This window comes from Cydia amplana, chromosome 2 (genome assembly GCF_948474715.1).
Source record: "Cydia amplana chromosome 2, ilCydAmpl1.1, whole genome shotgun sequence".
Lineage (NCBI taxonomy): Eukaryota > Metazoa > Arthropoda > Insecta > Lepidoptera > Tortricidae > Cydia > Cydia amplana.
In genome coordinates this window covers 20272641-20394043 of record NC_086070.1, presented here as the reverse complement: position 1 = coordinate 20394043, position 121403 = coordinate 20272641, and the positions used below count along the sequence as shown (strand labels likewise).

Genomic DNA, 121403 nt, shown 5'->3' with positions numbered 1-121403 from the left:
TTGATTGCAGTTTACGATGTATCATATTATCAATATCAATACTTGAAATATTATTTCAATTGATGAGTTTTAATTAATGGGTCCCTCGATATAAGCGGAGGTGGCATCAAAGAGCCAGTATGTATATTGTATGTACAGTCAGCAATACTACTCGCTTAGCACCTTTGCATACAAACTTCTATGCAGGGTGAGTACCTTTTCTCTGCAGCTGAGTGTACCAATCGAGAGGACAGATAGAATATTGGCTGTGTGTTTATTTTACTTTTGCTCGCAATCCTTTAAACTTATCCATGTACTTTACAAGTGATATATTCTGACGAATCACAGCAGTGATTTTAGCAACAGTAATATGACTTCATAATCTTTAAGTTAACAATTACGCCGGACCTTTATCATCCGATTTAGAAGCTTATAAAATATTAGTTCAAGTTGGCGAGTGAGGGTCAATTTGCAGTTGAGGGGACTGGTATGGTAACCCCAACGACCTATGTCAGTAAAAACATTAGGTATACTTACATGAAATTATCTTTACAGGACCTACTTCCACCAACAAGAGGAAAAAGTTTTTCTAACTATCGTACCGATATTGATTAACTTGTAGTTTAACCCAATTTGAACAAATTGGTGCAGTAATATTTTTTTTTAATATTTCAAAACGACCCCCTGGGTAGGGTACCTATGAGAAAAAATTCACGACCTCCGAACTAACTGTTTGTTATGTTTTATTTTTCATATATTTTTTGTTTTATTTTTCATCACATCACCATGCCCCATGGGTCTGCCACCCACTGGATTAGTGCACTTACTTAACACAGTCACTGCCACTGCCAGTGACCCGTTAGACGGGTTCTCTGTTTGTAGGTATTTTCGCTACATACGGGTTTTCCCTTGTTATCGGCTACGGTCGTAGTAGCGCGTAGCTCGCGCTGGCACTGAATGTGTTAACGGTAAGTTACCGTTAATTGTCCCTAAACGAGTACAATTGTCCCCAAATAAGTTAATAGGTAATTACATTTTTTTTACATAAGTATAACTACACATAATACAGCCCTATTTAGGGCTGTAAGAAAACATATTTATGTTTTCTTCAGAATTACGCTCTCCGCTTGGCCATATTATTATCGCTGTCTCGCTCACCAGAGCGGCATGCAGAACGTCACATGTGGTTACATAAAACGTTCGCACTGCGTTACATTTGGTTAGCATGGAAACTCCAACAACTAAAGGCTATATAGATATACAGCTTGCACATCCAATTAGGTAGCATTTAATGGGTTTCCGGACAAGTTTCCACACAATTGTCGAGACAGAGCAGGTTTATCCAAATATTCCCAGAACGTGTGAGCTTCAAACGCTTCACATCAGTGTTTAATCAACTTCAACAAGTTAATGCTCTGGATATAATAACAGTATTGCGAACTCGTGTATCCTGACCCGCTTTGCAAGTATGCCGAAGTTCTTATCCTTGAAAAAGTTTCTACATACATTACGAAACTCGGAATTTCGGTCTTTATGCTTCAACTTGAAACAATTTAACTGAAATGCGACTATTTCCACTCGGGGCTTCAATTATTTAATGGCTTTCAGTGATAACGTATTATACAATAATTTCTTCGTAAGTCAGCAAGAAGCTTTAGTCGGGCTTAATGCTGCATTAACGTGGGACCGATTCTGATTTAACAATTGGTTACGGTTTTGATATTGTTTTGATACGATCTTGATGAAAGCTCAAGCTGATTTGTGCGAGCGAAATATACAGAGTCTGTTCGGAAAGAGAGGAGTCATAATACAGTGAAACCTGGATAAGTGAGACTTCAAGGGACGAGCAGATTTGTCTCACTTAAAGAGGTATTTCACTTACCCAGGCTCTCAGTTAGCCAGGTACAAATAAATGTCTGTCTCATTTACAGAGGGTCCCATTAATAGAGGTGAGAATAGAGGATATATTTCAGTTATAGAGGTGGTTAATAAGGTATTTTGTAATTAACTTTAAAAATAAATAAGGTAAAAATAATCCTTACCCTAAATATTTTTTAAGTCTGTTTAAATATTTCTTTGAATTTATTTTGAATGATTCTCCAAAGGATAGATTTTTTCAATTAAATTTGATACGGACTTCATTGCGTCTTAGAAATGTATTAAATGAAAATCTGTTTATTCGTGTTACTTATAAATTTCAGCTTTCGTTTCGATAGTTTTAACTACATAAAGTAACTAAATGAAACTTGAAGTCATTTAGACACAATTAAGCAAATGCGGAATTTGTGCATAAACTAAGAGTTAGTAAGAATACGGAAATTGATCAATAAAGTCCAAGTTAGAGAGGTCATAGATTGACGTTATCTCAGATGCAGAGGTCAATTCCTATACAATTCTAAAAAAAAACAATTAGGAAAATGTAATCTTATAAATATAGTCTCAGTAAAGAGGTAAAATACACTCTCTGTCTCACTTATAGAGGTAAATGTGACTATAAAATCACAACAGCTAATCCCAGTTATAGAGGTTCGTTTTTTCTCACTAACAGAGGTAATTCAGAGCTAAAGTGTCGGGACCGCACCATGAGTCCCAGCTATAGAGGTTTCTCACTTATCCAGGTCCCACTTAACCAGGTTTCACTGTAATAGGTAATGTATTGGTTCCCATACATTCCACGACTCTTCTCTTTCCACACAGTCATATTCTAGAAGTCGTGTCAACCATGAGTCGTGTCGTGTCGTGAAGAGCGAGCGGCTCCCAAGTAGAAGCTCCCTGTTGCCAGTGTAGATGAGGAGGATTTCACACTGTTATCAAGAAAGAAGAGGGCGCTCACGGCGCCTCATAAGACTCAGTGTGGCACCGCCGAACCGACTAATTCTGGCTTACGGATTGCTGCACCGAGTAAGGCGCTGTACGTATCGCGCTTACATTACACCGCCACGCCTGCTGAAGTGGTGGAGTATGTACACCAGAAGACCGGTTACACGCTGAGGGTGTTCCAGATTCGATCTCGCCACTACGTGCACTTCAACTCTTTTGTGGTGCGCGTGCCGCGGCCGCTCCAGGGGACTATCGAGTGCGCTGACTTCTGGCCGAAGGGTGTCGTGTTTCGGAGGTTCCGGGGCAAACTGCCGAATCCGACACAGGAACAGCCGATGCAACGGAGCCACGCCGTTTTATCGACAAAATAATACCTATATATGTATGTTAGTCTGTAAGGTATTTGTAATATGGGCCTTGTTGCCTGAATTAAATATCTTAAAAAAAAAAAAACAGGATCAAAACAATATTAAAATCAAATGACATTCGTAAATCTTAATCGGCCTCCAAGACAGTGACAAACAACAAACATCCATCAGGGACACAATACATTCATCTCATTCTAGGTACCGCATTAAGTGCGTTCGGGTTCGATTCTCATTTGAATCGGTGTCCCAAAGTCGGTGGTTAATTTTTCCTCGTTTTCTTTGTTTAAAAATTGCTATTTTATAAGCAGACGACTATTTTAAGAACAATAATTTAAATTGTTCTTATCTGAAGAAAGGAACAATGTATAAATTTGACAAGATTCGCGACACGAAGTTAAGAATTGCCTACAATTAACGAAAGCCGGGAACATTTTTCTTAAAACTTAAATAAAAGACCGACTTCTACCCGTGCGAAGTGCAGAGGAAAACCCTCTTGTTGGCGGAAAATTCGCCTACCTATATCGATGATGATGATGATGATATCTGTCTCAAATTTAGGAAGAACGAATGATATGGAAATAGACGAAAGTAAGATACCTGATTTTGCTCTAAACCCTCAGATAAAAACTGGTGATAACCGTCAGACATGTTTAGGATTAGGTTTAAAATGAGAGTTGAGACGCTAAGACGAAAAGTTTCCAAAAAAAGCGTCATTTTCCGAAAAAATGTCCTAGATATAAAAATCCGAAGTATGACTCTACTTGGCTTGTTTACACGTCGTTAACATAGGATGGGCATTGGGGATAATTTGCTGCCATCGCTTCCGCCGCTGGCAACCCGCCAGACCTACATTCTGGGTAAAGAATAAAAATGCAGAACTGGATCTTTGATTTGCATCAATTTTCTTTCTTTTTTTCTTTTTTTTCCGCAACGTCTTTAAAAGTGGTAACACTATCGCACCGCACCGCGACCTTGGAGCGTCGCACCCTTATAAGTGAGAGCGAGAAAGAGATATCTAGTTCACGCTATCACTTATGCATGCGACACACCAAGGTCGCGGTGCGGTGCGATAGTGTGTTACCACTTTAAAAGACTTAAGATTAAATTCCTTCAAGTGATGGCAACACACCAGCATTTACCAGTCCTTCCACGGCAAGGGAAAACATCTTGAAGAATATTATGGACTAATCTCAAGGACTAGGCTCCCCTCTACGAGACGGGAAGGTATAAGTCAGGTCACAGATGGCCATGGTGGTTTTTCCTAAATGTCTGCTTTAATTCTTAGGATTCGATTTCTGGGACCTAGATGAACCCAGGATACAATTATGCCCCAACGCCACCACGCCAAATAGCCAATCGGAGCGCACACCTTCCCGCTGGCCCCCTAGAATTCAGGAGGAGGATTCACATTGGAGGTGGATTCGCGCGCCGCTCCGGTGTGCGTAAGGGACATCGCTATACATGCGCATAGCGCTGCTACGCTCTTACACCGACCGGCGCGACACGAAGTGCAAATTCGCATCATAACCGTGATATGCTGATGTGCATGTATAATAGCTAAGCGAATGACGATAGAGTTAGACCAAGATACGTCTGCAACGATTTTGATAACACACGCAGTGTAACTAGTGCAAGTGTTAATAACAATACGTCATAATTTCATAGTATTTTGTTGTTTAAAATAACACTTACACTGCGTGTACTATCAAAATCGTTGCAGATGTATCTTGGACTAACTCTACGAACATCGTTTTTGCTGCGTACACATATTCACCTAGCGACTCATCTCATTATGTAAATGCGACATAAGAATATAATGAGGGGGCTAATCAACACATAGGTTACGCGTCTGCTAGTATTATTCTTACTACCTACTGCGTTCAACTGGCTAGGTAAAATTTTAGTGGAAGCTTTTGTCATTCATTCAGCCCGTATCCTATTGAATTTTGTGGAAGGATAATTTATCAGTGACTTAACTGAATTTACATGCAGTAACTTGAATGAGTACCAAATGTGAATATCTATAGTAGCAAGGTATTTTACGGTAATTGAAGTAACAAGAAATAATCGATTGGGATTATTGGGAACTGCTTAATATGGGCCATTTTATTTAAAGTGTACACTTTTTTTTTAATTTATGAATTTCTATGTTATTTCTACGCAGAATCACGAGCTCTTTCTATCCTAATAGGAGAAAAAAGTGTCCCAAGGTTTTTTTCCATTCCGTTACCATTTTTCATAGACTTTGTATGGCGGTCACGGAATGGAAAGATCGAAAAATGTATGGAAATTTTGGGACACTTTTTTTCTCCTATTAGGATCAAAAGAGGTCATGATTCTGAGTAGAAATAACATAAAAAATCCCAATTTGAAAAAACGGTGTAGGGGACAACTTTAAATAAAATGGCCCTTATATATCACGAGCTGTTTAAATACCTCAGCATTCTCCGTATTTATAGAAAAATGTCTGCATCGGCACCACAAACTACTAAGAAGATACTACCTACGTATCAGCACCTATGAAGTTCGTTGAACCTTGCAGTCATCATGGTTATCCTGTCCTGGCAGAGAAGAAGGCTGCTATATGCAAGAGTGTGAAAGTAATAGGTACAGGTATGGTACAGGTAGAGTTAACTATTTTATAGCCATAACACAATACCGCACCGCACCGCGACCTTGGTGCGGTGCGATAGTGTGTTAGGGCTTTTACTCTAGCATCTACCTGCCTCCTGCTCTTACCCAAAGGACTGCTAGCTGGACTAATTTATGGTTCGAAAATCAATGACATTACTGGCGTAGAATTAAAAGGATTATATAGCTGGTCAACCAAATCTTGTCAGTAAAAAGAGGCGCGAAATTCAAATTTTCTATGGGACGATATCCCTTCGCGCCTACATTTTTCAAATTTGCCGCCTTTTTCTACTGTCAAGATCTGGTTGACCAAGTGTAAGTACCCGGAATTTGTAGCGCGTTGGCTATCCATAGACGTTGACGTGCGCCTCCCCCGCAAAAACCGGCAGCACAGACTTAAATATACCATAGATAAAGCAAATATCACGATTTGTATTGAAACCAAGCGTGCCGACTTTTTACCACCTTCTGTGACGTCACAGCCGCAATTTAGTGATGGGAAACCCTAACCGATTCAAAGACACCGATGCCCCTCTGCCCCGCTACGATACAACTGTCTTGCTCATACTCATAGATTTTATATCTGCGGTCTCGCTCGCTCACTCCCCGCTCCCCCGCGAACCACGCCAAAGATCACAAATCGATTGTCATGAATGACATCGATTTTCTGACAGACGAATGATCTTCTTCCCAACTTTTCCCTTCAATGAAACTGGTATTTTCAAAATCTATGACTGGATCATGTGGAAAACAAAAAAAATGAAAGTTTTTTTGAAACACGGTAGTAATTTATAAACATACTAAACGTATAAACATATATTCGTATATGTTCAAATTACCCTCCTTTTTTAACAATAACGATTAAATTGTTTTTTTTTTAATACTAGCATAGAGAAAAAAATACATAGAGTGCTCACTCCATACATCAGTTTAGTACCAAAAAGACTATTAGCATCTAGCATCGAGTAGCGGAACTAAAGTCCGTCAACCAAATCTTGTCAGTAGTAAAAGGCGGCAAATTTGAAAAATCGCGGGTTAGCAACACTGTGTTCAAATAATTCCAAAACGCGTGTCATCTGTGTTTTATCTGTGGAATGTGGATCATGAATGACAGCCGTCACCTTATTTGTTTTCATTTGGTTTTCATTCTGAATCGTTTCTGTTTCAAGAGATATTTGTGCTGTCACCATTAAATACCAATACATTAAATAAGAATAAGCAAAGCTAAGGGGCCTACAATGTACAATCATGCTCGTTGATGGTAAACATTACTAAAAATTTAGGTTATGACAAGTACTAGAAGAACTCTTTCGAACTTTTAAGATTATGTTCAGTTTTTTTGTTTTAGGGTTAAAAGGCATAAATAAAATTAAAACGTAGGCCTAAATCTATCCAACAAGACCATAAATTGTCTCCTGGAAACCGTCCATAGGCCCACATGTCTAATATTTTCAGCAATCAGTTGTGACTATTTACAAAGGTAAACCTTTTAAACAGTATTAAGAGCCTTGATTATATCGCCGTTCTTTCTCAATATTTACGTAATCCATACATGTTTGTTGCAGGATTAAATCTTGCCCAATATAAGGCGTTCGTAGTAGGTAGTATCTCCTCAGACAATACTTACCTATGGCGGTTTATGTACGTGTACAATGCAACCAAGTCGAAAAGTGACCCTTATCTTATTTACCTTTAAATTAAATAAACACCCAAATATCAGTTGTTTTATTTTTAATATGTATATTGTACAATATATACCAATCAAAAAAATTACACAGGTATGTCATATTCATCCAGAACAGTACACTAATTTACATTTAACAAGTGGCATATTATATTGTAAATAACAAATATATGCACTATCTAATTATCTGCATTTTGATATGATTTTATTTTAGTAAACTTAGAAGAAATAGGGAACAAAGAGAATATAAGCACTACGATAGCGAGTTGTTTTTGATATCTTCAAATTTGTTCATCATTTTGATTAACATTGTTTTAACATCGCTTTTAAATTGTCCGTCCATGTTTCAATTTTTTTCAATAGTGACAATTTGAATTGACGTACGCAGGGCGCGCTCAGCGGGAAAAAAAATCTGTTGGTTCGATGTACATTGCTGCTTTTCTTAGCGCAATGCTGCTCTTTGAGTGTTGCCCTACTTTAGTTTGCTTTACATTGCTACTGACAAGATTTGGTTGACGGACTATATCAGTACTGCTACATCTATTGTCAAGTAGCAGTACTGATAGTTCCGCTACTCGATGCTAAATGTAGACACTGAAATTAATAGTCTGAACTGATGTATGGAGTGAGCACTCTTGTCTTACTTATTTCTCTATGATACTAGATAATATCATTCGTCTGTTCGAAATCGAGTAATCGATTAGAATCGATTATTAATATTGTAGAACGAACAACACTAGTCGCTAAATTTGACGGACGAATGAGAAATGGCCTGTACCACGAAGTCGAAGCGATGCGCGACAGTATCGCTAGTTCCGATATTCATCGACTCTTTAACACACAACGTCATATCAAACGCTCAAAGCAAACGCGCAATGTAATGAAAATATAGTTTTGTAACGTTAATCTATAGAGTTGGACCAAGAAAAGTCTGCAGCGATTCTGATAGTGATAGCCCACGCAGTGCAAGTGTTATTTACACGTCATAAATTCATAGAAGTTTGACGTTTAAAATGACAATTGCACTGCGTGGGCTATCAAAATCGCTGCAGACTTTTCTCGGTCTGACTCTAGTTACTTAGGTATATTATTGGAAACACAACTTGGAATACTTAAAAAATTGTTTTAAAATGAATTTACGCAAAATATATTTTTAAAATTACTTACCTGTGTTACGAAACATGTCCTTGCCCTTGGGTGCTTGCAATTTTTGGGCTGTTGCAGATATACTTGGTCAACCAGATCTTGACAGTAGAAAAAGGCGGCAAATTTGAAAAATGTAGGCGCGAAGGGATATCGTCCCATAGAAAATTTGAATTTCGCGCCTTTTTTTACTGACAAGATTTGGTTGACCAGCTATACTTATCACGCAACGAGGCATTTTTTAATTTTGTACGAACTACCGGCTGCAACAACTGACGCGCGTGGACTGTCAGTAGCGACGGTCAACCTCGACGATTCGTCGGGGTTCGGACACGCGAAGTAGATGCATTTGCGTCATCTAGGTATAATTAAGTCTGTGACCGGCAGACTGTTTTGTCATAGAGAAAAAAATACATAGATTGCTCACTCCATACATCAGTTTTAGTACCAAAAAGACTATTAGCATCTAGCATCGAGTAGCGGAACTATCAGTACTGCTACTTGACAATAGATGTAGCAGTACTAATAGTTCCGCTACTCGATGCTAGATGTAGACACTGAAATTATAGTCTAATTGATGTATGGAGTGAGCACTCTTGTCTTACTATATTTCTCTATGGTTTTGTACAGAAAACTTGGAGAATACAACTAAACGGAGTAGCCATTAACAGGCTTTCCCCTCTGTCGAAAATAGGCGGCCAACGGTCATACACAATGTATGGACTGACGTTTATCTGACATGGCTATTTTTACATTACGCATACATTTGACGTTCCCCTCCCCCGCAAAAATCGGCAGACTGTTTTGTACAGAAAATTACAGACATGGCGTCTCCGTTTGATTATATCCTCCAAGACAGAAAATAACAGACAAGGCGTCTCCATTTGGTTTTATCCTCCAAGACTGCGACTCTTGCAAAGCCGAAAACAGTACCGTGTATATAGGCTTTACAATCACCATCAATTTACGTTTGGCCAATAACCTAGACTCAATCATCATTCAAAAATACTGTAGCGAAAAAAAAAGAATGCGTCAAGTGTCTCAACTGTCAAATTGACCAACCGCCAGAATCGCGGACTCTTATGTTGACAGAGTTGTGAAATAATATATTTGACTGTTTTTTGTATATTTTAAAGTAATACACAAAAATCACTACAGCTTAATTAAAGATATACTGTTAAACACAACGCGTGTCAAATATTTGTGAGTTAAAATTTAAACTCGGTTCGAAATCATGTCATTGTTTGGATCACCAGCCACGACTACCGCAGGAACCTTCGGCACTGCTACACCTTCTACAGGTGAAAACAAATGATCAAAGTTATACTAATGTAATAAAGTAAATAATGTGTTTTGTTAGAAATAATCCATACACAAACATTTGAACATAACCTCTAAATGTGCTTGTCAGCAAAATAAAACATAGTATTTTCTTAGACAGTTAGGCCTGGTATTTAACATACACACAATACACAATAATCCGGTATTTAACCCAGAACAAATTATCTAATGAAAAGGTGCTTTCAGGCTTTTCATTTGGCGGAACGGGTGATAATAAATCAGTATTTGGATCAGCAAACACAGGTATGTTATGCGTTTACAATTTCTTTGGGTTACTTATATTAAACATTTTTTCTTGCTCTTCCATTATAGGCAAATAGGTCATAACATCATAAGATGTTCATAAGTATCAATGACAATGTATTTACTTTTCGTGTCCAGAGCCAAAATTGCCAATCTGTCACAGATATTTTTTGCAAACATAGAATGCTTTCCTCACAGAATGCTTTTTCTTTTCCTTAAGCTGCTCACAAACCAAAACCTGCCAAAACAAATGCAAATTTCAAGGTCAAAAGTCAAATGTTTCACTGACAGGCATACAAATTGAAAATTAAGTATACACATACCAATTAAATTACATTATTACATGCAAATATACTTAACTAAAGAAAAAAATTGATATGTATAAAAAGGTATAGAAAGTATAGATGATATTAGCACAGTAATTTCCAACATACATTGAAATGTTGCAGGCTTTTCTTTTGGTAGTGGTGATGCGGCAAAGCCCACTTTTGGAGCACCAGCAACTACTGGTAACACCACCATGTTGTATGATGCATGTATAAGTTACTTGCTTATATTCAATTTTCTACTAGTCCATTTTATTTTTAGTGTGTATGTGTAGTACCATAGTCAATATTTCACTTAGACACAGATCATATAATACTTGGACTATCCACTGTAATCAATATACAACTTTTAACGGCCTCTCATCCTAGTATGTACATACCACATACCTATGTATTATATTTATATCATTATCAATACAAGCCTTACTGAGCTTACTATGGAAGTTGATTAGTGTAAAATTGTCCTCGTAATATTTATTTCTTCCATGCCATAGAATAGCCATGGAGCAGTCTTTGAATATACAACAAGTTTGTCCTTGTACTAAAATTATAGCATTGAGCCACACCAAAATTTTGTGGTCTACTTCAGTGATTTAAGCTTTCAACAAACTTTCTTTTTTTGGCCAAGAACTGCACATTTCTTACAGATATCTGTATTGTTATATGGTTATCTGTTCTATAGTTGCTTGTAAACAACTTAAGTTAGCCCATTGGTGTTAGTTATCTTAGCCCGTTAGAGTAGCCCATTGGTGTTAGTTATCTTAGCCCGTTAGAGTTGGGTGATTGTGCATGGCATGTATGCCGGCTAGGGGCTTAGCCAGCCTAACTCTGGTCTCCTATATGCCTATTTTATCACCTTTGCATGTTGTTATTCAAGTGAGATCTGAATTGTATTTCAGAGAATAAACCAGCATTCAGCTTCAACAGCCCGCCCAGCAATGCACCAGCGTTTGGCGCCAGCTCTTCATTTTCATTTGGATCAGCAGCTAAAACTACCGCTCCCACTTCATCATTATGTAAGCTCATTTTATTACGTTTCTATCTATTATCTTACATATATTCTTATAGTAGGCATGTTTCTTGTAGACAAGATAAATAACTTTACGGCAATCACTAAATTAGGATCTTTTATTAAGAGTAACCAGTAGAATAGAAATAAATTGGTTCAAATTCTTTTATGCAGTAATCGCGAGAAATGTGAAAATAGCCTTAACAGTGACAAATTTTTGTTTACAGTTGGTTCTCCAAGTACAACAACCGCAGCACCGGCCTTCGGAGCGAGCAAGCCTCTCGGAGGCTTTGGTGGGTTCTCCTCCCCGCCCAACCAAACAGTTGGAAGCCCCGGCTTTGGCCAACCTGCACAGGCACGTATTTAAAATTTTAACCGAATTTAACAAAAAGAAAAGAATTAGTCTAAACAGAGAGTATTTTGCTGAAATAGCCGGGTCTACGGGGCACGTCTACACTGGCCGTTTTGTGCACGAGGAAATTGCCTCGCGCGTATGCTCGCTCGGTGTGGCGCGGCTTAAAGCATCCATGCCTGTCATTGAGATTGTTAACATGGATTTGTAAATCATTTATTTATTTACGAATTTTATGATTGCTTTGTTTCACTTTTTACCAGTGAAATTTCGATTTCACTTATGCTTTAGTCTCGGATGGTATGATAGGATCAATCGGTTTTAAAACATTTTTTCTTATTATTCAGACTGGAGCACAAAGTTCGCCGTTCGGCGGTGCCACGCAGACACCCGCTTTAGGACAAGCTGCGCAACCCCAAGGTAATACTTACCAACTTCCAGATGCAACTTTTTTTTGCGTAGCCAGCCTCTAAAAGAAGTCTGATAGTCGATTATAATCAAAATATGATATTGTATTTTTTATTTATTAAGATTCAGGCTTGTTCAATAAGCTAAATCTGAATAACTTTGAAGGTGATTTTTAAGTATATCAAATTCGTTTCAGTACTTTAACTACATATGACTTCATATCCATATAATATTGGTTTGGATTCTATATAAATCTTTAAAAAAATAGAACCACTTAACTCAACCCTTCGTTTTTATTTGTTTACAATTGAAGGGATGTTTACTAAAACAACATAACTGACTACACTGGTTGACACCTGAAACGATTAACAATGTTCTTAAAAAAGTGTCAACCGCTCTAAGCAGTTACTTTGTTTTTGTAAACATCTATAGAAAATAGAGTCTGTGCGGAAAGAGAAGAGTCGTGGAATGTATGGGGCCCAATACATTCCACGACTCTTCTCTTTCCGCACAGACAATACTATGGGTGATGTGTATGTTTGTGGATTCAGGGTTAACATTCGGCTCGCCGGCGAACGCGAACAAACCTGCCAGTGCGTTCGCGTTCGCTACGCCCACTTCGGGCTTCGCCGCGCCACAGCCCACCGTAAGTATTCATCGCAGTTAAGGGTCTCCCACACTAGCGTCTTTTGAGCGTCGGCGTCTAGTCAGCGCTATGAAAAATGACGTTGGTGCGCAGGTGCGGCGACATTGCGTCGAGCAGCAGCCATAGAGTTGACTAGACGCCGACGCTCGGGAGACGCTAGTGTGTGGTGGCTCTTTAATTCTGGTCTGAAATAAATATATATTGATTGATTGATTGATAAACCAGGGGTCTCCAAACTTATTTACCTGAGGGCCATATTGCGCCTCAGAAACATTCTGGTATCTGATTGCTGCTGTTAGGGCTGAACCCTTGGAGCCTGGCTCCCGCGGGCCGGACGCTTTGGGTGTCGGCGGGCCGCATTTGGCCCGCGGGCCGGGGTTTGGAGAGCCCTGCTTTAAACGGTGCGTTTCATTACATTACTGACTACCGACGTACAATGAATTCACAACTATCGATCAAATACCGAGCTCGCTCAGTTTTAATGAGAAGATGATCTTTGTACGCCGTCTCTCCAATCCGGACGGTTTTTTGTCTTTTGGATAAGTGCATACCTATAGATCCATATTGATCCATATATATGAATAATATACCTATAGATCCATGGCAGGCATCTTTAACACATTCAGTCGAACCCGACTATCGGGTATTTTATTATTTCGTACCCAGGCCGGACGTCCCGATAGTCGGGATCGTGACTACACCTTTACGAGGGGTGATCCAAAAGTAATGATAACTGAATACTTATTGAATCGGATTAAAATAAATAGGTATGCCGTTACTGGCCATAAAGATTCTTTAGTAAATTAAAAAATTAAAAAATATGTATCTGTCAGAGAGTTGCAGCTGTTTTTACACGAGCAGTCGGAACAATAACGTAAAAATGGATAAAACTGAGGTGAGAGCGGTTATTAAATACTTCTGTTTGAAAAAAATGTGTACTAAAGATATATACGCTGAATTAGTGCGAACACTGGGCGAGTCCGCTCTGCCGTATTCCACAGTGGCACGGTGGTCAAAGGAGTTTAACTTGGGAAGAACATCCACTCAAGATGAACATCGCGAAGGCCGTCCATCTGTCGCCATTACTGGAGAAAACGTCAAAAAAATTCATGATCTCGTTTTAACAGATAGAAGGATGACTATCAGGCATCTAGTTGAGCTCACAGGCATCTCGTATGGCAGCATTCAAAGAATCTTAACTGATGAACTACACATGAAAAAAGTCTCCGCTCGTTGGGTGCCTAGAATGTTAACGGCTGAACAAAAGAAAATACGATGTGATATTTCGAAGTTTAATCTTGACAAATATCAAACTGATCCCGAAACATTTTTGCGTCGGTTTGTAACCATGGACGAGTCTTGGATCCACCATTTCGATCCTGAGACCAAACAGCTATCCATGACCTGGAAGCGAGCGTCTTCCCCAACACCGAAGAAATTCAAGGTAGCAAGCTCCGCTGGTAAGGTCATGGCTTCAGTGTTTTGGGATGTTGAGGGAGTCATAATGATCGAATACCTGGAAAAGGGAACCACTATTACGGGCTCCTATTACGCTGATCAAATACGCAGATTGAGAGAGGCAATCAAAGAAAAGCGGCGGGGTAAACTTCGAGCTGGCATCCTGTTTCACCAGGACAACGCACCGCCCCACAAGGCCGGCGTTGCGATGGCTGCCATCCGTGATTCAGGGTTCGAATTGCTGGAACACCCCCCATATTCGCTAGACCTAGCCCCCAGCGACTTTTATCTCTTTCCACGGCTGAAGGAAGATCTTAGAGGCAACAAATTTTTGAATGATGGCGAGGTAATGGCCGCTGTGGAGGCATTTTTGGAGGGTCAAGAAAAAGATTTTTTTTTAAAAGGAATTCGTGGTCTGGAGAAACGATGGTCTAAGTGTGTAGACTTGGAAGGAGATTACGTAGAAAAATAAATTATTTTATTAAACATTTTATGTGTCTTTCTTACTGATTATCATTACTTTTGGATCACCCCTCGTATATGAAGATTTTTTGTGGCCTGGCGCGGATGTCTTGTTTGGCTGGGTGGCAATGAATGTGTTAACATCGGCCCAATAGGTCGGGGATTTTCAGATATATGGTTGCGACCCTCAGTCGTAACTAGAAGCGACGAGTAAGAAGATCCAAGACCGATGGACGATGGACCAGGGCCAGAGGCAGGGTTCGAAATGATCCAGATAATTATAGTCTTTGATAATTATCCGATAAATATCTGATCATTACCCCAGGTATAGATGGTGCTATATTTCATTAATGATTAAGATAAGACAAGATAAGATAAAAGATAGTTTATTCAACAAGTAGGCATAATTACAATGCGCTTATGAACGCCAAATAAAGCTAGGTAGACCGGCTCCAACCCTACACCTCTGCCCCGAGAAGATTTAAAATGCCCCTTACATATTTTAGGTTTTTATCAAATCGATAATTATCAGGCATAAAAATCACGATAATTATCAAGATAACTATCATTGATAATTATCCTTTCGAACCCTGGCCAGAGGGGAGAAGAGACATACATTGTCCGTAATGTTTACACTGTAATCCAATCTAACACTCAGGTATCCATTGCAGTTCAGCGGGGAAACGCTGCGGGAATAATGGGTACCTTTGAGCCAGGTACGATCCAGGACGGGTTATTTTAGATTTAATTTTATTAAAAAAAAAATCTAGCACTTATGTTCTGATTGTTAAAGGCGACAACGGCGCAGGCTCCTAGTTTCGGCGCCGCGACGCCGGCGGGTGGCTTCGGAAGCTTCGCTACCCCTACTGCTGGTAAGACTCATATGTGACGTTATCTATGAAAAGGGACCTTATTGTCGATGGCGGTTACGCCATTATTAACGATGCTCCGATATAAATACAATGCCGCGCGACGCTGTGCGGCGTAAGCGCCATCGACAATAAGGTCCCTTTTCATAGATAATGCCCCATGTTTTCGTATTATACCTAAAGTTAATAAAAGTCTACTAGTAGGTTCTTATTAAAATTCTATCTATTGTTTGCTATAATTCATCATTATTGGGAAACCACACACCTTATACAGCGGCGTAGAGCGTCTTCGATAGGCTAGTTTTCCAACTGGTCAAATTTCATTATGAAATATCAAAACGATTAGTATTATAAACACAACCTGTATCTTTACAATTAATCTAGATACAGTCAGCAGCAGAAGTTGCTAAGCGGGCGAGGTGTTCAAAATTACCTTGACGCGCTCTTATTCTCTTAACAATAAAGACGCGTCAAGATCATTTTGATCACCTCGCCCGCTTAGCAACTATTGCTGGTGACTGTACCCTGTCGACAGAAAAGTTACTTAACTACCTCCCACACGCCATGGAGTTAAGAGGCTTCTGACATTACGAAATGCTGGGAGTTGAGCGCAAAAATATGTTTGTGTATAATTTCCATGACATCATCAATCTGTAAACATGATCTACATATTCATTTCTTAAAAGGAGAAACGTCTGCAAACGATGCTATTAGAAGTGTAACGCTCTTACGGTAGATTTCGCTATTAGGGTCCCCTAGCCTAGACCCATACGGTGGAAAAATTCGCTGGCTATGGATTAGGTCTTGGTGGCTCAGTTGGCAGAGCGCTGGAGTATCGATCCAGAGGCCGTGAGTTCAAGTCTCCACTTTTAATTTATGATCTGCAGCGACAACAGCCTCTGGGTTCGGCTTCGGCCAGACCTCGACTCCGGCGCAGGGTCTCAACCTGACCCAGCCTGCATCGGGGGCGGCCACGGGGCTGAACTTCGGCTCCACCTTCGGGAAATCCGCTGCGACACAACCTGGAACCGGTTTAGGTGAGTCGTGAAAAAATTACTAGCCTACGAAATGATGGCAGGGGGGTGTCACTCCGCAGTTTAGGTACATTTGGCCGGCGCGCCCATCGGACAGGCGTATGGCAGTGGGCTGCCGCTCGGCGTGCACGATAGTCGTGTCACGTGGCGCTCGCGCAAAATTGAAAATACACAATGGCTTCGAAACTTACTTCCGTGAGAATCAGACATACTATCTCCGGATAAAAAATGTATGTTTACATAATCAACGTTTGTATAGGTGAACCAGGATCTATTGAGGGTGCGCCATGTTGCGGAATTTCACTGGAACTATTTTTTTCATACTACACTGAATTGTCACTCTATACATGAGAATAACAGCGCCCTCTTGACAATTATCATATATTACTGGTCAGGCTATAATTCCTACATATTTATCTTAAAAATAATAAATCGGTGGGTATAAAGTCTATTTTTTTATTCGGTAGACTAAAATGACATTTCATAGTATGAACATCATGTGTCATTTCATACTATGAAATGTCATTTTAGTCTACCGAATAAAAAAATAGACTTAAGGTATAAAAACTTGTCAAGTGATAACCCCGTGCCGACACTCACAGCTCGGTCATAAAACTGCGGCGCGCAAAGGAGATTCACGGTTCGTGCGCGGTTATAAGTTTCAATTTTGCTTGCAGGCAGCGATATAGGTGTAATTTTATACCTAAATCTGACTTTTGTGAAGGAGTGAATTTTCTGTACGGTAGTACTATTAGTTATTCTGTGATGATGGACAGTCATCCGTGCGTCTCGCTCGGGCCAATACATGTACGAACAAGTATGAGCGATATGCGCGCGCGACTGACATTTAGATACCATTTTAACCCTTAAATGCATTATAATGTAGATCTACATCGTATATTTTGATGGCCCGTGGCTCATATTATTATTATAATATGCATATATTATTTTTAAGGTTCCGTACCCAAAGTGTAAAAAAGCGGCCAAGTGCGAGTCGGACTCGCCCATGAAGGGTTCCGTATTTAGGCGATTTATGACGTATTAAAAAAAAACTACTTGCTAGATCTCGTTCAAACCAATTTTCGGTGGAAGTTTACATGGTAATGTACATCATATATTTTTTTTAGTTTTATCATTCTCTTATTTTAGAAGTTAGGGGGGGGGGGGGGACACACATTTTACCACTTTGGAAGTGTCTCTCGCGCAAACTATTCAGTTTAGAAAAAAATGATATTAGAAACCTCAATATCATTTTTGAAGACCTATCCATAGATACCCCACACGTATGGGTTTGATGAAAAAAAAATTTTTGAGTTTCAGTTCGAAGTATGGGGAACCCCAAAAATTTATTGTTTTTTTTCTATTTTTGTGTGAAAATCTTAATGCGGTTCACAGAATACATCTACTTACCAAGTTTCAACAGTATAGTCCTTATAGTTTCGGAGAAAAGTGGCTGTGACATACGGACGGACAGACAGACGGACAGACAGACAGACATGACGAATCTATAAGGGTTCCGTTTTTTGCCATTTGGCTACGGAACCCTAAAAACGGGACCCTATTACTAAGACTTCGCTGTCCGTCCGTCTGTCACCAGGCTGTATCTCACGAACCGTGATAGCCAGGCAGTTGAAATTTTCACAGATGATGTATTTCTGTTGCCGCTATAACAACAAATACTAAAAACAGAATAAAATAAAGATTTAAGTGGGGCTCCCATACAACAAACGTGATTTTTGACCGAAGTTAAGCAACGTCGGGCAGGGTCAGTACTTGGATGGGTGACCGTTTTTTTGCTTGTTTTTTGTTGATGGTGCGGAACCCTCCGTGCGCGAGTCCGACTCGCACTTGGCCGGTTTTTTAATTACTATGTAATTTTCTTTATTTTTCTCACAATCTATACAACATTACCCATTTATTTCATATTATTAGGAAATTATACAAAAAATCATGCATTTAAGGGTTAATGTCACAATGTAAGTTTGAATTGGCTTCTCTGTACCATTAGTACACATTTCAGGAACTAAATTGTCAAGTATTTAAAATTCAAATCCGCACTCCTTCACTTTATCTACAGGTTTTTCTGCGCCACAAGCCACCCAAGCTTCGAGCCTCGGTTTCGGTACAACCCCAGCGACAACCCAAGCAACGGGACTTAGTTTCGGAGCGGCACCACCAACTCAAGGAACTGGACTGAGTTTTGGAGCCGCACCAGCATCTACACAAGCAACTGGGCTTAGTTTTGGAACAACACCCGCGTCAACGGCCACTGGGCTTAGTTTTGGAACGACTACTCCTGCTACTCAAGGAACTGGGCTCGGTTTTGGAACACCAGCGTCAACACAAGGAACTGGCCTCAGTTTTGGTGCAACCCCAGCTTCGACACCAGCGACTGGGCTTAGTTTCGGGGCGCCAGCTTCCACCGGTACTGGGCTTAGTTTCGGAACAACGCCGGCCTCGAGTGGAACTGGGCTTAGTTTTGGAGCTGTATCTACAGCTCAAACGACGGCTAGCCTCGGTTTTGGAGCGACTTCGACTGCCGCGACGACGGCCGGGCTCAGTTTTGGGACGACGTCGACCGCGGCCACTTCAGCAGCGACCGGGCTCAGTTTTGGGACTGCGACTAGCGGTGCACTTGGTTTTGGGAAAACTCCCGCTAGTACTGCTGCGACTACTGCTGCTTGTAAGTATTTATTTTGTTACATTAACCTTTTAACCGCCAGCAATTTTTGATCGAGCGTGTTCGTGTCGCCACCGACAGTAATTGTACCACGCAGAGTAAGGTTGGCATAGTTACGGGAGTTATAAATGTGCTGTAAAAACCAAATCAGATCTTTGTCTTATTTATCAGACTGTGGCGAACTGGCGAAATGAGCTGGATATGTAATGTCTTATATATCAGACTCTGGCGGTTAAAGGGTTAAATATATTTTTGAAGAAACGTAATCTCATTATAATACGGTTCGTTTATTTATTCTATTTCGAAAAATTGAAAGCGTACCTACGTATATGTCATCGTAGACAAAATGTAAAACGCATACCTTTTATCCTTACATTACGTTCTACTATAAACTATAAATATTCATCTTCTCTTTGAAATTTGAGCTTTAAATTTTACTTATTCACTTTTATAAATAGTAGGTACCTATTATATTTTTAGGGTTCCGTAGCCAAATGGCAAAAAACGGAACCCTTATAGATTCGTCATGTCTGTGTCTGTCCGTCTGTCCGTGTATGTCACAGTCACTTTTCTCCGAAACTATAAGAACTATACTGTTGAAACTTGGTAAGTAGATGTATTCTGTGAACCGCATTAAAATTTTCACACAAAAATAGAAAAAAAAACAATAAATTTTTGGGGTTCCCTATACTTAGAACTGAAACTCAAAATTTTTTTTTCATCAAACCTATACGTGTGGGGTATCTATGGATAGGTCTTCAAAAATGATATTGAGGTTTCTAATATCTTTTTTTTCTAAACTGAATAGTTTGCGCGAGAGACACTTCCAAAGTGGTAAAATGTGTGCCCCCCCCCCCCTGTAACTTCTAAAATAACAGAATGATAAAACTAAAAAAAATATATGATGTACATTACCGTGTAAACTTCCACCGAAAATTGGTTTGAACGAGATCTAGTAAGTAGTTTTTTTTAATACGTCATAATCGCCTAAATACGGAACCCTTCATGGGCGAGTCCGACTCGCACTTGGCCGCTTTTTTAAGAGCTTAGTGACATTAATAAAAAAAATCGTTTCTTGTTAGTTTTCATCTTTTGACGTCATCGGAAAATCTTGACAAATGCGCCAACAACGGCTACAGCAGACAGTTTCGCCAATGCAATAGGGACTTACGCGGGACTCCGTAAAGTTCAATTTCGCTTAAATAATTGCGATCGCCTGGCGTCTGGGGGTAGCCCAGCGTAGGCCTATCGTGAACCTTGTCACAATGCAAGAAGTTGATATTGTCAGTTGACGTTTTTTGGTGGTCAAAGGGTTAAATAATAAACAAAAACCGGCCAAGTGCAAGTCGGACTCGCGCAATGAGGGTTCCGCACCATACCATACACCATAGAGCAAAACAAGAAGAAAAAAACAAGCAAAAAAACGGTCACCCATCCAAGTACTGACCCCGCCCGACGTTGCTTAACTTCGGTCAAAAATCACGTTTGTTGTATGGGGGCCCCACTTAAATCTTTATTTTATTCTGTTTATAGTATTTGTTGTTAGAGCGGCAACAGAAATACATCATCTGTGAAAATTTCAACTGTCTAGCTATCACGGTTCGTGAGATACAGCCTGGTGACAGATGAACGGACGGACGGACGGACAGCGGAGTCTTAGTAATAGGGTTCCGTTTTTTACCCTTTGGGTACGGAACCCTAATATTAACATAAATGTTTCCAGCAAGCTTCCAGCTCGGCAAACCGGCCACAACCAGCGCTGGCGGATTCAGTCTCGCCTCGACAGCCAGCACACAACCTTCGTCCGCGGGTATGTACTAACAAACTGGCAAGTGTCCTAATAAAATTAAGAAAAAAACGTGTCAGATGACAAATACTTGAAATTTCGTATGAACATTTTTAGATAAATCGTAAAAAAATATTACAAATTTGTAGTTGAATATAGCATCGAATACGTTCTTTCGCACGTCTGACATTCAAAGTTGGGGTCTGCATAAAATTGTTATAATTTTCATTAGAACGTAAATTACACAATGCGTAGCATCATACATAACAATCAGTTTCACAATTCACATCTCTGATTTTTTTCTATAATATTTCTGTTCAATAATTTTACTAACAAGTAAAAACACATTTTGCTACGTCAGGGTAACTTTATACGTATGTACTATAATTTTATTAGCCATATTTACATGTATTTTCTGTTGATTGTTAGCATCCACGACCGCACCGTCCGGCATAACAGCGTTAGGAAAAACCACCGCCGCCACCACCATGCCGTCTCTACTACCTGTAACGTAAGTAGTAGTATGTTACTTATTTGAAAATAAACATACTATTAGAAAAGTTCCGTATAACTTATTATAATAACCTCCTAAGTCCGTTCCTTTTAAAAGGACAAATTCAAATCAAATGTTGAACTATCGAGATCCTTTTAAAAGGACAAATTCCAATCAATGTTTAAACTATAATGGGATAAAAGAAGGTTCCAAATTCAAAACTACCAATTTTACTTTTTAGGTGGGTACCAAATTTCGCTGTATGGGATTTAACCTTTTCGACGCCGTGTCAAACACAAAAGCTGTCACGCTGACGCCACGTCACCGAAGTGTTAAAACTGAAATTGAACTTTACGCATATGCACGTAGGTCTATGTTGCTCTGTAGTCTGTGACCGATAATCGGTCTTTGGCGTTGAACCTACGGTGCGGATATATCGGTCATTGGCGTCCAAAAGGTTAAAGAAATAATATTGATTTTACGTATTCGATTTTATTTAGCGATTTAGTTGTTGGATTTTTTTTTTCAAAATGGCGGAGCCATGGGGGTTCGCGAGGTCTACAGCTCACAGAGCCACTAGTCATATGCCCTTTACGAAAGCGACTGGCAATGAACGAAAATTTGCAGGAACCTTTCAAGAGGGGAAACCTTTACCCAACAGTGGGACTAAACTTCCAAAAAATATATTACACTAGCGACCCGCCCCGGCTTCGCACGGGTTTTTTTTTATTTTTTTCGATGTGGCGCGCGCCCAGGTCTTGTGAGCAAGGACCCCGCTAAGGATACGGGCGAGCCTTGCTCATATGCATATCTGTCGCCAGTTTTCCCTCAGTCGCCTTATACGACACCCACGGGACGAGATGGGGTGGTGCTATTCTTTTCCGATGCCGGCACCACACGGCACGCTTCGCACGGGTTAACAAATTATACATAAACCTTCCTCATGAATCACTCAATCTATTTAAAAAAAAACCGCATCAAAATCTAAGCATACATAGGGACAGACAGAAAGCGACTTTGTTTCTACGACTTGACTTTTTCTAAGTCGGTCCCTCACTGCTGAGGATCGTAACTCCGCATACTAGTTTTCCTGATGGCAGCTCTCCACTTCTCCCTGTCGGTTGCTTAAAATCTAAGCATACATAGGGACAGACAGAAAGCGACTTTGTTTCTACGACTTAACTTTTTCTAAGTCGGTCCCTCACTGCTGAGGATCGTGACTCCGCATACTAGTTTTCCTGATGGCAGCTCTCCACTTCTCCCTGTCGGTTGCTTTGTGGAAAGCGTTGCTTAGTGTGATGTTCATCTGGGCGGATATTTGGTCACACCATCTCGTTGGACTTGGTCCTCTAGGCCAGTGGTCGGCAACCTTTTAGCAGCCAAGGGCCACATAGTAGTTAACAAAGTAGACGCGGGCCGCACTTTGTTAATATTTATGATTTTATCAGACATTGTCGTTTTTCAATATTGCATACAAAATAGCCAGGGAGGCTCGCGGGCCGCAAGTGACAGATTCACGGGCCGCATGCGGCTCACGGGCCGCCGGTTGCCGACAGCTGCTCTAGGCCGTCTGCCGTCCACCTTACCTACCTACTATACTATGTAGTGGTTTAATATTTACTTCCCAGGACCACAGCAGCCGCGCCGCCTCAGCCAATCACCTCGATCACGTTCGCGCAACTCGAAGAGAACATCAACAAGTGGACGCTAGAACTGGAAGAACAGGAGAAGACCTTCATCAACCAGGCCACGCAGATCAATGCGTGGGACCGGCTGCTCATTGCTAACGGAGAAAAGGTACGCTTTAGGTGACCCTTTAGATTTGTCCACGCTTATTGCCACGGCTGATCAACAAGTGGACGCTATAACTTGAGAAGACCTTCATCAACCAGGCCACGCAGATCAATGCGTGGGACCGGCTGCTCATTGCTAACGGAGAAAAGGTACGCTTTAGGTGTCCCTTTAGATTTGTCCAGGCTTATTGCCACGGCTGATCAACAAGTGGACGCTGTAACTTGAGAAGACTATCAACCAGGCCACGCAGATCAATGCGTGGGACCGGCTGCTCATTGCTAACGGAGAAAAGGTACGTTTTAGGTGACCCTTTAGATTTGTCCAGGCTTATTGCCACGGCTGATCAAGTGGACGCTGTAACTTGAGAAGACCTTCATCAACCAGGCCACGCAGATCAACGCGTGGGACCGGCTGCTCATTGCTAATGGAGAAAAGGTACGCTTTAGGTGACCCTTTAGATTTGTCCACGCTTATTGCCACGGCTGATCAAGTGGACGCTGTAACTTGAGAAGACCTTCATCAACCAGGCCACGCAGATCAACGCGTGGGACCGGCTGCTCATTGCTAATGGAGAAAAGGTACGCTTTAGGTGACCCTTTAGATTTGTCCACGCTTATTGCCACGGCTGATCAAGTGGACGCTGTAACTTGAGAAGACCTTCATCAACCAGGCCACGCAGATCAACGCGTGGGACCGGCTGCTCATTGCTAATGGAGAAAAGGTACGTTTTAGGTGACCCTTTAGATTTGTCCAGGCTTATTGCCACGGCTGATCAAGTGGACGCTATAACTTGAGAAGACCTTCATCAACCAGGCTACGCAGATCAATGCGTGGGACCGGCTGCTTTTTGCTAACGGAGAAAAGGTACGCTTTAGGTGACCCTTTAGATTTGTCCACGCTTATTGCCACGGCTGATCAACAAGTGGACGCTATAACTTGAGAAGACCTTCATCAACCAGGCCACGCAGGTCAATGCGTGGGACCGGCTGCTTATTGCTCATGGAGAAAAGAGAAAATATCATAAAACACTATGAGGTCAACCCAGCATTTCTAAATGTCAAAAACCTGTTACTGTGTATAAAATAACTCGGATGTAAGTTTTCGTGTCAATGGGAGTTGAGGGGTTAACTCTTAATTTGTAGTGACTTATATACAACACCAAAAGCGCCCGGATGTCATTTTGGAATAGTGGCATTTATTTTACCAATTTTCTTTACTTTTGGGGCAAAGATAATATAAATTGGAACCTAAATCGGTGTATGATCATATCAATCATATGGTAGATACATACAGTCAGCATCAAATAGATAGTGACGGCCAAAGTGCCCAAATACATCGTAACAAACCTGTTTACCGTAGAAATAAGGACCGATATATTTGCCCACTTTGGTCGCCACTATCTATTTGATGCTGACTGCACTAAGTATATAATAGGGATGATGACACATGTTGAATTTTATAACAAAATCTAGTAAAATAGATAGCAAACGAGCAATTTATCACAATAATGTGGATATTAAAATAAAATATTGAAAAATTACAAAATTACAGGACCTGAAAGTTTCAAAATTTAATTTTTTTTAACTTCCAAAAACGATAAAAGTAAGGGTACCATTCGATTCCTTACATTTCATCCAAAAAAATATTGTATGGCAACTATATACATAAACGCAATATTTCACCGACAAAAACGCAATTTTCTTGTTTTGTCCACACTACAAGATGGGCGATGACGTCACGGCCTCTGGCCGTTTTGTATAGGGCGTTTCGCGAGAGAAGTGCGACTGTCGGACTTTGACTACAATTTCTGACTTTTGTGTTACTTTAATGCAATGGGTCCCATATAGACATTTGATCCTAAAAACAAACCCGATCGATTGATACCATAAAAAAAAATTAGTCGTGTAGCCTATTCTGTAAAAATAACCGATGTTTTAGAGCGGTCACGAATCACGTTGGTCCTTCCTAACTTATGACACGCTCTCTTTCGACTTTCTCGCTTAATAGACTGTGCCTCAATTACTGATCGAAGCCCCAGCTCTCTTTGATAATTAACACATCCATTGCCACCAAGCCAAACAAGACATCCGCGCCAGGCTACAAAAATTTCGTCATATAAAGCTGTAGTACCTCGATCCCGACTATCGGGTCGTCCGGCCTGGGAACGAAATCATAAAATACCCGACTAGGTTTCGGCGTTGAATGTGTTAACTATACCCCATCAAGTACCTACAATTTGATGAGACTGGAGCCCCTTATCAATAGTTTGCGTTACGTTTCAGATAGTAGAAGTGAACGACACCGTGCAGGCCGTGAAGAACGAGCAGCAGAGTCTCGAGTTGGAGCTCGACTTCGTGCTGGCGCAGCAGAAGGAACTCGAGGACCTGCTCGCGCCGCTCGAGAAACAGCTGCTCGAGTCCGGGGACAGGCCGCGAGATCCCGAGAGGGAGCAGATGTGAGTCAAACTTCTAATGCAGGCACAGACAATCCAACCTCTAGACATAGCATAGTCGCGCCACACATACGGTAGCGTTACTCCATCTTCGAGTCAATCCCGTGCCGTGATTGGTCCGTGTCTTTGAACGGACCAATCACGGCACGGGATTCGCTCACCTCGTCCCCCCGCACCCCCGTATTTTTGGCAGCATCGGTTTCATGAAAGAATTGGCCTAAGCTCAGTCTAGAGGTTGGATTGTCAGTGAATGCAGGTTTCGGTTGCTTTCCTTCTACTTCCTTCCTTACGATTCTAAACGTATAAGAAAAAATAATGCGGCCGATTTTATGTTCCACAATACTCTTACACGGAGGCGGTGGGACGAATTAGTGTAAGGCCTGAGTGGACGCTCGAGTTAGGCGTGCAGCGGGGCGGGGCGTGCGGCGTGCATGTTAAACAAATGCAAACGTATTGGAGCGGCCTTAGTGCACGCTGCTCAAATTACTTGTGAGCCCGACGCCACGCTGCACGCCCCGCCGAACGCTCCGCTTCGAGCGTCCACTCAGGCCTTACACTTACGACGCTTTTCTGAGTAACTGGCTGGAAGAAGCACATTTGTACAGGATTGAGACACTGCTTTCGGCAGTTTGACGCAATTGGCAATCTTGGAACGCTTTTCTCAGGAACGTTTTTATAATAGGTACCCAATTAATTATTAATTATAAACAACGTGAACTTATTACCGTCTATTAGGTGGAATTTTATACGAGCTCGACGATTTCAGCATATATAAATAGTATTTAAAATACCTTTTTTTACAGGTATAACTTGGCCGAAAATCTAGACTCACAGCTGAAGACAATGTCACAAGACTTGAAAGAAGTTATTGAACACCTCAACGAGACAAATAGAAGCCAAGATAGTAACGACCCAGTAAGTAATTTAGCTGCAGTTGGGTTATTCCCACCAGCTTCCACCATGTTGTTACAGTAGGTAGACTCGGTAACATATGGAGTCTATAGCTTATAAGATTAGACAGATGCCAAGTCATGACATGCCCCCAGGTAATGTAGATATGAATATTGCAATAAAAAAATGCCAATTTTAATTTGTGATAGTTTCATTGAAAGTGTCACAGAACTTTCCATACATTTTTGAAATTTTCTTTAAATACAATCGACCTTTTTAGTAGAAATAACATAAAATGTACAATAATTCACTAATTATCACATTGTATGCCACAGTATATTTAGTCAGGCACGATAGTTTAGAATATAAATTTTATGTCCGTAATAGTTTAAGAGGGCGTATTGGAGGTTGCATATGTACTGGCACAATATGTTGTAAATCTATTACTGTCAAAACTCGAATGTAATGTCAATATCTCAGAATATAAAATATATTGTTTCTACCCAAAACTAGCCTTGACTATCTGTTCCACAGTGGAACAGTGGACGTTCCACTTATTCTGCTGTAAACCAAGAGTATGGTTCTTTTAATACAGCACAGGAGCCGTCAGATTTTTGGCGCGAGGCATAAATGTGTCGTTTATGCTTCCGATATAGCCCACAAGATGGCAGAACCTAATATGCACAAGGAAACATACCGACGAGAACGGTAGATGGTAGCACTTGCTTTGGCAATGTACATGTGCACATATGTTTCCGATTCAGGCCACAAGGCGGTAGACCCTCCAACGCGCACGGTCCCTATAGGAGGAAATTAACCACCAATTGTTTGATTTCAGATCGGTCAAATAGGGCGCATTCTAAACGCACACATGTCGTCAATGCAGTGGATAGACAACTCCATCGCTCAGATATCGACAAAACTGGACCAGCTGAAAGCCACCCACGACACACTGAGGCGGGACAACGAAAGATCGTTTCATCTTGCTTATAACTAAATTAATTAATGATTTGTTAGGCTTTCTATTAAAATAAATACTTAAGTTTAGTACGTGAATACTGAGAAAAAAAGATAAACAGCAGTTGACTGAACAGAAGGCAAAATGCAAGAAAATTGTCCATCATTGTTATCTCTTAAAGTGGCAGACAGAAATAAAAGAATTTGCAATGTCTTAATGTTTTATTTTAGAACAAATAAGGGTGGTATTCCATATGTCCAATATGTTTGTCCAATCTCATGGCGTCTCACTCTCTCTCAAGCAAAATGTGAGGCAAAATACAAACATTTAGTAAGGTAAGGGTTCCACGGACAGCCGCGGTGTTCAAAACCTTCCCCCGGAATGTCCCTTCGGGAGGTTCCCCGTTACCCTTTTTTCAGTCAGGTCAAAAGTTGAACCTATTAGAATACAATACCAGTAATAAAGCACTGCAACTTCACATTTTCTTCTGTCTGCAGACATAGTATTACTAATTTCTTATGGACTATACTGCACACGGTCCTGTTATGTGAGATTTGATCTGCACTCAGGAACATGGATAATTTCTTAGCATCTACACGGCAATAGCAGATGTGGGACATGTCTTCGTTTGCCTGCGTTTCTGTTTCAGAGTCCGAGTGCTCTATTGGACCTAAAATAGAAAAAAAATAACTTCTTACGATTTATTATTATTATTCTATAAGCAGGCAGGCAGTTGTGACAACTGATATTGCCTGTATCCAGTAATCATTGACAGTTGTCATTGACAAGTAGATGTATAGGTGTGCTTGTCTAGTTGATTTTTAAATTGGTTCACATTTTGTGCTGAGACCACATCTTCAGGAAGTTACATTTATTTCATTTGTTTAACCCTTACAACGCTCAAGATTCCACTTTTCGAATCATTCTCTTGCTCGGGTATCAGTATCAGCATGAGGGGTTAAATTAAAACTTTGCCCCCTTGTAAAACAAATACTAGTAACTATTGCCACTTTTGCTACAAGAATACAAACCCTCAAACGCTTCCACCCTCAAGTCCTTGAATCTAGTGGACACTTTGCTAGTGTCAGTCTTAATCTGCAATGTCAGTCGGCCCTCGGCAGAGGCTCGGATCATCACCTCAGCAGCCATAGTCCTCATGCGGTCTATTGTGGTTCGCAGCTGCTTGAGCGCTGGCAGTTCTAATGATATCTGTAAGAATTATGAAATGAAGATTGGCAGCAGAAATTTTTTATTTTGTATGTACCATCATCCCTGGTACAGTCACTATATATTGGAGCTAATGAGGTGCTCAGAAGTATCTGAACACGCACTCTAACACCTTGACACTAGAGGCGTGTTCAGATATCTGTGACCACCTTGGCCGCTCCGATATAGCGAGTAGCAACTGCCAATGGATTTCGCTCCTGATAGATACAATCAAGTCTCTTTACTAAAAGTAGGTATGTGCCAACTTACATCTGGTTTGGGTATCTTTGGTTCTTGGAAATCTGACCATGATTTCCTTGGGATGACCTTGACAGGTATGTCGTGTGTGACTTGGCGCGTCTGCTGTGATGTTGACGATGGCTAAAATATAAATTCAGAATGGTGTAATACAGAAAGAGGTCTCCAAATTTTTTGACCTTTACAGCCAGGACGGATTTTCAAGGGATGGATTTTATGAAATTAAGATACTATTTAGCAGGCTTGTGGGCCTTATTTTGTAAACCGGCTTGGGAGCTGCATGCAGCTCTTTGGAAGTACAACGGTTCTTCAAATAAGTCAAAAACGTAACAGTTGGCTCTTCTCAAAAGTTGTCCAACCCTGGAATTCCTATACCAATAATAATGTGAAATATGATTACTGGCACAGTGATACCCTATTTTTTTTTCTATACTAATGACAGTGCAGTAAAAGAAAAGATTTGTTTCTGACAAACAACCACAACCTGCAATTCTGCTTTTAACTATTATTTCACTCTTACTTAGCTTCTAACTGTGACTTTGTCTGCGTGGAAAGATGGTGATTGATAGTAACTACACTATTTCCAATCCCGGCAGAGGCGGATTTGCCCTAAGGCACAGTCAGCACTGTTTCCAGGGCCTCAAAATTTCTCCATACAAAATTTTGTCTAAATCTGTTCAACTGTTTAAGTGTGAAAAACTAACGGGCAGACTGTTACTTTTTCACACACTAACTTTTAAGTAGTAATTTATTTTATTTTATTTATTCAATTACAATTATAAGCTTACAGTAGTACCAAAGCGCCTATAATGCTAACAACAGTATTTAATAAGTAATGATATTTTGCCTAAACCTAAATTTATTGGTGCTAATGCTAACCTTATACATACCACTTCAATTTCTAATGTTAGGCACGGGCATTGCTTCTTCGTCAGTTTCATTTTTAAAGTCTTTGCACTTTTTAAGGTTAGCAGAGACCGTGCTAAGTTTGCTGGAAACAAATCATTTGTTACATAACAACAAGCTTTCAAATAAAGACACAATACATTATCTACAGTTCTACTCATAGAATTTGTTTGATTAAATTTTACAAGAACTAAAAAGTCAGAACTACTAAGCTTTTAGCTTCGAATGTACTATTTTAATAAATTTAACACTTCATATTTACCAGAAGTGAATTCTAAGTATATATCCTTGTGATCTTCATCTAAACCCACCATTTGGTATTCAGTAAAAAACATAGCTTGTGGAATTTCACACCATAATATTGGTGGCGCGGGGCCACTATTTTCATCGCTGACAATGAAATAAAGTTGATCATCGGCTATTCTCGCAACACATTCCTTAGAAAGCTTTGATATTGTGCTAACTATGTCTGAAAAATGAGTAAACCTTAGTAGATATCAAAACACTGATTACACTCATAAAACGTCGGTAAGTTCAAACTTTTTCCATGTTTACTTGTAAATTCTCGCATTGGACCAGCATCTACCATCACTGCTCGAAACTTCATTTTTCATACACATCAACTAGAAGTAAAGTTAAATAAATGCGGGCAGCTCTACTGTTGTTTTTATTTACTTTGGCGCCAAGAGAAATGCATGGTAAACAAGAAAGCAATGCATTTTCAATGACATTCTTTGGCAGCTGGTTGCTTGCCATATCAAAAAGAGTAAATGCCTCCAATAATACCATAGACTATAAAATATTTTTCATCATATTATAGCTGGTCAACCAAATCTTGTCAGTAAAAAAAGGCGCGAAATTCAAATTTTCTATGGGACGATATCCCTTCGCGCCTACATTTTTCAAATTTGCCGCCTTTTTCTACTGTCAAGATCTGGTTGACCAAGTATAGCTCGTAAAAGTTATTATAGTGTGTCAAAGGTCTGTTTCATTTCAAACATAGACAGAGAGTTTAAACTGTTGTGAGACATACTAACATTGAATAATTTTAAGGTATAGACTCACTTGTTTTAAGTCACTCGCGCGACATTTGTGATCTGCAACATATACAAGGCGAGCTGCGGCATGTACGACAGGTGTTAGAGAGGAATGGGTATGGTTGGAGCCAGCGGGCAGCAGGATCGTCATCGGTTCGAAAGAAGCATACAGCGGAGAGAGCACCTGCTAACCTACCGTACATTAAGGGAGTGACGGATGAAATTGGACGCCTATTACGCCGGAGGTTTAGCATTAGGACAATCTTCCGTCCTCATATAAAAATTAGAAGTGTGCTGCGCTCTCCAAAGGACAAGGATCCGCTGGGTAACCCGGACATCTACCATATCTCGTACCACCAACCATACCATGCGATCTCGTATAACATGCGATTGCGGTAAGTCCTACATCGGAGAAACCGGACGCAACGTGTCCACTAGACTCGTAGAACACATACGGAGTGTAAAGAAGATGGACTGCAGAAACTCCGCAGTGGCAGAGCACGCCCTGGGTACAGGCACGTCGCACTATCTTCTATTCGACAAGGCGAGATTACTGGTACGGGAAAAATGCTACATACCACGTAAGATACGTGAAGCGATCGAGATTGGGCGGCGCCCTAATTTCAATCGGGATAGCGGCTGGGCTGTGCCGCCAGCATGGAAGCCTGTGATTCCTCAGCAGAATACCAGTGAGTGTTGTGACAGTGTAGTGGACATTGTGAGTTCGTGCTGTGCATCGCTATAAGTGTTAGGTGGCCAAAGCCCAAACACACCACTATTCCCGCCTACAATGACAGCGGAAGACCTCCCCCAACCGGCTTTCTCGGCGCGCGCGCAGCGCGCGACGCGACGTGCCGCGGTACGCAGTACGCGATACACCGCCGTCGTGAACGCTGCTCGCACTGTTAGTGCTTGAGAAAGGAGACCTAGGCTCTCCGAAACATGCCACGCGAGTGACTTAAAACAAGCGAGTCTAAACCGTAAAATTATTCAAAAACAGACAGAGAGAATCATACTGTCTTTGTGTTACACTAGTACTAGCACCCAAAAGAAAAGGATGAGAATAGTTTTTTTGTACCTATTTACTGACAAGATTTGGTTGACCCAGTATCCAGTATATACTCTGACAAGCAATTTCAGTCAATAGAAAAGAGCGGCAAATTTAAAAATTGTAGGCCGAAGGGTTATCGTCCCATAGAAAAACAATATTTCGCGCCTTTTCCTACTGACAAACTTGTTTGACCGGCTATATTACACGTAGGTTAGCGATGCGGTCCGTAAATCCTAAAATTTGATCTACAGCTGTAATATACGAATACGGACGAAATTAGAAGAAAGACAATTGGGCGAAAGTTTTATTTACTTATTTCCCCTTTTATTCCTCACAAGTGTGATGGCAGACATTGTCTGTGCCATGGGCCTGTACTTACCACAGGAATTATGAAATTAAGCCCAGCCCATCGACACCCCATACTATGATAACTTAGGAACGTACTTGTTACCAACGTTGAGGCATAGTAAATAATCTTATCGAATTAAAATGACTGCTGTTGCATTTTGGTAGCACATACCATACTTGCTTTCAAACATAGACGTATTATACCTACTTTTCTTTAGGTTGGTATGATCGGTAAAACGTCTACCGTCATTCTAAATTGTCGTGAAAGCGGTTATGTTACGTGTTTATTTTTGTGTTTAGACTAAATAACTTTAGCTTTTGTTTAAATGGGGGGCAAATCTTTAAGAAAATGTGAAGTTTGTGGGGTCAGGCGTGTAAGGAAACTTACTTCTGATATATTTTTGGCAAGATTTCCCCTTGATTCGAACAGGTCGGTAAACTGATGTTTTTGTGCGATATTTTCATTTTGAGTCGTTACCAGATACTAATTTAATTCGTTTGGAGTAGTTTTTTATCGTTTACAATCCCTGATTAAAACGAAAACATTCTGTGAATAAATTCTTCTTGTAAAAAACTAGGTAACCTAAGACACGAATAGTGTGCGATCAACTTATCGATAATCCCTTTATTTCAGATATCGACTATGGGTAAAGGTAACAGGTAATGAGGATTTGGAATATTTACCTATACAAAGGCTGAATGAAACTCTAACCTCTGAATATCTACAAGTGAATGTAAATAAGCCTGACAGCTTTTTCCCTTTGTGGGAAGTTGGAGTTCACAGCCTTTACAGGCAAGACTCAGTGTTTGCATGAGTGATCTAAAAGTAGATTGTAGCTTTAGTTACGTTCATAAGCGTATTGTAATATGCCTACGTAAATATAAAACTATCTATATCTTATCTTTATTATGTAAAATAAAATTACTTTTATATTTTGCATTTATTTTATTATTCCACCTGATTCTCAATATTTACTTTTACAGTAGTACAGTACAACAGCACGTATCGCACATTTATCGATATCGATAAACAGTAGGTACCGGAAGTGTCGAGCCCTAGCGTTGTTTTTTTTTGTGTTGGCAGTATTGACATGTATTTGGTGTGTTGGCACAATGTACGTTCTTAATTCGGTTTAAGGCTTGTTCGAGAGTGCCGACTCTTAAAACGTAGTGATTTAATACTCTTTGATTAAGCCCTCACCTTCGGCTTCGGGCTTAAATTCACACTCGTTCGTAAATTCTTGTTTATCGCCGTAATATACTATAGTTGAGTGTGCTCAGAGCATAAAAAGGTCAACTACGGCGTTGCGTGAAGTTCAAGTGAACAAAAGATTTCCTTTGGCAGGATTAGTCCTCTCTCGGTGGACTCAACGCTGTATTTTATGTCTTAAACTCTCGACTTCTATTGGGTTTGTTGTTTCTAGATAATATTGTGGCAAACCAATTTGTCAGTAGAAAAGGCATGAAATTCAAAGTTTGTATGAGAGACTGGTGACAATTCTTAAATTCAGCGGCTTTTCTTGAGTTATCTTATTGATTGGTTTGAAAAAGTATAATAAAATACTATTATACGGATAAGTTTAACTCTCGAATTTAAACTGTTGTGAGACATACTAACATTGAATAATTTTACGGTGACTTAAAACAAGTGAGTCTAAACCGTAAAATTATTCAAAGTTTAACTCTTTTCTGGGCCCTATTTTTCTCAAACAATCTTTAAAAAATGTCTGTTGCCGCCGGGTGCATTTGCTACAGAACAATATTTGATCAGGATTTCGCTTCGATTAATCATCAGCAAGTCCAGCAACCTATTCAACTTTTTTTATCATTATATGCTAAACGATATCAGAAAATCCTTCGATTTTGGCTAACATTTTTTACGCTGGCAACATATTTTTCATAGACAAGAAGCGTAACCCACTTCCTATCAAAGATGGCGCTCCAAGTGGAGTTCTATTTACGTTGCATTATTAGCTATCTCTTTCAGACACGCCACAATTCTGTATAGTCTGTAAGAGATAGATGATGTTCTCTTTTGATTGTAACGAATGCTAACGAATCTTGGTTATTTTATACATCAAGTAGATTTATTTATTTTAATAACTTGTAGTGTTAACGGATATTAATAATGTGACCCTATTTCCTGTTTTATGTTTACCCTTTTTTAAATGATTAAATTGGTCTCGGGAAGATTACATGGCGTATAATGAAAATTCCAGGTATGTGTACAATCGATAATGTCGTCATTCCGTAGTTGTTATAACCACAAATTTCACTTGTCTGACTTAAATTATGACTGAAGGACATCAAATTTTGACTTTGAAGTAACTTTTGCGAGGTTTAACGACGATTTTAATGATTCTTTAATGCCAGATCCGCTTAATTATTTCAATTTAAGCCTCAAATATGTATTACCGTTAACTCCAACGTTTTTCCTTCGAATTCGATCTTTAAATATTTAACGGATTCTTGTTTTGAATGTTTTTCGTGGTTTTGCAATTGCACAGGACGTTGAATAAAGACAACAGAAACTGTTGTCTTTCTTATCGTGCTGTTTTTGTCGCGTGATTCCTGTCAGACGTGCATTTATTCGCGTATTTGGTTCAATGTCGTCCATGATTATGCAATGTAAAGCGATGCCATTTTAGTCATAAGGGTTCAGCAAGCAATATCATTTGTAAACGGATCTAACTCAACTAATCCAATAAGATTGCCTGCGGTTGCTGTAAATAATGCAATGTAGCGTTTTCGCTGCGCTGGAAGAGGTTATTTTCGCTCGAGATACGTTGAACGTTGAAATGTAGAGTTGATTGGCGTTCGCGTATTGTTATGTTATCGTTAACTGTATGACGACTGTGACGTCACTTGAGCTGTGCTATGGTCTCTTTATTATTTCTCGTTTCAAAGTGGCCAAGTGACTCGATTAATTTAGGTGTACCTAGGTACCCACTTAGGTAGGTAACTAAGTATTAGGTGATGCGATTTCTTCCGAGGTCGAGCGCATCGAGAGCGTTTACTCAGTTACGCAGACTTAACTAAGGCACTAGACTAGATAGGGACCTTTCCATACCTGTCAATACTGCCTTTATCTGAAAATCGAAATGTAGAGTCCTTGCTCTATAATTGCCTTCTGCCTTGGCGTATTGAGTCTGCTTGGACAAAAATATAAAATGACTACGGCTAACGACTCTAGCGAGTGATAATGATAATGCTAAGTATATAATTAACATTAATAAGTTAGGCGAGGCACATAAAGAAGTAGGTAACCAAGTTGTTAAATATTACCAAACTTTTCTTGAGGGACTAAGTAATTAATAGTACTGCTGGGTACTAGGCAAGTAGGCATCGGTGGTAGACTTTATTAAAAAAGTTGTATAGGTACCAAAGTTCTGTGTTTATATGTGACGTTATCTATGAAAAGGGACCTTATTGATGGCGGTTACGCCATTATTAAAGATGCTCCGATATAAATACAATACAATGCCGCACGACGCTGTGCGGCGTAAGCGTCATCGACAATAAGGCTTTTCATAGATAATGCCGCATATATTCGTAGATAAAATAAGTTGTTTTTAGGGTTCCGTAGCCAAATGGCAAAAAACGGAACCCTTATGGATTCGTCATGTCTGTCTGTCTGTCTGTCTGTCCGTCCGTCCGTATGTCACAGCCACTTTTTTCCGAAACTATAAGAACTATACTGTTGAAACTTGGTAAGTAGATGTATTCTGTGAACCGCATTAAGATTTTCACACAAAAATAGAAAAAAATAAATTTTGGGGGTTCCCCATACTTAGAACTGAAAGTAAAAAAAAAATTCATCAAACCCATACGTGTGGGGTATCTATGGCTATAGGTCTTCAAAAATGATATTGAGGTTTCTAATATAATTTTTTTCTAAACTGAATAGTTTGCGCGAGAGACACTTCCAAAGTGGTAAAATGTCCCCCCCCCCTGTAACTTCCAAAATAAGAGAATGATAAAACAAAAAAATATATATGATGTACATTACCATGCAACGACCATACCATGAACGAGATCTAGTAAGTAGTTTTTTTTTAATACGTCATCAATCCCCTAAATACGGAACCCTTCATGGGGTAGTCCGACTCGCACTTTGCCGCTTTTATTTTAAATTGAAACCAATTAAGAAGATGATTACCGGCTGATTACCGGCCTTTATAAAACGGCCCGAGAAGCTCTACTCTACACTACAGACTATCGATCACGATACACGTGTGTGATGACTTGACGAGATATCAAATTAAAGTTGATTTTAAGAGCTTCGTTGGCACAATTGCGTTAGCATTACCATGTTGTTACAGCTCCAGCATGCAGGATGACCGGTCGAAGGCGTCTCTGCAATTGCAGATAGAGCGCCTTCAAGTTTTGCGGGCGAAGCTTAACACTGTAGCAGAGGAGGATTACGTCATCGTCAAAGAAGAAGTACAGTAAGTAGATGTTCTCATGATTTCGAAGGATCTATTCTACGATGCTCGAGAAAATGTGTACCTACCCATATGCTAATATAATAAGGCATAGAGGTAAATTTAATGTAGAGATATCGGGATATGTACTTAGGTAATTTGCATCACGGGAATCGAACCGGTGACCTCTGGCTTCGTTTTTAAAGAATGTAAACCACGGGGCTGGCCGAACCGGTCGGCCGTGTTATATTTTTATTTTACACAGCATCCGCATAGGTATTGTTTTAAAGACCTATGTAATCTAAGTACCTACAACATCAGCCGGGCTAACACATGATTGGCGCGACAGTACCTATCTCGCGGCGAGATAATCTACCCGTCCCTCTTTTATTAACATAGTTAAAAAAATCTCGCCAATCACGTGCTAGGGGTGCAGGAACGCGAAATGATTTTTAATGAAAAGATGACTAACTACTTATTTAAGACTAGCTGTTGCCCGCGACTTCGTACGCGTGGATTTGTATATTGGTGGTTATATATTCTACACTAGCTGTTGCCCGCGACTTCGTACGCGTGGATTTGTATATTGGTGGTTATATATTCTACATTAGCTTAGAACATTGTGCAGCAAGTGATTGCGGTAGGACGGTTAATCATTTGTTAATTATTAATATTATACAACGCATGAGACTTTGTCTTTCACAACCTACGAAATTTCAAGCCCCTAACTGAATAAAATTGTCCTCGATATAATCCCTCTAAACCCCCTTAGAAGATTTTCATGTCCTCTATTTAATAAAACCTACTACCTAACTACCTATTTACGAAGTTTGAAGTTCCTAGCTTTAAATAAAATTTGAACCCTATACAAACTTTCAACCCCTTTTTAATCATTTTAGGGGATGATTTTTTAAAAGCTGAAATTATTTTTCTTGTATTCTAATAATATGCCTTTATACAACGATTCAAGTCCCGCACTCAAAAAAATGTTTGGCCTCCAAACAAATTTTCAACCCCTTTTTCACCACCTCGGGGGATGAATTATCAAAATCTCTGAAATTAGTTTTCTTCTCTTTTGATAAAATACATTTTTACGAAGTTTCAAGTTTGTAGCTTTAAATAAAATTTGAACCCTATACAAACTTTCAACCCCCTGTTTTAACCCTGTTAGAGGATGAATTTTACAAAACGCTAAAATAACTTTTCCTGTCTTCTAATAATATCCTCAAATAGAAAGATTCAAGTCACGCGTTCGAAAAAATGTTTGATATCCATACAAACTTCCAACCCCCTTCCTTCCAACCACCTTAGGGGATGAATTTTCAAAAACGCTGAAATTGGTTTTCTTGTATCTTAATTTAATACCTTTTTGCAAAATTTCAAGTTCCTAGCTTAAAATAAAATTTGCACCCTAAGACGAACTTTCATCCTCTTTTATCCCCCTTAGGGGTTGAATTTCCAAAAACGTAGCAATTACTTTTTTTTTGTAATCGGCTATTATGCCTTTCTAAGAAGTTTCAAAGCATTTGTAATGGATTAAAACTTTGAACCCCTTTTTAACCCTGTTAGGGGATGAATTTTACAAAACGCTGAAATAACTTTTCCTGTCTTCTAATAATATCCCAAAATACAAAGATTCAAGTCCCGCACTCTCAAAAATATTTGATCTCCGTACAAACTTTCAACCCCGTTTTTACCACCTCGGCGGATGAAGTTTTAAAAACGCTGAAATTAGTTTTCTTGTTTTTTTAATTAATTACCTTTTTACGAAGTTTTAAGGTCCTAGCTTAAAATAAAATTTGCACCCCAGGACAAAGTTTCATCCCCTTTTTTACCCCCTTAGGGGTTGAATTACCTGAAACGTCGCAAGTCCTGTTTTTTGTCATCGGCTATTATGTCTTTCTAAGAAGTTTCAAAGCATTTGTAATGGATTCAAACTATCAACCCCTTTTTAACCCTGTTAGGGGATGAATTTTCAAAAACGCTGAAATTACTTTTCCCGTCTTATAATAATATCCCCATATACAAAGTTTCAAGTCCAACACTCACAAAAATATTTGATCTCCATACAAACTTTCAACCCCTTTTTCACCACCTTGGGGGATGAATTTTCAAAAACGCTGAAATTACTTTTCCCGTCTTATAATAATATCCCCATATACAAAGTTTCAAGTCCAACACTCAAAAATATTTGATCTCCATACAAACTTTCAACCCCTTTTTCACCACCTTGGGGGATGAATTTTCGAAAACGCAGAAATTAGTTTTCTTATTTTTTAATTTAGTACCTTTTTACGAAGTTTCAAGGTCCTAGCTTAAAATAAAATTTGCACCCCAGGACAAAGTTTCACCCCCTTTTTTACCCCCTTAGGGGTTGAATTACCTAAAACGTCGCAATTCCTTTTTTTTGTCATCGGCTATTATGTCTTTCTAAGAAGTTTCAAAGCATTTGTAATGGGTTCAAACTTTCAACCCCTTTTTAACCCTGTTAGGGGATGAATTTTCAAAAACGCTGAAATTACTTTTCCCGTCTTATAATAATATCTCCATATACAAAGTTTCAAGTCCAACACTCCCAAAAATATTTGATATCCATACAAACTTTCAACCCCTTTTTCACCACCTTGGGGGATGAATTTTCGAAAACGTAGAAATTAGTTTTCTTGTTTTTTAATATAGTACATTTTTACAAAGTTTCAAATTCCTAGCTTAAAATAAAACTTGCACCCCATACAACCTTTCATCCCTTTTTTAACCCCCTTAGGGGTTGAATTTTTCAAAATCGCTTCTTATCTCTTGTACACTTTATAAATTCAACCTAGTGTGCAAATTTCAACTTTCTAGCTTTTGTAGTTTCGGCTCTGCGTTGATGAATCAGTCAGTCAGTCAGTCAGTCAGTCAGTCAGTCAGTCAGTCAGGACACTTGCATTTATATATATAGATTAGCTTAGAACATTATGCAGCAAAATATTGCAGTAGGACGGTTAATCATTTGTTAATTATTAATATTATACAACGCATGAGACTTGTCTTTCACAACCTACGAAGTTTCTAGCCCCTAACTGAATAAAATTGTTCTCAACATAATCCCTCTCAAACCCCTTAGAAGATTTTCATGTCCTCTATTTACCTAACTACCTATACTTTTACCACCTTACGGGATGAATTTTCAAAAACGCAGAAATTAGTTTTCTTGTATTTTAATATTATATCTTTTTACGAACTTTCAATTACCTAGCTTATAATAAAATTTGAACCACATACAAACTTTCAACCTCTTTTTAACCCTGTTAGGGGATGAATTTTACAAAACGCTGAAATTACTTTTCCTGTCTTTTAATAATATCCCCAAATACAAAGATTCAAGTCCCGCGCTCGAAAAAATGTTTGATATCCATACAAACTTTCAACCCTTTTTTCACCACCTTAGGGGATGAATTTTCAAAAACGCTGAAATTAGTTTTCTTGTATTTAAATTTAATATCTATTTGCAAAGTTTCAAGTTCCTAGCTTAAAATGAAATTTGCACCCCAAGACGAACTTTCATCCCCTTTTTAAGCCCCTTAGGGGTTTCCAAAAACGTCGCAATTACTTTATTTTGTAATCGGCTATTATGCCTTTCTAAGAAGTTTCAAAGCATTTGTAATGGATTCAATCTTTCAACCCCTTTTTAACCCTGTTAGGGGATGAATTTTCAAAAACGCTGAAATTACTTTTCTTGTCTTATAATAATATCCCCATATACAAAGTTTCAAGTCCCACACTCACAAAAATATTTGATCTCCATACAAACTTTCAACCCCTTTTTCACCACCTTGGGGGATGAATTTTCAAAAACGCTGAAATTAGTTTTCTTGTTTTTTAATATAATACATTTTTACAAAGTTTCAAATTCCTAGCTTAAAATAAATCTTGTACCCCATACAACCTTTCATCCCCTTTTTAACCCCCTTAGGGGTTGAATTTTTCAAAATCGCTTCTTATCTCTTGTACACTTTATAAATGCAACCTAGTGTGCAAATTTCAACTTTCTAGCTTTTGTAGTTTCGGCTCTGCGTTGATGAATCAGTCAGTCAGTCAGTCAGTCAGTCAGGACACTTGCATTTATATATATACTAGCTGTTGCCCGCGACTTCGTACGCGTGGATTTGTATATTGGTGGTTATATATTCTACATTAGCTTAGAACATTATGCAGCAAGAGATTGCGGTAGGACGGTTAATCATTTCTTAATTATTAATATTATACGACGCATGAGACTTGTCTTTCACAACCTACGAAGTTTCAAGCCCCTAACTGAATAAAATTGTCCTCGATGTAATCCCTCTAAACCCCCTTAGAAGATTTTCATGTCCTCTATTTAATAAAACCTACTACCTAACTACCTATTTACGAAGTTTCAAGTTCCTAGCTTTAAATAAAATTTGCACCCTAAGACGAACTTTAATCCCCTTTTTAACCCCCTTAGGGGTTGAATTTCCAAAAACGTTACAATTACTTTTTTTTGTTATCGGCTGTTATGCCTTTCTAAGAAGTTTCAAAGCATTTGTAATGGATTCAAACTTTCAACCCCTGTTTAACCCTGTTAGGGGATGAATTTTACAAAACGCTGAAATTACTTTTCCTGTATTTTAATAATATCCCCAAATACAAAGATTCAATTCCCGCGTTCGAAAAAATGTTTGATATCCATACAAACTTTCAACCCCTTTTTCACCACTTTAGGGGATGAATATTCAAAAACGCTGAAATTAGTTTTCTTGTATTTTAATACCATATATTTTTACGACGTTTCAAGTTCCTAGCTTAAAATAAAATTTGAACGCCATACAAACTTTCAACCCCTGTTTAACCCTGTTAGGGGATGAATTTTACCAAACGCTGAAATAACTTTTCCTGTCTTCTAATAATATCCCCAAATACAAAGATTTAAGTCCCGCACTCTCATAAATATTTGATATCCGTACAAATTTTTAACCCCATGTTTTACCACCTTGGGGGATGAATTTTTAAGAACGCTGAAATTTGTTTTTTTTGTATCTTAATTTAATACCTATTTGCAAAGTTCCAAGTTCATAGCTTAAAATAAAATTTGCACCCTAAGACGAACTTTCATCCCCTTTTTAACCCCCTTAGGGGTTGAATTTACAAAAACGTTGCAATCACTTTTTTTTGTTATCGGCTATTATGCCTTTCTAAGAAGTTTCAAAGCATTTGTAATGGATTCAAACTTTCAACCCCTGTTTAACCCTGTTAGGGGATGAATTTTACAAAACGGTGAAATTACTTTTCCTGTATTTTAATAATATCCCCAAATACAAAGATTCAAGTCCCGCACTCTCAAAAATATTTGATCTCCGTACAAATTTTCAATCCCTTTTTTACCACCTTGGGGGATGAATTTTTAAAAACGCTGAAATTAGTTTTCTTGTTTTTTAATTTAATACCTTTTTACGAAGTTTCAAGGTCCTAGCTTAAAATAAAATTTGCACCCCAGGACAAAGTTTCATCGCCTTTTTTACCCCCTTAGAGGTTGAATTAACTAAAACGTCGCAATTACTTTTTTTTGTCATCGGCTATTATGCCTTTCTAAGAAGTTTCAAAGCATTTGTAATGGATTCAAACTTTCAACCCCTTTTTAACCCTGTTAGGGGATGAATTTTCAAAAACGCTGAAATTGCTTTTCCTGTCTTATAATAATATCCCCATATACAAAGTTTCAAGTCCAACACTCACAAAAATATTTGATCTCCATACAAACTTTCAACCCCTTTTTCACCACCTTGGGGGATGAATTTTCGAAAACGCAGAAATGAATTTTCTTATTTTTTAATTTAATACCTTTTTACGAAGTTTCAAGGTCCTAGCTTAAAATAAAATTTGCACCCCAGGACAAAGTTTCATCCCCTTTTTTACCCCCTTAGAGGTTGAATTACCTAAAACGTCGCAATTACTTTTTTTTGTCATCGGCTATTATGCCTTTCTAAGAAGTTTCAAAGCATTTGTAATGGATTCAAACTTTCAACCCCTTTTTAACCCTGTTAGGGGATGAATTTTCAAAAACGCTGAAATTACTTTTCCCGTTTTATAATACTATCCCCATATACAAAGTTTCAAGTCCAACACTCACAAAAATATTTGATCTCCATATAAACTTTCAACCCCTTTTTCACCACCTTGGGGGATGAATTTTCGAAAACGCAGAAATTAATTTTCTTGTTTTTTAATATAGTACATTTTTACAAAGTTTCAATTTCCTAGCTCAAAATAAAACTTGAACCCCATACAAACTTTCATCCCCTTTTTAACCCCCTTAGGGGTTGAATTTCTCAAAATCGCTCCTTAGCTCTTATACGTTTTATAAATGCAACCTAGTGTCCAAATTTCAACTTTCTAGCATTTGTAGTTTCGGCTCTACGTTGATGAGTCAGTCAGTCAGTCAGTCAGTCAATCAGTCAGGACACGTGCATTTATATATATAGATAGATATGCCTATACTTAAAAACTAGCCAAGACAAATCCTTTATAATTTCAGGATTTTCTATTATTTTATAATTATTTTGAACAAGCTAAGGGACTTGAATACATGTGCCAAATTTCATGTGTGTAGGTTAAGTAGGTTTCAAGTTGTGAAGGGGTCAAAAGTAGCTCGAAATGGTTCGTGTAATATTACACACGGTTGCTGCGTCGCCAGTTCCTTTTTCTTTGAACTTGGCTGGACACGCTACCGCGTGTCTAGATTTGACCCACTTCTCGGGTGTTCAATGAAGCTGAAAATTTACATAAGTACATAATATGTAATATGGGTGACAATACAATATTTTTATGGTTACCATCGATGATGATCAGGCCTCGGAGTTTTTTTAGCACGGTAAGACTAAGGAGAGCTATGGAGTCTTTGTTAACATTAAAATTAAGTTCATACTCATACTCATCCTCATTAATTAAGTACAAGTAAATTATGTACAGCTCTAGACCTAATAAATATCAGCGATCATCACAATAACGAAATACGTAACTATATATTCACTAGCTGTTGCCCGCGACTTCGTACGCGTGGATTTGTATATTGGTGGTTATAAATTCTACATTAGCTTAGAACATTATGCAGCAAAAGATAGCAGTAGGGACGGTTATTCATTTGTTAATTATTAAGTATACAACGCATGAGATTTGTCTTTCACAACCTGGCTACGAAATTTCAAGCCCCTAACTGAATAAAATTGTTCTCGATAATCTCGATATAATCTTTCTCAACCGCCAGAAGATTTTCAAGTCCACTATGTAATAAAATCTACTACCTAACTACCTATTTACGAAGTTTGAAGTTCCTAGCTTTAAATAAAATTTGAACCCTCTACCAACTCTCAACCCCTGTTTAAACTTTTAGGGGATGAATTTTTAAAAACGCTGAAATTACTTTTCTTGTATTGTAATAATATGCCTTTATACAACGATTAAAGTCCCGCACTCCGATAAATATTTGGGTTCCATACAAATTTTCGACCCCCTTCACCACCTTGGGGGATGAATTATCAAAAACTCTAAAATTAGTTTTCTTTTCTCTTAATAAAATACCTTTTTACAAAGCTTCAAGTTCCTAGCTTTAAATAAAATTATAACCTATACAATCTTTCCACCCCTTTTTAACCCTGTTATGGGATGAATTTTTAAAAACGCCGAAATAAGTTTTCTTGTGTTCTAATACTATGGCTTTATACAAAGATTTAAGTCTCGCACTCTCAAAAATATTTGATCTCCATACAAACTTTCAACCCCTTTTTCACCTCCACGGGGGATGAATTTTTAAAAACGCTGAATAGGTTTTTTTGTTTTTTAATAGAATACCTTTCTACGAAGTTTCAAGTTCCTAGCTTTAAATAAAATTTGAACCCTATACAAAATTTCAACCCCTTTTGGACCCTTATAGGGTATGAATTTTTAAAAACGCTGAAATTACTTTTCTCGTATTCTAATAATATGTCAGTATACAAAGATTCAAGTCCCGTACTTACAAAAAATATTGACCTCCATACAAATTTTCAACCCCTTTTTCACCACCTTAAATGTTGAATTTTGGAAAACGCTAACAATGGTTTTCTTCTCTTTTAATGAAATAACTTTTTACGAAGTTACAAATTCGTAGGTTAAAATAAAATATAAACCCTATACAATCTTTCAACCCCGTTTTTAACCCTTTTAAGGGCTGAATTTTTGAAAACGCTGAAATGACTTTTCTTGAGAATTAATAATATGGCTTTATACAAAGATTCAAGTCCCGCAATCCAAAAAATATTTGATCTCCGTACAAACTTTCAACCCCTTTTTCACCAACTCGGGGGATGAATTTTTAAAAACACTGAAGTTTGTTTTGTTGTTTTTTAATTTAATACCTTTTTGCGAAGTTTCAAGGTCTTAGCTTAAAATAAAATTTGCACCCCAAGACAAAGTTTCATCCCCTTTTTTACTCCCTTAGGAGTTGAATTTCCTAAAACGTCGCAATCCCTTTTTTTTGCAATCGGATATTATGCCTTTCTAAAAAGTTTCAAAGCATTTGTAATGGATTTAAACTTTCAACCCCTTTTTAACCCTGTTAGGGGATAAATTTTTAAAAACGCTGAAATTACTTTTCCTGTCTTATAATAATATACCCATATACAAAGTTTAAAGTCACACACTCCCAAAAATATTTGATCTCCATACAAACTTTCAACCCCTTTTTCACCACCTTGGGGGATGAATTTTCGAAAACGCTGAAATTAGTTTTCTTATTTTTTAATATAATACATTTTTACAGAGTTTCAAATTCCTAGCTTAAAATAAATCTTGAACCCCATACAACCTTTCATCCCCTTTTTAACCCTTTTAAGGGATGAATTTTTAAAAACGTTGAAATTACTTTTCTTGAGTTTTAATAAATATGGCTTTATACAAAGACTCAAGTCCCGCACTCTCAATAATATTTGATCTCCGTACAAACTTTCAACCCCTTTTTCACCACCTCGGGGGATGAATTTTTAAAAACGCTGAAATTAGTTTTCTTTTTTTTTTAATTTAATACCTTTTTGCAAAAGTTTCAAGGTCCTAGCTTAAAATAAAATTTGCACCCCAAGACAAAGTTTCATACCCTTTTTAACCCCTAAGGGTTGAATTTTCTAAAACGTCGCAATTACTTTTTTTTGTAATCGGCTATTATGCGTTTCTAAGAAGTTTCAAAGCATTTGTAATGGATTCAAACTTCCAACCCCTTTTTAACCCTGTTAAGGGATGAATTTTCAAAAACGCTGAAATTACTTTTCCTGTCCTATATACCCATATACAAAGTTTAAAGTCACACACTCACAAAAATATTTGATCTCCATACAAACTTTCAACCCCTTTTTCACCACCTTGGGGGATGAATTTTCAAAAACGCTGAAATTAGTTTTCTTATTTTTTAATATAATACATTTTTACAGAGTTTCAAATTCCTAGCTTAAAATAAATCTTGAACCCCATACAACCTTTCATCCCCTTTTTAACCCTTTTAAGGGATGAATTTTTAAAAACGCTGAAATTACTTTTCTTGAGTTTTAATGATATGGCTTTATACAAAGACTCAAGTCCCGCACTCTCAATAATATTTGATCTCCGTACAAACTTTCAACCCCATTTTCACCACCTCGGGGGATGAATTTTTAAAAACGCTGAAATTAGTTTTCTTGTTTTTTAATTTAATACCTTTTTGCAAAGTTTCAAGGTCCTAGCTTAAAATAAAATTTGCACCCCAAGACAAAGTTTCATCCCCTTTTTTACCCCCTTAGGGGTTGAATTTCCTAAAACGTCGCAATTACTTTTTTTTGTAATCGGCTATTATGCCTTTCTAAGAAGTTTCAAAGCATTTGTAATGGATTCAAACTTTCAACCCCTTTTTAACCCTGTTAGGGGATGAATTTTCAAAAACGCTGAAATTACTTTTCCTATCTTATAATAATATACCCATATACAAAGTTTAAAGTCACACACTCACAAAAATATTTGATCTCCATACAAACTTTCAACCCCTTTTTTACCACCTTGGGGGATGAATTTTCAAAAACGCTGAAATTAGTTTTCTTGTTTTTTAATATAATACATTTTCACAAAGTTTCAAATTTCTAGCTTAAACTAAAACTTGAACCCCATACAACCTTTCATCCCCTTTTTAACCCCCTTAGGGGTTGAATTTTTCAAAATCGCTTCTTATCTCTTGTACACTTTACAAATGCAACCTAGTGTGCAAATTTCAACTTTCTAGCTTTTGTAGTTTCGGCTCTGCGTTGATGAATCAGTCAGTCAGTCAGTCAGTCAGTCAGTCAGTCAGGACACTTGCATTTATATATATAGATAAGATGAGTTGAACTCAACATTCATCATAAATAAAAGTGACAGAATAACTGCATTTTTTGGGGAATTCCCGACTTTTATTTCCTTTATTTAATGGCCCATAGACCATCACATATTACATAACTACTTTTCAAACAGCAGTTTCAAGCAGTGTGGGTAGACATCTGCCTACCCACTGTTTGAAACTTAGGTACTTATTAAATATTAAAAAAATGTAAATTAGCACGGTACCTAAAAGCATCTTACCTCTTCAAATTTTTGGTAAATACCTATCTGATCTGAATAACCTACCTGTACCACACCTCAAAAATGATCTCACGTCTCATCCCACAATCAAATGTGAAATGCATTGGCCATTAAGCCCTTGCTACACGGTCGCCGACAAGCCCCTCAGACCGCGTGGCCTTGGTTTGGACGGACCGTGTAGACAGTTGTTTCCAACAAAATTTGACCAAAACTGATCAAGGACAGACCAAGGTCAGACGGTTAGAAGGCTTGTCGGCGACCGTGTAGCAAGGGCTTTATACATATTAAAACAACCCGAGGCGAGACAGGGAGGGCCTCAGCGCCGGTTCCCGCGCTCGTGACGACCACCGCGCACCCCGCTGCGTTCAGTCAGTCCGGCTTCGCGCGCCTTACGGCCGAGATTCATCGCGTCGGGGTCCAATGAAATTAAAAAATCAAAATTAAAAAGTAAACACTCTTTGTCTTTGACCCTTTAGGGCCTTTAGGCGGGAATTTTGCGATATGTCACCATCATTTGCTGACAAGAAGTGAATGTAGTTATTTTATTATGTTTCGTAACAATGATACTAAAGTTAAGTAATGAAAAAGGTGGTTAATTTAGTTGTTCGGTTTTGTATTTTGTGAAAAGCGATGCAATATCAAAGCAACGAGGATGACGATCTGCAATATCGTATTTTTGGCGAATCCTTCAACTTTCCAGCTGAGAGTAACAGTTCGAACACCGGCAGCGGTCGCCGACGAAAGTGAGTTTATTGCTTTACTTTCGTTTATTTACAAAAATGTATATGATTAAAGTGTACCTATCCATTTAATGTCGTTATCATATAAGTGGCCTCAGCGTTTCCAAGGTTATTGTATGATTTTACAGTACCTACTTACACTTACCTACCTATCTGAAACTTGATTGAAATTCTACCATGCTTCTTCACATAACTTAATGCTTCTGGGTCTTAGGAGGTTATGGCACAACCGAGGCTTGAACCCTCGACTTTTTGACCCACCCTCATAAGACAGGTTAAAGCAGTTTTAGGTAGTTTCCTAAGGGTGGATGGTTAAAAAATATTAACACAATTTTTATATTTGATGCCTGAATTTAATCAAACCACATGGTGTTGCTAAACCATGTTTATTCAACTGGATAACATAGTTATAGTAAATTTGATTTAATTGACATCATATCACAACCACATGGATGATTACATCATGAAAGATGTGAATAAATTTATATAGACAGCACTGTGGTGACCATGGGTGGTATAAAAAATAACCATAATACTACTATACCACAGTAATGTCCTGCTAGTTTCCAAATTAAAACTCAATGCCTTGTTCAAGTAGCCATTTAAACAATTTAGAGGCCTTAGATTAGATTAGAATTAGAACAGTATCCACTATTGCTTCTACACCACCATACAAAATGATTTAAATGATTGATACTCAAAGAAAGATTTTAGAATTGTTTGGAAAAGTAATGTTACCTACTTTATTTGTTTTATGAATATCTAAGTACTTATTTAAAATTTCATTGAAACAGACTGTAAATCATAATGTACAGCGAGCTGAAAAATTGCATATTGTAAATGGCATTCATTCATCAGGGGGGCATGCACTTTTACAGCTGGGTCTACACAGAGCCTTATGGGGACAGGTAAGCACCTGCTTTAAAAAAAAATCTAACAATACTCAATGCATGTTTTTACATGGGACCTAACTTCTCCATAAAATAAATTCCTATGATGTTATAAGCATGTAGGTTTTCAAATATTTATTTTCACATGCAAAGTGTATACTGATACTAGGGTCAGATATAGCACACTAGGCTAGGAAGTTATATTGCTATAATTTAATTATTTAAACATCAGCATAATTTATTGCTATCTAAAAACATGTTAATCAAGTCATTAATAATTCTTTTCTATCATCAGGCTGTGTATCTGTATGCTATTTATAGGCATGTTGTTATGGTTGAAATCATATGAGAGGAACAAGTTCTAATAAAACTGTCAATGTGAATACCTACCTTAGTGTTTAGATATAAAGACTCAAATTGTAATGGTTTTTGTAATTCATGATTATTTCAAGTACATAATTTTAACAATAACTTCATTGATTTAATGAATAGATTACACTGTCAATTATCAAACTAAGTAGAAATAGTACGGCTACCATCAGTTTGGCACTGACATAAACGCCGTCGAGAACGTAATTTACTTTCTATACATCTCGCTCGTACTCACAAGGCTCTAACTTCCTTTTCTTTTGATTCTTTAGTTTAGAGATATGACAGTACTTGTCGAATTGATAACCATTTTACATTTGTACTTACCCGTTATTCCATAAAACGTAGCAACCTCTTCCTCTTACAAAACAAAACCTCTGTTTGTCTCTTTGTAACAATTAGGGAAAACCATTTTATTACAAACAAAGTTAGATTTAACAAATGTTTATGAATAACGCCATTAGACACGAAAAAACCTACTTTTTTTTATAAATTATAGCACATAGATGACATATACTACAAGCAGATTTTACCCCCATAATAATTAGTATCACATCCGCTCACACTTCATTCCTATTCTTTGTATTACCATAATCTATTGCCCGATTTGAATACGAACTCCCTCGACCTTCAACTTCTGGATTATCCTGCGTGCTTTAAGAGACCTTGGAACGTGCCCATGTAACTACAAGGTCTCACGCACAGACCTCCGCTAAGATGAGATACGAATCTTATTGCCTTGTAATAAGGCGAAAAATGTATATCCGACCATACAAGAGGTATGTAGATCGTAGGTACCTAAAGACTTCAAATATGTAGGCGGACGAGTACAGTCACGCTTAAATGTCTTAAATCTTTTTCTTTATAATATAGGGGGCAAACGAGCAGACGAATCGCCTGGTGGTAAACAATTACCGACGCCCATGGACTCCCGCAACACCAGAGGGGTTGGAAGTGCGTTGCCGGAATTTAATGCCGGAACCACACTTCGCTATGCGTTATTTGTTATGCGCGTTATTTGGCCGCATACGACGAAGTGTGGAGGGTTCATTCGTCTATATTTGCTATATTTGCCCGCATAACGCATAAGCGCGAATAGCAAATACGCCTATCCGTCCACCTGTCGGTTTTTTGACACACTTCAAAGGACACGAATAAGCCGAATATGCGTCTCGACTGCCCACACTGTTCACTCATTCACTCGCTTACGCTTTTCAAAGTCAAAACGCACCACATATGTTTGGCACACCGGCACCAAGTTTGGCACACCGGCACGAAGTGTGGATGCCGTGTTTGTTGTTCGCTCACATAACAAATATTTGAGCGAATACAGCGTAGTCGCATAACAAATAACGCATAGCGAAGTGTGGTTCCGGCATAAGATGGGAGTACGCTCTTTTCTTGAAGGTCGTATCGGTCCGGAAATACTGCAGGCGGCACGGCAGTTCATTCCACAGTTTAGCTGTTTGAGGCAGGAAGTGTCCGGAGAAATACACAGTTAACATACTAGCAATCTTCTCGATGCCATCTTCAGGATGTTAGTGAGGTCATAAATGTTCTTCTTTCGACTTTTTAGAATGTCTTCTACAACTACGAAGTAGACAAAAGACCTACAGCTCCGTGATCAGACATACGAGTGGTCCTATAAAGGGTTCCCATGTACAAGTACCTGAAGGTATTAAGAACACTCGAGACTCCAAGAGCAATTAAAATGTAGTCATTTTGTACGGAAAATTAATATTAAACGACGTGTGAGTTCCGTTATCATTAATCTTGAGTGTAGGTATGGCTTTCTAACGTCAAATAGGCATTTTGATTTTTCTTTTAGCTAAAGAGTCAAATCGACTTGTATTAACGTGGTATTACATATAATATATTTTAATTCGCCCTCTCAAATTGTCGGCTGTTGCGTCTGATTAGCTAACACACCGGTAATTCGACCGCATGAATGACGGCCACATTAGGAAGTGTGACAAAATCGTACATAAAGTCTAAGTAATCATCTCTGTCCGTGATTGTACTCTACGCTGAATGAAGCGCGTCGGTGTCATTCAAAGACTGGGCTAGTCGCTATTGAGATTTGCGAAATAAGATTACAACTCCCAGTTACTGAAATGGGCGAAAAGTCCGCATTAGGTAGACTGTTTGTAACTCACTATAGCCACAGAATAACTAATAGTACTACCGCTATAGCTTTAAAATTTCGCTATTTATACCAATCTAAACAAGTGTGCAGTATGTTTATAAGTATGTATAGGTATTTCTCAAAGTGCGTGTATACAGTGTGTGCGAGTTGACACCAGCTAGGACAGCTACCGCAGCGCAACCAGAAACCTCGGAGGTTGTTCCCTTTTATATGTACACATATTAAAACAGGAGTGCGCCTTACTCCTAAGTTCTATTTTTATTCTTCACCTGTACTGGTTGCCGCAACCGCGTTACTGGGGGAACTCCCAAGCGGTGTTCGTAGTCTATGGATCTTGCTATATTACGGGTGTCACATGCGCGTTTCTGACTTCTGAAGCAATTTTATTGTTTCTACTATAGAAACTAATGAATATTTTGTAAATTGGCAGCAATGCACTTAGTACTCATGTGTCAATATTTTTTAAGTGGTGATTACACGAAGTATCGTAAAAGTACCAAAAAGATACTGCGTGTATGCACAAATACTTTTTTGGGGAATAGACTAAAGACTTGTCCTTACAACTATAACATAGGGGTTTAAAGGTGTGTGTGTACGACCTTTTAAGTGACAAATAGAGGTACGGGAGTAGAAAAAAGCTTTTTATTTTATTTATTTTAAGTCCAGAATTCCAGTATGCAACATAAGTAGACTGACCTTATTTCCGTTCAAAACCAAACATCTAATTGTATTTGTGTCTAGGGATTGCAAATATTCGAAACTTTCAGGTATTCGAATATTCGACTTTTTATGACGACATATTCGAATATTCGAATAATTATTCGAATATTATAAAAAATAAGAAAAGGAACGAGAAATCGATTTATTATCGTTTTATTCAAAAGCTTTTTTCACATATTGCTAAAACTAATGATATTTTGCAGAAATCCACTTAATTGACTAGATTTTATCATCCTACTATGAAATGCCCACATTTTATAAAAACAAGTAAAACGCTAAAATTAGACGTATTCAATATTTCTAGATAAAACTTTTATTATAAATGCGTCGTTGCGTGAAATAAAATAACTTTAACCATCCAAAAAAAAACCTAGGTATGTAAGATTTTTTTTATTAGGTAATTATTTTCCGATTTAAATTAACTTGTAGTCACTCAGAGGCCTGTAAAAAGGCCTTTAATTCCATTGTATTTTGAATCTTTATTGATTTTATTTGTTTTGGCAAGTTTTTATTCCTAATGGTCGGCTAATTATATAATATTGGAATATTTAAGGGAAAAAGTTGACTACTGGGTGGATTATTCGTCAGCTAAAGGTGCATGGTTAGATTACCTAGTTGGGCAGGTTTGGTATGATCAAATTTGAGAATTGCGATGAGTGGCAAGGTTTAGACTTCAAAAATTCGCTTAACGTACGCTTGTACTGAATAAACAGAATGACCCTTTAACTTAAAACTTACGCACCGTAAAAATAACATACTTTTTGATTTCGTTTTCTTCTAAATTGAGTTAGGTTTCACTGTATTCACGAAGTCTATCGAGAGGAATACAGTAAAAATATTATTTCCTTCGTATTTGGGTACCTACCGTTCCTCATTCACTGTAAATATTATTAAATTATACAACGGGACTTAATCGCGTATCTAAGTTTTAAGATTTACCTCCGACGTTTCGAGGACGGCGTTGTCCCCGTGGTCTCGGAGAAGACTGGCTTAAGTTGACATCAGCATCGTCTAACCGCGCGAGTTTTTCGAACTACCCGCACTTGGTCTTGTTTATCCGCTTGAACGTTTTGCGCACTAGTAGTAGTAGTACTAGTAGTAGTAAAGTACGGGAAGCCATTGAAATCAAAAAACATAGTAATTTCAATCGGGACGAGGGTTTCAAGATCTCATCCACATGGAATCCAGTCATTAGTAAATGTAAGCGTAAACGAATATCGACAGTCGATAAATCGAATATCGTTAGTGTTGTGTGTCGACAGAGTGACATCCCTAGTGCGCAAAACGTTCAAGCGGATAAACAAGACCAAGTGCGGGTAGTTCGAAAAACTCGCGCGGTTAGACGATGCTGATGTCAACTTAAGCCAGTCTTCTCCGAGACCACGGGGACAACGCCGTCCTCGAAACGTCGGAGGTAAATCTTAAAACTTAGATACGCGATTAAGTCCCGTTGTATAATTTAATAATGTGTAAAAATCGTGAAAGTTTAAATCAGTGTCACTGTAAATACTCGGAAAACACACAGAAACTGTAACTACAGCGGATAAAATAGATTTTTTATTAGTAATAAAAAATATTCGAATATTCGAAACCTGAGCGGCCGAATATTCGAATATCAAAACAGGTCGAATATTCGACAAATTCGAATATTCGAATTGCAAGCCCTATTTGTGTCCCATTTTACTAACCCTTATACGTTCTCTAGAGTTCATGTCTAAGTCCTATTAGCTCAACCTTTACCTCACCGTGAGAATTAAAAAAATGAGCAATGACAAGCTCTGACCACTCACCCTCGGAGGTAAACGACCAGGAGGGTGGCACCCCCGAGGCTTAATTGCTTCACGTGCGTACCGGCAGATGGTAGGCAAGGTGCAAGACAGTGCCGGCCTCGTATCGATGAACACATCCTTATCGATGGGTCGATAAAAATAAGGAAGTAACTATGACATAAGTACAATTAACATGGTAAAGGACATCATATATTGAAATAAAATTATTTTATTTATTTGTTAGCCTGTTGTGTCCCACTGCTGGGCTCTCTTTCTTCCACGTGTCTCGTTCTAGGGCAATATTAGGCCAATCTTCCCGAAAGACGTCAAGATCGTGCCGCCATCTCCTTCGAGGTCTGCCGCTACGCCGCACTATGTTCGGTGTCCACTCAGTAGTTTCCTTGGCCCACGCAAATAAAAAATGCAAGGTCTAAGTGGTTGCTGTGTCTTAAAACAATTGGCCTGGTGACAGTAAAAAAGAATCATGGAAATAATGGTTTCAAAGAAACATAATATATGTTAATTATCGTTTTAAAAAATGGCCCAATCTCAGTATAAACATTGGGATGATTAATATGTTCAATAAAATAAAAGTGCAAAATTCTCCAATCAGCCATTTTGACTGAAACGCCAATCAGAAGCGAGTTAAGGAGTGACGTCATCAATCCATTGACAACCTCATTGACCGTAATCCATACATCCTCACCAAAGAGTTGGGAGGTTCAAAAAAAATATTATCTCGCCACTAAACATTTATTACGTCCAAAAAATATTATTACACGATGTAAAGTAAATATTTATATGTAATTAAATAAATAAAATGCTAAATATTTCACCAAAAAACTTTTTAATTATTTGGCTGGATGGAACTATCATTGCCATGTTGGCTGTCGTAACCAGAAACAAGCAACAACGGTTGCACTCCGGGAGTGCCGATAGAAGTGAAAACTCACCTCACTATGTTACCGACGCCCGGTAACACGATACATACGTTTAGCGGAGGTATTCTATTTATTTATTATATATTATTATCATTCTCAAATAAGATCACACTTTTTCATTGACATCTTTATTTACATACTGCCATGACCACGTCAAATTATTTGAACATAGGTAAAGAGTCTTGAAAAGGAGTCCGCAACATAAATGTCAAATAACATTGAGGTTTTCTTTATTGATTTAAATGCCATCAAAATTATGAGTGGCCATCTAAGCCTTACGCCCCTTACGGTCACGTGATCGCCTTACGCTGTCTCGAGTTTATCATTTTTTCCCCACCTCAAAAAGTGCCCAGCGCCGCTAAAGAAGTTTTCACTTCAAAAATGAAAAATTAAAAAGTAAAACCGGCGCTCGGTGATTTTCACTCAGAATTTGCATGTATCTAAATAATTCATCTTAAATTGCAACCGTGTGAGAGTTTTTGTATAAAATGAGTTATTGTGATTATTAATGTTTATCATCCCTAAGCATAATATATGGTGCTGAATTAAACAATATCATTCGGATTCAAGGGAAAATTCGTAACTGTAAGAATGTAAACAATGTCTATCACCCTTCCACCAACTAATTAATGACGTCACAAATGGCTTGCGAGGCGTTTTCGCGCGAGGTTTAAACTAGCTATAAAAAAAATGCAATTATTTATGTTAAATCTTTGGAGTATAGCTAATATTGTGTTTTTCGGAACCAGTACAAGTGTACCGACAATAATAAAAGGGATTTCAAAATTTGTCATTTGCCAATTGATCGTGTTCTTATCTAACGTTTGATAAAACGATGAAAGTAACTATTACGAAATACCTAATTATGTGCATATGACAATTTTGAATTACTTCATAATATTATTTATAAAATAAATATTTAAAAAATTGGGCTAAAATACTACGTGTTAAACGCTATTATGAGTGATAAGTTTGCTTAGCCAATAGTATTAACGAACTTTCATTATTTACAGAATTATGTAATAATTTTTTTTTCACAAAATTATGTTTTTCTGATTCGATGCGATCTGCTTCATCATAACTATAAATGCGAATGATTAACTATAGAGTCAGTTTAAGCTAAATCTACACCGATTTTGCAGGCGACAGACTAGTATGCCACCAATCGATTTACCATGAGTCAAGTTCCTGAAAATATGACGTTTAAAGTGGCGCTGCCATGTCCGTGCAGGGTTGGCTTTATTTTTGAATTTTTGAAAACCTTACTCATCGAAAATAATTTGCGGTCCCATTGCTGTGTCGCTTGTGTAAATATTTGCGCATACTAAATACATAAAAGAAAACATTATCTCTAACTTCTTAATCGATAATATCGATTCTAATGACCAATGCCCGTCACTACTGTATCTAACATGGCTTTGCTATGAATGCCGATGTAATTGGGGTGAGTGCAGGACGTAACTTTCACACGATTGCAACTGCACTTACTGCACTAGGCTCTAATAAAGAATGTTTTATGTCTTTAATAAACTTTTTGCTTCGTGCTAAGTTGACATTTCAGGAAACCTTTTTTTAATGCTTTGTTGCGAACTATGAATTATTTTATTATTTATTAATAGGTATTACTTAACTAAGCTGCATATTTAATTTAGTTCCTTAAAATTACAATTTATGATAGCCCGAGTTTTTCATCCTAATTATATTGTACAGTATGGTTATATGGTATGAAAAAAGTTATTTTTATGTCGTCCATCAAATTTAAAAAGTCGTAACAGAAACGGAACTCCTAGTTTTTTTTAGGACAGTCAAGTGATGATCAAGTTTCAGCTGTCAAGTGCTGCAATAGCTCTTCAATAGAAGCTACCACTACATTTTTTACTAATTTCGGGTTTCACCTTTGCAATAGTGGGCTGCCAAAATCAGGGTATTCTGTATGACCTAGGTATAAACTGGAAAACGATATTAAATGTTTGTCTCGCCTATTGAACATGAACTGGTTTGGACTTTGGACTTTTGGACGAATTTCCGACCACGTGGTCGCAAACAACCCCAGTTAGCTTAAAGATGTTTTCAAAAAAACATTCAATAGACCAGCTGGTTTGACACCCGGTAGAAGAAATATTGTATACATTTACAAGGGGAGCTCAAGATATTGGGGGAGAACATTATTTCTTACCGTCTGTCGAATAAAAAGGCTTTAGGTACGCGCCTAACTTTTGTTAGAGACGCGACAGATTCGCAATGGTTGATGGCCCGCGTCAGATGTTTTTTGCGCTCATGAATTTTGTAAATTGTAACACTATTCGGCCTTGTCCCGGTGTCAAAGTTCATCACGACCTTTTTCAGATGTTTGAGGTAAAATACATTTTACGACCCTTCATATATTTGTTAACTAGTGCATTAGAGATTCTGGTTCAGACTTTTAACGGCATATCTTAAGAAGTACTTATTTACTATTTTAATATTTATGTTATTGTTGAAAAATACAAATTAACTGGAAAACTGGAATACGTATTTATCACCTAAATTCTACGGTACCTACCTACTAAATACATACATATATGTCTATGTCTATATGAATGTTAAAATACACTGATAAAAAGGAAATAGGATTATAAATTATTAAGAAAGTCGAGATCAAAAAGTATCTAATCATTTCTAAAGCTCTACCTGTGCAAACATCATTATTGATTCGGCTTTCACAGCTCGACGTAGTCAAACTCGAAAAAATCGATCGTTACCATGAATGAATCGATTCGTCGTGTGGGAGTTCATATCTCCGCAACAGCTGCGCGGCGCGTGCGCACCGCACAATGCTCCAAGAAATTACTTATGCACCCGTACTCCTATATTCAAATTAGTTTCTTCGTAGGAAATGCAGAGTTTAAATTTCTTTTACTTATTTTAATCATAAGACTTGTCATCGTCTGGCTTATTTATTCTATTTTATGAATACTTAGGTAGGTAGGAGGTAGATTCTAATTGGAATTGAATGAAGGATTTATGTTATCCTATTGGGAACAGGAAAACCGCATATTCACCGCATAGCATAATGGCGCATACACATATGTATATACATATAATATAACGCACAACGGGAACACCCAAATATTCCGAAATATGTTTTTCCGACTTTCATAACCTCGATTTTCATAATCCCGATTTTTTATATGTCCGAAATATCGAAATTACGACTTTGAAAACCACGAAAGAAGAAAATCACGACTATGCTATTACCGAAAACTTAAAATCCGATTGCCATATGCACGAAAGCTTAAAGTTCCGATTTTTAAAAAATCCGAAAATATTTTTTCCGAATTTGTCTATTCCGAAAAAATCATTGACCGATCGGAAAAAAAGTAATTCGGTATTCAGAAATTCGATCTTTACACTCCGATCCGAGTTTACACTCGGAATAATGAAATTCGTGATTTTCAAAATAAGATTTAAACGCACTTAGACTTAAAAGTCTATATGTATAACTAACGAGAATCCGAATTGGAGCACCCCACTATCCACGTGGTCTTGTCTGTCCTACCCCTAGAGTGTATATAAAAAGCCGGAGGCGCGGAGGGGAAGCAGCCCTCGCCCGCCGTAGCAAAGCGCAGAGCACAATGGGAGCCGAAGCGGCTGAGGCTGGTCGCCGAAGGCGACCAGCAAGCCGAAGCTGCGGAGGCGAGCACTTGTGCCTGCGCTTTGATACGCAAGGGCGAAGGGACTGCTTTGCCCGTAGCGCCGGAGCAGATGCGGAACATGACTCGATAAATTCGGAATTTTAAAAATGGGAATAGTTCAAATAGGAATCACGTCAAATCGGAATTCAAAACTTCGGAATAATGACAATTCGGAATTCGTGATTTCAAAAATCGAAAATGTTAAATTCGGTGTTTATTACTATTCGGAATTTAAAAAAATCGGCTTTTTTGCTATTCGGAAATATATACCTTCGTGATTTTCATCCTTCGTAATTACGACAGTCGGAATTTTGATGGATCGAGCATTTAATAATCGGAATAATAAAGTTCGATATTCTAAAATTCGGCATTAAATATTTCGGAATTATGTAGTGTACCCACGCACAACATATGTATATAATATAGGTTGGATACCTCTCTGGATACCTGTGTTTCTTGTAAATATTTCTTGGGTCCAATTTTTCAAAAACTATTACAGGAACTACAGGAAGAAGGTCTTAGTATTTAAGTCCTTTAAAAGATTCACAGTGCATTTCAAAACCACAAGGAAAGTATAAAATTTAAATAGCTAAGCACCTTTACCTGCATCGCATGCGGGTAAAATGTTAAAAACAAGTTCTCAAGGGGGCCGACCCCTATGAAACATAGATTATACTGTTTTAAGGAAAGGTACCTACACTACAACGTAGGCACCATTATCATGCATGAGGGTTTTTAAACAGTTATCAATACACCATGTTTCCACTGACATATGGCGATCGTATTTGAAATCGATTTTATGGCCTTTGTTCCCTATTTTGTTACGTTTTGGATTATTAAAATTGAAAATTTGATTGCGATGGGAGAATCACATGTTACTTTCGATGTACCTTGGTAGTTATGTATTCTTTAGAACCATGAGAATTATATACAAATGTCCAATTTTATTGAACTTAAGACGATTTTGGATAGGAAGTAAGTATTAGGGTTCCGTACCTCAAAAGGAAAAAACGGAACCCTAATATAGGATCACTCGTCTGTCTGTCCGTCCGTCTGTCACTGCCTATTTTTTACAATGATATGTAGCCGAAATTAAATTAATATTGCTTAAGTGCATACATTAAATTAAATCGTAGTAGTTTTGTCTGTAGTAAATCAAGATGTTACTAGAGCATGTAATCTGATGAATGATGTGAATGCAGCTAATTAAACGAATGTTAATTTCCCGTTAACCATCGTTTAAGTATCAGCTACCGTGACGGCCATATTGCACGTGAGTCATTTCACACCCGGATGGATAAGACATCAGGCGAGGGTGAGAACTGTGTCTGTTTACATTCCATGTTGTCAAATTAGGTGTAAAACCAGGTAAAACTGCAAAAGGAAATATAAAATTAGTATTAATATAAAATTAATACTAAATTAATTTAGGAAATATAAAATTAGTATTATATATTGTTTGTAAATAAATGTTTATTTCATTTTAATAAAGTTATTTTGCATAATAAAATGTAAGAAATAAATATGTAATAGCTACGATGCGAGACTGAACAAAACGACTTATTTTTTATAATTTCTTACTAGTTTAATCACAAAGAAATTTGATATATGGTAATGCCTGCATCGAATTACCCAATCACGCGCGAACGAAATCAAAATACTGATTGTAATATATTGCACTTATAATTAATGTAAGGGTATGTACCCTCGGACAGGTAACCATAGAACATTCCCACGTTAAGTTTGAAGGGGCTCGAAAGAGGGGCAAGTCATTGGTGCATGTCCTCCTGATCTTTTATTCCAAATTTGTACAGATGGGATGAGTCCGTGTTTTTTAGAAAATGCAGTTCCCATGCGACTCCTCATAACAACGCATTGTGATCTAGATGTCGCCGAGATAAGATTGACAATAAGCTGATTAGAGTTTAATTCTAACTGTGTGTAGAGACGTGAATCGGTAGATTATTTATGCAGAACTTGGGGCTTAAGAGACACGTGTTTAGTATTTCAAGGTGCCCGAATAATACGTATGGTTAGGTCTAGGACACTAGGACTCTGTTAGGTGTTTATTCTTCATAATAATTATTTAACGGGTACTTGCTAAGTTGTAGTAAATGACGTTCCATTACATAATTACTTATGTTGAAAATTGTTCTATTAAGGTTTTAGAGGGTATCAAAAAGGCTTCCAAAGAGCCAAGATGCGTATCGCGTCACATGTTGAATTCCGTACTTTCATGCCTGTAAACTTTCTTACTAAAATAACGTTCAGACGGATAGGGGTTTTGATTGGTACCAAGCGGGTTCGGAACCCTACATGAATAAAAAAGCCAGACCATTATTACAGAAACATAATGTAGGTACCTACTCTGAATAGTCTGAATACTTAAATGTCAAGGACATTTCTTATCACAGACATTCCATAATTCTTAATCTTAAATAAGTTTTTAAGAGACACTTTATCTCGAAGGTTATCTTCGTTCCATTCAATACTTTTTAATTAATTTTACCAGACTGAAGTCTGTTTCACTATATGAACTATATCTTTGTTAACATTTCCCTATTAAATGCAAAGATATAACGAGTTCGCACACTTTCACATTACAATATAAACTTAAATTAATTGTGCTCAAACCTGATTTTGACTGCAAACCCCTACTTTATGTAAAGGGGTTGTATTGTTAAAGATTCACATAATTTCAGTAGTGCAATGCCCTTAAAATGGGTCATTTACACTTGGTCTTTGTGTAATACCTTTTGTAGTGTTTCTTCTTTTAACTTCTTGTTATGTGTGAATATTAAATTAAGAGCTACCCACCTGTATTTTATCCCTACGTCATTTAATATTTAAGTCATTTAAGACAATTGTAATTAAGGCAAACTAAACCTGTACCATCCCACTTAAACATTTTTTTCCCAATTAAAAACACGCATGGATGCTTGAGAACTAGAAAAGTTTTATATTGATTAAATGAAAATTATTATATTAGGCGTATTATGGACTCAAGAATGTCGAACTATTGAATGAATAAGCACTCTGTTCCCTAACTAACCTAATTAATAATTATAACCTAACTTTATCTCATTTTCAGCCAGTTGAGTATACTTTGATAAATTGGCTAAAAGATTGGCTCATAAATAAAAGGTAAAGCTATTATAGTTAGACCAAGCTAACTTCGCAGCGATTTTAATAGCCAGACTGCGCGAGTGTTATTTAAACGTTTGACGTTTAAAATAAGTAATAACACTTAGACAGTCTGAGCTATCAAAATCGCTGCCAAGTTAGCTTGGTCTAACTAACTAGAGCCGGCTTCTCCTACGAATATTTTGGACTTTACATTCCAAGTATTACAAATCTTGCTAAAAGCCGAAGCTTTTTCTTTAGTCCTTATTTTAAAAACACATCTTTCTTTGCTCATTGAAAGTTTAAAGCACAATTTAATCAACTAGATCTGTTAGTCCATAAGCTTATATAGTTATGGGCGCGCATCCCCCGGTGGCATTGCGCCCGCGCATGCAGCTGCTGGCAATCAACGCGGCTTTGTGCGTGGGGGGCAGATGGCGCTCCCGCCGACTTTGTTGTTGTAGATCGATAGTGTTAGGTCATTTGAGTTTTTGGTAAGTGCAATTTTGCGTTTATCAAAATTATTATCACAAAATATCAAGTAAAAAGCAAATGAGTCCATCAGTTTACAATGTTTACATAATGGTTCCTTCGAAGGTGCCTGATATATCCTGCTAGGGGCGCTGGGGCCGGTGACGTCATCTTTTTCAGACAAGTTTTAACTTAGGTCACAGAATAAATAATAGTACTAAGTACAGAAGACTCACTCTCTAACAAAACGCGTCTGTTACGATCAGCACAGATATGGCCGCTAGGTGGCGACAGCGCCACGCGCGGCTTATGGCTTTCCTGGCTGGCTTGGATGTACTTTTAGCTACCTGTAGCAAAGCGACGAAATCTCGGAGTGAGACACGCCTGCTTAGGTACTGTAAGAACAGACTTCAACTCTTATGTTTACGAGTATAACAACACGGTGTCTTACGAGTTTATCATGGCAAGCTGTCTTATCAAAAATACAACAATCACTCCCAACAATGGGCCCGAGATTTGCCCAACAACATTAAAACTCCTAAATCACTACAGCATGACAGGCTACCGCTACAGGCTATGTTTAACTAAATCGAAAGCCCAATTAAAAACCGATAAAGCCATTAACTAACAAATCGAAATTCCCATAAGAAATGCTTTTGCTTAATCAAATTTGCGATATCGTAGCAGTAAATTCGTCCATTGACACGCGTTTAAGGCCAGATGGCGCATCACCTGCTTGGACTGCAGTACCAGACTTTGCGGAACTCCGTTCGGGACCGCATTCCTTTTCAAAAACTAATTCCCGACACTACGCACGGTCATTGACTTTGATGATGCTCGATTTTCAAGTTGTCACACTGCATTTTAGGTAATGTGCTTGGGTGTAAATCATTATGAAAAATGGACAATTGTTCTAAAAAAGTTGGTGAGCGGATCTTGAATGTTTCCCGGAACAAAATGCTCTAAAATAATAACCGGATAAAAGATGCACGACATTGATAGGACACGTGAGCTCTCCATAAATTCTACAGGTAGAGTCAAGCAAATCATGAAATAATACGTCCGGTTATGGGTAAACCACGGGTAAACCTACAATATCGACGTACTTGACAAAGGAGGGGGTAACAAAATATTATATCCCTTCTTCGTTTCCACATGCATGAGTTTCGTGATCAATTTGGTGCGCGGTCGAGAGCCATGTGGGTTGAGGGCCTACGATGAACATCAAAAATCTAAATTTCGTTATCTGCCTCTGTATTGCTTGAATATATAAGAGCGATAGAGAGGCAGATAACTATTTTTCGATGTTCGCGGGAGGCCCTCTGCCCTTTGCATGGAACCACAAGCCCATACACCTGGTAGCAGTGGTCCGTTGGTGTGCTCTTCCTCTACTAAACCTATGATCCTTCGACCGAATGCTTGCTGGTCCTAGCGAGTAATATTCCCACGGAATCTTCTCGCAACAGATTGAATAGATGGATACAGGAATCTAATATGGTAGCATGTCATCACTGTTCAGAACACTTAAGTTTATTTGCTGATTTATTCCTAAGACAGCTACATAGTTACGAAATTTTGGTTTAAATAGTGCCGAAGTAACAAACTACTAATATTTTATGAACAGGAATTCGACTTCATAACCAAGGCAATTTAGACTAAACGTTTGGAACAATGACCTCATATAATAAACACAGTCTTCCTTTCAAGAGGCCCCTCGGACCCAAATGTATTTTACATAAGCTTCGTTTGTACTATGAATGTGAATTCTTTTGCCAACACAAGCTACCCATTTGCCATATTTTATACGTTTTATCGACATTTTATAACAGAATGAAACATTTAATGAATAGTCTAGAATCCAGATGGTTAAATGTCGAAGATTATACTTTCGTCTTGCTGCTTACATCAGAAAAGTGAAAAAAAAAAACAATAGCCTTAAATAGCTCTCGTGTAGAAATAAAGGTAAACAGTCTTTGTTCATTAGCGCTTTCTCTAAACACCTTTCGGGCGCGTGCTGCCTTATAAATGTAAGACTATAATAAGGGGAGGAAGTAGAAAAAAATTAAACGGGGTTAAGAAATGCCAAACCAGGAGCGGGGGTGCTTTTGTGCTAGGTCAGAAGACATTAATCTTGAAGGGAAGCCAGGTGAATACCCTAAGACCTTTTCAATAAAAAATATCAATATCTAAATTTTAAGAAAGCAATTGCTTTGCGTGTAATAACAAAGTGCAACTTGAAACATGTCCAGACAAGTCTATCGCAATGTTAATCACTTCTGTAGGGAACAGCTGCTTCTCGTGCCTAACGCTATGCACCCCACACATTGCTCCCTCACTAATGCCATCCATGTAAAAACCTACTATTAAAATGCGTCTTTGTTTCAGTAGCGACTAATAACTCTTAATTAAATGCTTCGCGTACCTACCAAATGTCGCTTAAAAGTAAGCTTTTATTTTTTATCAAATTGATGATAACTGAAACGATTTGGCAAAGAGCCGCTAAGTGTACGGTCCGAGTTTACTAACAAGCAAAAAGTTCACACATGTCTTGTAAATGTGTCATCTTTTCGGAACAACGCCATATGGTGTTCCCCTAGTTGAGGCGGGTTAACTACGCGAAGGCAAATAAAATTATATTTAGGCATTTCGATTTTATATAAATAATTTATATAAATAAAGATCTCGTCTAGGACATTCAATTTGGTGTCGCTAAAAACAAATCGGCTGGTCACTTAATTTACTTTTTAATTCATTTAAAGCATTCCATTTACATATATGTATAGTTTTATTTTAACAGGGGGCACTCTGAGGTATCAGTCGCTGACCCACCTATACCTATTATTATGCAATAACTACCCTAATCTTCTATAATAATAACTAATCTGGTGAAAAGTTTTGCACATGACTCAATTTCAGAGCTTCTTTTGTTCGCGTGAGAAATATTCATTCAAATAATAGCTGGGCTTAATTCACTAGATTTGCTTTTCTATCCCCTTCAGTGGATGTCTATTACTCTATTCTTTTTAGCCCTTTTATCTCACGTCGTGGTTGAAACCTGTTTCGTAGATAACCCTCTATTTATTCTAAGCTTAGATAGATGGGCTTTGGAATGTCTAGCTGCTGTATGCTTTTGCCAGTGGTTATTAATTTTTATTATTTATTTTATAATACATATGTCAACGTCAACTTTGTTAGCAGCCACATATTCGCATTGTCCATTAAAATACCTATCTACCTATAATCTGTATCGGCTTTGTAGTATTTCAGCCTGGCGGTGCTTCTAACCAGATAAAGGGACGATAAATTTACATTATAAAGGGATGAATCTCAGTCCTCGCTGGCCCTAAATACTTTATAGTCACCAACCGCATTGAAAGGCAGACAATAATTCGTTTCGTTTAGACCTGTACTTGTAAAAATGCTTCTATTATTTGCAGCTAACAAAAATGTATACTAATTAGTAATCCATTCAAATATTATATAAGAAATCCCTTTTTTCTGACCCAAGGATGAGAGTAATTAATTCCGCTTGATCGATTCGGATACAATTACGCGAAAGACCACCAAGTAAACCACTTGACGTATTTTTTAAAGCTTTTCTCACGACACGGGCTCATTCCATCCGGTGTCATATTACGTAGGATGAAGATATTTTCTACCAATCACGATGTTCTTAAAGAGTTGTTGACTTCAACGTCATCCCAATCTAGAAAGAGTTTATTCATTTATGTTTCGACAACAAGGCATCCCGTTAAATGAAATTAGAGCCCAGCTATTTGTCTCGGTAGCTCCACTCCACTGTTCATTTGACTCCGTCTGAAGTCCTGGCGACTCAATGGCGCTTGGAATTCTGTCGCGTGTAACTTGATAAGTATACTTCTAGGAATTCGCATTGTAGCACGGATATAACAAATAAAGATGTTTTAAAAAATATTACTGCCGTTCTAAGGAAAAATGGTGTCTACCAAAACTATAGTAAACAGTTAAGTCATCTATAAATCGATAGTTTTGATCTAATTTTAAAAACTTTATTCCGTACCTACATGACAGTGGTCCTCATCCAGACGAAATGACATCACTCTAATTATAATACAATGTAGTTGCTAAACAAACACCGACACATGATTCGGTGACCCCGTTTTTTCTCGTTAGCGTCCAGCTTATCAATTGTTACATGCGCGAGTCGATAATGCTGATAAATTCGGCTCGTTGAATAGCATTCGACTATGTTTGTGAACTTTGGAGTTGCTAATAAACAAAATAAAGGGGCACAAGACAGGAAGTACGCCCGATGCGTGAGTTAACACGCCGCTTCCTCAAGGAACCCCTTGTGGACATTTTTTTAATGTCAGTGCTTTGTCTAAGGAAATTGTCATTTGCCCTGCTTTATAACGTTAGCCTATAATTAGGGACAGGCCTGTGATTAGACAATAATTTATAGGGTGGGTTAGTAGTAAATATCAACATTGTATGCCCTGAAATGTGTGACATCTAAATGTGGACGACGTACTATCGAAGTTTATTTTGTTTGTTTTGTTGTATTACGGATCGGCCTTGCACGCAGGTTTGCATATAATACTGTACATATGGTGCTTTATAAGCTGACTTGCACAGTATAAAATAAAGAAAAGATGCCTGTGGCCGGTCCATTATTAAACCTATTTCATTTGTAATCGGGCTTCAATCAAAAGCCCTTCAAAGATGGGAGATTGCTAGAAGACAGGTGGAAATGACGACAGGTAAACGACCGACTTCCTCCTTTTAATTAGATGCCATTTATGTAGGTACCTACTTACATTTAAAATAAAAAGCAGAACATTTTCATGCCTTATGCCTTATATGCCAAGTATGTCTCTTTATTGGGAATTAGCAAGAGGTCACGTTTTCTTTAAGTGATTAAACTGATTAACTTAAGCATGTCAATTTTGCATTATGCTGATGATGATGATGATGATGAAACTATCAAATTAGTTTTAGAATTTATTGTATCAATGGAGTGATTGCAGTTAAATTTACTAAAAATAAAACAAATTCAAATAAAAATTATCTTATCTTATGGCATAAATCTGCTGTTGTGACGCCGATTTTTACGGAATATTTTTTCAGCGGTTAACCCTGACAATAATTCAATAATTTAGACTACTAAACAATAGTTAATAATAAAACAGGAACTTGGATATCGATGTGAAAAAGTTTAGCTTATCAAAAGATCCGTCGGTATCTGACATTGCCCTGAAATTATTTGATTCATAGAATTAATATCTTATCATATGACAGGAAATGAAAAATACGATATTCTTGATGTTATATGCATCTAAGTAATGTAATATGTTTACACAAGCACTTTTTCATACATGTATTAGTAGCTGAGCTAGTAATGGAGTTAGTGCATTTTTTTTATTTAACAAAACTGTAAAAATACCGCTGGACTTTCGATGGATCTATGATTCTATGTAAATGAAATATTTACTGTCTGTTTGTCGCATGTCTTATTTCTCTATTCGAAATACATAAGTATATTTTTGAATCTAAATTCAAAGTCCGCATACTGTCTTGTTCGGTTGAAACGGAACATGGAGTCCATGTTTTGATTCAATATCAGCTGATTCTGTAAACATTTCCAGCTCATTCAGTCCCGTTATATCGACCGTCGATCGAAAGTTGCAAAAAGTCCCCGGTACGAAATTAGATTGGCATCCGTAGCACATGCGGTCCCGAACCCTCGGTTTTTGCTTTTTTTTTGCGGTGGGCTTGCAAATTTCCTACCGGTACCTAGTGGGACAGACTTTTTGGTTGTTTTCAAATCCAAACAATATGAAAATTACAAGTTCATGTAAAACGTCAGTAAATATATATTTTTAAACCGTATTGCATCCAGGTACTTACCTATTTACTAGACGTACATACACATGTTAATTTATGGGTATCATTAATCGCTACATCAATTCTGATAGGTCTTAGACGCTGACCTATCCAATACAACAATGAAATCGATTTTTAGGGTTCCGTAGCCAAATGGCAAAAAACGGAACCCTATAGATTCGTCATGTCTGTCTGTCTGTCCGTCCGTCTGTCTGTCTGTCTGTCCGTCCGTATGTCACAGCCACTTTTTTCCGAAACTATAAGAACTATACTGTTGAAACTTGGTAAGTAGATGTATTTTGTGAACCGCATTAAGATTTTCACACAAAAATAGAAAAAAAATAAAAAATTTTGGGGGTTCCCCATACTGTGAACTGAAACTCAAATTTTTTTTTTCATCTAACCCATACGAAAATTAGTTTGAACGAGATCTAGTAAGTAGTTTTTTTTAATACGTCATAAATCCCCTGAATACGGAACCCTTCATGGGCGAGTCCGACTTGCACTTGGCCGCTTTTTCTTTGTTCATTTTTCTATACCAGCTTACACCTGCCTTAATTTGCCTGTGTTGCGTCACACATTCTCACAGGGTATGATTTGCCTGCCGTCTCTTTCTTGCACGTCTTTAATTCTATCCTTGTCCTTTTCGTGGCATCCCTTCCAGGCACCTTTATTCCTGCATTCCCTTCACCCTTATTACGTCTTGCGTACGCGCCTGGTGTAGGTGTGTTAGTGAATATTACAGAACCATTATGGGAGTGTGGGAACAGGGACTTTAATTTGTTCCTTTTTTAAACGTAGTGAGTCTTCGGTCGCGGGATGATGGTGTTCAGAGTTGTTATGGCGGGAAACATTAGTTGATGGAACATGTATTTCTTGTTTGATAAAAATGTGCGTTGATAGATATATTTGTTGATGGAACACTTTGCAGTTTGATGAAAATGTGTGTTTATTTGAAGCTGAGTGAATAATGGAGACCTATTTTGGATTTGTGCGAAGTCGTCGTGTTTCTTCATGGATCCTTTTAATGTCATGTTATATGAGTAAGTTTTTATTTTTAAGTACATATATTATACTAAGGACATATTTATTGTGAATGTTATTTTGTATGATAGTACAGAACAAGTTTTAGGTTTTAAAAAGTTAAAATTAAAATTATGACTAGGTACTTCAGTGTATATGAATGAGGTGGGTAGACTGAAGTAGGAAAACTTCGTCTCCGTGCTATAATCTTAGCAAACCCGTTTGAGCCCATCAAGTATTCACAACATTGAATGAGAACAAAAACACGTTTCGCTATCAGCTGATGGCCGACTCGTGGTATGCATAAATTTATCGATCCAATATTTTTTTTTGTATTACTCCATCTGGTTTTATTTTAATTTATCAAGAGTTTTTCAGTAACCCAAAGTGGGTAATAAAAAAAAAACCATTTCAAAAGGTACCCATATAAAACTCATTTTAGGTACCCTATTTTACCTCCTAAACATACCTTAATTTGTGACATGAAACCTAACAAACACGACTAACCTAACAAGGGGTACTTCTATTTATTATGGGTTTGAGCCAACACTAAGTCAAACCGTTTGATTTATACTTAACCTCATCAATCAGGGTCACTTAGGAAATCATCACATGCCATAATGACCTGACGTTCCTGGTAACTACTAAAAGCAAAAAAAAACAAGTCTCAAAAGATTTAAAGAGTTTTTTCCAGATTTATTTCACACAAATACCACAAAGTCCTGACATTGAGTTTTAAACTTTCAATCTAAGCAATAGGGTTTACTATCTTTTGCAGTACAGAGATAAAGAGCGGTCTCTTTTTTGCCGGAGGTACCTCCATGTCTGCGAATCGAAGAATGAGCTGGCGCCAGTTTCTTAACAAACCATATTGACGATTATTTTCGACCTTGGTTTCGTTTCTACTTAAAATGATATCACTATTGGTACATGCACATCTAAAATAAGAATGTCTGGATGATAGTAACTATACTTGTTCAATGTGTACCTAATGAGCTCACGAGTACGTCGTTTATTGTCATCCAGCCTAAGTTAGGGGCGAATCGCACGCACGGCTGTTACCGATTTCCTATATATCTAAGCCGTTTGACTATATAGCTAAGCAACCATGTTATAAACTCGCATAGGTATTTTAATTTTATCCAAGGCTATGGCAGAGTATATAGGTAGGTATATGATCAAAAATAAAGGATTACGTCAACGAACGTGATGGCGTTCAGGACACAAACAGGATTCCGGTTGATATCACAGATACACGTGTATCATTCATCTCTGGGTGATATCAATTTAAATGTCGCTGGGAACGAACATGTCATATGATATCGAGTACCTCCGTGGCAGCAAGCAATTGATTAAGATTCTATTTAATGTTTTCTACAAGTTGAATTATTTAGGATGAAATAGTTAGTGTCCGACCGAAGGTTCGGTTTCGGTTTCGGCCGAAAAATCATGTTTCGGCCGTAATTTCGGTTTCGGCCAAAAAACGGCCGAACCTTTCGGCCGGGCCGAAACATACGCAATGGTACTTCGTTCTATGAAGTTTAATGGTGATTTTAAGACCAATCTTTGCAATTATTTTCTATCGAGCCGATGTCGTTCAATCATGTATCGAGTGCGGCCACGGTCTTAAAATATAATAAATATTAACATAGGTATAAATATATTTTTTGCTTTACTAAATCAAATATGTAGTTTTTCTTAAAAGGGGCTACCTGCGGTTTTCATCGATTTTTTACAAGTTTTGAATAGTATCTCCTACTTTTGCACTACAGATAGATTTTTATAAGGCAAACGGCTATCGGTTCTTCAATCTTTATCTTCATTATTGTCTACCGGATTTTGAAAGAAATTGATACTATTTTATGATTTTTTTAAACATTGTCTAAAAGAACCAACACTTTTTTCGTATCTAGAATGCTGTGAAGGATATTACTACGAAATCTACATATTTGGGTTCGTCTTTGACGTGTTGTAAAACGTTTTTTAACGTATTATAACGTTTAAACGAATTAACACAATAGTTATGGCCAGAAAACCAGTTTTTTGGCCTTAAATTGTTCAATTTTGATGCCAAATATCTCAAAGACAATGAACTTTGAAGTAAATACTATATTGCTTAAAGCCGTTGCTGTTAATATGATAAGCTACAAAAAACATAAGAAAACTAAGGGATTCAGATCGAAGGTCATTGGCGTGGCGGAAACCCTAAAGTAACATCAATTTCGAGGACATTGGGTGTTGACAGCCTTTTAATATGAGTTTAAAAGCGGTTTTATGTAATTTTTTCAACGATTTTAACAAGTCTTCAAAAGGTTCGGTTTCGGTTTCGGCCGAAACTAGAGCCAAAGCCGAGTTTCGGCAAAAAAACATGTTTCGGTTGGACACTAGAAATAGTCTTCGGGTTGATAATGTTATAACCTGTTTCCTCTTTCATTTCAAACATTTTATTAACAGGCCAATTCAAAACGTAAGTACACCGATATCAGAATTACATCTAACTGATTTCATTCATTTTTCATCTGACTTTGCTCGAATTCTGGTTCTTCCTGATTAAAAAATATTTTTATTACCAACAAAAATTTAAATCGGTGAATATTTAGAGGTTGCACAACATCAACAAAGTTTTCTCAAATAACCAACGGCTCTACATCGGAGGGTAGAAAATGGTTTAAGCGGCTACCATCAAAGCGGTGAGTAGTGTGATACTGAACCTTCTACATATAAATCAATTTTAAAATTAGTAGTTAACATGGATTTTGGTTACTCGATAAATGTTCTAATTAAGATTTTTCAGTTTTTCCACCTGTTTCCAAAGGAAAAGTGGTTTTATCGTGTTTTAGACGCAAAATTCAGTCTTTTCATTAGATTTTAGTATCAGTTCATTATATTTTGTTATTAAAAAAATAGTTAATTTTCACGCAATGTATGGGGTTCTCCCTCCACATTTTCAATTTGTGCAACCTTTAAACGTTAATCGATTATTATGAAAATTGAAATAGATAGTTTTTAGAGTGGGGAGACCCGATTGGTGAGCAAAGTCAGAAAAAATATCACAACTTTTTTTTCTCCATACAAAAGTGAAACACCCTATAATGTCCGTACATGTATTGGCCCGGAGAGACGCACGATAACTAAATAATATCATATAAATGTAATTCGGATGTTAGTGTACGTTTGAATTGGCCTGAAAGTTTAAGACCATCTCCCCTGACAATCACGATTTTATAAGTTTTATCCGTATCATTTTTTCCCGTTTCTCCTGGTCTTGTGCAGTCTTCGGCCATTTCTTTAAATCCTGCTTATCCTTTAACCTCTAACCTAAGTGTTTTTTAAAGTGTATAAATAAGTAGGTAAGTCAGAAAAAATATCACAACTTTTTTTTCTCCATACAAAAGTGAAACACCCTATAATGTCCGTACATGTATTGGCCCGCCGAGACGCACGATAACTAAATAATATCATATAAATGTAATTCGGATGTTAGTGTACGTTTGAATTGGCCTGTAAGTTTAAGATCATCTCCCCTGACAATCACGACTTTATAAGTTTTATCCGTATCATTTTTTCCCGTTTCTCCTGGTCTTGTGCAGTCTTCGGCCATTTCTTTAAATCCTGCTTATCCTTTAACCTCTAACCTAAGTGTTTTTTAAAGTGTATAAATAAGTAGGTATCTACGACCCTGGCTGTTTTTATGGTGTATTACCTTCTGACCGACCAAATCAAATTGTATGCTAAAAAAGCGGCCAAGTGCGAGTCGGACTCGCCCATGAAGGGTTCCGTATTCAGGGGATTTATGACGTATTAAAAAAAAAACTACTTACTAGATCTCGTTCAAACCAATTTTCGGTGGAAGTTTGCATGGTAATGTACATCATATATTTTTTTTAGTTTTATCATTCTCTTATTTTAGAAGTTACAGGGGGGGACACACATTTTACCACTTTGGAAGTGTCTCTCGCGCGAACTATTCAGTTTAGTAAAAAATGATATTAGAGACCTCAATATCATTTTTAGGGTTCCGTAGCCAAATGGCAAAAAACGGAACCCTTATAGATTCGTCATGTCTGTCTGTCTGTCTGTCTGTCCGTCTGTCCGTCTGTCCGTCTGTCCGTCTGTCTGTCCGTCCGTATGTCACAGCCACTTTTCTCCGAAACTATAAGAACTATACTGTTGAAACTTGGTAAGTAGATGTATTCTGTGAACCGCATTAAGATTTTCACACAAAAATAGAAAAAAAACAATAAATTTTTGGGGTTCCCCATACTTCGAACTGAAACTCAAAATTTTTTTTTTCATCAAACCCATACGTGTGATGTATCTATGGATAGGTCTTCAAAAATGATATTGAGGTTTCTAATATCATTTTTTTCTAAACTGAATAGTTTGCGCGAGAGACACTTCCAAAGTGGTCAAATGTGTGTCCCCCCCCTGTAACTTCTAAAATAAGAGAATGATAAAACTAAAAAAAATATATGATGTACATTACCATGTAAACTTCCACCAAAAATTGGTTTGCACGAGATCTAGTAAGTAGTTTTTTTTAATACGTCATAAATCGCCTAAATACGTAACCCTTCATGGGCGAGTCCGACTCGCACTTGGCCGCTTTTTTGAAGACCTATCGCTATGGATCTATATACCCCACACGTGTGGGTTTGATGAAAAAGAAACATTTTTGAGTTTCAGTTCACAGTATGGGGAACCCCCAAAATTTATTGTTTTTTTTCTATTTTTGTGTGAAAATCTTAATGCGGTTCACAGAATACATTTACTTACCAAATTTCAACAGTATAGTCCTTATAGTTTCGGAAAAAAGTGACTGTGACATACGGACGGACAGACAGACGGACAGACGGACGGACAGACAGACAGACATGACGAATCTATAAGGGTTCCGTTTTTTGCAATTTGGCTACGGAACCCTAAAAACAACTTCAGATGTTATAAATCAGGAAGCCGAATTTTATACTTGGGTATCTATGTCAATGTCTAAATAGTAAATAAGTCATTGGCATAGCCATACTGATTTTGAAGCCGTTCAACGCTCTCTCTTCAGTTACGATTTTATGACCACAACATGCGCTTTCCCCAAATATATTAATTTTTATTCCTTAAATGTGTTTAATAGCCAGGTAAACGCTTGTAGGTACCTATTTGTCTTTAATCAATCTTGACATACCTTCCTATGTTATGAATAATGCAGATTTTCTTATTAGTCTAGTCACCTATATATTGCCAATCTATATTTCCAGTACTATTCGTTTTTTTACATTAGCTGTCCACGAAATATAATACAGCACTCTTACCTCGTGCTACAGCGGAACTTCTTTGGTAGTTATACCATTTTCCACCATTAACAAGGGTTACTAATTTTGTATGAAGGTTGCTCAGAACTTTCCCTCAATAAAATATATTTTCCACTTGAATTAACGTCAATTTTTCATTGCCAACAGACGTAGCGGCTATGAGTCAGAGAGTAGCGAGTATTCAGAGGACTCGGCGGCGGCCTACGAGGATGTCACGACTACAACCAAAAGCTCTGGGCCGAGGAAGAATATCAACAGGGGGAGATGGACGAAGGACGAGGTAAGGACTAGCTTAATATGTATGTAAGATATGTTTGCTTAATAACCATCGTTTACGGCGACCGTGCTGCGATCTAATCGTTATATTATCGATGCTTGATTGATACAGTCCCGCTGAAGTATCTTTTGTTTATTTTTGAACAATTCTCGCGTTCACAATAGATTCAGTAGGTAAGTACAGTCTTTAAATGCGCTGGGCACCCATTTGACCGACTCCCCATATTAAAATTTGTATGAGGTGGGTGGTCACTAAAGTAGACGAATGGTAGTGTAAAATGTCGGCGGTTGAAATTTGTAGTGATTCGTATTTTTATTTTTAATTTAATTTATGTTATTATTAAGTAGGTATATTATTTTACCGCAGTTACAACGCTTATTCCTTATGATATGCCCCTGAAATGCATAGGTAATGTAATAGGTTAGGTACCTATAGAATTGGATTTAACTCAGTTACGTACGGAACCCGTTCCAAATTTCACACCAAACATTGACACTTTCCCAATGTTTACAATTTCACCTCGACAATTTCGTTACTCAAATATTAACGTCATGTTGATAATCTTGATATTGTTATCTCTCAAACATAAACCTTATTTCCAGGACAAAAGGCTCAAGATATACGTGAAGATGTATAACGAGAACTGGGAGCTGATAGCGTCGCAGTTCTCAGACAGGTCCGACGTTCAGTGCCAGCAGCGCTGGACAAAGGTCGTCAACCCCGAGCTAGTCAAGGGACCGTGGACCAAGGAGGTGAGTTCTCTCTTGTTTTCTAAGATCCTTGCCTGACATGGCGGCACGGACGCATCCTCGCATCTACGTCAGTCAGGTACTCATTCCATACCGCCAAGTCAGGAAAAGGCCTAAGTTGCTTCCTCACTTCTGACCATGGACTCTGCTCCGCTCACCAAGTTTTTTAAGTGGCAGTTTTGCCAGTTTTTAGCTTTTCCTGGCGCTTGCTTCATGGAAAACGTATCGTAATGGGATATCTATTGAGGCATAAGTATAATCTGTCTAAGTGTAAGGCCTGAGTGGACGCTCGAGTTGGGCGTGCAGCGAGGCGGGGCGTGCGGCGTGCATGTTAAACAAATGCAAGCGTATAGGAGCGGCCTTAGTGCACGCTGCTCAAATCACTTGTGAGCCCGACGCCACGCTGCACGCCCCGCCGAACGCTCCGCTTCGGCCACTCAGGCCTTACACTTACCCCAGCTCAGTCGCCCAGGTATTTAGGAATTGTAGGCGATGTAAAAGAAGTCCTGCAGCACTTACTGATTAAGATATAACGTGAATTTATTACCTATACACCTACTTGGTATTGCCACATTATTTTGCCACAAATAGCTTCCATCACTAGAATACTGCTGTTTCATAATACGTGTATTCTTGTAACGAGTTATGCATTAGTAAAACACATTCACATTTTATGAATGGACGTCCAGCAGGACATCGATCGCCAATCTGTCTAAAAGTCCAGTAACATTTGTGACACGCATATCTCTCACTTTTGCCATTTAAAAAGCAACCATGTCACCACGCGTTAGTGATTCATTTTCATGTTCATTTTAAACTGTGTGCAGTAATTGCGAAAGTTATCCGATATGCAACAGGACGTATTACGAGTGACTCACGGGTTACCTACATGCAGGGAATATCTGCATAATTAAGCAGTGAACGCCATCAGTTGTTATGAGTTGTTTTCATTCCACTTTGAACCTTACTTAATGAGTCATAAGGTTCTCTTTACTTACATTTGATTTATAGAATTTTACTAGTTTCCCGTGGAGGGTATAAAGTTAATACCATTGATTGTTTTGTAGAATTCACTTCGACTATTTCGCATGCAAATGGGTCCAGCCTTCCTCATTCCTTCGATAAGAGAATTATATTTTGTTTTGATTGAATGATTTTCGTGTACTAGTCTTTTTGTGTACCAAAAAAACGAGCAAGTAGCATTAACGTATAGTACGTAAAGAGACCTAGTTTTAATTCTACTTTACTAAATTATCTTTCTAATCATGAATTGAATCAAAAAGTTTGGCTAAAGTCTCCGAAATCATTAATAAGTAACAACACTATTAGACTACTAAACGCGAGTGATGTAACATACGTTCTTGACCTAAAGAACCATTAATTCGAGGAATGGCTGAATATAAATTATAGTTGAAACTCACGGATTACAATAATACCATTATTACCATTGTGATCCCTAACACCTTATGAATGCAAATTATCCTTATGGACTTTTGTCATCAAGCATAGGAATAGGTAGTGTTTAGAATGACGTCATAAAGTGAGATTTAGATTTATTAGACGAACGTGGATATATATCTACGTGCAAGGTAGGCAAACCTGTCAGAAACATTAATATTTACCTACGAGTACATAGGTCACCTGTGAAAATATCATTGATATAAAATAATTCTAAAGGGGTTTTAAACATGGCAATGTTATCACAAGAGAATAAGTACAGGATACTTAGGGATGTAAACAAAATGAGCAAAAAAAATTCTCAAATATTTCCACACGTCTGATAACGCTAAAACGTTTGATAAGTGTCCCAAAAATATGGATGAAATCGAAATCCATAATTTTTGGGACACTTTTTTTTACTTTAAACGGGTCCAGTACACTAGATTTTTATTCTCGTGTTTGACCAAGGATTATTTCTGTGTAAAACACTCGCAAAGTTTATACTTATTTATGGCCATCCAAAACTCAGACGCAGCTGATATTCTGCCTATAAGTATTTATAAATCTTAAATGACGTCACCACAGGCGCAGCTTATCGAATAGCTAAGCCCAAACCAGTCCATCTTAATGAATTATTAACTCGCGTATTTAGACCATGATTCTGACCTCGACTAGGTCAAACGCTTTTTGCCTGTTTGTCTGTGACCACACGTGTTTGTTTGGTTAAAACTTTAAAGGTTGTTCATTTTTAAGAACTTCATTTTTAAGTGGCGTGTCGGCGTGAGAGACTTGATGTCATCGGAAATGAAATGATTCACTTTTTTGATCTATATTAAGAACACTCAATATGTATTATTAATTTGATTGTGGTTACAGATGTTGCTGTGGGCCAGGCATTTTGGAAATTTATTTTTTACATTACTTAATGAGATTGGCTTGAAAAATATTGGTCGTAACGTAACACCCGCTCGCTTTAGCCAAATGTGTAAGCGCGACACATTGATAATTAAATTCAATGATTATTTAAATACCGAATTAGTTGTTTTGGACTTTGGTTTAAAGGACTAAAGTGTGTCTGGAGATTAAATGACCGAAATGTAAAAAAAACTGAAAACGATTTCCTGTTCTTTTACCACTTCATGCATGAGTAATCATCGCCTCAATTTGTTATACGTTCATTAGTACTTTAGGTATTTCATTCAATTTCGTTGCATTTTCTATCGCATGTATAACGGGGAGTGCTCCGAGGAATTGTTCGGATTAATCCCTGCCGCTTCTTTTCGCCATCGCCCTACGCAACAACATTACCATCTTCACCACTTAGATGGTTGGCAGTCCTCAACTGTGCGTTTCTCCAGAAACTTCCTGCCTCGCACAGCCAAACTGTGGAATGAAGTGTCGCCTGCGGTATTTCCGGACCGATACGACCTTCAAACCTTCAAGAAAAGAGCGTACTCTCATCTTAAATGCCGGCAACGCGCTTGCAACCCTTCTGATGTTGCGGGTGTCCATGGGCGGCGGTAATCGCTTAATCGCAGGTGATCCGTCTGCTCGTTTGCCTCCTATATCATAAAAAAAAGCGGCCAAGGGCGGGTCGGACTCGCCCATGAAGGGTTCCGTATTTAGGCGATTTATGACGTATAAAAAAAAACTACTTACTAGATCTCGTTCAAACCAATTTTCGGTGGAAGTTTGCATGATAATGTACATCATATATTTTTTTTAGTTTTATCATTCTCTTATTTTAGAAGTTACAGGGGGGGGGGGGACACACATTTTACCACTTTGGAAGTGTCTCTCGCGCAAACTATTCAGTTTAGAAAAAAATGATATTAGAAACCTCAATATCATTTTTGAAGACCTATCCATAGATACCCCACACGTATGGGTTTGATGAAAAAAAAAATTTTGAGTTTCAGTTCGAAGTATGGGGAACCCCAAAAATTTATTGTTTTTTTTCTATTTTTGTGTGAAAATCTTAATGCGGTTCACAGAATACATCTACTTACCAAGTTTCAACAGTATAGTTCTTATAGTTTCGGAGAAAAGTGGCTGTGACATACGGACGGACAGACAGACGGACAGACGGACAGACAGACAGACAGACAGACATGACGAATCTATAAGGGTTCCGTTTTTTGCCATTTGGCTACGGAACCCTAAAAAACACGCGTAGCTAAATAAAAATGGAGAGATGGGATTCGAAGGCTATTAAAATAAATATTGTGTTTTTTTTTAAATAATAATTGCCCTAATTAAAGGCCTGTTCAAAACGATTTCATTCAATTAATATCATACTATCAGTTTGTAAAAAAAGCCATGGCAGCGAGATTCTATTATCTCAGCTCGACTTTATTGTTATGAGAGCAAAAGCGTGTTGAGATCATTTTAAACACTTCTCCTGCAGAGCTACTTGTGCTGCCGACTATACTAGTTTTTGTTGGTTCCGTCTATTTTAAGTTAATTGCTATCACGCGATGGTAATTTCCATGAGTGAATTTTAGCGTAAAAGAAAAACTTATTTTTGAAACGAAACTTGAATTAAAATAGGCGAACATGGCAAAATCTCATATAAATAAATGAAATCCTTATTCTTACATATACTTTTTATACTACGGATTCAAAAACTCGTTCAATGTATAGGACAATGTAATTTTCTATTATTTATCTAATTAGTTAATTATACATTGTATATTTGCACTCTGTAGTTTCCAGTTAATGTATACCTAAAACATAATAAGTTTATCGATTTTCCCGTATTAACTATTTTTGTGGTTTTTCCAGATCAGAAAGATTTTAGGTATTTTATGATTACAGATATATTTGTCTAATTTTCAGTCAGGTTTTTGAGAATGTGGGTCTTGGTCCTCTTATTCATGTCATATTTAAACAGATTAAGACAATAATTCGTATGTTGTTATAGCATAGGTGTAGAAAATAATTAACAAGGTATCTACTTATTCGCCCCTAGTTTAATTCTAACTTATCAACCATTAATTTCATGAAGTACTTAGGAATTACCTTTAGCAATCATTAAATCCGGAACTGAACTCTCGAAACTAATCGCGTGCTCTCTAAACATATACAAAATCGTATTTTTTACGCCACCCACGCAACCAGCTCACCTTGTATAGTAACGAATTTTCGCACGCTTCCAATCAGATTGGTCATTCTTTTTTGCCACCCATTGTAATGGATTGAGGATCCTTAAAGGATGAGAGGGCAAAGTGTCTTAGTTTTAATTGATGAGGTTTAATTAAAGGTTGAACACGCCAAAACTGGGGCACACAAAATGTAGTACAAAATTATAATAAAAGTGAAAAAGTATATTATGTTTTACACATTTAATAGCATATTTAACGCTGTTTAAAATAACATTCCATATTTTAGATTTGGTCTACACAGTAAGCCATTTTTCTAACTTTCCTACGTACACGGCTCATAAGACTTTGCACCATGTTAATAGAACACTGTCTTGACGCCCATGTCCACATCTTTTGTAGTTCAGGGACCGATTTTACTCCGCCGCCTTTCTTTTTTAAAATTCCCTTCATAATACTCCAGTACTCTTCAACGGGCCGCAGTTCCGGACTATTTGGGGGGTTGCACACTTTTGGTACCACCACGATCCCATTTGCAGCATACCATTCCATCACTGGTTTTGAGTAGTGGCAACTGGCTAAATCTGGCCAAAACAAAGGTGGTGAGTCATGCTTTCTTATGAAAGGTAGCAAACGTTTCTGCAAACACTCTTTTCTATAAATATCGCCGTTTATTGTCCCGGTAGTAATAAACGGCCGACTTCTTTTCCCACAGCTACATATTGCTTGCCAAAGCAGGTACTTTTTTGGAAATTTCGAACGTTTTTTTAATTTACACTCTTCAGGGGCGTCTACTCTACTTAGGCTGGTATAGAACTCTTGCCCAGGAATTTGTTTAAAGTCACCTTTTATGTATGTTTCGTCGTCCATGACGACGCATGCAAATTTGGTTATGAAATTCTCATAAAGTTTTCGAGACCGTTTCTTCGCGGATGAGTTCTGTTTCGAGTCTCGATCTGGTGCTGCCTGGGCCTTATAACTCCTTAGGCCAGCCCTACGTTTCACTTTTTGAACATAGGACTGAGACATTTTAACTTTTTTAGCAACATCGCGAGACGAAATCTTAGGATTTGAGGCAAACATGTTCACCACCTTCTCGTCCTTTTTTTTATTCTTGACACCCTGCACGCCTCCACTTCCTGGCTTCCGATCTATTGTTAGGTGCGCACGGAACTTTTTTAATACGCGACAAACCGTAGATTGAGGACATTTCAGTCGTTTCGCGATATCTCTGTAGCTCAGTAATGAATTTTCTACGTATTCGTGCAAAATTCGCTCGCGTTGTTGATGTTGTTTGCTCGACATTTTGACAACGAATAAACATAATTTAAAAAAACTTGATAACATTATAGGCCAGTGTCTTGTGACCAAGTAGGTGCCATAAAAGTTTGTATATCTCTATTATTTGCATAGCAATAGTCGATTGTACATGCCCCAGTTTTGGCGTGTTCAACCTTTAGATAGTCATCGATGTTATCTTAAGTGATAATAGCAAAGATTATGATTAAGAGAAGGGTATTTTGAATATTATTGTTGGATCTTGTGTTCAGTGGGTTGATTTAGGTAAACTAAGTTAGTCCTTAAAATGTAAAATAACATAATTATTTATGTATCGGCGCATCTGCGCCGCGTCAAAAGTCCCTACTTAGGTACTTATACCTTAATTTAAAGCTTAACGTTCTTAAAAATAGATTTTTTTCTATTGTTTGTCGTTATTTATTATGTAAGTATTTAAAATGTGCATATTTTTTGTTTTTACAGGAAGATGAAAAGGTCGTAGAGTTAGTTCAAAAATATGGTCCCAAGAAGTGGACAGTCATCGCGCGACACCTCAAGGGCAGAATAGGGAAACAATGCAGGTAAATATAATAAATTTAGTATAATAACTACGAAATACTAGGAGAGCATAATAATTATAATAAATTGGTATATTGATCGATTGACATTACGAGTAACATTGTTTATTTCAATAAACTAACTAAACATTCGCATATTCAAAACACTGCAGCATATTCTGGCGTCAATACATTTCAATTTTTTTTACCATCAACATCATCAATAAGGCCTACAAATTACTTAGTTCACTGGATTCTTGAACCCTGATCACATTTAATGTTATACATCGTCAGGTAACAAGCAAAAGTCCGTTTAATAACCGAATAATGGTGCATGTAATTCCAGAGAGCGGTGGCACAACCACTTGAACCCTTCTATAAAGAAGACCGCATGGACGGAGCACGAAGATCGCGTCATATACCAGGCGCACAAGCAGCTAGGGAACCAATGGGCTAAGATTGCCAAACTACTGCCGGGCAGGTGAGAACACAACATTTCCTGACATCCAGCCCTCATGGAATAGTAGACCGTCCAACGAGAACATAAATCAAACAGTCTTGTCCAGGGCAATTTATCGGTCCCAGCTACTATACCAGCAAAGGGCTCATGTAAGTCGAGAATAAAATAGATTTTATGGTGGCATACTCCCGGGCAGAATCACCTCAGATAAAGGCTTGGCCAAACACAGAGCGCGACGCAGCGCCGCGTCCGCGCCGCGCGACCGCGGCACATGCTAACAGGTTACCGACGTCAAACAGACTGCGTCCCGCCGGTATCACGCCCCGCTTCTGTCGCGCCCCGCGCCGCGCGGCCCGCCGCGTCGCGCTGGGTCACATCAGTCAGATCGGACGTTAGGCAGCGAGCGGTGGCGCGCGGCCGCGCCGCGCGATGAGGGCGTGTTGAGAGCGCGGTCCGCGCGCGCCCTGTTTGAACAGTCATCGCGTCGGCATCACGCGGCGCTGCGTCGCGCTCTGTGTTTGGCCAAGCCTTAAATTAATTTAAATACAAAGGCCAATATCTACAAGTCTACAAATTTATACAGCCATTAGAAAAAAATCACATTACTGGCCCCGTAGACAACATGCCAATCGAAACGCAACTGTCACTGTCACAATAATTATGGAAAAGTGATAGAGAGACACAAAGCGATTCGATGGCGAAGCGATAGCGATTGTCACCCTGGATAGGCCGCCTGGTTTCGTCGTGCAAAGCATCTCCACTGCAGAACCACCATGGTATTTTTTATTACTGCGTTTACTAAGCACATATAAGACGTCAATATTTCGGCTTTTACCGAGATTACATATTTTCCCAGTTTACGTATCTCTCAATGACGCATTACACATATCTTGATGAATAGCAACAAGTCTGTATAGCAACTTAATTGTAATATTTCTACGCCGATAAAGGCAGAATATGATATTTACCAGTCGCTTTTCGGTGAAGGAAAACATCGTGAGGAAACCGGACTAATCCCAATACGGGCCTAGTTTACCCTCTGGGTTGGAAGGTCAGATGGCAGTCGCTTTCGTAACAACTAGTGTCCACGCCAATTACTGGGATTAGTTGCCAAGCGGACACAGGCTCCCATGAGCCGTGCCAAAAATGCCGGGACAACGCGAGGAAGATGACGCACCTATTGTAATTTGACCATCTATCTACCATATTCTAAGAAATAAACATTTGTATTTGTAATAACAACAATGTTAACTTCCAGAACGGACAATGCAATAAAGAACCACTGGAATTCCACGATGAGAAGAAAGTTCGAGCCGGAGATGCTGGACAGCTTCGAGAGCCTGCGCCGGCGGGGGCGGGTAAAGCGCGATCCTAACCCATACACTGACCAAAGTGATACACTGCTGCAAGTCGCATATAACGATGTTAGTCGCTTTTTATGGTTTCCGTTTCTTGGTTATGACATTTTGGTGAAGTTAATATACTTACGATGAGTCCAGATCTGCACCCCTAGCAAATAATCGACGCGACAGTATTTTACGGCGAGATAGACTACCCGTCTTTTTCTAACTATGTTAATAAAAGAGGGACGGGTAGTCTATCTCGCCGCGAGAAACTGTCGCGCCAATCATGTGCTAGCCCGGCTGACCAATATGCAGCGCTCGCGCACCTTTCGTAAATTTTATGGTTTGCGAATGCGCGCCAGTGGTACATTTGCCAGTTCTGGACGCACTTTTTGTTTAATGGTTTAATTAATAAATACAATCTTTCCTCGTTCAGGAAGAACTGTAAAATTAAATGAAACTAAACTGTATTTGCTTAAGTTTTTATCAATAAAACTTATATACAGGGTGTTTCCTGTAACAGGAGCAATAAATTAAACTGTAGGCTGTACTCCTCAAACTGACCAACATTTGTTCAGCAACTTTTGAAAATAACTCATGTTTTGATTTTTATTACACTTTAAAGTTTATTTTAAGACGGAATGTATTGCAAATTTTGTTATGTTTAAAGCGTGACAAGCAACGTCAAACACACTTATGTCAGCATACATTGAAGGCAATATTTATTTTGTATGAAAAAGAGGAAGTCTAAAGGATTCATAATTTTTAAAAATAGCTGAACAAATGTTGGCCAGTTTGAGGAGTACAGCCTTTAGTTTAATTTATTGCTCCTGTTACAGGAAGCACCCTGTATAATGAAAAATAAAAGAAATATTTTTTAAGAACCTAAGCGCTTAAATAGACATGTTAAATTTGAACTAGAACCAAGATTTATGTTTTGTCTATATGTATTCCATTGTTATTGAGTTTCTTCCAAAATGTCATAACATTAATCTCTGTTTTTATATCCCAAAAATACGGAAGTGGCTGTTCAATTGCCCCAGTTTGTCATTTTAGTACAAAATTGGTACAAAATAAGGACAACTAACACTTTAGTATCAGGGATATAAATAGAGCTTATAAGGTTAATATTGTTGGTGTATTTTTCTTCTTCTAACAAAATACACTGTCAATATAAACACATTTCTTTTTATTTGCTTCCATATCTTCATTTTTCATTTCCATATTTTAATCTTCTTTTCAACTTTTGGTGTTCTGTTCTAATTATTAGTGATCTGATCCATAACTTTGCTTTTTCTGCCATGTCAGGATAATGTCAGAATGCCTACGTATTATTTAGGTTGTCACTAACTTTTTCTAACACGGGACTTTTTATGAAATCTTTTGCATAACTGTGTTTGTAGCATTGATATTTATCTAAAAACATTAATAGCTTGACTGATTCAAACTTATATTACTAATATTTTCTTGCAATTCTGCATTAATGCAATAACATACTCTTGTATTCGTGTAATGATCTAAGAAGACTGGGGACAGACTAATTGAATAATAAATAACTTATTCTAGCTGTCTCCTTTTAGTCACGGGGTAGTTTTTTACAACAAAAAAATCACGTTCATTTAGTCATCAGAACTTCATTGGTTTGTGTCATGATGCTTTTTTTTTTAAATGTATGTGTTCGCTTAATTTTTTTTCTTTCCTATCCATAAATAACTTTCGAATTCAAACTTACTACTCATCATTTTTTGATTAATACGCTATTGGGTGAAATATAAGTGTATTACCTTGGTCAAATATTTTTAATTAAGAATATCTAGTTATGTCAACATAAATATGTATTGATTGTATAATGAACGCACTAAACAATGGCATGAGAGTAGGTGGTAAAAAGCAGCCAATTCTCAGTATACAAGAACATATTTGTGAATATTTTGATAGAAATTTGTTTCTTGATCTAGGAAATTGTCCAAACAGTGATCGGCGTTTTGATTGCCACTCGGGGTAAACTCAATAACTGCTTACATTTTATAAATATATTAACTATACTTGAAAAGCATTTTTATCGAAGAGTCTGTCATCAGTATCGCGGGATTACTTGGCGTACCTATCCATGTTACAATTTCAACTTAGTTTCTCGCGGTATGGCAACAGAAACGCCTATCACATCGTAAATGGTACTATGTAATAATAAGCTAAGATTACTTTATAAAAATACCATCTACCAAGGATACTCGGAGTTGTATGGCCCCGCTCCATAACTCAGTAACTAGATTATCAAGTTCTAGAGTCGTAAGAATGCAGTTACTCTCAGTTATTAATGTTATATCATTTAAAAAAAATAGTGCCATTCCCAAGTAAATGTTACCTAGACCACCGTAAATGATGACGCTACGAATATTACAAATCGTCTTTAGTGACATCTGGCATATAACATATCTATATGAGTACCTATAGTTGTCCCGATTCGATATGGCGTCTGCAAATAAAAAGAAAATTAAATCGATGAAAATCTTGGCCAGTAAATTTAGATTCCTGGGAGTTGTGGATTTAATGTAGGCAGTTTTATGTATTAATAAGGACATGTTTGAAGGACTGGGACTCGTTCAACGACTCGAGCCAAAGCGGCTCAAGCCAGCCGGCCTCCAAGCAAGTGATGCGGTTCCGACAACTACTGAAAGATCAGCTCAGCAACATCCAGCAACAGACGATGGTGCGGGTCAAGTCGCCCGACCGCGGGAACCTGGTCGCCGCCGATGTGGAGATCTGTGAATCGCCGTTCAAGTAAGTTTCTCATATTTGTATGTCTGGTCGCTGTTAAAGTACTCGTTAAACCGTCCTCATCACCTCCATTTTGACGTGGCGTGGGTAAAGCGGCTCAAGCCAGCCGGCCTTCAAGCAAGTGATGCGGTTCCGACAGCTGTTGAAGGATCAGCTCAGCAACATCCAGCAACAGACGATGGTGCGGGTCAAGTCGCCCGACCGCGGGAACCTGGTCGCCGCCGATGTGGAGATCTGTGAATCGCCGTTCAAGTAAGTTTCTGATTTGTATGTCTAGTCACTGTTCAAGTACTCGTTAAACCGTCTCCATCGCCGCCATCTTGACTTGGCGTGGGTAAAGCGGCTCAAGCCAGCCGGCCTTCAAGCAAGTGATGCGGTTCCGACAGCTGTTGAAGGATCAGCTCAGCAACATCCAGCAACAGACGATGGTGCGGGTCAAGTCGCCCGACCGCGGGAACCTGGTCGCCGCCGACGTGGAGATCTGTGAATCGCCGTTCAAGTAAGTTTCTCATATTTGTATGTCTGGTCGCTGTTAAAGTACTTGTTAAACCGTCTCCATCACCACCAACTTGACGTGGCGTGGGTAAAGCGGCTCAAGCCAGCCGGCCTTCAAGCAAGTGATGCGGTTCCGACAACTGTTGAAGGATCAGCTCAGCAACATCCAGCAACAGACGATGGTGCGGGTCAAGTCGCCCGACCGCGGGAACCTGGTCGCCGCCGATGTGGAGATCTGTGAATCACCGTTCAAGTAAGTTTCTGATTTGTATGTCTATTCACTGTTCAAGTACTCGTTAAACCGTCGCCATCACCTCCATCTTGACGTGGCGTGGGTAAAGCGGCTCAAACCAGCCGGCCTCCAAGCAAGTGATGCGCTTCCAACAGCTGTTGAAGAATCAGCTCAGCAACATCCAGCAACAGACGATGGTGCGGGTAAGTCTCCCGACCGCGGGAACCTGGTCGCCGCCGATGTGGAGATCTGTGAATCGCCGTTCAAGTAAGTTTCTGATTTGTATGTCTATTCACTGTTCAAGTACTTGTTAAACCGTCTCCATCACCACCAACTTGACGTGGCGTGGTTTAAAGCGGCTCAAGCCAGCCGGCCTCCAAGCAAGTGATGCGGTTCCAACAGCTGTTGAAGGATCAGCTCAGCAACATCCAGCAACAGACGATGGTGCGGGTCAAGTCGCCCGACCGCGGGAACCTGGTCGCCGCCGATGTGGAGATCTGTGAATCGCCGTTCAAGTAAGTTTCTGATTTGTATGTCTATTCACTGTTCAAGTACTTGTTAAACCGTCTCCATCGCCGCCATCTTGACGTGGCGTGGGTAAAGCGGCTCAAGCCAGCCGGCCTCCAAGCAAGTGATGCGGTTCCGACAACTACTGAAAGATCAGCTCAGCAACATCCAGCAACAGACGATGGTGCGGGTCAAGTCGCCCGACCGCGGGAACCTGGTCGCCGCCGATGTGGAGATCTGTGAATCGCCGTTCAAGTAAGTTTCTGATTTGTATGTCTATTCACTGTTCAAGTACTTGTTAAACCGTCTCCATCGCCGCCATCTTGACGTGGCGTGGGTAAAGCGGCTCAAGCCAGCCGGCCTCCAAGCAAGTGATGCGGTTCCGACAACTACTGAAAGATCAGCTCAGCAACATCCAGCAACAGACGATGGTGCGGGTCAAGTCGCCCGACCGCGGGAACCTGGTCGCAGCCGACGTGGAAATCTGTGAATCGCCGTTCAAGTAAGTTTCTGATTTGTATGTCTATTCACTGTTCAAGTACTTGTTAAACCGTCTCCATCGCCGCCATCTTGACGTGGCGTGGGTAAAGCGGCTCAAGTCAGCCGGCCTTCAAGCAAGTGATGCGGTTCCGACAGCTGTTGAAGGATCAGCTCAGCAACATCCAGCAACAGACGATGGTGCGGGTCAAGTCGCCCGACCGCGGGAACCTGGTCGCCGCCGATGTGGAGATCTGTGAATCGCCGTTCAAGTAAGTTTCTCATATTTGTATGTCTGGTCGCTGTTAAAGTACTTGTTAAACCGTCTCCATCACCACCAACTTGACGTGGCGTGGGTAAAGCGGCTCAAGCCAGCCGGCCTTCAAGCAAGTGATGCGGTTCCGACAACTGTTGAAGGATCAGCTCAGCAACATCCAGCAACAGACGATGGTGCGGGTCAAGTCGCCCGACCGCGGGAACCTGGTCGCCGCCGATGTGGAGATCTGTGAATCGCCGTTCAAGTAAGTTTCTGATTTGTATGTCTATTCACTGTTCAAGTACTCGTTAAACCGTCGCCATCACCTCCATCTTGACGTGGCGTGGGTAAAGCGGCTCAAACCAGCCGGCCTCCAAGCAAGTGATGCGCTTCCAACAGCTGTTGAAGAATCAGCTCAGCAACATCCAGCAACAGACGATGGTGCGGGTCAAGTCGCGGCCGACGTGGAGATCTGTGAATCACCGTTCAAGTAAGTGTTTACCCATCACGGAACAATGTTGCGGACATTCGGGAGGCGTGCGCGTGCTTAAGCCAACACGTAGAGGCCCTTTTGACACTTTAATGAGATGTAAGGGATACAGCGAGCGGATGCTGCCCTTGACCGTCTCATCATGGGTGATTTTAATCTAAGTAAGTTTATTGTTATGATTTGTAATGTGTTGTCTGTATAGTAATAATACATAACAATATAGTGTATTTTATACTTGATCCGAAAGTTATGGAATGAGATGTAAGAAAACAGCTCGGTATGGACTGAATTTGAGATCTGAAGTGAATTTTTTATACGATAACATTACACAATCAAATGCGAAATACCAAAAGGCTTAGACTATAAAAAGAATGATATTTTTTACGAACAATAATTATCGAAAAAAAAATCGCTAACAAAGCAATTTACTTTCAGATTCATCAACCTGGAAACGTTGCCCACGGATTCTCCGCTCAAAGGCTACCTTTCCAACGCATCGGGTACTACTAACAAAGATAACGTCGGTGGGTGTATTCGATGTATTAATCTGAAGTATCAAAATCAAAAATAGCTTAAGTAGCTTTGTAAAAGTTGTTAAATAAGAATTTTACTCAATTTTTCATGAGATTGATTTAACACAAACACTGTCCTCTGTTTGTAGGCAGCTAGGTAATGCATTATTCATCTCATCAGATTTCGAAACTGCAAGATCTTGAGCAAATTTTCGAGATCCAATCTCGTCAACAGGACATCTCGATTTTTGTAATTTTGTTCGATATCTCGATTAATATCGCGCGCCGCTGTCTGTTCCTCCTAAGGCTCAGCCATACAAACGAAATATCCAAAATTTGCCACTGAAATTTGAACGTAAATTGTAGGAAATCAGTTGATTTTGCGTTGTTTGATAATTGAACATAACAAAGCAAAAGCGACTCTTTTCCAATTGAACATTGTTTAAATTACATCGAACTGAATAGGTACTATAGGTTGGACCTTGGGCCTTAGGAGGATATAGCGAAAAAATGTGTAAGGCCTGAGTGGACGCTCGAGTTGGGCGTTCAGCGGGGCGGGGCGTGCGGCGTGCATGTTAAACAAATGCAAACGCATAGCAGCGGCCTTAGTGCACGCTGCTCAAATCACTTGTGAGCCCGACGCCACGCTCCACGTCCCGCCCAACGCTCCGCTTCGAGCGTCCACTCAGGCCTTACACTTATGGGCTATAAGCGTAGCTCGTTCTGGCAGTGTATACGCTAGCCTTTATTGAAGAAAAGACTCAAGATAAGTGTATAAATTCCAGTAACATATGCCGTGCAACCTGACTCGACGCGGGAGATCGTGGTGCCGTCGTCGGTCTACATGAGCCCGAAGAAGTCCTCCGTGACCAGCAGCCCGCCGCCCATCCTCCGCCGGCGGAACAAGAAGCACAACACGATCACGCCTAACCGTAACGTGAGTTCATGTATCGTATCGTGTCACATTCATTAACATACGCCGTGCAACCCGACTCGACGCGGGAGATCGTGGTGCCGTCATCGGTCTACATGAGCCCGAAGAAGTCCTCCGTGACCAGCAGCCCGCCGCCCATCCTCCGCCGGCGGAATAAGAAGCACAACACGATCACGCCTAACCGTAACGTGAGTTCATGTATTGTATCGTGGCACATTCGTTTTACGCGTGGCTGATTTGTTAATGATGCTAAATTGTAATAACGTTAAGGTATCCAAGTTAGGAGCAAGAAACATTATACAAGTGTATTTGTTTAATGTTTCTTGATGTAAACTTTAGGGAAAAATCAACCTCAGTTAGTGTTGTGAATAGTGTGCATAACGATAATTTCGAGGCTTAAAAACTCGAACCCTTAAGACTCGAGGCTTAACGCCTCAAAGGCGGCAAAGACGATTTCTTACATCCATACGCGTAAAATAAATAAATACAATTCTCAAATATAGTCGAGTCTTCAAACCTTACGAGTCTTGAGGGCTCGAGTCTTTAAGCCTAAACATAAGCGTTATTCACAGCATTGACCTCAGTAGGTAGTGTGTGATAAGTGTGATAGCATATTTGCAAGATTGGAAACATTCAGTGTCAAAGTAAAGTTGTCATGCTGTCTAGTTTGATAATTGAGCTCAGTACATGTTTGTAGGCGAAGCTGATAGAACGTAATCCTGTGTAAGACTCATTTCTTGTGGTTCTTATCTATATTTTTGTTTTTTTTTTACCTTCCAGGCCTGGTCAGAGACCATAAACAAAGCGATGGAGACGACCGGAGCGACGCCAATCAAGGCGCTGCCGTTCAGTCCGTCTCAGTTCCTCAACTCGCCCGCCGCGCTCTCTTTCCCTCCGTTTGAGGCCACGCCTTCTTCGCTCTCGCAGCAGCTGCATACTAGGGTGAGAAGCAACATATAGTCAAAAAAAAAATTAAGTAGTCGCTTGTCGTATAACTTGATCAAAATCAATACACATGTTTAGATTAACCTTTTCCACGCCGTGTCACACACAAAAGCTGTCACTCAGACGCCACATCATTGAAGTGTCAAAACTGAAGTTGAACTTTAGGTCGATGTTGCTCTGTGGTCTGTGACCGATTAATCGGTCTTTGGCGTTGAACCTGCGGTGCGGATATTTCGGTCATTGGCGTCCAAAAGGTTAATTAAGATGATGACAACTGCGATCCTCACCCAGCGATCGAAGCACCGATGCTTATATATTACAAATAACATAATACTTACTAAACATATCGTTGTCAAGTTTCTTCAGTAACACTTTACCAATACGATGAAGAACAAAGAATCGATTGTGTCGTTTCTATTAGTCTCCCTGACGTTCGACGTACATTTTTGCAAACATTTAGAATTAAAGTACTAACTTTTTCTTTAACATTCATTATTATTCATTAATTTCAGGATTGGGGTCCACTAGCGAGTCCCCTACTGCACACGCCCACGCCCGCGCTGAGCTGCAGCCCCAACCTCACGCCCATCAACAGCCACAGCAAGCACAGGAGTAACACGCCCAAGTAAGTTCAATGATGATGTCGCTTTACTGAACGCGTCGCTGTTACTGTCAATTTCCATAGTAAAATGAACAGTAGTGCAGCTGCGGTTGGAAATGGACTGTCACCTTGTTGTCAGGCTGTTGCGTCGCGACGCTGCGACAACGCAAACGAAACGCAACGCAACGCACCAGTGGGGCAGACCAGAGTCCTTAGTAGACTCAATCTTTTAATGTAATAATAATACATTTTTTTTAACAGTAATTTCGTCAAATGGGTCTCAAAGAGAGAGAGTTGCCACCTTTTTGTCACTGGAGTTGCTAAGATATGATTTTGCACAATGGGATACCGGGAAGTGGGTAAAATTAACTCGCAAAACTTGATTACAGATACAGGATCATGTAACTAAATAAAGCATATAAAAGTAGCTAAAACTATTCGGAAAAGTTCAATGCAACGAGGTTTTGACATGTTATCTATTAGTATCACCAATCATCTGTAAATATTCTTACTCGTATGCTGACAAATGGCTTAACACATTCACTGCCAGACAAAAAACGGCGCACTACCTCATAAACCGGTCGTCTATAGCTCCGTATAAAACAACCCGCCCAGCGGGTTGTCCGGCATCTGATCAAAGTTCACGAGCGCCCACCAGGTGGGTTCCTGGCAGTGATTGTGTTAATATAAAAAGTCCTATTATTTAAATAAATTAGTAGTTAGCAATACTTCTTCTTCTTCCTCGCGTTATCCCGGCATTTTTGCCACGGCTCATGGGAGCCTGGGGTCCGCTTGACAACTAATCCCATGATTTGACGTAGGCACTAGTTTTTACGAAAGCGACTGCCATCTGACCTTCCAACCCAAAGGGGAAACTATGCCTTATTGGGATTAGTCCGGTTTCCTCACGATGTTTTCCTTCACCGAAAAGCGACTGGTAAATATCAAATGATATTTCGTATACAAGTTCCGAAAAACTCATTGGTACGAGCCGGGGTTTGAACCCGCGACCTCCGGATTGCAAGTCGCACGCTCTTACCGCTAGGCCACCAGCGCTTATTTAGTAGTTAGCAATACTATTTTAGTTAGCAATACTATTTTATTAAATTCCAGAACTCCAACTCCCTTCAAAATAGCAATGGCTGAGATTGGCAAGAAATCTGGTATTAACTACGAGCCGTCGAGTCCGGGTCTTCTCGCGAAGGACATCACTGAGATCATAGAACGGGAGGAGTCGGACAGCACGGTGCAGCTCAATGACTCCATGCTGTCGTCCACGGCTGATCAAGACGGGACGGCTGTTCAGGTATATATGATTTTAGGGTTCCGTACCCAAAGGGTAAAAACGGGACCCTATTACTAAGACTCCGCTGTCCGTCCGTCCGTCCGTCCGTCCATCCGTCCGTCCGTCTGTCACCAGGCTGTATCTCACGAACCGTAGACAGTTGAAATTTTCACAGATGATGTATTTCAGTTGCCGCTATAGCAACAAATACTAAAAACAGAATAAAATAAAGATTTAAGTGGGGCTCCCATACAACAAACGTGATTTATGACCGAAGTTAAGCAACGTTGGGCGGGGTCAGTACTTGGATGGGTGACCGTTTTTTTGCTTTTTTGCTTGTTTTCCTCTATTTTTTGTTGATGGTGCGGAACCATCCGTGCGCGAGTCCGACTCGCACTTGGCTGTTTTTTTTTCTATTCTTAATCTAAGGCCAAACTGTAGTTAAACATGCGGCTCTTTGGAGGCACGATTCGGCTCTAAGCCACCCAAAACATCAACATGTAGTGTTTTTAGTCCACTAAAAACAACATTCGCGGTTCTTTGAGATAATTAGAACTGCGGATTGACTCTTTTTTTCAAATGTTTGCCGATTTCTATGGTATCCAAGGAATCGAGTGGTTAATTTTAATAGCTAAACGGCGGGATCTGTGTATGCGAGTGTTAAGGCAAATATAACGCTGGTGCTCAGTCTGTCAACTAATGCCGCTCCATTACGTTTGCATTTCTTTAATATGCACACCGCACGCTCCGCCCCGCTGCACGTCCAAATCGAGCGTCCACTCGGGCTTAATTACACTAAGTGTAAGGCTTCGTTCACACGGCATTGTCCTGCACGTTTTTTTGCAGTCTAGGTCTTAACGGATAAATAGTGGCACATACTTTGTGCATAGAACCATTCACACGGCGTTTGTACTGCAAAAAAACGTACATTCTTTATACGTTTAAACGGATACTCACCGGACTTGTCAAGCAAATCGAATGAACTTTAACGTATTCGGTTTGCAGTGGCGAGTAGTATAGTTCTGTTTCATTCACACGGCACGATGTTATACGTTTTTTTATCGAATAGCAACTGAACAAGCATCTTTAGTACTTGAGCAAAATTTTGCGGGAACGAACGTATTTTGTTTGCAATTTTAAGATTATTTCAAAATTATTGACGAATCTTCGACAGACAATGAATTGTTAATTAATTTAGGCGAACAAAAGCCCGTTTTGTGGGATAAAACTACCGATCTTTATAAAAATACCATCCATCCAATCCATACCACTACCACACGCATAGATATTATCCACTTTTATATTGGTATGCCATCGATACCAATATAAAAGTACGATGAAGCGTTTATCCATCTCAGACGTCTGCTCACTGCGACAACTGCGTGAAAACTGTCGCTGTTCGGCGTGAAAACGGTTTTTAAACGCATGAAAATCTACCGTGTGAACACCCGACTGTTTATACGTTTAAAATCGAATACGTGAAAAAACGTGCAGGACGTTGCCGTGTGAACCTACTCTAAGGCCTGAGTGGACGCTCGAAGCGGAGCATTCGGCGGGGCGTGCAGCGTGGCGTCGGGCTCACAAGTGATTTGAGCAGCGTGCACTAAGGCCGCTACTATACGTTTGCATTTGTTTAACATGCACGCCCCGCCTCGCTGCACGCCCAACTCGAGCGTCCACTTGGACCTTACACTCAATGATTTATAAATTCAAGATAGGTAGGCCTATAGGCGTTCCAAAATTGAAGCGCTTAACTTGTGACAAATTGGACAAGTTTCCTTTAGACGCGGCTGGACAAGCGAGAAATGTGCACGTGCTAACGAGCTCCCGCACACCGAAAGAGAAAGAGACGACCTTATGTTTAACAACGAGTGTGACAAAGATGGATGTAATGAGAAAACTAATTAAAAATAATTTTATTTCTTCGTCGGCACAGAAATAAATATGGAAGTATTTTTTGTGCTCCTCAAAGTATGACTATAACCTATCTATGGTTATATAATATCATTGCTTACACTAAGGCATAGAGAAAAAAATACATAGAGTGCTCACTTCATACATCAGTTCAGACTATTAATTTCAGTGTCTACATCTAGCATCGAGTAGCGGAACTATCAGTACTGCTACTTTGCAATAGATGTAGCACCGACCGGAAAGTCTTATCTCAACAGCATAAGACTTTCCGGTCGGTGGCTACATCTATTGTCAAGTAGCAGTACTAATAGTTCCGCTACTCGATGCTAGATGCTAATAGTCTTTTTGGTACTAAAACTGATGTATGGAGTGAGCACTCTATGTATTTTTTCTCTATGACTAAGGTCTAAACGTCCCGTCCTTTTTCCAGGTGAACGACTCCGGCATCGGCAGCCTGAAGCGGCGCGCGTCCGAGCAGGGCAAGGAGAACCAGCCGGGGACGCTGACGGTGACCGCAGGCCCGGGCTTGGGCTCGGGCTCGGGCTCGGCGCCGCACAAGCGCGCGCGCAAGGCGCTCGCGCACGCGCACGCCTGGGGCGCCGCCACCTCCACGCCCAGCGCCGCCAGGGTGCCCGACGTCGCTTTCATCGTCGAGACCCCGGTCAGTCAAGTGCCCGTCACACTCCCACCGACGTGTCCGACCGATGTTTCGGTTTCGGCATAAAAACATACCTGAATCAAAAATCATTACTGAAACTAGAGCAAAATCGAACCTTCGGTTTCGGTCGGACCTTTCCTTTGGAGAAACCGTAACAATATCGCTATATGTGTAGACATATAGCGAAATTGTCACGGTTTTTAAAATTTTAAAATTTAATGAGGCAGTAGCTAAGAAGTTATTATGGTCAGTTACGGACTTTATAACGCTTGGATTCGGTAATTTATATAATGTTAAGATTTAAATAAATAAGTACCTGACAATGTTGTTCCTACTAAACTAAAATAGGTAATCCCAAAAATCTGACTCACGATTTCTTTACCCATCGCCTAAAATAAATTTTAGAAAGGTCAAGTTCTAAACTAAACCCAAGCTTGACATGATATCCGATCGAAAAATTTACTCGTGTACCCAGAGGGCCTCCGCGAACCATGTTCGACGTGTTGCCTATCTGTCGCCTGTCGCACTCGTAAATTCGTACGTAACTGTCACATCCGGTAACACGTCGAACGTGGTTCGCGGTAGGCCCCTCTGGTTTAGCTCATACAAAATCTGATGCATGACGGGCATTTCTGTTTCCGTTTGTCACTTCATCCCCGACTACATCACTTACATTCGTATAGTTTTAGTAAAACCCTATTTACTGTATTAACACGTATTTATGCTGTATGCGTACACACGCAACACCTTTTGGCCGATTTTATTAGACATGCTGCATCTTACTTTGTCTAACATTAATCTAGGAGCATATAGACTTAATTAGGGCTTAAATAATATCCTTGGGGATTACTATAAAACCTATTTCCCAGCCCTAAAAAACTTCACTTGAACATTGTAATTTTGTTTCAGAGCAAAACACTTGCCGGTGATAGTTCAGTGATGTTCTCGCCGCCGTCCATCGTCAAGAACTCGCTCGCCGAAGAATCCACCAGCCTGCACAGCCTGATGAGCGCCGAAAACACCCCCGAAACACTCAAATACGAGGAGCTTGATATTGAAACGGTCGAAAAAACAAAGGTACAACACAGGTCCTATGTCCCTACTAATCCCTTACCCGACGACCTAGACCCTAACATGTACTACTACGTAACTCCTGAACATAGCAACCCTACCGTCTTTAGAAATATAACTAATATAGAATCCCCTAGAACCTTCGCGAGGTTAAACGCAGATAGGTTAAGAACCATCACGTCGGGAAATGATTTATCATGTGAAAATAATTCGAATCTGATAGCTCCCAAAGAGATACTGGCTAATGCTCTAGCGGACCATATTTATAAAGTGACCAATCAGAAACCATCGACGTCGAGGATAGACGAAATTTTAACCAATAAAATAATGAGTAGGAGCGCCGATTATACGCAAAAAGAAAATCAATGGTGGCAAATGGAAAACAAAGATTCGGGTCAAACCGATGAAATGTTTTCTAGTGATTATTATGTGTTCTCCGACATGTGAATTCGCGTTAAGATTTTTATTAATTCCAATAAATGGATTTACTTTTTAAATGGATTTATATTTAAGGTATGCACGTATTAATTATTTTTATGGACTGCGTAGCTAACGTAATTCAAAAGTTTAAATTATGTCGATTTTAAGTACGTTTTAGGGTTTTATTAGATGTAAGAGCACCAAACAACGTTTAACGAGATTAGAACGTAGGAACCAAAGATGAAAACTTCATCAGATGAATCGTTGTGAATTAATATATTGGTAAAACTTTAGTTGTAAAAATTAATTATAAAATAATGTAATATTAACGAAAAAATATACCTCAAGTTTACCATGCACCAAATTATTTTAGTGTTATTTCGGTTAAGAATTTCAAGTATTAAGATAGGTATGCTTTGTTTTTGTATAAAATGGAATTTCGGGACTCCAAAAATAAATGGGCTGTTATCGCAGTATTCAAAATACTTAATTAAAAACATTAGCTATAAAGATCAATTAAAAAAAAATCAAAAAATTCAAGAACTCGCGAGTTAAAAACGATATAAATACTAACATATCCCTTTAGGCGTCCCCATCCTGTCCTGTATTTATTTATTTAGAATTTGTTAATAGCATTTTGCTTTGTAATTTTGCGTATAAATTGATTAACGTTTTTCTATTAATTTATCTAATATTTCGACTAAAATCGTCTCACTGACGCGTTGGTTGTGGAATTGTGTAAACTATTTATTCTGTCATCTTTGTTAAAACCTTAACAATTTTAAATATAAATCGGCAGCTATACTTAAAGAGTACTTTATTTGAAATAAACAAATGACATTACCCCATATACCCGCTCCTCGCCCACACCTCACCTCACCACAATATTGACAGACCAGTGTTGTTTTTTTTTATTTATAAAAAACTTATTTATCTTGTTAAATTGTTTTTTTTTTTGTTACTATTTATATTCTTTAAAATGTTTTAATTTATTTTATAGTCGTAGTGCCTCTGTATTATGGCAACCTTTTGTATTAATTTGCGTATTTTTTTCTTGGTAGTTTAATGTCACTGTCAATATTGTATTATTGTATTTCCACTCCCAAAGAGATCCAATGTCATTTTTTATTTCAATAAATGTATTTTGGAAGATTGATCTGTTGATTTATTTTTGAAATACCTCTCACTACCTGGGAAACAAAAGGTTCTTTAATAAAATAAAATTATAACCGAAGACCGACCGAATTTATATAAATCGAAGTAATCTCATAAGAGCACCGTAAACAGTTTTGTGCGGATATCTAAAAAATATTTCAGAAGAGGTAAATTCTATAATTATTTGAGTAATGTGACTTATTAAATGGAACCTTTTATTTCGAGGTAACACCCAGCTGCAAAAGTGCATTGCCACTTAATGAATGGAGTTCTCTGTATATGAGCAATTTAGTAGCCGTTATTATTATTTCGTAGTTTCCATCAGTATTGCGAATACCTAACAACAAATACACATTAAAGAAAACAGGAGAAAAAATGCCTTTTCACTTCTTGCGAAACTAAGTTTTGAAGCATTTTTATATTATTTGGAATAAATAAAGAAAAACTAAGATGCAAGAAGTAATGAATATTGTGGTCTCAAATGTCCGCATCAAAAGTAACTGATCAGACCAGGCGTCAAAAATATCAACCATTCTCGCATAACTAACAAAAATCATCTATATATAGAAATCAATAGGAAGACAGATACTTCTGAATGCGAACTGTAGTTACATATCTCTATTTGGAAGAGCATTCGAGGATGGCAGTATTGGCAGATACTTTTGGCGAGTTGTTTCATCCGATACTATTGATTCTGAATGTACCACACATTATATTGGCAAAATAGGTAACAATCACTCAAAAACTGGGTACGTATATCCCGAACCTTTGTGTGTGACCTTTCATTTGTACCATAATTATCCGCAAGAATGGGCTTGGCCGGTCCAAGTATTTAGCAGATGGCGCCATCATAGCTTGCCCTGTCAATCCCTAGAATTATGAAAAAAAAATTTTTATGCCCTGGATGCCAGCCCTTTAAGCCAAATCTCATAAAAAAGGGGCAAGCTATGATGGCGACATCTAAGCAAACCTTTGACAGTTGGCAAACCCATTGGATTAGATATTCAGGTGTATTCCCATTTCTCCCCGCTCGTGACCGCCGCCATGAGGCGAAACGATTTAGATATATGAAGCGCCTATTCCCACCTGTACCCAGCGGATGTGGATAAATGGGAATGTACCGATAATTCATAATTTATTGCATAATAATCATGTGGTACAAGACAGATATTACATTAGGGTAAGTTCACACATGGACCCTGTTAGGGCACAGCAAATGTTTCTTAAAACTAAACTATAACTAGGAGGTGCAGTGCAGGCACATGTGTAGGTACATAATTGAAAATAAACGCATTTTGATACTTATGTTCAAGGCATAAGATTAAAAGCTAATATTTATTATTTTATACTTATGTATTGTATATATGTATTCGAGGGGCATTCGAGTTAACACAAACAATGTCGATATGAAGGCAGAGATTGCATAGAGGTGGTATTATAGGTCCGCCGCATGTCCGGGGAGCCGGTGCTGAAGAAGTCCGCAGTGCGCTCCATCAAGTTCGAGAAGGAGGCCGATGTTAAGGAGGAGCCCGTTGAGTTCATACTGGTTAGTATCGATCAAGTACGTGTAGAATTGTAGATCAATATCAAAGAGAATCAAAGAGAATTGTAGATCAATATCAATGGGGAATGCTCGGAAGAACTTTTTGATTTGGTGCCATCGTCTCGATTTTATCACCGCACCTCCCGCCAAAGGAGCAAAGTTCATCCCCACTTCTTAGATACATGGCACACCAAGAATAAGCGGGCATCTCGCTCGTTTCTTCCCAGAACGTGCAGAATGTGGAATGACTTGCCTTCTGAGGTATTTCCTTTGCGCTACGACATGGGATTCTTTAAGAAGCGGGTATTTAGGGTTTTCAAGGGTCGGCAACGCTTAAGTGGCTCCTGTGATGTTGCTTATGTCCATGGGCGACGATGACCGCTTCCCATCAGGCGGCTCGTCTGCTCGTTTGCTGACTATTACATAAAAAAAAAAAGAATAGGATAGTATGGAGGGGTCCTGTCATAGTAAATTTTGTAGTCACAGTAAATTTACTGCCATCTATCGACACACGATTAAAACTCAAAATTAAAATGTATAAAACTATCAAAAAAATCGATATATATGGATAAATGATGTTATTATTTTTATATCATTTTGACCCAGCATGTTCTTTAACTGATACCTATGTGCTAAAATTGTTAAATATCAAACGGTGTCGTCAACGCCATCTAGCCGAGCATAGGCCAAAGGTGTGTGCGCCATCTATCCGAGAATTACTTTTTCTTGATTTCCGAGGAACGTTTTTTCAACAAACAAACAAACAATAATTTACTTGCAAAAAAAGGGTAACGTTTACTGGTCTTTATGTAAGTAAACAGTAGGTTGTTTCACCTTTTCGGCTGTATACAACAGCATGCAAATCCATGAAGGCATAATTACATTTAAAAACTTAATGAAAATTTCCTTAGACCTTCATCTTTCATCTTATACGGATACTATTACATATGTCTTTATCAATATCAAGGAGAAAAAATCTCAAAGTCTACCAACCACCGCAAGCTCTATGATGTGTGCTACACCAGGGGTCGGCAAACTTTTGAGAAGAGCCAACTGCAGTAGAAATCACCAGTTAAGGGCTCATTGAGACGGTGCAAGAACTCTCATGCGAGTTTCATAAAGTTTCATTACATTGCGTTATTTCATCGGTCGGCCGAATTGTTGTAACCCCAATGGTCCGCAATCTATACTCGGTCAACCAGATCATGACATTCATGACAGTAGAAAAAGGCGGCAAATTTGAAAAATGTAGGCGCGAAGGGATATCGTCCCATAGAAAATTTGAATTTCGCGCCTTTTTTTACTGACAAGATTTGGTTGACCAGCTATAACTAAAATCGCATGCGAGTTCGCGCGCCGTTTAAATGAGCCCTAAAAAGCTTAAAGAGAGAGAGAGAGAGTGGTGTAAAAACTCTCAAGGGTTAATTTTATGGGTGACGTAAAGAGCGGCACGCCGACCCCTGTGCTACAAGATTCCAACTTTAGATAAATACTTGTAGATGGATAAAAAAGTCATTAATTAGGGTTCCGTACCCAAAGGGTAAAAACGGGACCCTATTACTAAGACTCCGCTGTCCGTCCGTCCGTCCGTCCGTCTGTCACCAGGCTGTATCTCACGAACCGTGATAGCTAGACAGTTGAAATTTTCACAGATGATGTATTTCTGATGCCGCTATAACCACAAATACTAAAAACAGAATAAAATAAAGATTTCAGTGGGGCTCCCATACAACAAACGTGATTTTTGACCGAAGTTAAGCAACGTCGGGCGGGGTCAGTACTTGGATGGGTGACCGTTTTTTTGCTTGTTTTGCTCTATTTTTTGTTGATGGTGCGGAACCCTCCGTGCGCGAGTCCGACTCGCACTTGGCCGGTTTTTCAATGTCAATATGGATTTTGTCAATATCCATAAAGTACCTATGGCGTATAAATAACCAAATGATTTCATACTTGTCAATCATGGACGCGCAGGACAGCCTAAGCGTAGCGTATGTTTACGCCTATAGCGGTATACATATTGCGTAGACGTAATGATTAGATACTAATAGTAAATATCAATCAAGTAAAAAGGCCGAGGAAATACGAGTATATAAGTTAGTCACAAGTTTAGATATGTATGTGAGAAATTCTGATACACATGTCTATGTGCAGAATGTTACTAATAATAAATAAATAAAATAAATAAATATTATAGAACATTCTTACACAGATTGACTAAGTCCCACAGTGAGCTCAAGAAGGCTTGTGTTGTGGGTACTCAGACAACGATATATATAATATACAAATACATAAATACATAGAAAACACCGAAGACTCAGAAACAAATATCTGTGCTCATCACACAAATAAATGCCCTTACTGGGATTCGAACCCAGGACCGCGGCTTCACAGGCAGGGTCACTACCCACTAGGCCAGACCAGTCGAATAATACATGTAATAGAAGATTTTTGTATTAGGAAGGCTGGCCTTTTCTCACAAGATTCAGTTTAGATTGTTAGACCAAACCTGAAAAACCGAACGGGCACTGTTCATCTCGGAGTAGATGGGAGGTGTAATAGCGGTTATTTCACGAGTTTTCATGATTTATCAAACATATTGTGTCCATAATAGAGTGTTATTTTCCAGAACGACGGGTGGAAGACATACGCTTGCGGCAAAACGCACGACCAACTGGAACTGACCAAGCTAGCCCACCTGTACCTCAAGAAAACTGCCCTCAAGCCGAGATCCCTTAACTTTTGATAACACTTTATGATAACAGAATCGTCACAAATATTTTTTTTACATCGAGTTTTTTCCGTGTTGATATCGTTTTATAAATGGTTAATAGAATGCATGTGCATGTAAACTGGTAAAAGTTTTACAATCCACTTTCATCCAGCTTGCTAATTAGGTACCACTACAGATGTAGTGCATAATTATTTTCCATCGTATTTTCACGGAAACTCACGAACGTGTCTTGCTATTTCAGTCAGTCACGGTACAAAAAGTACTGAGGTTGACTGAAGTAGCATGACAAATACGAACGATTCCGAGAAAATACGATGGAAAACAATTATGCACTACATCAGCAGTTACATACAATATACATTGTGCTTGTGATAAGTTGTCAATAATTTTTGTATGATTCTGCACTTATTAAAGTGGTAACAGACTATCGCACCGCACCGCGACCTTGGAGCGTCGCAGTCATAAGTGAGAGCGAGAAACAGATATCTCTCGCTCTCACTTATGAGTGCGACGCTCCAAGGTCGCGGTGCGGTGCGATAGTCTGTTAGCACACTTATGTCAAAGGTTGAAATCGAAGTTATATACCATTCTGTAGTTATGTATTATGGATTAATAGTCAAGAGTTCTTCCATTTCCACAAAACTTATATTCAGGCTTACCATCTTTAATAGCTCCTATCATGTGAATACATTTGAGTATAGTTATTTTCTAGTATTTATATAATTTTAAGGTTCCTTTTTTTAAATATTTGTGTGTGAACACGTCATTACGCTTGTAGATTATCGTGTTAGTTAAGTATTTCTATTACATACTATTATGATAACAATATCTTGATTTAACTTGGATTAATATTGCAATTCTTTACAATTATTCAGACATTTAATGTTTAACTTGCGTGTTTGTGAACGACGGTTGAAGAGATAGATTATTTTACTAAATATAGTAAATATCAGTCTTGTACCTTTTCCGTATATATTTAGGTGTCAATGACACCAAAGTGCACATGTCTGGATTCCGTGCTTTAGTTTACTCTTGTACAATTTTGAAGTCTGTTAGTTTTCGTATAAGTAAGTTAAAATTTCGGTCTAAGTTTTTGTGGTGTCATCTTTAATTTAAGTAATCTTGTGTATCTAACTTAAGCTAAATGTACCGTGATTTAAGTGAAGCAATATTTATGGTCGATTTTATTACGTTAATTATAAAAAGTTACTTTATTTTATGTTTTTCTTTGTAATGTCTATTATTTTAGTTTCGATTTTGTTTAGTAGCAGAATATAGGTATAATTCTTCAAAGAACATAATGTTATTTGTCTTTTTTTGGAATTTAAAATTTACAGCGAAGGAAAGCTATTTTATTTTATTTTTTATTCATTGACAACTGGAGATATTGTTGAATCGAAAATTTCCTTTTCAAATAAAAAATATGATCTACATAACTACATAAGTAATAAACACTTTATTAACACTTTAATATACGAAACAAGGATAGGTTACAACAGATATATAATTTGATGTTACTAAGTTATTTATAAACTTTCCGTTTGTAAAATCTTGGGTATTTAACGATTTTAGTAATTACATGTATTTTGTTCGTAATTAATTCTATTAAAATACAACTACATACACCACTGTTATCAAAATGTGTAAACGTGAAATCACGCAATGAAATACGTATGTACAATATTCGTAGTATTTATTTTCCTTGTGATATAATGATAATAAAGTTATGATTGAATGTGCATTCGGAAAGTTATGAAAAATACATATGTATTCTCAAATAAATACTCCAGTAGCCTTGCCACGACTGCCTTAGCAGTGTCAAATTGGCATATGCGAGTACGAGCGAGATGCATAGAAAATAAGTAGTGTGTGCTAGCGAATATGTCAGAGATCATACATTACTTTATTTTACATTTGAATTGTACGAGTACTATAATAGAGTTATTTTAAAAAGAGCTGATGTAAAAAAATAAATATTTTGTCATGTGAAAATAGGTACTTACTATCAAAGAGCACCAGGGGTTCTAGCCAAGATAAGATATCAGGATGACAGCTAATACGAAAAGTGACGTGACTATTTCCAATATTTCCACACATTATCTACTTTGGCGTTTTCCATCAAAGATTTTCATCTTGGCAGGCCCCCAGGAAGCAAAACACTACTATGCATGATTTTTTTCTAATCTTTACATATTCAACACCAAACATACGATTTCATTATTAGTGTTTTAGGCCAGTTAATGCATTTTTTTAAAATAATGATTCTATGCAGCCAGCTTTACCTCATTATATCATTAAAGTCATTAATATTAACATGCACGGTCTCTAAAATCGTTTTACCTTTGATTTATACCTAGGCAACTTAAAGATCGGTTTTCCTAGGATAGCGGTGCCGTCACACGACATCCATATTTAGCCGTATTATTTAGTATGGAGACGGCCGCTATATGACGGCACCGCTATCCTAGGAAAACCGATCTACAGCCTATTCTGGCGGTCTAGCATGAGTTGCGTTCTCGCGCAAGATGACTGTATGGAGTCGCGCGCGAGAACGCAACTCATGCTAGACCGCCTGAGCGCCGCAAGCATAGTAAGAAACTGTTCTACAATTAAAATTTCAATATATTATTAAAGTTAAACTAAAGATCGGTTTTCCTAGGATAGCGGTACCGTCATATAGCGGCCGTCTCCATACTAAATAATACGGCTAAATATGGATGTCGTAGTATTTGTATGGAGACGGCCGCTATATGACGGCACCGCTATCGGAGGAAACCAAAGCTTTAGGTGGCCAGATTTTTCTGGTAAAGGCAAAAGGGAGGAGTGGTTTTTAAAAACTGGCTATTTAATTTTTGCATATCTGCGAACGAAAAACTTATTTCTAAAGTGTTTTTAGTACCTACCTACAGTTCATGTTTTTAAGAAAGAGCAGTTTTCAAAAATCATTCCTCACATGGTTCACCTATCCGCCGCGTGCCGGTGTTTTATTTGGATGACTTTATTTTATAATTTTAATTATGTTTTATTCTTTGACACTCCACGTGTGAAGGTTTCTATTGTACATAATATAGTTTAGAAAGGTTTGTAAGAAATAAAGGGTTCAAGAACAGAAGTCCAATGTTTTTTTGACCAAATACAATAATTACTTACTCCAAATAGTTCAAATTATTCTCCATACCTACATATATTAATATAATTATCTTGGGACAACATCACAACAACCCTAGGGACGCAGATATTTGGTTTAGTTTACAAAATGCACGCTAGATGTCGCTGCACCGTGAAGTAAAATTCTTGAATCGCGCTGTCGAGATTTTTCTCGGCATAATAACGCCAGACACGAACAGATTTTGTTTAGTTTACAAATTTCACGCTAGATGTCGCTGTACCGGGAATTAAAATTCCTGAATCGCGCTATCGAGATTTTTCTCGGCATAATGAGTAATAACGACCCCAGACACGAACAGGTTTTTTTAGTTTACAAATTTCACGCTAGATGTCGCTGTAACGTGTCAGTAAAATTCATGAATCGCGCTATAGAGATTTTTCTCGACATAATGACCCCAGACACGAACAGATTTTGTTTAGTATAGAAGTTTCACGCTAGATGTCGCTGTAACGTATCAGTAAAATTCCTGAATCGCGCTAAAGAGATTTTTCTCGGGATAATGACCATTTACATCTACAGATTTTGTAAGGGAATGAAGAAGACGAGATAATTTTTCAGTTCGTCAACTTTCCTGCTTTGTCTTGTCCTTACCAATTGTTTGAGCTTTTGCCATTAAAAAAATGTTGGTACGACTACTAAGAGTAGGTACGAAGTTCAAAATAGTGTTTTTATCTATTATCTACCCATTATAGGTTTTATTATAATTATATGTGTATATATTCTATGCCTGTACCAACTCTAGGCTTCAATAAATACGTACTCGGAAGGGCCTGACCCCGTTCGACGTTCACATCCGGCACACATACCTACCCTTCGCCGGAAATTAAACACAAATGTCGGGTATACCTAGTGGTGGATCGAATAAACAACACCCATCAGAATTGTTTGTATAAATTAAGGCCTAATATACACTTGTAACTTTTACTTACATATTAAGTAGGGACATAGCTATTTGTTAGAATGAGATAATGATATTCATCTCTTATTCTGTAGTATAGCTGTGTCCCTACTTACGTAAGTAAAACTTATTTAGGTTCAATTGTATTTTGGGCCTAAGTGTACTGTACCTACCTAACGTATATCGGTTAATCCTAATTGAACTGACTTCGTAATGGACTTCATGTTCTAAGTTGGTTAGCGATATACCCAATTTAAGATGCTTATTAAATTATCAATTTAATTCTGGATATTATTTAGGTAATGCAATGTGTTCAAAACATTAGTGTTGTTGGCAACCTTACAGGTAGGCTTTCATAGCCAGCCATGGCAAAAAGCTGGGACAACGCTAGGAAGATGATGAAAATTCTGGTTATTGTTATTCATCCGATTTCCATTATTATTAAACAAAAGTCTTATGATTAACGAATTCTCATGAATATGAAAAAGACAAATGGGAAGGAAAACGGCAAATTTCTGCAATTAAAACGGGAATTATTCCTTATCACGAAAATTCGTTGGTATACCTATAAGAATAACAGAAGGGGAAGAAACCCAATGTTCCAATGTTCTATTTTAGAATATTTAAATTATTGCTGTATGATATACTAATAATATCTTAGGGCTCATTTAGACGGTGCGGTGCGAGAACTCGCATGCGAGTTTCATTACATTGCGTCATTAGATCGGTCGGCTGAATTGTTGTAACCTCAATGGTCCGCAATGTAACTAAAATCGTATACAAGTTCGCGCGCCGTCTAAATGAGCCCTTAAAAATGACTCCACGGCCGATTCGGCCACGGCGACTGCTTACAACTAACCTACGTTGTTGTCTCTGGTACATGCTCGCAAGTGGCTGACGTAGCCTATCTTGTTACAAAAAGTTCGCGAACATTGCGGGCATGTGAGCACACCATTTGTGTCAATGTGATTAGTGTCAATAATATCTTACTGTTATTATGTACAACTACTTACTGTAGTGTTTCATAACCATGGGTAATGGGTATTTTGGATGCCGAAGAAAGAAGCGCGTCTGTCCCAGTAAAAAAGTAGTCTATTCAGAATAAGATGCGAAGTCTAGAATATATCCAGCCCTATTGTAAAAAGGGACACGCCTGCTGAAATATTGCTTGACCATTTTATAAAGCAACTTTCGTTGCCTAAACTAAACACGGTACTCGACTGAAAAGCTCTCCATTATATCACGGTTGTATAAAATACTATTAAAGTAGCATTTTTTTGTGCTACTAGACCTCTTGTATAAACAAAACATAATAGAGTAGTTTTTGTCATATTTATTTAATAAGTACCGTAAAAGTACTTAACAATTCCAATTATTTAAATGCACACTAAAGTATCATCAATTCATCACAGATATTTATATAACATTAGAGAATTTTGCCGGAAATGTACGAATTGTCCTCAAATTATTTGGTATAAGATGAAGTTCTGCACTATAATAGGACGCTGGCAATTTAAAAACGATAGTTGAAGATGGCGCGGCCACCGTAGTCTGACGGCCTGCCCTCGCGGTGGCTGTAGTAGCCTCCGGCGGTCAGATCCGAGTTCTTGAAAGGCTCCCATCTACCACCGGCATCCAAATCCACCTGGAGTCAATAAAATCTAGTGGTCCGCGAGCCAGGCGCAAATTTCGTCAGTCATCGCCTCCCGGGTGAAAACTCGTATACTGGTTAACGGCGATATATGATGAACCCTCGTGGACGTCAGCTGCCGCTACGTTGGTGGGTTGAGGAATGGCAGCCACCGAAACACGTAAAAAAAAAATTTTTTTTCAGTCATCGCCTCCCGTTTGATACTTAGTCAGATGAAAGTTTAGGTGCTATTGTTAATAAAAACAATCGTCAGCCGGTTGTATCGCGGTGGAATCACCGTCAGCTGTACACATGAACATGTAAAAAAAAAATTTTTTTTCAGTCATCGCCTCCCGCTTGATACTTTGTCAGATGATAGTTTAGGTGCTATTGTTAATAAAAAAACTCGTCAGCCGGTTGTATCGCGGTGGAATCACCGTCAGCTGGTCACATGAACATGTAAAAAAAATTTTTTTTTTCAGTCATCGCCTCCCGCTTGATATTTTGTCAGATGATAGTTTAGGTGCTATTGTTAATAAAACAAATCGTCAGCCGGTTGTATCGCGGTGGAATCACCGTCAGCTGGTCACATGTAAAAAAAAAATTTTTTTTCAGTCATCGCCTCCCGCTTGATACTTTGTCAGATGATAGTTTAGGTGATATTGTTAATAAAAAAAATCGTCAGCCGGTTGTATCGCGGTGGAATCACCGTCAGCTGGTCACATGAATTTATAAAGCAAATAAATAAATACAATCTAAAATTTAAAATAATTGGTTTCAGTCATCGCCTCCCGTTTGATACTTTGCCAGATGATAGTTTAGGTGCTATTATTAATAAAAAGAATCGTCAGCCGGTTGTATCGCGGTGGAATCACCGTCAGCTGGTCACATGAACATGTAAAAAAAAAATTTTTTTTCAGTCATCGCCACCCGCTTGATACTTTGTCAGATGATAGTTTAGGTGCTATTGTTAATAAAACAAATCGTCAGCCGGTTGTATCGCGGTGGAATCACCGTCAGCTGGTCACATGAACATGTAAAAAAAAAATATTTTTTCAGTCATCGCCTCCCGCTTGATACTTTGTCAGATGATAGTTTAGGTGCTATTATTAATAAAAAGAATCGTCAGCCGGTTGTATCGCGGTGGAATCACCGTCAGCTGGTCACATGAACATGTAAAAAAAAATTTTTTTTTCAGTCATCGCCTCCCGCTTGATACTTTGTCGGATGATAGTTTAGGTGCTATTGTTAATAAAAGAGATCGTCAGCCGGTTGTATCGCGGTGGAATCACCGTCAGCTGGTCACATGAACATGTAAAAAAATATATTTTTTCAGTCATCGCCTCCCGCTTGATACTTTGTCAGATTAACAATAGCACCTAAACTATCATCTGACAAAGTATCAAACGGGACGCGATGACTAAAACCAATTCCGTGCCTTCGCTTGAACCACTTACGAGATTGCCAGCGCTCGGCTGCTTTCTCTTCAGTACCATATAAGCCGGCAAGGCCCTTAGCGGTGGTTCAAGCGTCGGCAGGAACCTAAATATCCGTTTTTTACCCTTCGGGGGAAAAACGGTTCTATTTAGGTCTTCGTGCCTTCGCTTGAACCACTTATGAGACGTGTTTAAACCTCTGGCGGCGCTGGCCGGGGCGTACTGTGACTGTTAATATTTATGCAAAAATCACATAATGAGAATATGGGCCTGAAATTTATTCCGTATTGACATAATAAATAAAGGATTGATTGCGTCAACCTTTAAGTAGATTTTCATCATTTAGAATTATCGATATATGAGGTTATTCTTAGCACTGACTTGCCACAGAAGATAAATATTGCGACTATAAAAGTACTTGAATTTTTATATAAAACAACGGTTTGACTTATAGTTGATTGACCTTTCCTTAAATGATTATTAAAGTCATAATCTTATATGAACTTGCATGTACTATCTTACGCAAATAAATTCATTATGAATTATAAGTAGGTACGTGTAGGTTGTACACATTTTTGTGTAACCACTATCTGAAGTAGAAGTTCTGATGCTTGTAAAGTAAACCTCATCAAGTGAATTTTACATCATACCCATTCAGACTACCTCTGATGATACAACAACCCACTAGGTGATAAAAAGGTTTTTCTCAAAAATGGACAGCAAAGTCGACGTTGCCGGTTAAAAAATAGGTCGCGAAGTGCGTAGTTTATGGTCATCAAAAAAATTAAAAAGTTAAAAACATTGCAGTCTCGATTTCAGGACTGCAATGTTGCATACAAATTCCATTATTTAACGAGTACCAAACTTTTTAAAACTTTAAATGGCCATATCAAATGAAGGCATAGGTCCCTTAAACAGCCAGACGGATGATCAGCACTTATTATTATAAAGCCTGTAACAGACTATCGCACCGCACCGTGACCTTGGAGCGTCGCACTTATGGGTGCGACGCTCCAAGGTCGCGGTGCGGTGCGATAGTCTGTTACAGGCTTAATGTTGGTACCGCGACTATTTAGGTGTCTCAAATAGGTTGGCGTATTTTCAGCAGAAAAATACACATGGTTTTTTTTTTAAAGGCGGCAAGCAAATCTTTTTAATGGTTTTAATTTTTTATGTGAAAATTAGAACGTTGCTGTGTAAAATATTTCTATGTGTTGCACCAGTTTTGAGAAAAGCACTATATACGACTCGGCTGGAAGGCTACTTGCTGGCTTCGGATTCAATTAAACGGACTCCCAAGGTCGTCCGTTTAAAACGAATCCTCAGCCAGCAAGTAGCTACTTCCGATCCTCGACAATAATGTACTATTGTTGTATTATGTAATGATATTATTTCACAAAAAAAAATATTAATAAATAACTACTTGTCTATTGCTTAAACACAAATAATAGCACTGTCGGCTCATCCAAAAAACTATTTTAAATTTGTTACTAATAGGAAAAGCTTGGGTCCTCTCTGGTTTAACGTATTCTATCAATTTAATGTAAATGGTAAGATGTATCATTGGTCAGATGTAATGTAATATGTTTTTTAATGTGGACAAATACCCAAATATTGTCAATATTTAGACAATAATAGTTATTGACTTGGTGTATCTTTATATCTATGATACTGTGCGTTGACTTAAGGTACCTCTATAGGATGTAGTATCGGCTCAGTTGAAACTATTACTAGGTAGCTGAGAATTGTTACTAGTTAATAACGTATACATTAAATCGTGAAGTGTATTGTCTTCTTCACTTCTGACGCTACTTTTAGGCAGAGGAGTGCTCGATTCGAAATAATATTAAATTATTTTCGCAAATAAACACATCATGTACATAATTTCTTACACATTTACGGAATATGTTGTCCTTATGTAATGGGCTATGTACAAATAAAGCTGGTATACCTAGTCAATAACTATTAATGTCTAAATCTAAATAATGTCAATATTTGGGTATTTGTCCACATTAAAAAAACATATTACATTACATCTGACCTATTATCACGTTGCCGGGTCTATTGATACTGCAAACAGCCTTATACACGCGAGAGAATTGAGATAAATACCCCAGACGGGCCGACAATAGCGACCGGATTACGCGATACGGACAAAAACTAGCAGCGGTGCCCCGTAGCTTAGCAAAGAGAGCAAAAACTATACACGTCATGGGCCCCTCCGTGTATAATAACCTGCCAGCAATAATAACAGACGCACCTAGTTTGTTACTCTTTAAGAACAAACTTAAAACTTGGCTTGTTGAGCGGTCGTTCTATAATATAGAAGAATTTCTGACTGCGAAATATTAACGTAAATGAATGAAAATATAAAACTACGCAAGTAGCGAATCAACTTTAATATTTAGAATACTTTGTAATTTTTGTTTTTATTATGTTATTTGACAAAGGAATGTAACGATACCGATACCGATACGATATATCGGCCGATATAATCGGCAGGCCGATATATCGGCATCGCCGATTTAAATACACCCGATATCATAACAAAATGTAAACAACCCACAGTAAGGTATTTTATTGGGCAAGAATATTCTTCACCTCAATTTTAACTTGATGTGTCAAAACTTACGTAAGTTTTACTACGATAGATTACTTACTCAACGTAACAGTGAAGCTGCTATAATCGTGCTATTTTGCTAATAGGAATATATTTTTCTTTGTTTTTATTTTTCAGTTTTTCACACTTCTTAAAATCAAATGTCTATTGAACATAAGTATGTTTTATGCATATAAAGGATATAATTATTAATTTATTTCAATAGTCAATAGTCAATAGTCAAAATATACTTTATTCATGTAGGCCTAGCAACAAGCACTTATGATTCATCATCATTATTAGAGCAATTTATTGATGTTATTATTCCTTAATAATATTGGATTATTATACAAATCTAACTTAACACAAATTTAAGAATTTCACAAAAGGATCGTCAAACATGAAAAAAAAATTTGTATAAAAAATACTAGTCTAGAATGTTTCTAGAATAAAATCTAAATGTCAAATAAATAAATAAAAAACACAAAAGAAGTACAAACATCGGAATATTCGGAATATCAATTTCCTCATCGTTAATCAAATATACCTAATAAATAAATAATCATTTCGAATAAAAATTAATCCCACGTTGTTTTATCATTCATGTAGTCTTGTGTGGTATAGTATAATACGCTTTAGAAATAAGTTTACGCTTTACATCATTCTTAAATTTATTAATAGATAATTCAGTAATATGGTTTGGAAGTTTATTATAAAATCTCACACAATTACCCATGAATGGTTTTTTAATTTTATGGAGCCGAGTGAAGGGCACTGCGAGCTTACGTTTATTTCTAGTATTAATATTATGAATTTCACAATTTTTTCTAAAATTTACAATCTTTTTATGTACATACAGAATATTCTCATAAATGTATTGACAGTGCACTGTCATTATGTCAATTTTCTTAAATTTATCTCTAAGTGAGTCTCTATAGTTCATTTTGTATATTGCTCGAATAGCCCTCTTCTGCAGAACAAAAATGGTATCTATCTCTGAAGCACCACCCCACAGTAAAATACCATATGCCATAATGCTATGGAAGTAACTAAAATATACTAATCGAGCTGTTTTCACATCAGTTAACTGACGGATTTTGCTCACTGCAAAAGCTGCAGAACTCAGTCTATTCGAAAGAGTAGCAATATGGGGACCCCACTGGAGTTTAGAATCTAAAGTTATACCAAGAAAAACTGTACTATAAACTAATTCCAATTCCTCATCCTTCACAATGATACTTGTTTGCACATGCCTAACGTTACTACTAGTGACAAACTTAATACATTTAGTCTTTTTCTCATTTAACAATAAATTATTAACATTGAATTTTATTTGATTTATTAACTAACTAACCAGGCTATCGATATCGGTATCGGTATCGGTATCGCCGATTATTTACTTTAAATATCGGTATCGGTATCGTATCGGCAAAATCATGTATCGTTACATCCCTATTATTTGTACTAGCTATGTAAGTTGACATGTAATCACCTATTACTAATAAAGTATTAGTATGAGTATGAGTATGATACAAGTTACCAATTTACATTAAATTTATAGAAAATATGTTAAAAGAGGACCCAAGCTTTTCCTATTAGTTACAAATTTAAAACAGGTTTTTCGATGGGCCGGCAGTGCTATTATTTGTGGTTAAGCAACAGACAAGTAGTATTTTATTATAATTATTTTCTTAAAATAATATCATTACATAATACAACAAAACCTTTTTATCACCAAGTGGGTTGTTGTAAAGAAAGCATCAGAGGTAGTCTGAACGGGTTTGATGTAAAATTCACTTATGAGGTTTATTTTACAAGCATCAGAACTACTACTCAGATAGTGGTTACACAAAAATGTGTACAACCTACACGTACTAAATTCATAATTTATTTATTTGCGTAAGATAGTACATTCAGGTTCATATAAGATTATGTCTTTAATAATCATTTAAGGAAAAGTCATTCAAGTAATAGTCAAACCGTTTTGTTTTATATAAAAATTCAAGTAGTTTTATAGTGGCAATGTTTAACTTATGTGGCAAGTCAGTGCTAAGAATTGTCTCATCTATCGGTAAATCCATATGATGAAAATCTACTTAAAGGTTGACGCAAACAATCCTTTATTATCTCAATACGGAATAAATTTCAGGCCCATATTCTCATTATGTGATTTTTGCATAAATATTAACAGTCACAGTACGCCCGGGCCCGCGCCGGCAGAGGTTTAAACACGTATAAGTGGTTCAAGCGAAGGCACGGAGACCTAAATAGAACCGTTTTCCCCCGAAGGGTAAAAAACGGATATTTAGGTTCCTGCCGAAGCTTGAACCACCGCTAAGGGCCTTGCCGGCTTATATGGTACCGAGGTGAAAGCAGCCGAGTGCTGGCAACCGGGCGGTATTATTAGTTATTACTTGAGTGGCGCGATAAATGTCGCTACTAGTTGATGAATTCGCTTGATTATGTCTGAGTTAGGGCTTGCAATCCGGATATCCGGATATCCGTCCAATTTAATATCCGTATTTAGATTAAGTAATACTACAAATTTTAAGAAAACTATCTTAAAAACTTTGAAATTTATGATAGTATTCACGTTTTCAGTTGATTTTATTTATTTGGATACATTTTTACGTTATAAAAACTGTTTATTGAAATATTACTCCTTGATTGCCGACTCTTCGTCGATATTCTTATGCAGATCGACCTAGCTCCGTAAAAGTAACTTTGAGCGTACTTTGTACCGTGTTCTTGTCAAACATGATTTGCTGTTATTATTGTTAGCGTCCGAATACTTACGTTATTAACAAAGGGCGAACATAACTAAAACGAGTCCAACGGAGGAGGACTTCGGTTGATATTGAACTGCCGAACGAAATGCAGTAGGGTTTAGCAGACGATAAAGAAGGTTTTAGCATTTTCTATTTGAATAAATCTGTAATGAAAACCTTGATTGACTTTAAATGCAATGTAAAATCTCAACAAGAAGAGACTGGTCTAACACTTAGAAGATATTCGATTCTCTAAATATTATCAAAACCCCTATCAAGAAATGAATTTCGCAGCGCAGACTGCCAATATTAAATTGAGGGTTGAAGTATCGCCATAACCTAGTAAATTATTACTAACTAGCGACCCGCCCCGGCTTCGCACGGGGAACAAATTATACATAAACCCTCCTCTTGAATCACTCTATCTATTTAAAAAAAACCGCATCAAAATCCGTTGCGTAATTTTAAAGATCTAAGCATACATACAGACAGACAGACAGACAGACAGACAGCGGGAAGCGCCTTTGTTTTATACTATGTAGTGGTATAGTTTATATCACCTGTTCGAAAAACCATATCTAATCTAGTCAGGCAATTAAAGGTTGTGTATGAAATCTTTGCCGAAAATCATTTTTAGGGTTCCGTAGCCAAATGGCAAAAAACGGAACCCTTATAGATTCGTCATGTCTGTCTGTCTGTCCGTCTGTCCGTCCGTATGTCACAGCCACTTTTCTCCGAAACTATAAGAACTATACTGTTGAAACTTGGTAAGTAGATGTATTCTGTGAACCGCATTAAGATTTTCACACAAAAATAGAAAAAAAACAATAAATTTTTGGGGTTCCCTATACTTCGAACTGAAACTCAAAAATTTTTTTTTCATCAAACCCATACGTGTGGGGTATCTATGGATAGGTCTTCAAAAATGATATTGAGGTTTCTAATATCATTTTTTTCTAAACTGAATAGTTTGCGCGAGAGACACTTCCAAAGTGGTAAAATGTGTGTCCCCCCCCCTGTAACTTCTAAAATAAGAGAATGATAAAACTAAAAAAAATATATGATGTACATTACCATGTAAACTTCCACCAAAAATTGGTTTGAACGAGATCTAGTAAGTAGTTTTTTTTTAATACGTCATAAATCGCCTAAATACGGAACCCTTCATGGGCGAGTCCGACTCGCACTTAGCCGCTTTTTTAGTTTTTGGAGAGTATAATTTAATTTTGCCATTTTGTGGCAAATCAACACAATAATTCGTAGGTACTCACTTAACTAACCTAACTTCACGCGCGGTTACACCAGCTGTATGTTTGCACTTGCACATCAACTTCAAATCATCGGCGAAAAGGTAGAACGCCATAAATAGCTTAATACTTGCTGGTACGCAGCCTTGTGTACGTAATAGTAGTTTATGTGACTGCTACATAATGAGAGGCATTAAAATACGAGTGCGGGTTTAAGAAACGAACGGTAGTGAGTTTCTTAATAGGATCACACGAGTGTTTTAATACCTAATTATGTACAGTTACATACACTACTTTATCTAAACACATACTTAAAACGAATTAAAAGATCAAATGGCGGTGAATGAAAATTTTTTCAAGCATGTCACGCATCCGTAGTTTTTTTAAATTACTAGACAAAAGAATGAAGTCCCTAATCTCATGTCACTCGAGATCAAATATCGTGCGGTTTATAATAAAAAAACATACTAAATTGACGTTTCGTATCGATAACTATTTTAATACCTATATGGATACTAGAATAGAGACCCACTTGAGTATTGACTGCTGTTCCAAATTTAAACTCATAAGCTTACAACAATCTATAACATTATGTACATTAAAGTACAAATTTTCCTACTACCACAGATAAGAAAGTTCTCATAGTAAAATTAGTTGTAATAAAGCTGGTCATTTCCTACGGTTTCTGAACGCATTATAGAGCACTAATGACATGTATGTAGATAAAATTGTATTATATTACACTTTTTATTAAATTCATCTGGGTTTTATGAAATAAAAAGTAAGTATTCGAATTATCCGTTTTATCCGGATATCCGGATACTAAAATAATAAATATTCCAAATATCCGGATACGAAAAATGGGCGGATATCGCAAGCCCTAGTCTGAGTTACAAGGGTGTTATCTCGTAAGTGGTTCAAGCGAAGGCACGGAGACCTAAATAATTGGTTTCAGTCATCGCGTCCCGTTTGATACTTTGTCAGATGATAGTTTTGGTGCTATTGTTAATTAAAAGACACATCTGGATCACATGAACATATATTAGGTTTTATTTATTTATTTATTTGCTTGATATGCTCATGTGACCAGCTGACGGTGATTCCACCGCGATACAACCGGCTGACGAGTTTTTTTATTAACAATAGCACCTAAACTATCATCTGACAAAGTATCAAGCGGGAGGCGATGACTGAAAAAAAAATTTTTTTTACATGTTCATGTGACCAGCTGACGGTGATTCCACCGCGATACAACCGGCTGACGATTATTTTTATTAACAATGGCACCTAAACTATCATCTGACAAAGTATCAAGCGGGAGGCGATGACTGAAAAAAAAAATTTTTTTTACATGTTCATGTGACCAGCTGACGGTGATTCCACCGCGATACAACCGGCTGACGATTTTTTTTATTAACAATAGCACCTAAACTATCATCTGACAAAGTATCAAGCGGGAGGCGATGACTGAAAAAAAAAATTTTTTTTACAAGTTCATGTGACCAGCTGACGGTGATTCCACCGCGATACAACCGGCTGACGATGTTTTTTATTAACAATAGCACCTAAACTATCATCTGACAAAGTATCAAGCGGGAGGCGATGACTGAAAAAAAAAATTTTTTTTACATGTTCATGTGACCAGCTGACGGTGTTTCCACCGCGATACAACCGGCTGACGATTTTTTTTATTAACAATAGCATCTAAACTATCATCTGGCAAAGTATCAAACGGGAGGCGATGACTGAAAATATTTTTTTTTTTTACGTGTTTCGGTGGCTGCCATTCCTCAACCCACCAGCGGCAGCTGACGTCCACGAGGGTTCATCATACGTAGCCGTTAACCACTATAGGAGTTATCGCCTGGGAGGCGATTGGTCATGGAAACCTGTTCGTGGCTCGCGGTCTAGAAGCACAGTTCCGTATTGCTACGAATTTATTAATAATGCTGCGTAGGTGCACAATTTGAATAAAAGGCAGAACTGAGGTGAAGCTACATCCATCGCCTATCAGTAACCCAATATCCGAAGCTTCCGGGCGGTTGCTAATGGACTTTTTTTTTTAATTTTGTTAAGTAGAATAAAATACGATCTGAATTTATTAACATGCTTTTGACGTAGGTGTACCCTTATATTGTTTTTTTTTTGCGTTAGATGGCAGAGCTTGTAGAGCTTAGAAGATATAGAGGTAAAGAATACAACACATACCTATAGGTAAATTTTTGAAAAAAAAACTCGACACGCGGAGGACAAGGTACTATAGATATAGATAGGTCTACAGATTGAAATGGTGATATTAAAGTTTGTTCAGTCTCAATAGTCCCTAAGTGATAAATTGGTAAAATGGTTATCGCTTGGTTATCGCTATCATTATAGGGACACAGAAAACGATATGTATAATGATGTTTATAGGTATCCATTTTTTTTAATACCTATATATCCGTTGAACTCACATGTTGTCGACGAACGCTTGCTCGTCGCCCTTGTACCACTCCTGTGCGCACACGCACACCAGCATGGCAGCGAACATACACAGCAGCTTCATGTTAACTGCAATTACAGAAATTTATTCCTGGATATGTGAAGGGCGTATATGTTTAAACTGGTTAGTTAAAACCCGATAAAAACGTATCTCGGTACGAACAATCGTATGGATCGATAGGGTAATAACACTTTCTAAACTAAAACTGGTGCTAATGTTAGTTTGAGGTCTTTGTGCGGTTTAATTAAAACTAATTTTGATACTCTCACAACGGTTTTCTTCTGGATAAGAATACCATAATTGGCTTCTACAAAAACTAGTCCTTTGGTCGTAGCCCTAGTACTTACTATGACGAATTATTGCTATGACGACGCCAAAGTGATAAGGAAACTTTGTATTTAATTGGTACCTTAGTTAATTAGAGGCAGCATTAGTCAATAAAAAATAAATATATTATAATTCATAACACTTACCAAATGTGATATGACTTTAGTGTTACTTTGAGGACCACAAGTAGATTTATGATACCAGTCTCAAAATGTGTACCTATTTATACCAGGTCCAGAAGCAAAGGGGAATCCTTTAGCATATATCTTAACATGCGTGCAAAATATAATAAATAGACTAAATGACCTATTAAAAGTACTTCCCCTGTTTGAATGAACTTTAGTGATAAAAAGTAATCCCCGTGACTAGCGCGGCATGTTATCAGGATGTTTTACTTTAAATACCTATGCATATGTTTGTTATGTGTTTTTTTATATACCTATGTAAATATTTATGTACTTAAATTAGGATTACTTCTTATCACTAAAGTAAGTATGCAATATTAAATATATACATATAAATTTTATAATTACCTACATAACAACATTATTAGGTAGTACAGTCAGCAGCAGAAGTTGCTAAGCGGGCCATCTTGACGCGACTTTATTGTTAAGAGAATAAGAGCGTGTCAAGATTATTTTGAACACCTCGCCCGCTTAGCAACTTCTGCTGCTGACTGTGCGTAATAGGTAACATTGTATTGGTTTCAGTAGGTATAGCTAGGTTGTCATACAATACAAGCATTCTTTGCCGCTAGAACGTTGAACAAAGTTTCCTTAATAATAGCTGTTTTGCTAAAACAAATGATATCCTAATACTGAGTATCATCCATTTATGTAAGTACCAAGTGAATTACAAAATTACCAGCCAATGTTATATTATATCAGCTTATATAATTGTACCTACATCTTTTTGTTTATCAAATTACTAAGTACATAGTATAAAACAAAGTCGCTTTCCGCTGTCTGTCTGTATGTGTGCTTAGATCTTTAAAACTACGCAACGGATTTTGATGCAGTTTTTTTAAATAGATAGAGTGATTCAAGGAAGGTTTATATATAATTTGTTAACCCGTGCGAAGCCGGGGCGGGTCGCTAGTAAGAAATAAATGTTGGCTAGTTTCATCCATGTTTCATCATAATCTGATATCATAACATAAAAACAAATTATCAACGCTAGTTGGGAACCAGTTCAGTGTAAATCCTCATTATAGGGATACATTACTCTACTCGTGTCTACGTATGCCCTTTATGACCTTACTGCGCTCGTGACGTGAGATCATTAAAATCTTTCACGCAATTTATAAAGTTATCGGTTATTACATGTTTAACTAATCTCTAGTACCATTACTAAATGGTGTAAACATAAGATGATCGATTGATATAACCAATCGGCCTGATGCGAACGTTAAGATACGTACCTACGTCAAAAAAAGACGCTTTCGTTTGAAGAAATGTCACCTTAACACTGACATATCCGATCAATGTCGTATCTTTTTTCTCGATCCTTAAAGTTCGAATCAGGCCGAGAGGCCTTATAAAGCTCTAATATCTGGGTGACCGAGCTTCGCTCGGAAAACATAAAAAAACTCGAAAATGCGCGTTTTCCCAGAGATAAGACCTAGCTAGTTCGATTTTTCGCCCCCAAAAACCCCCATATAGCAAATTTCATCGAAATCGTTAGAGCCGTTTCCGAGATCCCCGAAATATATATACATATATATAAATAAATAAATAAACAAGAATTGCTCGTTTAAAGGTATTAGATAGATACAGGTTGTGATGTGATAAGGCAGGTGGTTAATTCGAGTAAGACTTTTAATTTTATCTGCGTACAGTACCTAAACTGCCGGTTTGTGTTAAAAAAAGGTAAGCTGGCTGGAATTGAAAAACTTCCTTAGCAATTAAGGTAATAAATTTAATGAAAATTGTGTATG

At 38.2% G+C, this 121403-nt stretch overlaps 3 protein-coding genes across 4 annotated transcripts; 2 read left to right on the top strand and 1 right to left on the bottom strand.

The window, feature by feature from the left end:
- The first annotated feature begins 9702 nt into the window (after nucleotides 1–9702).
- LOC134661299 (nuclear pore glycoprotein p62) lies at nucleotides 9703–27930 on the top strand. The gene is made up of 15 exons (XM_063517301.1): nucleotides 9703–9926; nucleotides 10153–10209; nucleotides 11435–11551; nucleotides 11772–11899; nucleotides 12244–12316; nucleotides 12856–12950; nucleotides 15664–15742; nucleotides 16627–16776; nucleotides 18851–19456; nucleotides 21177–21263; nucleotides 21669–21750; nucleotides 23361–23529; nucleotides 25809–25981; nucleotides 26782–26893; nucleotides 27708–27930. Exons 1-15 carry the CDS (start codon nucleotides 9860–9862, stop codon nucleotides 27864–27866), a joined length of 2154 nt encoding a protein of 717 aa, XP_063373371.1. The 5' UTR covers nucleotides 9703–9859; the 3' UTR covers nucleotides 27867–27930.
- A 307-nt stretch (nucleotides 27931–28237) lies between these two features.
- LOC134662199 (checkpoint protein HUS1) lies at nucleotides 28238–30901 on the bottom strand. Of its 2 annotated transcripts, XM_063518466.1 has the most exons (6): nucleotides 30753–30901; nucleotides 30460–30666; nucleotides 30182–30282; nucleotides 29304–29414; nucleotides 28859–29036; nucleotides 28238–28497 (listed from the first exon to the last, which is right to left on the bottom strand). In XM_063518466.1, exons 1-6 carry the CDS (start codon nucleotides 30802–30804, stop codon nucleotides 28268–28270), a joined length of 879 nt encoding a protein of 292 aa, XP_063374536.1. In that variant the 5' UTR covers nucleotides 30805–30901; the 3' UTR covers nucleotides 28238–28267. The 2 variants fall into 2 exon arrangements, with proteins under 2 accessions (XP_063374536.1, XP_063374537.1); XM_063518467.1 differs by lacking the exon at nucleotides 30182–30282 and having other exon boundaries at nucleotides 30509–30666.
- A 3764-nt stretch (nucleotides 30902–34665) lies between these two features.
- On the top strand, nucleotides 34666–98636 carry LOC134660139 (myb protein). Its single transcript, XM_063515855.1, has 15 exons — nucleotides 34666–34852; nucleotides 36956–37081; nucleotides 74850–74982; nucleotides 75582–75731; nucleotides 82031–82128; nucleotides 82451–82585; nucleotides 83823–83988; nucleotides 86498–86688; nucleotides 89578–89666; nucleotides 90440–90591; nucleotides 91369–91530; nucleotides 92046–92158; nucleotides 93248–93440; nucleotides 95764–95994; nucleotides 96901–98636. The coding sequence occupies exons 1-15, from the start codon at nucleotides 34830–34832 to the stop codon at nucleotides 97507–97509; spliced, it is 2571 nt and encodes an 856-aa protein (XP_063371925.1). The 5' UTR covers nucleotides 34666–34829; the 3' UTR covers nucleotides 97510–98636.
- The last annotated feature ends 22767 nt before the right edge of the window (nucleotides 98637–121403 follow it).

Excerpts from the sequence above, each read along its gene's own strand:
- LOC134661299 (XM_063517301.1), top strand. The coding sequence starts at position 9,860 with ATGTCATTGTTTGGATCACCAGCCACGACTACCGCAGGAACCTTCGGC. Across the intron at positions 9,927-10,152 it reads CACTGCTACACCTTCTACAG|GCTTTTCATTTGGCGGAACG; the intron begins GTGAAAACAAAT and ends AGGTGCTTTCAG. Across the intron at positions 21,264-21,668 it reads CACACAACCTTCGTCCGCGG|CATCCACGACCGCACCGTCC; the intron begins GTATGTACTAAC and ends GTTGATTGTTAG.
- LOC134662199 (XM_063518466.1), bottom strand. The coding sequence starts at position 30,804 with ATGAAGTTTCGAGCAGTGATGGTAGATGCTGGTCCAATGCGAGAATTT. Across the intron at positions 29,415-30,181 it reads TAACATTAGAAATTGAAGTG|CCATCGTCAACATCACAGCA; the intron begins GTATGTATAAGG and ends TTTATATTTTAG. Across the intron at positions 28,498-28,858 it reads GAGGGTGGAAGCGTTTGAGG|GTCCAATAGAGCACTCGGAC; the intron begins GTTTGTATTCTT and ends TTTCTATTTTAG.
- LOC134660139 (XM_063515855.1), top strand. The coding sequence starts at position 34,830 with ATGGCGTATAATGAAAATTCCAG. Across the intron at positions 90,592-91,368 it reads CGATCACGCCTAACCGTAAC|GCCTGGTCAGAGACCATAAA; the intron begins GTGAGTTCATGT and ends TTTACCTTCCAG. Across the intron at positions 92,159-93,247 it reads CACAGGAGTAACACGCCCAA|AACTCCAACTCCCTTCAAAA; the intron begins GTAAGTTCAATG and ends ATTAAATTCCAG.